General features: G+C 38.2%; 8 protein-coding genes across 9 annotated transcripts; 5 read left to right on the top strand and 3 right to left on the bottom strand.

The window, feature by feature from the left end:
• Positions 1 to 2,201: 2,201 nt before the first annotated feature.
• LOC144655725 (uncharacterized) lies at positions 2,202 to 27,164 on the bottom strand. Its single transcript, XM_078516021.1, has 18 exons — positions 27,029 to 27,164; positions 26,804 to 26,885; positions 24,801 to 24,868; positions 23,743 to 24,098; positions 16,360 to 16,460; positions 13,760 to 15,577; positions 12,746 to 12,883; positions 12,136 to 12,316; positions 11,263 to 11,400; positions 10,533 to 10,708; positions 9,837 to 9,981; positions 8,065 to 9,031; positions 7,270 to 7,447; positions 6,631 to 6,663; positions 5,656 to 5,785; positions 5,382 to 5,620; positions 4,527 to 4,698; positions 2,202 to 4,124 (listed from the first exon to the last, which is right to left on the bottom strand). The coding sequence occupies exons 1-18, from the start codon at positions 27,058 to 27,060 to the stop codon at positions 3,541 to 3,543; spliced, it is 5,538 nt and encodes a 1,845-aa protein (XP_078372147.1). The 5' UTR covers positions 27,061 to 27,164; the 3' UTR covers positions 2,202 to 3,540.
• Positions 27,165 to 27,990: 826 nt separating this feature from the next.
• Positions 27,991 to 33,959, bottom strand: LOC144654251 (uncharacterized). The gene is made up of 5 exons (XM_078514334.1): positions 33,800 to 33,959; positions 32,069 to 32,564; positions 30,718 to 30,882; positions 29,742 to 29,934; positions 27,991 to 28,431 (listed from the first exon to the last, which is right to left on the bottom strand). The coding sequence occupies exons 1-5, from the start codon at positions 33,926 to 33,928 to the stop codon at positions 28,182 to 28,184; spliced, it is 1,233 nt and encodes a 410-aa protein (XP_078370460.1). The 5' UTR covers positions 33,929 to 33,959; the 3' UTR covers positions 27,991 to 28,181.
• Positions 33,960 to 35,160: 1,201 nt separating this feature from the next.
• On the bottom strand, positions 35,161 to 42,593 carry LOC144655605 (dolichyl-diphosphooligosaccharide--protein glycosyltransferase subunit 1-like). Of its 2 annotated transcripts, XR_013571155.1 has the most exons (11): positions 42,286 to 42,593; positions 42,056 to 42,120; positions 40,944 to 41,298; positions 40,252 to 40,347; positions 39,599 to 39,854; positions 38,683 to 38,782; positions 38,229 to 38,367; positions 37,559 to 37,678; positions 36,798 to 37,043; positions 35,417 to 36,197; positions 35,161 to 35,380 (listed from the first exon to the last, which is right to left on the bottom strand). XR_013571155.1 is itself a non-coding variant. In XM_078515891.1 (10 exons), exons 1-10 carry the CDS (start codon positions 42,532 to 42,534, stop codon positions 36,015 to 36,017), a joined length of 1,809 nt encoding a protein of 602 aa, XP_078372017.1. In that variant the 5' UTR covers positions 42,535 to 42,593; the 3' UTR covers positions 35,161 to 36,014. The 2 variants fall into 2 exon arrangements, 1 of the variants encoding a protein (XP_078372017.1); XM_078515891.1 differs by having other exon boundaries at positions 35,161 to 36,197.
• Positions 42,594 to 42,696: 103 nt separating this feature from the next.
• Positions 42,697 to 44,729, top strand: LOC144655604 (kelch-like protein 11). Its single transcript, XM_078515890.1, has one exon. The coding sequence runs from the start codon at positions 42,797 to 42,799 to the stop codon at positions 44,471 to 44,473; it is 1,677 nt and encodes a 558-aa protein (XP_078372016.1). The 5' UTR covers positions 42,697 to 42,796; the 3' UTR covers positions 44,474 to 44,729.
• Positions 44,730 to 53,305: 8,576 nt separating this feature from the next.
• Positions 53,306 to 56,084, top strand: LOC144655652 (kelch-like protein 21). The gene is made up of 2 exons (XM_078515944.1): positions 53,306 to 55,403; positions 55,455 to 56,084. The coding sequence occupies exon 1, from the start codon at positions 53,313 to 53,315 to the stop codon at positions 55,095 to 55,097; it is 1,785 nt and encodes a 594-aa protein (XP_078372070.1). The 5' UTR covers positions 53,306 to 53,312; the 3' UTR covers positions 55,098 to 55,403; positions 55,455 to 56,084.
• Positions 56,085 to 91,456: 35,372 nt separating this feature from the next.
• Positions 91,457 to 95,558, top strand: LOC144655653 (kelch-like protein 11). The gene has a single exon (XM_078515945.1). It carries the CDS (start codon positions 91,522 to 91,524, stop codon positions 93,304 to 93,306), a length of 1,785 nt encoding a protein of 594 aa, XP_078372071.1. The 5' UTR covers positions 91,457 to 91,521; the 3' UTR covers positions 93,307 to 95,558.
• Positions 95,559 to 96,532: 974 nt separating this feature from the next.
• Positions 96,533 to 103,792, top strand: LOC144655603 (uncharacterized). Its single transcript, XM_078515889.1, has 2 exons — positions 96,533 to 96,702; positions 97,814 to 103,792. The coding sequence occupies exon 2, from the start codon at positions 97,926 to 97,928 to the stop codon at positions 103,221 to 103,223; it is 5,298 nt and encodes a 1,765-aa protein (XP_078372015.1). The 5' UTR covers positions 96,533 to 96,702; positions 97,814 to 97,925; the 3' UTR covers positions 103,224 to 103,792.
• Positions 103,793 to 107,868: 4,076 nt separating this feature from the next.
• On the top strand, positions 107,869 to 113,765 carry LOC144654250 (uncharacterized). The gene is made up of 2 exons (XM_078514333.1): positions 107,869 to 107,972; positions 110,349 to 113,765. Exons 1-2 carry the CDS (start codon positions 107,959 to 107,961, stop codon positions 112,153 to 112,155), a joined length of 1,821 nt encoding a protein of 606 aa, XP_078370459.1. The 5' UTR covers positions 107,869 to 107,958; the 3' UTR covers positions 112,156 to 113,765.
• The last annotated feature ends 7,743 nt before the right edge of the window (positions 113,766 to 121,508 follow it).

Below are 121,508 nucleotides of genomic sequence, written 5' to 3'. Positions count from 1 at the left end.
TCTAAAGAAATTTCGTGTGACTGTGTAGCGCATATAACCAGTGAATTGAAAACGATAATTAAAATGAAAAATGCGCCCGATGGTAGTATAATGTTTCCATACGTTTCGGGGCTACTGCCCCTTCTTCAGTGGAAAATGTGAAATGCCATCTAACGGAAATCAGCACGTGCGCGTGATTATTTATCCCTCCCTGGCAACCACTTGACCGATGCTGCTGTCAAGCCGTGTAATGGATATCTATAGACAGTAAGTGGAAAACCTATTTGAATTCTACAGATTGAGATCGCTGTGATATATTCAAAGAAAAAACTGTTTTTGAGAAGAGTTAACGAATGAATGAATGAATGAATGAATGAATGAATGAATGAATGAATGAATGAATGAATGAATGAATGAATGAATGAATGAATGAATGAATGAATGAATGAATGAATGAATGAATGAATGAATGAATGAATGAATGATATAGGTGCTTATATAGCGCAATTTAATAGCTAACGATGTTACAATTCTAATAAAACATGGGGTGCCCTGTCGAAGTTTTCGTGGTAAACTTCTTCCGGGGATTCGAATTACAAAGATTTTCATATCAATGGCATGGTAAAGAGACTTCACCAAAGATAATATTCCAACAAATTTAGATTCAGGCAAGATAATCCCTGGAAACAAAATTACGACAGGAAAATGAAAGTAGGATAAGAGGTAAAGCCTGAATTTGCGAAGTAGATGCACTTGACAACTTGTAAAACTCAACAGTCATCTCTTTTTCTATCTTAGCCACTTCCACCAATCTCGTCGCATGAGCCCGCTTTTGTTTTGGTCAGTACCAAGAATGACACTCCAGCCTAACTCTGGCCCAGGTCGTTTTCGATCTTTTGAGCGTGCCCAGTGCTTCTTTTTTATTGTCAGCCGATCGTAGAACCTCGACATCATTGTGACGTAAAGGTTTTTTTTAAAATTTAATTCGCATTGCCTTATTACATGAAATTTTCGCGACACTTTAATTTCGCGATTCTAAAAAAATCGCGAAATTAAAGTGACGCGAATAAATGGATGTTGTCGTCAACTGACTCACTTGTAGACATTGTGAGAACTGCTGTTGTTGCTATTGCCGAGATTAAATCCACCCCCTGCGTTTTTGTTAATTTTGACGTTATTGTTCCTTCGATTAAGCCGTTTTATATTATTCAAAGGCATGTCAAAATATATTAATTGCCAAGAATGTAAATTGTGTCTCACTCAAAAACGCGAAATTAAAGTGATTCAAAATACAAAATTTTCGCAAAATTTAAGTGTCGCGAAATATGCGCACCTCAAAATCGCGAAATTAACGTGTCGCGAAAATTTCATGTAATAAGGTATTTAAAAAAGTTATGACGTAATAAACACCCGTATTCCCAGATTTCCTACAGAAGCGTTTCTTTTTGGGTGTAAACGGTAGTTGTTTACGCCAGATTATAAAGGATATTAGTTCTGATTCTAAACGAACTCTACCTCCACTACCTGGCTATTGGTACGAATGCGCAACAAATCGCTTACCACAAGATATCACATAGTAAATGGTTTGAACCCAGGAGTATCAGTAGTTCGTAGAGTATGATCGTTCGGGTGAGAGTAGTTCTGAGAAGAACTGTTGTTGGTGACTGACGTTTCAACAACCTGAGCGGAAGTCATCTTCAGAGTCATGACTTCTGCTCAGGTTGATGATCGCTTTTGAACACTGACTTCCGCTCAGGTTGTCGAAACGTCAGTCACCAACAACAGTTCTTCTCAGAACTACTCTCACCCGGACGATCATACTCTACGACCTACAAGATATCACCTTCGGCAATCGCTCAGTAAAGGCCGATTTACACGGTACGATTTAGCTGCATGCGACATGCTTGCGATATGCTTACGACAAGCTTACGACACGAATTGTGTCGTGTAAATCAAACCTACAACTCCTAAGTCATGTTGTAGGCCTGTCGTAAGGATGTTGCATGCGACAAAGTCGTACCGTGTAAATCGGCCTTAACGGCTATGCATCTGTAGTTAAGATTACCCCTCCCCTCCCTAATCATTGCTGGAACTGGTTCTGAGATTTTGGAAAAGAAACAAACCAACAATAACACGCGAACTGCGGTGCGGTCCGTAATGTTTATCACCGCAGTTTGCGTGTTTTTTTTTTAGTGAAACAAACCAAAACCCATACAGTGATATCTTTTGCTACTACTTTATTAAGAAGTTGATGTACAATGTTTAAATAAAGGTAATTTTAGGAAGAGCTTAGAGGAATAGCTGATAGTTTAATACAATTATCTTTACAGAATATCTTAATTGTACAAGTTTTACCGTTTCAAAATGAATATAACAATCAAACCCACAGTAAAATCATCTACAGTAAATTGTTTCTTCTATCTAACAATCTTCTTAAATTCAATACTACTTCCAAATAATCGTGATAATCTTAATATCTTTCTGTTTACTAGATTTAGTGATAAAATCCGACGATGCAAGAAACTCTCTCCAAGATCAACAATTTCGCTTATGGTGCAACTCTTTGTTGATGAAGAACACTGAAAAGATGTGTACCTTTCAAAGGAAGATGGCGCTCTTACAAGAGCATTCGAAGTCTGTTCTTTTCGTCTTGAAGAAGGAACGCGTAACTTGCAAGCAGAGCGGAAGTAAGCCGCGAGTTACGCACGGGGCTCGAAAATTACGCGTCTTTCTTTCGGAGAGAAAGCAAGAGACTTTGGAAGATTTTAAGCGAAAATATCATTTATAAATTAAAGAATTATGTTATAATAACCAAGCAATTAACTGGAAAGAGGTTACTTGAACCTCAAGTCTACTGAAAACACCTTCGTTAAGATTGTCACGCAAGTTTGTATTTTAAGAACGTCCTTGTTGGAGACAAAGTGGAGATCGGAAACAGAACGATCTTTTGGAACCAACAATGTTCGTATATCATCAGAGATACACATAAAGATTTCTTTCCAAACGAAATTAAAAAAAGATCAAAGACTAAGTTACATTATCAGGAATAGTTTTGACCCCCTTGTCGGTTAGTAATAAAATGCATATTTTTCGAATGAAGCTGTTGCAGTTCACCAAACTCGAAAGCTCTGTTTTAAATAAAAACAAAACAAAACAAGATCATCTTTTATTCACACATGTTGTCACGCGGACCTATCCTAACGCGTGATGTATCATGATTATGACGTTAAACAAGTTAAGAGTAAAACAGAATTTTGTTTGTTATGATACAACTGTGCTTAATCGCACTTGATAAGCAACTAACACTAACGATAAAAAGATCTATAAACAAGTTTTATGTATGTAACTATAGCATCTAAATGCGCGGAGTTAAAGAGTTAAACTCGACTCAGCTAATTACATAATCAAACTCTGGATTTGAAAATTAATTTACGTCGTTCATTAATGTCACTTTTTCTGCAAGCGCACGCTTACAGTTCTAACAATAACAACTGAAAAAATCTCTACCTTTAGACTATAAAGCTAAAACAATTGTCAAAGAGCATTTAACACACGTATTGCTTATTTAGGGGCGTTAGTTACTGGCAGTCGTAAGACCTTTGCAAGGCTAGGTGAGGTTCTAGTAGTGCTGGCTTGAGTCGATGGCCCAAGCGTCAAGTTTATGGTGGGTGGGTGCCCTGTGGTAGACACAGACGCAGTTGGCGGCGCAGCAAGACGGACACTGGGCGGCAACTGTAACCGCAAATAAGGAGGGCCTCCTCTAGGCTGCAAGCCTGAAGTCTGCGGGGCTGAGGGAAATGCCGTCTGCACATTGACCGTGGATTGCCCCAGCTGAAGCCGAGGGGCGGGCGTGTGAGTCATGTGCTGAATGAACCGGAGCTGATTCTGCCGGCGTATCTCATCCTGCTGCCGCTGATGCTGCTGATACAGCTCATTCCGCCGCTGCTGATAGAGCTGTTCCTGTTGCTGCCTCGCCCGCTGCATACGTTCCTGCATGTCCTGACGCTGCTGCATGTCCTGTAGCTGACGTATCTGCTGCATCTGTTGCAGCATGTCGGAGTTGATTCGGATCCGTGCAGCCACCTGCTGCTGTGTGTGAGCGTGGCTTCCTGGCTGAGGGTCCTGGCCGCGGGGGTTTGCAGGAGCTTGAAACAGAAAATTTTGAAATTTGTAGGCTCAGAAATGTTATTTTTAGCATTCTCCACAATATATATCGTCAAAAAACTGACCTCATCAAGTGTAAAATGACAGCTATTTTTAGTCCTTTCCTTTTGCACGAATTTTTTTCTTCACCTTTCCCCTTGTACGAAGTTTTTTTTTTGCATTCTCTCTTTCATGTTTCTCTCCCCCCACCCCTTCCATCACTTTTCTTATGGTCTGTCCCTAAGGGGTTGAAAAACCGATGGCTCACACCCAATTTATTCCCCTTCCCCCACCGTCATACTTTTTGGCCAGTCCCTAATGTACCTAGATAAAACGTAAGACAAAGTAAAATGGACATTTTCATCTTCGACGGTGAAGACAATTTTGGACGAAAAATCGCATACCTGTAAAGAGTAATTGGCCAGACTTCTCTGCCTCGTACGCTTCCCAAGCTGCCTTCATTTCTTCTGGAGTCAACTCTTCAGACTCAATGTTCTGCAGAAGAGAGTCGTGCTCGTGGTACTTCACTATCCACTTGGGATGGAGGCGGGTGATCAAGTCTGCTAGAACAGCGTCCTAGGAAAAGTCAACAGCGCGCAGTTTTATTGCGGTTTTTTGTGAAATGCGAACTCTGAAATTCAAAATCCAACTAATGATTGTGTTTTTTGCTGCCGTCAATCATAATTACAGCGACAGCCATCAAACAAAATGGATCGAAATCTACCAATCACAGTTGTCAGAAGTGTCCTTTTGACCCAATTGAAGTGAACCTTTTGTTTCCTGAGAGGTCCGCTAAGATGATTGACGGCAGCAAAAATGTAAACCGTTGGTTGAGGATTGAAATTCAGAGTTTGCATATCTCTGAAGACCGCAATAGGTGCGACAGCTAACAAATGAAACAGTCTAACTAAGGGGTGCGGCTCCTTCTGGTCTACCCAAGAGTACAACTATTAATATAGGGTGATCTTTGAATACAGGGTGGGTTGGTAATTTCCTCATGGCTTGCTTGCCTTAGTAATAGATAACGTTTTGTTTTAGAATATCGTTGAGTTGGAAGATCACTGGCCTGGTCTCTTGTCCATGTGTAAGGAAATACAAAAAGTAACAACAAACAGACAGTAAACTGGAAAAAACTACTCGTCGGGATCTCTTTCAAGTCATAAACAAATCTACTGAAAACAAATTTGTCTGGCACTTTTTAAAGACACCATAAAATGGTAGCAAGTGTGCCGTTTTAGTGACTTTGTAGCGCAAAGTACCTTTGGAAGGGGCAAGGCTGGCCGTTCTTGTGTCTTTTCGCCTTCCTTTGCTGTCTCGCCCTCTTTGCTGTTTTCACCTTCCATTGATTTGTCACTTTCCTGTACTTTCTCACTTTGCTGATCTTTTCCACCCTCCTTGTCCTTCTCGCCTTCCTTGTCTTTTTCGCCTTCCTTTGATTTATCACCCTCCTGTGGTTTCTCGCCTTCCTTGTCTTTCTCACCCTCTTTGTCTTTCTCCCCTCCTCAACTTTTTTGCCGTCCGTTCCTTGCGCGCCTTCCACCTCTTTCTCTTCTTCAAGAATATCAGGATTAAAGTTGTACAGTTCTCGGAGATTCTCTAATGTGAAATGCCGCGCGATCTGCTGTTCATCCACCACACGTCCTGACATGGACAGCTTTGTCACCTGCCACGATCATAATATACTTCAATATAGAAACAATGGCACAAAAAAGCAAATCATGCTGAGGAAGAAATTTACTCTCCTGAATGAAACCATACCCCATCACCGTACAATTCATTCGGAGCTAGGGACATTTTTTGTTTAAGAGAAGTCGGTGTTTTGTATTTTGGCCAGCGTCCTTCTTTCCTTCAGTCCTTACATCTGTCTGTGCCATCTCTTAAATTACTTTAATATTCAATTTCCCCAGAATGATAAACTTTTATCAATCTCGTCCCGATAGCCTGCGTTTTTGGTCAGCACCAAGACTCTGGTCAAGTCCGATTTGAAAGTCTGCAATTCACGGAATTTTGGTCCACTCAAAGCTGGGAGGCGCGGTGGCCTAATGGTTAGAGCGCCGGACTCTGGATCGAGCGGTCCGAGTTCGGGCCCCGGCTGGCGTCACTTGTGTTGTGTTCTTGGGCAAGACACTTAACTCTCATAGTGCCTCTCTCCACCCAGGTGTAAAATGGGTACCGGCGACAAAATGCTGGGGGGGGGGGGGAACCCTGCAATGGACTAGCATCCCATTCAGGGGGGAGTAGAAATATTCCTAGCCGCTTAATGCTACGGAAACCGGGATAAGCTCCGACAGTGTGGGCCGCTTGGCTTGTGGCTTCTCCCAAAGCTGGTTGGCAGACACTCGATATGAGCACTATGCGCATGCTCAAAAAGTCGAACTTGGCCAGAGTCCACGTTCTTTGATGCTAACTAAAAGAAAAGCAGGCCTTGAGGACGAAATTGAACTTTCGCCAGTTGCAAAGGGAGGGGGTTCATTGTCATCTCCCCCACCCCACCACCCCATTACTAACCTGTCTATCGTAGATTTTCTCCTCCATTGTTCCCTGTTAACAAAAAAGTAACAATGAAATGGTTACCATTAGCCGGTGGGTGTGGAATGCTTATCAAATAACACCACCATTGTCACTTTACTATTCATCACAGTTGTCACATAACGTTTCTAGCGAACTAAATAATGTACAGGTAGGTCATTTTATGGAGACTACTGTACACAATCTTTAATTTGGCAACTTGTTGCAACACGAGTCACACAGTGGGCAACTTATCTCACAATTTTGTTGCGTTACTTGTGTGTCAAGTGGCACGAAAATGTGCATATTGTAACACCCCTCAGGCAAAGCATAAAAAATAGTCAGAGCATGGCTGCAATCGCTAGTAAAAGTAAAAAAATTGATTCTACTTCGCGCAAGGCAAGCGTGACACTGATTATTGGTCGTGAGAGCTTTGGTATTTGGAAAAGGGCATTTTAGTTCCTTTTACTTCTGCTTCAGAGGAGTTAATATGACTTTTACTTGCAGAAGGTTTGCATCAGGACTCGCTTTGAAACTGAGGCAATAGGCAACTCGTAAAGACTGGGTACTACCACAACACACGAGACCTGGCGCGTCGGGCGTTATTGAATTTAACGCCTCGTGTACTCATCAGCTCACCTGTGCTATGAGTCTGTATACATACACAGCTTTGTTCTGTCCAAACCGGTAAACCCTGAAGATGGACTGTACATCGTGAGAGGGGTTCCACGACACGTCAAACACAACCACTCGGTTGGCAGCTACAAGATTGATCCCCAGCCCACCGGCCTTAGTCGAGATGAGAAACAAGCGAGCACTGGAAGAAACAACAACCATATCAAAGATTAAAAACAACAGATGGGATTTCTTTCAGACTTACAACGGGATTTCATTCTTCTTTTCTCGCGATCGTCAATTCACAAACCCAGCACAATTTACTCGTTATCACGTTTTACATGTACTGCTATTTTGGAGTAAAAGATACTTCAAAGATACTAAAAGATGCTATTAAGGCATCATTTCACTGCTGAGCATATTTGTAACAACTGAAGTGACAAAATTCTACTCGTCAAATATGTGGCACTGAATCAAAGGTGGTGGTTATGAATGACTACCATTTTATGGGCCCGGAATTAGTAGAAAAATGCTTATGTAACATAGGTCAACATAGAAAGACTTATTACCACAATCTCAACTGTCAGATCCCAAATAAACATTTCTACACACAACGCTGTAACGCAGTGAGAATAACATTATCCTCCCATGCAGACATTCTTTAGGCTCGTCACAGGTTCCTCCTTCGTGAGTTGAACACATGACAAGCTCAAAAAGCATCTTCCCAGGAGGCTAGAATAACATCTTTTACAACCAAAATTTCAGTACTCTGAGCTTGATTTCCTTGCTTTTTTAGTGAATGAATATTAGATAACTTACCTTTTGTTGTCCTCGTCATTGAAGATGTCTGCCCATCGCTGCCTCATGGCTGCACTTGTTGACCCATCCATACGAAAGTAGTCACATCCTCGGCACCAGTTCTCTCTATCACCACCAATCTCCCCGCCACCCAGCATCTTCTCTATCAGATCAAGCGTTACAAGGCTCTGGCTAAATACCAACACTTTATCATGGACAGCTTCGGCATCAGCAAGGATCTCCATAAGAAGAACAAGCTTGCCGCTAAGTTCTACATTGTATTCGTCATCCTCTTGAAGAAACTCATCGTACCATTCCTTCTCTTCCTCAATCTCCACATCTGAACCATCTTTGAAAGATGTGCCTGACCGTGTGCTTCCAAACACACTGTTGGTTTCGCTGTTAGGGTAACTCTCCCTGCTTGTTGACGGTCTTGCATCGTTCATCACGATAGCATCTTTCTTGCTGCCAGGTTTACTGTCTTTGCTGGAGTGAGGCTGCTCAGGCTCGTCTTTGCTTATCTGACGTGAGGGTCCTGCACCGTCATTGATGGTGACTACAGTGATGTCTTCACCCTCAATATTCACTGTGGAGGAACTGGCCTTCTTTGATGCTGAATGCGCATTAAGTGCAGCAGTAGCTTTATTCCTTGAAGACTGTGGAAGAACTTCATCTTCACTCTCATCACTGTCATCTTCATCTGAGCTCAAGACCCTCTTCCCTCTTCTGGCACCATGTTTTTTTCTTCGTCGTTCCTCCTCACTTTCCGACGACGACTGAACCTCTTCCTCCTCCTCTGATGAAGTTGATTTTGAGCTCATCTCAACCTCCTCCTCCTCTTCTTCCTCTTCGTCGGTGTGCACCACAAAATCATCCATGCTGTCAGTGTCGACGAATTTCTCTGGCCGCCTGAGGGCCTCAAGCTTCAGGCACCAGGGATGGGTCCAGATGCGCATCAGAGCTTGGTAATCAGAGAACAGGGAAACACCTGGATCAAAGAGAAAAAAAGATCAGTTGTAACTACATGCCAGTAAAGAGCTGAACCCATAAGCAGGTTTTCTCTGAAGGCTATGTAGTCTGAGAACTTAATCCACTAACGACAGTCCTTTGCTTTGGGGAGTTTTAAACTTGAAGGCTCCATAAAAAGAAGACCTAACAGCACAGTTTACTTTTTCTAAACTTTTTTTTGACAGAAACCCATTTCAATAATAAGCCCCTTTAAAAATAACCTACTAAAAAGCCCTTCTGAAGAAAAACTTATCCTGAGGCTTTTGCAACATAAACAAATATAGGTCGTATAGTGTGATTGTCTGGGTGAGAGATTGTGAATAGTTCTGAGAAGAACTAGAGTCAAGTGAAAAGTTGTTGTCAGTGGATGATGTTATAAGTCTGGTCCATTGAAGTTGATTGGTCAGTTTAGCAGTGATGGTATTGGCTGTAAGACTTGTGTAAAGTTTGTCAACAGTAATTGGTCAGTTTCGATCCGTCTATTGTTTGTCAAATTAAGTCGTTCTGTCCGCGGTTCGTTTGGCAGTGCTGTTTATGTTGTGAATACCGTAAGTCATTTGTAAGGTGCGGGTAGTTGTTGACATCTGTTAATAGGCGTCTGTTCTAAGTTTGTGTACCAGCTTTTCTGACCCAGTCGTAAAAAAAAATAGTAAGTACTGTAAGTTAAGCATTCAGCAGAGTCACAGTCAATATTGTTATTTCTTTTTTTCAACTTTGAAGTGCAGATTTACCCATGTAGCATTTTCCGAGAAAACAACATCAGTTTTTGGAGAAGCTTTCCTTACCTCTTTTGCAGACGTCTCCCTCAGGGAAGACAAACGTCTTAAGGTAATGCTCGTAGAGCTTCCTCTGTGATGCCGACAGCCGGACCTTGACCACGTACTCATGCTTACGAGGGAGAAAAGGTATCAACGCAGAGTAATCTTTTCTCTGTAAAGAACAGACATAGATCGTGTCAGTGAAAAATGTTTACTTATTGAATGTGTAAAAATGTACAGTTTTTTTTCCATGATTGTATGTTTGCTCGTGACAGCAGTATGTTTCTTGGGTTTCTATAGAGTTTGTTTACTGTGGGTAAAAAAACAAACAAATTAAGATTGAATACTACTCCCAGTCCCTCTCGCTAAGTGAACAACAGCAAATTCGAAAAAAAAAGGGTAATGACATTATAACATAGGCCATCCATTGCCCTCCCCCTCAGAGAAAAGCATAACCGTTTCAAGCTGCAGTTATAAACAACACATTTATGTAGTTTTGTTTATTACGCCTTGCAAGATCGTTCTAACTTTTAGCTCTGTAGGTGAAAATCTTAAGTATGACCATTCATATAAAAGCTATAGAGCAGTACTTCCATGTCATATTGTTTGTATTTGTCAATTTTTCCAAAACTAAAATTCAGAAAATTGTGAGATTTTTACCACAACACTCTCTTTAAGGGTATAGGACTAAGCTGCAGTTGCATTGGGGGAGGGGGGACCTACCTGCACACATCCTTCCAGCATCTTGTGAAGCACATGGCATCGCTGCTTCATGATCTGAACATCAAGCTCAGTGGAGTCTGCACACTGACCATTCTGAATGGGATTCACGAATGTGTTGGTGAACTCTTTTCTTGTACCAAGGAGATTGGGTTTTACGAAACTCACCATACAATGATCTGAAAAAAATATAAAACATATATATGACAGTAAGACAGAAGCAAAGTGAGTTAAATGTTTGAGGACATCTACAGTGAAAGGCAAATGAATGTAGATAGGTCATTTTTCCGATCCCTGTATGGGCAAGGAAAAATACAAGCAATGAGCTTGGATCCAAAGGTTTGATTGTTAGTCCAGCCATTTTGTTGCTCTGCTTTCTGTCCTTTTTTTTGTCTTGTTCTTACAGTGTATTACCGGCTCACATTTTGCATGTTCTCCTGACATAATAATGGTAAAATGGCGTAATAGTGGAAAAATAATGAGTCTTACACTACTGATTCCATCTCTAGAATAAAACAGCCCTACATAAACACATGATCACAATGTTTTTATCATTATGATGATGGTTGCTGTGACTAGACATGTTGAGGTGGACACATTCAATTCAATTTTCAACTCTACTTTTGACTTCACTGCTTTTAAAAACTAGGCTATTAAATGGTAGTACTAGTTGGAATGTAACTGTTAGACCTCTGCTAGCAACGATAATGAAATTTTTTTGAGATGTACATACATTCAATCAGATTGTTCTGCAGCGGAGTGCCAGTCAACACAATGCGTCGTTTTGTCTTGATGCCGTTGAGTGCTTTTGAGATAGCACTGGCATCGTTGCGCAGGATATGACCTTCATCACAGACCACTAATTCAGGACCTAACATAGTGTACACTAACTTAGTAACACATTACAGTAATTACAGTGACAGCAATATTTCAGTTTTGTAATTTAGGTTGCATTTACACAACATAAAAAATTGGGTACTGACCCGTCAGAAATTTGGTCCAGACCTGACCACTTTTGTACGAAAACAGTCAATCAGGGCCATAGGCGCCTACGGGCATGGCCCCGTTTTGATTTGACTGTTTTATGCAAAAGTGGTCAGGTCCGGACCAATTTTCTGACAGGTCCGGACTCAAGTTTCTCTAACGTGTAAACACACCTATGAGCTGCGGTAAATCAACTGAAAACCAATGTACTCATGGGCAGTTAACAGCACAAGAAGACTGGCTAAAAATGATTTTGGTGGGGAGAAAAGATAGAAATATTGAGGTGTGTGTGTGTGCCTGGGGGGGGGGGGGACTAAGGAACAATAGAATCAAGAGATGTAAGGGTAAATGTGACAAAAGCACTGCGTTTCAAGCAAGTGCCCATCATTATTACTATGGTAACTACGACTTTGTACATGTTTCAACTAGAGATTTCATTAAGTTTTGAAGTAGGAAGGCACCGAGAGAAGGGTAGACAAGCAGAAAAGAACATTTGAAGTGAATTCTTTATGTTCAATATGCAGCGCATGGTCCCACAATAGCCGCTGACCAGCATCGGCTCAATTTTAACTTAGCCTTAATTACATTTAGCCACATTAGAAAACATCGAGATCAAGATTACCTGGATCAACAAGAGCTTCCTGGAATATCTTCTTCTGATTTTTACTTCTGATCCTGTAGCAGTGTGCCAGATTGCGGTAGAGGGAATAGCCTGTGATCATTACCCCACCGTACCGCAGCCAGTGTTTGAGCATGTCTGCTCTGCGCCAGTTGTCACCACCCGCCTCTTGGAGAATATAAACCTGTGGAAAGAAAAATATAACAAGAGAAATCAGTGCTGGATATGCAGTCAACTCCTGCCAACATCAAAACACTCAAAACAGCTATAACTGTGAGTTTGAAAGGATGTTTGTCATCAAGGTACATGAACGGGTAGAAGTCCCAGCCCTCCAAGTTAAGACCATTTTAGTCACCATGGTGACTAAAATTTTGGAGCTGGCGATTAAATTAGAAGTGAAGTCACCAGCCTGGCGACTAAAATTGAGCAGAAGGATTGAAAGTGTGATCTTAATTTGGAAACTAAAATTTTTTACTGGCGACCAAACTTTAGCAGTTGGTGGCCAAATGGCCACTAAGGGAAAAAAAATAAACTTGGAGGGTTGAGTCTCAAGTCCCAGCGAGTCCAGATAAGCAAGGTTTGATGGTTCACCAGTATTATAAACAAAAGTTACCTCAAGCCTGTCATCCACAGCTAGCCACTTTTCAAACTCGACTTGCCAGTTTAAGACTGTGTTAAGTGGAGCTACTACTAACACTCGCTGCAAGTTGATTTCCTTGTGTGTCATGAGGGTATGAACAAGAGCAACAACCTGGGAAAAGAAAATGCTTGTTTAAAACATACTACAGTATAAATTATACTAATTCTAAAAATGGTCTGACGAGAAAGCAATATCAATTACTGAGTCCAATACATGCATCAGGTTCTAAATCACACATCGTTTCAACTCACTGACTCTTTATTAAAACAATAATGCAAAAACCTTTTTTGGTGCTTAGGTCTCAAGAGGCAAAATGCTAAATTTTAAAAAAAAAAAAAAAAAATAAAAAAAAAAAAAAAAAAATATTTTAAAAAAAAAAAAAAAAAAAAAAAAAAAAAAAATTAAAACTTGATAAGGGGGATCTCAGGGATGAAGCTAAGAACTGACTACAAGCTAATTTCATTGGCTGAAAGAAAGCTTATCACTGGCTGCAATTTCACAGGAAAACAAAGACTTGGGATAATTTTGCAGGTAAACAGAAAAGCTAGCTGAGCTTGTAAATGAGCCTGCTTAGTGTTTTCTTAGCTACATGTACACCACTGGGTTCTGTTGGTACACAGATCAATGTAAATTCTGTAACAGCTGAAATTTGTAATTACTAAGGCCTGGGCCAACAACAAAATTCACGAGTCAACCCTCATGCAAATGACCAAAAAGAATGGGTTTTGCTCATTTGCATTAGGTTTGACTCATGTGAAGTTGAATGTTTGGCCCGGACCTAAGACTGCTCCTTGTTGGAATTACATTTTGTCATTATAAAACAAAGTTTCGGTTATCTGATGGTGGTGTTTAATGGTTGGACAGATCCTCAAGCTAGATTTACAAAAATTAATACTTGTGAAAAAGTTTCTCTGATAATGTTAGCTAGTCGGCACAGTATTGCACACCAGGTCATCAAAAATGTGTAATGAAAAGAATGCTAATTACCTGTAGTGTCTTGCCGAGTCCCATACAATGCGCCAGTATACATCCTCCACCAGGCTCGTCCTTCTTCCATGATTTGACAGACTCAATCACACAGTCGTACATAAACTGGATTCCTTTACACTGATGAGGTTTCAGATGCTGCAGTAAGTCCTCCTTGACCACAACAATGGGTTCCTTAGTGTCTCGGTCAGACTCAACCACAAGCGTGGACACTTTAGCAGACTCACTTGGCATGTCATCCAGCTCATTGGCACGAGTCCTTTCTAGAAGGCGTTTTCGCCTCTCCTCCTCGAGTCTTCTTGCTCTTTGGGTTTCTTCTGCAAGCTTGCCATCTTCAATAAGTTTACGGATTTTTTTACGCCCTTTTCGTTTTGATGGACTTACTTCTTCCTCCTCCTCCTCCTCCTCTTCCTCGCTGTCATTTTTTTCAGATTCATCACTATCATTCTCAATGTAATGTTTCTTCTTTCGTCCTTTCTTTTTACCTTTTCCCTTCTGTTTCTTCTTTGGTTTGTCATCATCTGAATCAGAGCTGTCCTCTTTAGCTTTCCGTCTTGATTTACCTCTCTTCTTCCTACCAATCTCTTCTTCAGATTCCTCATCACTTTCAGACGCCACCTTTTGCTTTTTCTTGTTCTGCTTCTTTTGTTGCTTCTTCCTTTTCTTAACACGTACATCACTGTCAGATTTATCATCTGAAGACTTGGATTCGTCCTCTGAAGAAGTAACCTTACGAGGGCGTTTTCTAGTTTGTTTCTGTGAGATCTTTGCCCTCTTTGAGCGAGTCTTTCTTTTTGCAATGTCGCTCTCGTCTCCAGACTCTTCTTCAGAGTCTGACACAGCTTGTTTCTTTCCTTTCCCTTTTTTCGGCTTCTTTTCGTCTTTTCTAGTCCGAGTGCCTTTTCCTTTCACCATAGAAACAAAGTCAGATAAAGCATCAGAATCGTCCTCCGAACTCTTCTCTACAGCTTTTTGCTTGCTTCTCGTTTTTCTTGCAGCTTTTGAATTCTTAGATTTCTTATCTTCTGCTTCAGATTCTGGATCGCTCGATGAATCTTTTCTAGTTCTTTTCTTCTTCTCTTTGCCCTTTTTACTCTCTTTTTTGTCCTTTTTGCCGTCAGATTTACTACTAAATTGGATTTTTATTTTAGTTTTATTGTCCGCTTGTACTTTCTTATTTTTACCTTTACCCTTAGCCATTGCGACAACTTGCACATCATCATCACTGTCACTGTCATCGTCAATCACTAAAACATCCTGTTTTGTTGAACCATTTTTCTTACCATGTTTCCTGTTAAAAGCTCTAGACTTTGGCTTCTTGTCCATGCTATGATCTGAGTCGTCATTCTCAAGATTAGAGTCACTTTCATCACTCTCCGTCACAGTTTTCTTCGTTGGACTTTCACAAGGTGATAATGCTCCGTCAGAACCCATATTTTCATTTAAGCTACTAAGTCTGTTCCGCCGTTCTTTTTGGCTAGGAGTCTCCACAAGTGAAGGTCCCTTTTTGGTTTTAAAAAGCGTCTTTTGAGCTTTCCGTGCTTCCAGAATGTTCATAATTCTATTGCATGCTTTTATAAGTCTTGACAAAGGTTTAGAATTACAGCAGAAGCATAACCATTCTGTGTCTTCTGGTGAATTTACAATCTCCTTGAGAGTTGCCTTGCCCAAGTTACGTTTAATACATGGTTTACAAAATGCCTTCTCGCAGTTATCACAGCACAGAAGTGATCCTCCATCACCACACCACCGGCACTGTTCTTCTATTCCAAATTCATCTCGAGTGAAAGGCCCTGAATTGTAGTACTGACTGCATTTCTAAATAAAGAGAGAGAAAAAGGTGAAAAAATGGAAACAGCAGAAAACATTCCTGGCTGATAAGTGTAAGTAATAGAGCAGGGTTCATACTCTTTTGAGCTTTTGAAATTCCATGACTTTCTATGACCTTTTCCATGACTTTTTAAAGTTTTCCATGACTAATTTCCTCCCCCCCCCCCCTGTGCTGTTCCGCTGGTGGAGAGGCGTCTCCTCGTGGCCGGCGGCGTTGGGGGTGGGGTGGGTCAGCCCCCCTCCAGGTTGGGGGTGGGTGTGGCGTCCCCTCCCCCCGGCGCCTGCTCCTTCGCCCTTGGGACTGGCCCCCTGGCTTGCTCTCCTGTGGCCCTCGGGTCAGGGTGCGGTCTTCTGGGCCTCCCTCTCTAGCTCGTGTCGGCACCTGTTGCTTCGCCTGCAGGTTATCGTGGATGAGGAGGTACAGATTGGTATTCTGGAGATTAGTGATGACTTAAATTTGACCGTGTTTCTTGGAAATTTTCAAAACTTATCTTCATTTCTGGTATGTTTTTACCCTTTTCCTCACAAAAAAAATGACCTGCCTAATTTAAATTCCATGACTTTCCAGGTTTTCCATGGCTCATTCGAACCCTGCATGTGTACCCCTCCTATGTACATGTGCAAACGTTGTGGTTTAAATTTATCATTGGTTTAAAATTCTTCAAGTTACATTTTTATTCCCCTTTGTTTCAGAAATAAAAAATAAAAAGCTAACTGGTATGAAAAATTTTAAACCAAAGATAAATTGGAACCTCAACACAAACACTTACCTTGCAGATCAAGACATTTAAGCTTGGGTGTGTGCAGATAGTCCCATGAGCAGGATTCACATTTCTTCCGCAAGCTGTGCACTGTATTCGTCTTGGTAATTCTACAAATAATATTAAGCAGTTAATTTGGACAGGGTGAAGCAAAACATCATGATTTCCCAGTGGTGGACAGTCAGTTCCTTGCCAATACAATACCAATATCAACAGGGCTTGAGACTAACTTTTTTGCTAACTAGCTAACTAGCTAACAAGCCTAGTGGCTAGTGACACCTTTGATTTCACTAGCCAAAACCAATTTTTTTCTAGCCAGGACTTTCAAGCATGGTTTTCATTTTTTTTCTTTTTTTTTTACCAATCCACCCAAGACAAAAGCTAATTACGACAAATGGGACTCACAATCAAAAGAACATCATGCTATCTTGACAGGCAACCAACAAAAGTCTGTCTTTCATAACGACTATACCTTTTGCTTCAACAGAGGCACTTTGCATCCGTTCAAACGGATAGAGAGACAGTTCAGTAATAATGTAGTTTCAATCAACTTTTTCCCCAGTGATCCCCAAAATCCATCAAGAAATCAAACATGTATTCTACTGCTTGCAGGGTTGTGGACATAACAAATTCATTCTGCTTTGTTAAACTGGGTAGCAACATGAAGTCAGCTTTGTATAAAATTAACTTCACATGAAGATCTGTAAGGCGTTCAGTTTCATCTGATTTCGAAACACGAAGTCCTGAAACTAAGTAAGCCTACGAATGCAGTTTTGAAAGACAAGTAAGCCTGCGAATGCAGATTTATTTCTGGCAGTTGCTTCTCCCCACCAGGCTTTTAGCCAGGATTTAAAAAGTGGGAGTCCAAAATTTTTATAAAGCCTGACTTTGTCCCCATAGGAGGGCCTGAGGAGCATGCAAGGTGTTTTTCTAAAGATTTTCAAATTTGCTAAAAAAACCTCTGTATACAGTTATTCATATTAATTTTCTCTGAAAAGTGGCTGTCCATAGCACTCCTGGATTTCCAAATGGCTATTCCACCAAAGTTTACTTGGCAAGAAGCGATAGGAGGAAACATGTCTTCATTTGCAGGCCATGCACAATTTTGAAAGGTTATGATTAATACTTAAAGAAACTAAAACAAAATTTCTCAGAATATTTGACAGGGAAATCCATTAAACCATGAACGCCTAAGATTATTTCTAGAATGTTTTTTGTTCTATGACCAATTAGATTGGAGACGCTACCTCCACAAAACACAACAGTAATTTAAGCTTAAAGGTTTTGATTCTTAAATCACAAAACAACTTTTTCGTCTACAATAAATCTTCAGATCACAACCGATTAACAAACCCTCTGAAATTGTTATTTTTCTTCTACTTCATAGTTTATGCAGAAGCAAAGAATAACTATAAATGGTAAATACATTTGAAGCTCTCGTAAGCGGACACCCTCTGGACGTGAAAAAAGTGTCCGCAACTGGAGCTGGCCGCTTACAAGAATGGTTCTCGTAAGCGGCCATTAGAGGTGTAGGGGATAGATGGCCGCTTACAGGAGCTTGCCCAGCTAACATAAGGCTAATATGTGTGTAAGTGGTGTTTCGAAATGCAACCGGACGTGGATGACGACAAAAAAAAACACTGAAATACGGTACAGTAATTACTGTAAAATCACTGCGACGAACGGCGATCTGAAGTTGATTGATAAAAATAAGATTCACAGGTTGCTACTAGGATTTTTGTTGGGGTGTCCGCTTACCGGAGCTTAAAAACAAAGAAAAAAGCTTAGTTGTAATCTCTGAAAGTGTTCGCTGCCGCTTACGGGAATGTCCGCTTACGAGAAGGTAAAAATACAGATTTTGTATGGGAGTTAAAACAGGGTTTCAAACAAGGTGGCCATAAGTAGAGCTGTTCGCTTACGAGAGTGTCCGTTAAGAGAGCTTCGACTGTACTGAAAAGAGAAAAATAATCAAACAGACATGGCTAGACAGCGTGTCTGGAAGCAGAATAAAATTTAGTTTTTGATTTTTTTTTAAAAAAATGGCCTATCCGGTGTTGTCAATTAGATTCAAACATTTCTAGGTTTTAGCCTTTTCCCTATAATTTTCACCAGAAAGTTTTATTGAATAAACTTTACAAAAAGTTTCTCTCTACCTTACTTCAATGCTGAGAACAGTGCGTGAAGCTAACCGCAGCAAAATTCTTTGGCCCAATATGTCACGGAAGCAGTTAGCCAAAATATTCTTATGTTTGAAACAAAAAAAGTTGTCTTTGCAAACAGCTGCAAACTTTTTGGTCAAAAACCCAATTTTATTCTGCTTCCAGACGCACTGTCTATCCGTGTCTATTCGATTATTTTTCTCTTTTTAGTATTTATTGTTTATGGATTTAAGAATCGAATCAAATGGAATCTTTTAGCTAATATTACTGTTGCGGTTTGTTGCAGTAACGTCTCGAATCGGATTGGTCATAGAACAATAAACATTCCAGAAATAATCTTAGGCGTTCATGGTTTAATGGATTTCGCTGTAAATGTAATACTTAAATGTCCTTTTTTTCTTCTAGGCAGGAGAAAGAAAGAACACCTGATTGCAGGTAGGTATTAAAGTAGGGAGACAAAGACTGCAAAGAGTTCATTTTACAAAAAACTGAACTTATTTAACAAAAATAAATGTTACATGTTTGATACAAACTCAATAAAATGGCTTTCAAATTCCCTTATCCTAGTTACATTGATTATCTTATTTACATCGACGCAATCTCAATAAAATGTCTTTCAAATTTACTTATTCTAGCAGCAGTTACGAAAAATGAGTTACTGCATATGTGCAAGCACGACACTTTGAGTTAATTTTCCCTTTTATAGTCCTCCACATTTTATCTTTTTCCTTGTTTGAAGTGATTGGAAACTGGGTAAATACCAAAGTTTTTAAAGAGTTCAGCCTGGTGCTGTCTAGGGGTGTTTTGTTGTGTGTTCCTTCCGTATTACTGTTTGCAAGCTCTTGTTTGGTGAAAAAGTACGACAACAGTTTCATTGCGCACTTGTAAGGGTCCTTTTCCTGCTCCAGTACCTCTTGTACTCCACGTTTCTTCTTAGGCTTAACACAGTTGTTTATCAGTTCTTCATCAACTCTGATTGGGGTGCTGGGGGAAGGTTGCTGCTCTGTTGGAGTATGTACATCTACCTGCACTGCTGGAGAACAGGATTTGTCTTCACACGGGGTTGCCCTTGGCGTGCTTGTATCGGTGGTGGAAAGGTTGCTGGCATTGAGCGGAGTGAGAGGCAAATTGTGGAGCGTAGGTGGATCATTCTCACTGTCATGATCAGCAGGATCAGGAGACTAAAAAAGAAACAATGGTTCAGTATTTCGTTAAAACTATACTGTGTTTGTACTTTGACCAATAATTTATTTACCAGGGTGTATGTTTATCATAATGCCTTGCAGTAGTTGCTTGAGCTATGATACGTGTACTGCGACACAAGTTAGGTTTTTTTAGAAAAACCACAGCAACTCGAGTTTAAAATACATACCTTACATGCCGTGTCAGCGGTTGTAACTGGTCTCTTCTCTAAGGAGTCGAGGCGCTGTTCAATTCTGGTAAAAGACGACGTCATTTGTTGTTCAATAGCTGTCAAGGACTCCTGGAGTCCAGATATCATCTGTAAAATAATTAATGGGAATTATTGTAATGATAAAAAATGTAAGAAATTTAAAAACCAGTTCTTCCATGAAAAATTCTCATATTTGCACTGCATAATATCTGACACCTCAGGCACCATGAGAAAATTTGAGTTAATGAAGTTTGTTTCTTAGTGTTTTTATTTTAGAATAACAAAATGCTTTGTGAAACATTTGAGAAGAAAAATAAGCGATAGGAAAATAGAATGACGTTTTGATGACGCCATGTCATCATTATCAAGTTAAAATTATAATTAGGAAAACGTTTTTTCCTTCAGTCTGACAAAGTTGTGAACAACATTTGAGGGTACATACCGTGCATAACTCTTTCTGTACTCGCATTTCACTCTCCATTTGAATCAATTTGCTGCTTAGGTGCTCACATTCCTCTGTCTTGGCTTCCAGTTGTTGGCGTAAAGCAGAAACGTCAGTTAGTTCAGCCTGTAGGTTTGCGGGCCGTTTAGCTCCCGAATTGTTTTTAAACTGTGCCTCTTCAGTATCTGATTGTTCATCCTGTAGCTTAGCCCGTTTTGCTGCGCGATCCACATCCAATTGTAGTTCTCTTGTTTTCTGTTCAGCTACAAACTGCTGGTATAGATCGTCTGCAATCATTATGGTGGATGGTTCTGTTTCTTTGGAAGTAGACACTCTCTCGCTGACTGGGACAGGTGATTTCTTTGCTATGGAAAGAAACAATAATAGTTAGTAAACAACCCAGCCTACGTAAAGTTAGAGTTGTTCAAGTATGATTGAGTATGATCTATGTAAATTTTCTTGGGCTGGCGCACTCATTTCGTGCATCTCATGGCTTTGTGCTTGCCGCTCATAGATCGTACTTGATCGTACTCAAACAACTCTACCTTTAGGTAGGGTTGTTTACTAACTAATTGTTTCTTTCCATTGCAAAGAAATCAACTGTCCCGGTCAATGAGAAAGTGTCTCCCACCAAACAAACAGTACCATCCTCTGTTGCAGACGATCCATACCAGCAGCTTGTAGCCAAGCAGAAAGCAAGAGAAAGTAGTGACGGCAGGTATAAAGTTGTTCGAGATAAACGGATGCCATTTTTCGTTAAAAGTATTACCAGATCTACAATGTATTCTTAATAGCTATATAACTTTCAGTCACATGGCGGTCAAAAAATTGTATTTTAAACAAGTCAAAAAGTAAAAGCTCCTCTGTTAAACCACATTATTTCATAAATAAAATACTTTGCTAACAGTAATGTTATGCTTAACACCAGTTGATATTTGCAAGGTTGAACGGGTCTATAAAAAAAGGTTCTATTTGGTAGGATTATGTTATAAAACAGCCGAGCCTTTCTATAAAACGGACCAGGCCTTTCTATAAAATGGATGAGATTTGCCGTTAAACAGATCTCTTTTCCATTTAAACAGATCGCTCTTCCGTTTGAAAGGATAGTACATGCAGTTTATTAAAAATGGTCTGTTAAGTTTATCAAACAGATAAAAAGACAGATTTTAAGGCTTCTAACAACCGTTTATAATAAACGGATACTTAGCAGATATAAAATGCAAACTTGTGGTCGTTAGTATAGGTTTTTTTCAAATCAGGTCACATAATTTATGTTATCAGTGCACTTGTTAGTTCTGTTCTCTCAGAGTCGATTTCAATTTGCGGTTTCTGTTCACTTCACTTCCTGGCTCTCCACTAACCATTTCGGCTAGTGAAAGCCCAAAATCTACTATCCAAAAACTGCATTTCTACCAGTTGGCTACAGTTAGTCTCAAGCCTTGGGTAATATATAGCAAGCTATTGGTTTGGATTTTCAATGCCACAATTCCTTTACTTTTGTGTTTGATTTTGCCAGTTTATTCTGGTGTAAGACCTTCTACAAACTGCTTACTCTACAGTATTCATGGTGTATTATCAACTTCTGCAATAAAATCCCAGGTTTGTGGGAAAATGGGATGGCAAAGCAAATGTGTCCCAATTTGGTGGTTTTCTCCTCTCCGCCCCTCCCTATGGATTCTCTCAGGTCCACCACTCTCTCCACTCCCCCCTCTTCTCCTCTCTTTCTCCCTCTCTCCCTCCCCCTCTCCCTCCCTCTCTCCTCCCCTCTCTTCTCCTCCCTCCTCCTCCACTACCTGGGCGGCCGAAGAGCGTGGCCGTAGAGTGATCGGAGTGGGCGAGGTCTCCTAGGGCCGTAGAAGTGTAAAGTGGTGCCGTAGAAGTGTAAAGTAGAATGAACGTAGGGCCGTAGAAGTGTAAAGAGAGAAACGTAGGGCGTACAGAGAGACTAGGGCTAGAAGTGTCAAGTTAGAAGACGTAGGGCCGTAGAAGTGTAAGAGAGAAACGCGTGGGCCGTGAGTAGGACTTAGGCCTAGATGTCGTTGGGACGTGGGCGTAGAAGTGTAAAGAGATGAGAAACGTGGCGTAGAAGTGTAAGTCAAGCGTAGGGCCGTAGAAGTGTAGAGAAGAAAGGTAGAGCCGTAGCGTAGTTGGAATGAAAACGTGGGCCTAGAAGTGTAGTAAGAAAGGCTGAGGTAATGGTGGGCTGTGAGTCGCGGTCGTCGGAAGAGTGGAAGTCTGAGTAGAGTGCGTCGGGTGGTGGTCGGGTTCGTTGCAGGCGTCAGGGTCGAGTGTGAGTGAATGCAGAGTGGAGTTGAGTGGGGCAGCGTCAGAAGTGCTCGAGTAAATACTAGAGTAGATAGAGTGGAGTATGCGTAATAGTATAGTAGACTCTCAAGTAGTGGGAAGGGTAGTAAGTGAGTAATGGTCAGTGTGGGGAAGTCAATGCAAGTACAGTGGTGGCAGAGACGAAAGAAGTGTTGAGAGTAGAGACAGTCCAATGACAATCGTAGAGACGACTAGAATGTTAGTAGAGTAGGGAAGAGGTCTGTGGTGGCTGGTAATGTACGTAGATGCGGGAGTAGAGTACATAATAGTAGCAGATTCAAGTGGTGTCCGCTGGGGATACAACAGTGGGTCCGTCGGGGGTGTGTAGAGTTGAGTCGGTGGAAAAGGGTGGTATATTGTGAGAGATAAGAGTAGAAAGTACTCGAGATGATAAGAGTAAAGATGTGATGTTAGTAGTTGCGTAGAGTTGAGAAAACCTATCATGTGGTAGGGTTCATCAAGATATGAGAAGAGGATGGTCTAATAGACTTATTGTGGTTGAGAGTGAATCGAGTATAGTTGAGTACTACAGATCAACGGAATGTTACTAAAAGAGGACTAATAACATAAGAATAACTAATGTAAGGAAGTCGAGCTAGTCGAGATACAGAAAAAACTCCACAAAATTTTCTATCCAATTCGTGCCAGGTATATGGCAAAGTGGTGGTCACGCCTGACTTTTGCATTTGCTCTCCAACAATGTGGTTTGGGTTTCAATCTGGCAGGAAGTCATATGTATAAAGGTAAAGTCTGCGTTGAGCCATGGGGCCCATACCGTCAGAGCTTATCCCAGTTTCTGCAGCATAAAGCGACTCAGAATAATTTCTACTCTCCCCTCTGGATGGGAATGATTGACCACCACAGGGTTACCCTCCAGCATTAAATTCACCAGTACCCATTTCTACACATGGGTAGAGTCAAGAGAGGTACATACTATGAGAGTAAAGTGTCTAGCCCAAGAACACAATGCAGTACTCTGGCCAGGGCTCAACCCAGATTGGTTGATCCAGAGTCCAGCGCACTAACCATTAGGCCAACATGCCTCCCTTTCAGTAAACGTAATCCTGCCTTACCATCAGCATCTGAGCTTTCAGAGAGGAGCTTCTTTTTCTTAATAGTGCCTTCGTCTTTTTGTTTCTCAACCTCTTCACTGATGTCAAAGCCAAGCATCTTTTGAAGTCCTTCTAAGGAATTTTCGTAATTTTCTCCTTGTTCTTTCTTCACCACTGGTACAAACTCTGATTCTACGTCATTGCTAGCACCACCCTCTCCATTACAATGAACTTCTTGTTCATCGTCCACCGCCATGCCATTCTCACTGGCATGTGTTTCGCCATCCATTTCTGTTCCATGGTGTGTACCTTGGGGTTCTTCTTCATCATCAGAAGCTTTTGATGTCTGCTTCTGTTTCACTGCTCTGTGCAATTTCCTGAAATGTAACCAAATCTGCATCAACTACAATATACATGTACATACAGCTAATTAAAGAAAGGTTGTCAGAAAAAAAGCACTTAAGTGCAAGGGACAAGACCAAAAGGTGATCTGGGTATTCACTTGAATTTTGCATATTGGCCAAAGGGAAATGTACAAGTTTGTATTTTTGCACGTGAAGATTTTGTTTTTTCCTCTCAGGGGGCCTTTTTCTGTAGCTTTACCTTTTTCTGTGCCCTTTTTCTGTTGCTTGTCTTTGAGTTTTAAAAATTCTTTAACCTTTCTTGTCTTGCATTTTGTCTTTTTTTTCGACAACCTTTCTTGAATTAGCTGAATATAATCACAGTGAAACTTGCCAACAACATCAATTTGGTAGATCCAGGCTTGCATACAAGGTGAGAATTCTGACCAAAAAGGTTGGGCCCAGAATTATTAAGTACCTGACTGAAATTCTAAGCCTTTCAGGCCTCACTTTTTGGTCAAAAAGTTGGAAGCCTGCGTACCCAGGAACCTTCTCTGAGCCCACCACTGAACAAAGAACGATTCTAAGAATTGATTACTAGCTGAAACAATTTGACATGCAGTGCTAGTGATATGTATTTAGACACTGACTCATTTCAGATTATCATCAGCTTTAACTCCCTTGAGGAAAGGGACCCTAATTTATACCTTTTGATTCCCTACAAGGCTTCTATCTTACCGTCTTGATGATCCTAGAATTGACTCAGTTTTCCCATCAGCTGTAACATTTTCTTTTGCTTCTTCCTTCTGCAAGTTGTTAAATAACAGAAAAATTAAAGGGGCAGTATTATGGGGATATTGAAGCATTTTTGCCCATAAGGGAGCTAAAACTATGACTAAATAGCTCCACTCATTCACAATATGCACCTAGAACACCAAGGTGAAGATATTAAGTGAATCATTCAAAGGAGAGCAAACTGTATTTAGTTTTAAACGATTTATCCAAGACACATGGGCAGAGTTTGAAAACGTCTGCCAGACATTTTCAATTTTTGATAGAAATACCATGCCTGTATAACTCATGTTATTACCTATATTAGAATTACTTTGAAACATGTGATTGGTCGAGAGCATTCAGTCAATATACAGTAGCATGTGAACTTGACATGATAACCCAATATCTGCAGTAGATATTAAGTTATCATGTCGAGTTCAAAGTCCCCTAGTTTCCAAGCCCCTCATCTGTGTAGTCCTGTCAAACTTATGAAAATATGGCTGAGCAATTCGCCTCCATTTACGAAGAGGAAGTTTTGATCGAGAATAAAGATTCTTAAAACACCAAGAGAACAACAAAAAATTGTAAAAATTCTGAATGATTATTTGAGGGAGAAGAACCTGGAGGAACCACAAGATAAAACCGCCTTGGCTAATGTTCTGACGAAGTTTACGCCAGCGCTAGAAAAAGTGGTGGCAAATTGTTTGAAAACGTATAATAAAACAATTATTGAATTCGGTTTTCGCATGATAGTGAATTATCAAAACCTCGTGTCTGAGTATCTCCTCAGCCTTCAGCTTCGGCAGACAACACAGACCTCGGTTTTGAAATTCACGAATCATGCTCAACCTCATCCAATAATTGCTTAATAATACCTATTTTGTTCATTTAGTGGACTGTTATAGTCATTTTTAACAAAACTAGACCATTATTTTTAGGTTTCCATTAATGTAAATATTTCTTTTGACTTGTGGCTTTTCGAAGTAATGTCCATGATCCTGCCCCTTTAAAAAGATTCTGATAAGGAACAAAGTTGACCAAAATATACTTGACACTCAAATTGTCAAAATGTTAATTTTCAGGTAAGTTTATTACCAAAATTTTATGGTATTTTTGTCTGTAGACTAAGACAAATCAAAAAAGAAAATAAATTCTGTTGAATTCCTTTTTCAAGATCTTTGACGAAATTATTCTTCTAAAAGACAATCCACAAAATGTTGCTTTGCAGTCTGGATCAAGCTTTCTTTATAATTTGTAAAAATTTTTGACTTGTTCCAGACAATAAGGCTGTCAATTTTTTTTTCTCCATTTACCATCAGATTCATTTCCTAATTTTGGGTCTGTCGGTCAGTTTGATAAAAAAAAAACTCTACAGGGGAGGGCCTAAGTTTTTATTTTTCTAGTATATTATAATCAACACGGAATGTTTGGTGGGGGTAAAGGCCACTTCTCTTTACAACTACATATACTCGTTAAGACCTGTATCACCATGCTCAAAAAACAGTTGGTTAATTTTGACAGAGAATAAAATGCAATGCAGATTAAAGATTATAATTTTCTGCCTGTTAACGTTTGTGTCACCAATGACTTTAACGAAAAAGTAATATAACAGAAGTATACCCGTTTTTATCAATTTGACACCGAACACATGCTCCATATTATGAATGGGAACAAAATGCAATTCAAAAGATCGCCGTGTTGCCCGTGTACACAGGTACAAATACTAGAGAATGTTAAACAAATGAAAGTCACACCGGGTGAATAACGCAACAGCAAGAATGTCACAACGACAGAGTTCTCTTGCAAGGGAAAGCGTGAAATTAAGCAAGGGTTTAATACATGCTTCATATGCAAATAGCCGACCTCTTTTAGATATAAGCGAAAATTGTCACAAAATCGATCGTCATTACACACAGGCAAGCCGACAAAATTCACGCAACATCCACCGTAAAAAACATAGAATTTACCTGATTTTCTTCGTCTCCTAGGCTTTCCTTTCCCAATGGGGTCGTCTTATGCAGTTTAGTGATAATGGAGTCGAGCTTTCGTCTGCAGGAAAAAACAAGATTGAATCGAAGGCGGCAAAGTTGAAATCGGCCAAATGTCACGACACAACATTTGTTTAGTTGTAAAACTACCAGTTCGCACACAAACGACACCTACAGTGACAAAATGAAGCCAGCAATACTAACCGTTTTGTTCTCACTTTTTCCTCATCTGGCATTTTATGTTTCTTTCATAAGGCAAGGGTTTCTAATCTACAATAAATAAATTGACAATCGTTCTCTTTTTGTCGAAAATTTCGTTCTTTTCGCGCCACCCTGGGCGACCAAGCCTTTGACATTTCCCGGCATGCTCTATAAAGCACGTGCCGAGCCGCAGGAAAAATTAAAGGAGCACTGCACGGCCGCTACCATGGTAACTCACGTCACTTCCGGTGAATAATGTACACTTTTGTTTTTGCAGTTGTTTTATTGAGTTACAGGGGATTTTCTGATTATGGAAAGTAACGTTATTGGTAGAAATTTTGTGAAATTTTTGAGGGGCACTACACGACAGTTAGTAACCATGGTAACCACGTCACTTCCGGTTAAACAAAAAAACGTGTTTTATTGCTTCACTTGTTTTTTTGCAGATACATGGGGTTTTCTGTCTTTATGGAAATCAGGGTTATAGTGAAAATTTTGGTCGTCTCTCTGTTTTTTTTTTTTTTTTGCACTGCGTGCCACGCAGGCTTTTGTGCCCTTGTACATAATGCTTTCTGAACAGCTAACAATACAGATAACCGATTAATGTGCGTTAAAATCGAAAAGAGAAATCCAGGACTATTTAACAGATCTAGTATAGTCGAACATCTCGCACATTCTAGGGTGACTCGGCCGTCTCCAAGTAAGAGAACGGATTGAAGAGAAAGCCCGGCGAGTAAGAAGAAAGGAACGGGGGGAGGAGTGAAACCGGGCAGTGCGGCGGCCAAGAACAGAAGGGATGGGGGAGCAAAGGCAAGGACAGTGGATGGGAGGAGGCATTTTGCGCATGCGTTCCCAGTCTAACACCTTTGAAAAAATTACTACAATCCATAAAATAAGACGCGGAAGTCGGTGGGAAGGAGCTCTCTCAAAAGAGACGCCTTGGGACTCGCGTTGAACTGGGCAGTTTAATAATGCTCAATGGCGTCTTTGTTTAAAACATTTAATTTATCATCTTCAACAGACATCTTTCAAGTGGAAGAGGAAAATAGTAAAGTGCAAAAAACGGCGGATTTTTTTTTCATGATACGAACACAAACGTAGTGCATTTTTTTAAAAATTTCTGTTCAGAAAACAACTACCCGTACTCTAATCTGTATCAAAAAGGTACAGAAGCGGATATATCTTTCCAAATATTTAAATCCAATGTATCAAGGGTCTTTCTGCAGTCCGTGCTCTTAACTAACGATTCTCTCTCAGCAAAACGACACTGAAGTTCTTTCTTTGTTATGTCAGCTATGGAGGCGGGACCAGTTACTAGACGTCGTAGATGATTAACGAGACTCGTAAATGTAAAATGTTGCTTTTCCTTTTCTTGAAGTTTGAGAGAATGTTCCTGGTACTTGTACCTGTCAAAGAAACGTAGCAAAACAAGGTTATCATAATTTAGGAATTGTTGGCGACGGAATTTCCAGCAATGGACATTACCCAATTCAAGTCCCCCCCCTTTTCCAAGGACTTCTCATCGAAGACGTACTCGTGAATAAGAATAAATACGACATCTCTAAGTCTTAAAGGTTTCCTTCAAAACCTCTATGTTCGCGGTTAAAGGGGGATGCTTTGTTTTAACCGATGTTGTGTTAGCTTCGTTTACATTCCAACTTAATAGAGTGATTTTCACTTGAGTGTCGAAAGTAATTTTTGCATCCACTCTTACGATCGGTTTAAAAAACGCACCACTTTCCCAACAATCAGAAGTAAAATCGAATCAAAACGTGACCGGCTCACACACGTTTTCCCACGCTTAGAGTTAGTGATTGGTTCACTGGTTCCGTTGTGATTGGCCAGAGTGCTGACTTTGGTTTTTGTTTTACGACACTCAGTCGAAAATTGTTCTGTTCAAACAGCCAATAAGAGGTAGCGAAAATTCGTCGGCGTTCGCAGGTTGGCCTATGTTTCCCGCGCTTTTCGCCTACTCTGATTGGTCAGGACGCGCGTAGACGTGTTTTCAGTTATCCACACAACGTTTTGCTTCTAAAACTTTCCGCGGACTTTGACGGTGTTTTATATACGTCTACACTTCCCAGTTTACCTTCAGCTCTTTCGAATTTGATCAGTTTAACTCTTTTTTGAGGAGTCATTGTAAGGTTTATAATAATTGTTGCTGGAACTTGCAACAATGGAATTAATGGGCACAACGCTTTTAACTTGCAAAGCAACATTTAATATTGCACGACCTTAAGCAAAGAAAAGCGAGAAATTTAGGTCTTTGGAGGTATAGCCTGCGTGGCAGGTGAAGGAGAGAAAAAGGGGGAGGGAGGGGAAGGGAGAGGGTTAAATGTGGTTGCACAAGAACTCTGTTCCATATCCTCCCACTAACTAAAGAAATTCCACCAAGTCAATTACCGTAAAATTCCGGTTATAAGCCCTCCCGCCTATAAGCCCCCCCGGTTATAGGCCCATTTATCTGCAAACAAAAAAATACATCCGATTATAAGCCCTCCCGGATATGTAAGCCCCCCTCTGCCGGATAGCAGTACTGAGCAGGGCTAAATGTTGCTTTATTATGCGTTTTTTACTTAAAAACGTATTTCGTTTAACACTACCCTTTAACACTACACCTGGGATTTCACATTGCTCTTAGGGGGGAGGGAGGTATGGGCATTGCTAAAGATAAATAAAAACAGGCATAGCCTTTCAGGTAATAAAAATCGTTTACCTCCACTGAATTCCTTTGGAATTGTGACAATCTTTCTCACTGCTACAGACATAAGGAGTCATATTCTCGGCCCATCTTAACAGATGAGATAAGTACAGTTCAAAGAAGGCGGCATACATGAATGCCACTCTGCTAAGAAGGTGTGGAGCAACGGACATCAAACAAGGGTCAGGTTTAGTTTTGGACAGGAATTCTGTTGATCAAGATTTGCACAGTAAGTTAAGTAACAAAAAGCATGAGAACGATTTTAAAATACAAATTCACAAATTACTAAACTCTATACTGTCCTATTATAAACTGAATCCTTGGGTGTCCGGGAAATTTCAAGTTATATAACAAACAGGAGAGACAGCGTTTTACCAAATTTCCAAACACTGAGAAGAGAGTTGGTTGAAAATATGTCATGCAACAGAGTATTTTTCAATTGATGACTTTCAAGGTGTTTGAGAATTAATGCGATAAAACACTGCCTTGAGTGTAGATAAACTAAGGATTCAGCAGAGACAACTATTATTAATACTTATTACAATCAGATATCTGTCACATTTCTGTTAGAATCTTAGGGAAAGTGAAAGTGTTATTTTAAAGATCTTAGATGAGAGGCAATTAAGTGTTATTTTCCACTGGCTGAGTGAAACGAAATAAGTGGAAAATGTTTTTCTCACACACCGCTGGGACCTGGGAAAGGGTCATGTGACTTTTGGCGGGTCGTTGTTTTTGTTGCGTCCACCATTGCTGACCTTTTCCCACCCACCCGCCCTAAGATTTTTAGTTTGTGCAGTATTTTTTGTTAGCTTTGCCATTTAGCTTTGCAATTTTTCTCTGTGATACAGGATGTACATGTATGGTTTTGTTGAGTTTGTAATAAAGGTCAGGTGGCGGTCGGCCTGGCATGGCTACCAGTGGTGTGTGAGAAGGTAGAAATACTCCAAAAATAACAATTAATTGATGAGAAATTCATGTTCAGGATACATACCAAGTAGCCAGTCCAGAATGAACTGTGTAACATTCTGGGCTTGCTGTCTGGATTGAAAATCATCGGGAGTTAAGAGCAGTGATGATATAATGCTGTTCAGTCCATTATCCTGCACAGTGAGTACAGTTAGTTTGTCACACAAGAGGTTTCTCTTGTTGTTGTGATCTGTAGAGATAATGAGATAAAACATCATTTTAATTAAAGGCATTGTATTGTAAAATTATTGTTAAAATTTGGCCTCCATGAAAAGCAGACTTTTCTTTTGTTATTTTGAATTTGTTGTTATTAAATTTTTGTAGTTAGTTAGATAGGTAGATAGTCCAGTAACTTAATTGACTGATGGAAAAACTGTGTATAAATAAAATTATCTTATCTTATCTTATTTCTTTACATAGAGATGCCCAGGCAATTTCTTTGTTATCACAGGGTGACAGGGGGGGGGGGGGGGTAGAGACGAGATCTAGAAAATTCAGAAATTGGGGGCCACAAACTACCGGTCAGACAGCAACCTTACCCCATACCCACAACAAACTCTCGAAAGACGGTTTGCTACATTTTATGAACCAAATCAAGGAATGGGGGGAACTGAGCTGCAGCCCCATTAGCCCCTGCTATATCTGTCCATGCACATGAATTAAACATGCAAGATTAAGACTGTGACCTCTAACTCTAATACCTCAGGGCTCTCCATTTAACTCCCCCAGGCCCCCCATCTTCTAATGCCAGGGCAACCAAAAGTAATTTCTGAACAGTTCACCTATTGTAAAAAGATCGTTTAGCACATGGCGAATGTCAGGAATACTAAACAATGCGCTAAAGGCTCCAATGTAGCAAAACATGCCTGGACTCTTGATCACGCCATCGACTTTGAAAACGCGGAGATAATTGACAAGGGCAACAATCGCATTAGAAAGACACTTGAATTGTGGCACATGGCAAAAACGGTCAAGGCCGACAACAATTCGTGCCCTCTGCCAGGACAATATAACATTCTTTTAAACAAACAGTAATTTATACACTTTTAGCATTCCATTTAACATTCTTTTACACATACTTTTAACTTTTTAATTTATGCGATTCACTAGTCATATTCAAATTTTTAGGTCCATTTTATCACTTCATTTTTATCCGTCGAAGACAGCAGTCTGGCTGTCGAAAGCTAATAATTTTTAAAATATTTTACCAGAGAATGCTTTTTATCTTCTTATAATGAATCCTGGTATCGGATCTTCAATATTTTAAAATTCACCTATTGTTTACTCAATGTACACCTCATTGGAACTCTTGGAAAGAACACTGTTAAAAACAGATGCCGAGACCTATTTTAGGTACACCTGACAAAAAACTTTACCTCCATACTGTAACTGATGTTCAACATGTTTGAATAAACAATGAGCAGCAACATCAACAGCAATGTCTCCTGAACTAACACAACTTGGAAATTCCTCTATGTTTGACGGAGCAGAAATTGAGGAGGTTTCTTTTAAAGTTCTGTCTGTAGAAGTTCTCATATCTTCAGTGAGTCTGTCTCTCATTTTAAATAACAGGTACAACGCAGTTCTTGTTTGGCTCAAATGTAAAGCATCCTTGAGTAAATCATCACTGTTATTACAGTCCAGCGATTCTCCTGCTCTTAAGCCATACAGTTTCAGTGTCATTTGATACTGTTTTTCTGACAGATGTGGATTCTGAAGCAGAAACTGTTGCAGTAAAGTCTTTGATTTACCAAGAACCTCAAGGGATAGTTTTAGATTTCCTAAAAATATTTGTCCAGATTTATTGAAGTTTGCAAGATATTTATCCAGTTTCTCTGCTAGTGAGGGTTTTGACTGTAGCCGTTGATAAACCTGTGTAGTAAAACCCAGTTTAGGGCCTGTTTACATGATTCCAGAATGACTTTCATTCCAAAACAAAACTCGTTCCGGAATGAAATTCATTCTGCATCCACATGAAAGAGTCAACCGGCTCAACCTAAGGCATTTTCACATGCATGATTTTTGCATAAGATCAAAAACAATAAAGATGGCACATGTTTCATGCAAACATGTTGTTGTGCCTACAAATGGCCACATTTGCAATTTTAACAAACAATTTGACAATAAGGCTGCTTCTTTGGGCTAAACAGGAAAATTTTTTTTTTCACTGAGTTTAATCTGTGACCTCTGTCTATGCGATTTTATGAGATGCAGTTTCATCTGTCATTCCAGAACGAATGTCATTCCAGAACAAAAACTTCAGAATGATTTTTCAGAATGAAACCCAGAATGAACTCATTTTGGAATGACTTGACTTTTGTCTGGGTATCATGTAAAGAGATACAGAGAAATGTACGGGGATGGAAATCCCGGGGGGGGGGGGACTCCCATATCAAAGGGACGGGGATGCTCGTCGGAAATTTTGAAAAGAACCCCTAAAAGAGACCAATCTGGGCATGGCTCAAGCTATTTTAGACCCCTAAAGGATACCAAAATTCTGTAAAAAGAACTGATATTTGTATATTTCTTCGCATGCAACTGTAAACGAGACCCTGACGGCTTAAAATATTGCCATTTTGCTCAGAACACCCTAAGCGAGACCCAAAGTCCGAAATTCATACCCCTAAGCGAGACGACGAGCATACCCGTCACTTTCATGTGAGAGTCCCCCCCCCCCCCCCCCCACCGGGATGGAAACTCCGGAAAGAAAGTCATTCTGGAATCATGCATTAAAACAGGGCCTTTGTTTATGCAATTTTTACAAGTTACATTCCAAGCTTTTCTTGGGAGGAGGGTTATTTTAAAACTCCCATTAGATGATGGATGGGCCTTACCAAAATCTTGCACCAAAAAAAAAAAATTACCACAAAACTTCTTACCCCAAAAAGTCCTCAGATCACAGTGATTGGAGCCCTTTGAAACTTCCCGTCACTAAAATAACTTACCTGATATCCCCCCCCCCCCCTTCCATCTTCCGCTGGGGCATGAAAAGTACAGGAGCCGGGGCGGGCTATTAATTATAGAACAATTATTAAATTAAAACCATGGTTGTTTTGCCGACAGAATTATTCTGTTCTTGTTTCTTCAAGAATTCTCGAAACACTTGCCTCTTCAAAGTAGCTAGCCCACTTGTACGCTTTCTCAAAAGCACCTTCATCCCATTGCTGCACGGCATCACATCTCGCCATGCTTAGAACTTCCACGAATACGTGAGTATTTTTCAAAACTTCGTTCATTTTCAGAAGACGCACAATCAAACATGGCGCCGCAGCCTCTGTTGATCCCAGTCCTCCTTGACCGCGCAGTTATTACCGGCTAACACGTACCCAGCTTCCCCTCCACCTTAAACATTTAGACCAGCAAATGTATAATAAAGTTATCTACCATAAATTCTGCTCCTGCTAGAAAGCCCTACGCCTTAGTTTATTTTTAGGGGGAGTCGGAGCCTTATATTTATAGGAAGTAATTGGTATTATATTGGGAAGGGATTTGCAGTCTCTGGAGAAAAAAAAAATGAAAAAAAAGGGCACAATACGAGGCTTAAAAGACGTTACATCTTGCTTATGCACCTATCGATCAAGTTAAGCTGGAGAAGCAGCAAGTGGAGGAGGTAGGCGCATCCTTGGAGATCCAGGAACAGTTAGTGGGTTGAGGAAAACGCGAAACTGCGGGAAAAATGTTCGGCATTGAAAAGTTGAAGGGGTTGAAAAGGTGCCCCTTGGGAAAGAGTCTTACCAGGCCAGTTTCAAACAGCTCCCTGAATGCTGCCTCCCGATTGGGCAGAAAACTTATTTGTATTCCCTCTTGTATTATTCTGCCCAATCGGCGGCCTGCAGTTCTGCAGTCCATTTCATTTTTATGAGTCATATACAAGATTTTGAACGGGAAAAAATATTTTTGGCTTGTACTCCCAACGAAAGGAAAGATTGCATGACGAGACAAAAGTGGACGTAGGGACTTCCCAAGAGGCCGCGAGCCTTTTGGTCAGCACCAAAAATCATGCGCAACTCTTATTGGTGACAAACAGGATCGCAAACTATGGAAACAAGAATGCGTTCGAGCTTTGTGAGTGCCTTGGTTTTTTTTCCTGAATAACACGCAAATCACTTTCTTTCAAAGCTTCAATTATCGCTAGACAGAAGGAATACCGTAAAAGATCTAATAAACGCCCAGAGTGTCTATCAAATTATAGAGGTCCTAGGCGGAGGCGTCAAATAGACATGAGACGATGTCCGAGTCAAGCAAGAAGATTAACAAATTTCGTGATTTTACTCTCTGAAACGTTTCCTTGATTTTTGAGTCTCTTCTTGGTGGGGGGGGGGGGGAGGGGGCGTTTATCAAACACGGGGCTTTTATTAGAGGGCGGGCGTCTAATACAAACTTTGCAGCTCGGGAGGCGTTTATTTGAGAATGGGCGTTTAAAGGATCATTTACGGTATGCAAAAACATTTATAAACAGTAAACACGATTCTTTTTTAAAATATCAAGTTTTATTAGGCAGAACCTATACAGCAACACCATGTTATCACTGAGTGGTGCTTCAAGTTAACATCTGTGATAAAATGAGACTGAAAACCTACACAATTCAAAAGCTACTCTTCACAACACATTTATAAGTTTATTTAAATTCTATTTTGACAGTTACTATGTAAACCCAGTGATGTCAGGGTGACAGAATTTAACTCAACCTTTAACCTATCAACACTCAAAATAAGTTGTCTAACATGTAAACTTGCATTCAAGTCCTGTACAAAAAGTATCAAGTCATCAAAAAACAAACAAAACAAAAGAAGAAATAGTCATTCTAGTCAATGAAAAGTAAAATTTCCTTGTTGGTATAAGTTATGGCTTGAACTTAATTACAGCAATTTTCTATGACTTTGGTTTACATGTACATAAAAACAATCCTACTGGGGAAATTAGGTGAAATGCAGCTGTAGCTGTGTTTATTTATACAAAATGCACTTGGTATTTATCATAACAAGAGTGTTTCCTCGCACAAAAATACTAGCTGTTCTCACACATATCGAATGAACTACCAAAGCCAACTACCTTACCTCCAATGTCAATTTTGCTCTTTTTTATTTAACTACCAAGTAATGTTAGTTAACACTGCAGTGGTAGATTTAAAAAGCTTTTGTTTTGGGTATCAGTCCTTCGTCGCCTATATTTTACTAGCCTTTGACTAGTGTCCTTCTGGTTAATTATTGTGCAAGGGTAACTTGCTTTCTGTACAGGACTGTGATTCATTTTCAGAAGGGGTAAAAATAGGTTAAATGTTTAACATCACTCTGACATCACAGGGATTCATAAGTAACTTCATTAAAGGCTTGCAGCCATGGTTTCAATCTCTGCACTCAGTTTCTGCCTCTTGGCCTTGTTGTTAGCCTCTCCCTCCACGTAACCTGGCTTGCTCAGACGGCCGTTCACCACTTTCTCAGCCATCACAATGGCTGCGTCCAGAAGCTGCTTCTTCTCATGCTCCTTACGCTGCAGCTCTGTCAGCTGAAACAGTTAAAACAGACACCGTCATTACATCATTGAATGTTCCATCAATTTTAAGGGGATTAGAGATGCCAGGGTATGGAACAAGGAGGGCTTTGCATTTGTATGGAAAAACTGGTCGTAATACCTCCAGAGGTATTCCTCTTTTCCCGTTTCTTCGGGAATGACCGGAAATTGCTACAACCAGACCGTCCGTTTGCAGAGCAAGGTCAACAATTGAACCAAAGAACGTTAAAATTTTAACTTTTTCAAATTGATCCAAAATTCCTGTCGAGTGTAGAAAGAGGATGTTTCTTTTCAAAGAGCGAGGGTTTTTTCCTTGAACTTTTTCAAGGCTTCATGAAGGAGAAAGATAAAGGAGAAAAGTTTCACCCTCGATCACCATGTTTGTTTGTTTTTGTTTTTTTTGGACCCAGGCTCTTCGCAGTGTTCAAAATAGAATTTTCAAAAGGAACAGCTTCTTTCCGTTCCGTTTACTTGAAGGGAAAATTTGCACTGTTTCATTTGTTGAAAAATTCTCACCAAAAATTCCACGTACATGTAAATGGAAAGCACCCAAGATTAAAGCTAAGAAGATAATGGTCTCTGTTGCAGCCTTACCTTCTCAGCTGCCTCAGGTTGCTCCTTGTTAAGGGAGATCTGCACCTGAGAGATCTGATTACTGATGGAGCGATAATCTCCATCCAGCTTTTTGCGTGCATTAGCAAACGCAGTGGCATCCTTGCTTGATTTGTACTTGTGAATGGTGTCAGAGTACACAGAGTACAGGCCACTCTGACGGTCCAACAAGCGCTGAACCTCTTCAATCAGACAAGCAGCACGCATGCGTGACTCACTGGCTTCATCCTGAAATGTAAACAGCATTGTTAACTTTATTTCTCTCCTCAGTGATAATAACAATTAATCAAAAGTTAGGCAGGGTGCCCCTTTCCCTACTTAGTTTTTGAATCACTCCATGGACAATTGCCATTTACATTGTTCCTGAAAATACTTGTAATCTCTGAAACATTGCCAAAAAAATCTAACAAGATTTTAATTTCACAACATTAAGTTATGTGTTATTAAAGGTACATGTATTTATCGTGATTCTCTTCCTGAATATAACAAATTGCTCAAAACAAGCTTATGGAGGGCAAAGCCAAAAAGTGTGTCCCAGACCAGAATTTTTTTTTCTGTAAGGGAATTTCAATCTGAAGCCACACATTATTATTTAGGGGGGCCCACCTTGTATGCATCTGCCAACTGGTACACTATAAAACCTAGCAGACCCTCTAGCAATAATAATTATGCAACTCCACAAAAAAAAGGAATAAAAGGTATTAATAATTTGTAGCACTTAAAAAACTAAGTTGTTATCTTACCTTGCTGATAGCAAAGTCCATTCTCATGTAAATGATGACAAGCATGAAAAGCAAATAGAATGCACCGACAACAAGAAGAGGCTCTTGTAACAAAAGCACCTTGTTGAAAGAGTAGTGTAGCTATTGAAAGAGAACATTACAACATTAATTTTAAGCATTCACTGCAACTGAAATGTAGCTGCTAAAAAAAAATTCCTATTATCCAAGCCTTGGCAAAGTGTGCTAGTGGTAATGTCAGTTCCCGCACAAGGTGGAGACACTTTCATGTACAAAAGTTAACACGTACATAATTTTACATTAACATGTACATAATGTCTCTCTTCATGCCCCTAATTCTTTACACACACTAAAGAGACATCCAGAATTCAACCTAAGAAAGTCTGTCAGGTTCTGGTACAGCTGTATAGAGATCCATTTAGCCTCCGAGATTGGTTCATGTTACTATACTTGTATGTGACAAAATTTATTGAAACTAAGCAACAACATGTCAAACATACACAGCTACAATGTACATCACAAGAAACTGCTCCAGATGGAGTGGGGGAGTAAGCGCAAGCACAAAGAGGGATATGCGTTTATTTTGATTACGTACAATGTTATATGCAGTCACACATCACCCATTGGGTCACTACACATAATCTGATTTTTTTTTCCATTTTTATTCCCGTACCTCAAAGTCCTGTATGTGCTGTTCGACAAGGTTAGTTTTATGTGCAACAACCACAGGACGACCAACTGTGTCTAGATAAGTGAAATGTAGCTCACGTTTGCCCTCTTCCATCTTGAATGGTGCCTTCAGTTGAATGTTGCTACAAAAAGAAGATTTTCTTTCATAAGCTTTATGGTAAAAAAGAAAAGTGGGGAGTTATCAGGTGCAAGTAATCACCAAGAAGTTAAGTACATGACTGTATGGTTTGGGTTTTGCCTGTGATCTCCTAAGAAGAAAATGTGAAAGTGAAAGGAGACAATTAATATTTCAAAATTATCTGAGTATGTTATTGTGTTATTTCAGTGTTTAGGACTATTTTCAATAGAAAATTATGAGGAAATTCACAAATTAAAAGTATCAAAATATACATGAACAAGGCATGCTACACTTGGATGAAAAAAAAAAAGAAACTTACGTGCATCCTTCTGGGAGAATAATTCGCATACGTAGATCATCTACAACAAACTCATCATAGATGTGGTCTATTACTCGCATCTTGAGAATATATCTGTTTCCTAATAAATAAAATAAAATAAATCAATTCTATCAATAATTATTATTACCAGCTCTGGACAGTATTTATGTACCTGTAAGATTAAACAGCATGCAAAGATAGTTCTGTCTAAAAGCCTGGAGCTAGAGGATTTTGTCCGGCATCAGAGGCAAGTGGAAAATCTGTGTTCTCTTCACAATGGTAAATCATTAACTCTTACCAGAAACCCATAAGGGTTGAAACATGTAACGTGCGTTCACAGCGTTTGAATATTCAGTTTTGCCAAGTACCATATTTGGAAACACGAAGAGTTTGTACGCGAATGCTTTACACACGTAATGGGACAAGCAACAGCATTTTCGGTTTTTCGGTTAGTTACTTAGATTCCGACCTAAATGACGTAAATTTCTTACAGGAACTAAAGAAATTCGTTAAGTGTATCCAAGTGCAGTTCTATAGACTACTTAACGACGATAAAACAGGAGAATTTGACCAAATCTAATTTTATTCAACCAAGCTTGTTCATACGCCATCGAGCGCGAGCTAGCGCGCACTGAATTTAATCCAAATGTTGCAATTTTGATTGGTTAATTTTTTGCCTGATTTTCCAAATATGAAAAACCAAAAGGTACATATGTACTTAATGGAAACGAATGTGCCAACGCTTTGTACAATGTGAATCATAGGGAGTTACACGTTTCAACCCTTATGGGTTTCTGCTCTTTCCTCTAAACAGCCTTAAAAAGTAAAAACATTTGAAATAATCAATTGCATGTAAGCCTACAGTGTGACTTATTTTCAAGACCACTATTTGATAACAAAAGGAATAGCCACTAACCAAGGTTGTACAAGTATTCGTAGCTAGGAACATTGTAACCCATGTAGAACCTTGTTTGCCATCCACCAAACAAAGGAAACCTTGGTCGCAGCTCCAACTCAACAGAATCCTCTTGAGACCACAAGTTACTGGTAGAGATGTTGCCAATTTCATCCCGATAGTAGACATCGCTGGCAGCAGCCGGCAGAACAGTCTTGAAAGACTTGATGGAGGAAGGAGCTGCAGTACGTTGATAATCATATCTAGAGAAAGGTCCCTGGTGGGAAAAGGTATTAAGTGGTGAGATAAACCCACAACATTGACTACAGGTGATAGGAAGGAAGAGATCTTAAACTACAAAATTTGTCTTGATGCCCCAAAATAAAACATTAAAAGAAAACATTGATCAGCATGCAAGAAAAGTCCTGTCGATAGCCCGGGACGATTGAAATTTATCCAGCACTTGCCCAATGGCCAAGCAACATTTTTGGCCCTTCTCAGTTGGTGGATGAGAAAGGCCTTCGGGCTAGCACACAATGGGTCCAATTGCACCTTGCCTGAAGGATAACCAGGTAAACGCTTTTCCTTTGCACCAGAACATATACATTGTACTTACAGTTTCTTTTTTTTTTTTAAGAAAGATTTGCATATCAAACTTGGGATCAACCTGTTACCTGAAGCTCAGCTCCCACATGTTTCATGTGATAGGTTTCTTCAACTGCAATGTTGCCCCAGTGCGAAACTTCAATGGTTCTAGTCATACCAAGAACCTGTAATCAAAAGTAAATGTTTGGGCTTAGGTGAATACAAGTCAGGACACTACATAGTAAAAATCCATGGACATAATAATATGAAGCATACAAGAAGTAATACGTCAAATGACCATCACAACTTTCTGAGCATACTGAAAAGGCACCAGGGGACTTAAATGTATTAAAACAGAAGAGAAAATCTAAATAATACCATTCACCTATATGTTGGTTTTGGGGGGCTTGCTTTGTTTTTTTTTTTTTTTTTTTTTTTTTTTTGGGGGGGGGGGTGGGGGGGGGGCAGGGTGGTCGCTAAGGGCCGGCTGTTGGCTTATTTCACCGGCTGAAAAAGAAATTAAATCCAGCTAAAATTTCACATGAAAACAAAGACTTAGGTAAACTTTTAGAGCTGCCAGAGCCAGAAAAGCCAACTGGGCTTGTTGGTAAGCCAGCTTAGCGTTTTCTTAGCTACATCCCTGGGAGGGGGGGGGGGAGGGGGGGGGTTGGGGGGGGGGGACTCTGCAATAAAAGGGACACTTTTCATTTGTTGTTACTAATTCAGTGGAAAACCAACCTTAAAACTGCCAAAGTTATGTATAAACAATCTGTCTACTTACCGAGAGGAAAGGAGTGTTGTTCTCAAAGTGCACTCTCATAGGGTTCACCTGGAATGCCTCGACATCACTGTAAGGTCCATATGTTATGGCATTATCAGACAAGCTGACGGGCTTCAGTTTGCTGTGCGACTCCACAGAGGATGTTGCCAAGGAAACAGTGGTACTTTGCTTTTTCACGGTGTAGGGTGTGTAGTAATAGTGGTTGCCAGAAAAGAGGACATATTGTTTTTCTGATTGCGTGATCTTGGTTGGGAAGGGGCTCATGGCATGAACAAATACCTCCTCCACAGTTAGGTCAACTGTGTCACCTGGTTTAAGACGAAATCCCAGGTCTGCTTTGAAGAATTTTGTCTCGCTAAAACAGAAATTAACAAAAGGGGTTATTGATACAAAGATAACAATGAAAACCAAAAAGAAAAACTGGACCAGTAATTTCCAGTAAAGAAAACAGCAGCATTTATATACAGGTACTTGCACATGTAAAATCCAGTACATGTGTATTGAATCTAGATTGTTAATTACATTTATAGGTCTGCATTTATTTTTGAGAGATTTTTGATTGCTCGGTGAAGACCGTTCTGACGTCATTTTATCATTTTCTCAACTTCAGTGAACCTTGTCGAAGTTTGCAGACAACCTAAATATCCTCAGCACATTTTTTATATTTAACTCAATTTGTTGTACAAATCGATAGAAAAGGCGATGACAACTGAGCAACCCATGCCATCAACATTGGATACTGCCAAATGTTCAACTGCTTTCCAGACTTATGATTGGCTGTTTTCTTTATGGCATCCCCAAAAAAAAAAAAAAAAAAAAAACCAATACGTAAAACCCGGAATTAATAATTTTATGCATTTTATTACATTCAGCCACACATAACAAAGACTACATTTATAAATATCAGTGTATTATATGTATGTATTATAGTGTACAAGCTTACATTTGTATAATTCCCAGTTTATAGAGGGGTAAATCCCTAGAGAAACGTAAATAGAGCCATTAAATGGCTCTCTACTTGAAAAGTCACGCAAGTTTTGAAGAGTCTACTATTCATTCATGCTTTAATATCGTTTGTTGTTTAATGAAATTCATAACATATAAATGTTTACCTGTGTGAATTGATTTCTACTTGTTTTAAATCTAAACTTGAATCTTCATCTTCAGGTGTCTTGGCCTGAAAATCCATGGAAGAAAAACGTGAGTTAACTGATAGAATTTGTTTTAGTTTCGTACGTGGCATGAAAGGACACTACAGCTTTCAGACAAAAGATTCTTCAACAACGATCACGCATGGAAGATTCCCTTCCTGTATCAAGATAGATCGCCAAGAGAAACTCACCGTGACTCCAACAAATGCGAGTTTATCCACAAGAGATGGTTCGATAGCAAGATGAAAATGCCCAGTGGATGAATCGCCTGCATTCTCGAGCGTAACGGAAGTGCTGACTTTAGTCAGCTGGGTTGAGAGGTCTATCTTTCGAGAAACCTCGCTTATAACCAACTTCAAGTTGAAATCATCTTTTCCTAGAGTGCAAGAAGCAAGGAGTAAAGCAGCAACTGCCGCTAGGCGAAGAGAAAAACGATTCATCCTCAGATGGAAGAGGATTCTAAAGGACGACTACGTGGAATCGCCACAGTGGGTTCAAAGAAAGAGGAGAACGCTTGAGCCGAATTTCACTTTTATTCGCACAGCGGACACCTGCGAAAATAATCGCACCAGTCCTTCGCGTTCGTTCCCCGAGGAAAAAGCAAAAGCGAAATTTGACTCGTCAGCGAAAAAAACTTCCTTGTTAACATCTCAAGGTTTAAATGAACGTTTCTGGCAGGATTTCTGGTCGTAGTTGTACATCATGTTTGTGGATTTATCGTCAGAACCTATCACGGAGACTGACAAGGAACAGTTTTGTGTAGAAATGATGAAACGCCTCGATATTCAGCGAAGAAACGAACAGTTTTGTGATGTGATTCTAGAAGTTGGCTCCGGTGACGATCAAGCTCGTTTGAAAGCTCACAGAATCGTGTTATGTGCAGCAAGTCCGTTCTTTTTCAACGTTCTTAACAGCGACATGAAAGAAAAGAAAGAAGGAGTGATCCGATTGGAAGAGACGAGCAAAGCTGTGATGGAAGAAGTGTTGGAGTATCTGTACACAGGACATGTGGATATCAATGAACACAATGCATTTGATTTGCTGCACGTGGCTGATTTTTTAATCGTCCCAAGCCTGAAAGAGCTTTCAAGTAAGTTCATTTCACAAACTTTGTCTTCTTCAGACTGTATTAAAACATATTATTTCGCCGAGGGGTATCAATGTCCTGAATTGCAGAAAAGTGCGAGAGATTTTGCTTTTGCAAATTTCATGGATGTCACGAAATCCGACGATTTTCTGGATTTGAGCGTGACACAAGTGGAGGAGTGGATTTCAAATGATGACATCATCATAAAAGAAGAGGAAGAAGTTTTCCAAGTGATCGTGAAGTGGATGGAAAGAGATGAGAACAGAAAACATGAAAGCTTTTTCAAGTTGTTTTGTCACGTTCGTCTTGTCTATGTGTCACGCAACTACATTTTCAATGTCATTCTTCCACATCCCTTGGTAAAAAACAGTGCAACATGTACAGCGCATGTACTAGATGTCATCAAAGAGCTTTCATATGGTTCAGAGGAGTGCTATTTTGCACAGCCGCCAAGAAGTTGTCTTAAGACATATGAAGATGCCATTGTTGTCTGTGGAAGGGAAAATAGGCAAACACTGTGTTACATTCCTTCAGAGAACAGCTGGTTCAAGATGGCTGATATGACGGAAACGTTAACCAAGCGAACACCTACTGGGTCTGCCATGAGCACTTGTCACGGTAAATTGTATGCCACTGGAGTAAATGTTGCAGGTGATTGTACAGTGGAGCGATATGACCCATTAGTAAATTCTTGGGCCCCTGTCAAGTCTTTTGCAGGGGCAAATACCTGCAGCCATCCAGCAGTTGTTAGTTTTCAAGGACTTCTGTATGTGATTGGTGGTAAGAATGAAACTGAATCTCAAACTGACCGTGTGCATAGATACAATCCTGATACAAACCTGTGGCAAGAGGTAGCACCCATGAGCATTGCAAGATCTGGGGTATGTGCTGTGGCTGACAGAAACTCTTTGTATGCGATAGGGGGCTATTCAGATGGCATTATCCTTGATGTGGTTGAGAGGTTCGACACTGAAAGTAACAGCTGGAAAAGAATTGCGTCAATCCTTGAAAAGAAAGCCACTGCTTGTGGTGTAGTTGTCAGAGGGAAGGTGTTCCTATTTGGAGGAATTGCTCATTGGATGGGAATTACACATGCAAAACTTACTGAAATGTATGACCCATCTACAAACACTTGGAGTAAGATTGAATGTGTGGGTGCACCACAATGTATTTCCAGTGCTGTTAGTTTTAAAGGGAAGGTTTTATGTTGGACAATAGGCTCCTCTTCAGAGCAAGGAATGCCCTCCAATAATTTTGCCTTGCAGGTTTATGATGTTGATAAAAATGAATAGGAACATTTTTCAAGTATTTCAACTGATCATAACGTGTACGCAGTGGCTGCCTTAAGAATACCAAGAGACATTTTAGATAAATGTATGCTGGTAGCACATGAATAAGGCTTGTTAGAAGGTGAAAACTCAGTTTAGAAAGTTCTTTCTTTTTCTACCCCTTTAGTCAAGGTTGTGCTTCATTTACACCTACCGGTATCTTTTAAGTCTGATCTTGAGCTCAGTCTTGAATCCAAATGGTAGCTGGTAAAATTCTGGTTATAAGCCCCCCCCCCCCCCCCGGACATTAGCCTCTCCGTATGTAAGCCCACCCAATCCCCACGAGTTCCAAACCTTTGCTAACTGAACAAGACTAAAATAAAAAAGGACCGTATTTGCTTTTTAAAGCAAAAACTGAGAGCTTCTACAAACTGTAATACTGTAAGTAGAAAATACATCTTTAGTGTCCATATACGTAAGCAAAGAAGTAATCCGTTAAAGTGTCATTGTTTGTGGTTAGTATGTACACATCCTTAGGATGAATCGAAGTTTGGAAGTATTTTACTAAAAAATATAAAACTTAGTCGATTTCAAAGTGTCCGTTTCCGTCTTAGCGCTATAGGTGGACAGTAATATAAGGCAGGGACATCACCGCATCCGTCTATCCCAGGGGGTACCGTATACATACGGGGGCGCGGAGCTTCACGCAAAACGCCTAATAAAAAAATACTGGACAAAAATTTTTATCCCAAAATAAGATACACTGATACTGATTTATTCAATTAAAAGACTTTAGAGCTAAATATGAAGATCTCTCGACTCAAAACCAGGGTGTAAATTTTCAACCCAAAAATACGTCGATCTCCCCTCTTAGTACCCCCTGGGGTCTTATGGAGGTGTCCGTCTTAAAGAGGTGTTCGTTCACTGAGGAGGTTGACTGTACTTCTATTTTGAGGGTATTTTTTGCAGACATTTACATATCTTCTTAAATTAATTATGTTACTCCAACCCTCCCCCAGCCAATGTGAGCATTTTTGAAGTTGTACTGCATTGTAAAGGGGGGAGGCTGAGGAATCAGATAATCATCACTAGATGAATTTGAAGTACCGCATAGTTATGTTTAAAACGTATTGTCAGATGTCACTTTTAGAGTTTTATACTGTGGTATTCACACTGTTAACTCTTACCTTTCAAATAAGGTAAATGTATTAGTTGTTACTTAAAGTTTTTAACGTATTGCAAGAACTTATTGTTGATTGTTTGAATAAACAATAGTCTCCCCCCAAAAAACACACCCATTTGGCTTCTAAAACATGCACTGATATTTGTCCTTAGCTCAATTGGTAGAGCGCCGGACTGCTGTGCGGGAGGTCGTGGGCTCGAACCCCAGACCGGACCAACACTCAGGGTCTTAAAATAACTGAGGAGAATGTGCAGCCTTTGTAATTACATCTGCAAATGGTTAGACATTCTAGTCTTCTCGGAAAAGGACGATAAACCGTAGGTCTCGTCTCCTGTATCTTCAGTCTTATAACAGGGGACGTTAAAGAACCCACACACTATTCGCAAAGAGTAGGGCACGAAGCTCCCGGTGTTCCCGGTCTGGCGTGTAAAGCGCATTTGAACGTATGGAAAATGCGCTATATAAATGCATTATCATTATCATTATCATCTGTTCCACGAAGATCACAGTTTTCCGAGAGCAAAGCTCAAGGAAAACTGTGATCTTCGAGGAACACATAATGTCCAATGACAAATATCAGTGCATGTTTTAGAAGCCAAATGGAGGTTATTGTGTTTATTCTTCAAATATTTTTGCACAAGGCTGCTCTTTTTGGGAGATCTTTTTCAAAAGTTTTTTAACGGTCGAAGTAATTTTGTCTGCTTTTAAAATATCATTAGCCTGACTGTTCAAAATGTTCAGTTCTATGTAAAATTTACTTGGTATGAAAACTAAAGGTTGCATCGTAAAACGCAAAGCTGAAAACTGGGGAATATCACTTGGGGGATATCACCTGATATTCCACAGTTTTGGCTGCATCACGTGACACATTTAGACCAATCACTGGCATGATGAATTGATGAATTATAATCACAGTTGAATTATAACCGTAGTTCTATGCAAGGAACAACTGGTGGTTGTTGGTGACTTTAATATCCATGTGGACGTGCCGGATGATAGTGACTCTTCAAAATTTTTAGATTTGTTGGAGTCTTTTAGTCTTCAACAGCATGTGATGGGCTCCACCCATATTCATGGTCACACCTTGGACTTGGTGATCACCCACCAGTCTGATCAGATTGTTCGATCTACACCTCGAATTGATCGCTATTTTTCTGATCACGCCTCGGTGTTGTGTCATCTTCATTCTATCAAGCCTTCTTTCTCCACCAGGACACTTTTGTTCAGGAAAGTAAAATCAGTTAACGTTGAAACCCTGAATGATGACCTGGCTAAGTCTGATTTATGCAAATCTCCACCAGATGATCTTGACGACCTTGTTGTTTCTCATAATAAAACCCTAACAGCTGCTTTGGACAAGCATACTCCTGTGAAGACCCGAACCATTGTTGTGCGGCCGCGAGTTCCATGATACACTGATGAAATTAGACATGCTAAAAGAGAGCGTCGGAAAGCTGAGAGAAGGTGGAGGTTGTCGAAACTTAATTCCGACTTGGTCGCCTTCAAAATCAAGCGAAATGCTGTTAACAATCTTATGAACAAAGCACGGCAGGCGTTTTATACTAACTTTATTGAGGAAAACAGCTTTGATCAACGTAAGTTATTCCGTGCTAGTAAGCGCTTGTTTAATCAGTCTGAGGACGACGGGCTACCTCCAAACCTGCATGCCCCGACCGTTTTGCTAACGAACTGGGAAAATATTTTGTGACAAAGATTGATACCATCCGGAGACAAATTGATGCCGATATCACAAATTTACGGTCCCCGTGGAGTCTACTACTGTTAATAGTAATGCTATGGTAATTTCAACGTTATCTGCCTTCCATACTCTGTCTTGCCTACTAATAACGAAGTAATTTTGCCTGGCCGAAGACTATGCAAGAAATGTAGATGTTACCAAGGGCTATTAAAATCCAAAAAGAAAACTGGGGGTAGCTACGCAAATTTTCGAGATAATTAGGTTTGAAAACTGGGGGTAGCCACGCAAATTTTCGAGATAATTAGGTTTGAAAACTGGAAAAAAATGCTGACGTGGCGTTTTAAAAAAACGTAAAATAAAATAAAATTTTCTTGCAAATTCCATTTGAAATTAGTTTTTCGTGAACAAAATCAACATTAAATATAACAATCTTTAAAATAACTAACAAATAATGTCTTTATAACTGCGTGATCCACGATTTTATTAACAAAATAATTGCGTTTGAGCAATTTTTGACTCTAACAGCTCTCACTGGCACGACCAGAAAATCGGCCTAATTTTTTTTCACTTAATCACAAATTAGACATGTGCTCTATCGACTTTCCACTTCCATTTTATAAAATAAAAAGTAGAGGTCACCGCGCGTTTTTAAAAGTTCTACTTTCTTTTCAAGCTCTATCGAATCGTTTTTGGGGTCTGTTACATTTTTTCTTTCCCCTCCCTAGCGAGTAAAATATTTGCATCTCGCGCGTGCACGCCATATGAAGTTGGCAGTTTGCGAGTTACGTTTGAGCGCGTAGCGATTTGTTTTTAACTGTTAATGTGAGCCATTTTTAGAGGTCAATGGTAACTAAAATGTTGCTTTTCCGCTGTACCTGGCTTAGTATATGTCCATAAACTGGATTTCGCCGCTGCAGAAATCTTTCTTGATCAGTTAAGTCGCGCGCTTGGTCGCGTAGTTGAATTCGTCATTTTGAGCGAGCAAATTAATCAAAAGCGCAAGCGTCCAGTGTATTCGTGCATTGCGTGATGCGCAGAACAAGTGCGCAGTAACAATAGGAGGCACCGTCCTTAAATCACTAATCCAGAACTCGGCGTTGAAGACCTGTCCACTTGATCCCATGCCCTCCCGCTTGGTCAGCAAATGCGACGCTCTACTTCCGGTCATCACTTCAATCGTAAATAAATCATTAGAAGCTGGTCACTTTCCTGAGAGTTGGAAAGAAGCGCTAGTTTGCCCATTACTCAAGAAGCCTGGTCTCGATATTATATTTAAGAACTTCAGACCAGTTAGCAGTTTGGCTTTCTTATCGAAGCTTACGGAGAAGGCAGCACAATCGGCGTACAGGGAGAACCGTAGCACTGAAACTGCACTCCTGAAAGTCAAAAACGACATTCTCCTAAACATGAATAAGCAGCATGTAACTCTACTCGTGCTGCTAGATCTTAGCGCTGCTTTTGACACAGTTGACCACAATATCTTGCTGACGGCACTCAAAAAGCGGAGACTTGGAGCCCGGGGCCCCCCCGGGACTTGGAGGCAGGGCATTTGAGTGGTTCCGATCGTATCTATCAGGACGCTGTCAGCGGATATCGGTTCGTGGGTGTCAGTCTGAGAGTTTCTATTTGAACTGCGGGGTTCCTCAAGGCTCCTGTCTTGGGCCGCTCTTGTTTACCATCTATACGAGCTCGCTACTAGATGTCATTCAAGATTATCTTCCATCTGTCCACTGCTACGCAGATGACACCCAACTTTACATCTCCTTTAGCCCTGCAGATGAAACGGGTCACTCAGATGCTATTGCTGCCATCGAGCTTTGTATTCAGGTCATCAGAAGTTGGATGCATGATAATAAACTACTACTGAATGAGGATAAGACTGAGTTTCTTCTGATTAGCACAAAACAGCAGCTTGCCAAAGTAAACATCTCGCACATTACAGTCGGCAAATATAGCTCCGCGATCTCCTGTTAAGAATCTTGGAGTCTGGCTTGACTCAAACTTATCTATGGTGGATCATATCGCCAAGACCAGTTCCGCAGCGCGTTCTATCATCTCTACAACATTAGAAGAATAAGAAGGTTCTTAACCAAAGAATGCACAGAAACACTGATTCATGCTTTTATATCAAGCCGGCTTGACTATTGTAACAGTCTCCTTTTTGGAGTGCCTGAACGCCATCTTCAAAAATTACAAAGGGTTCAAAATGCAGCCGCGCGATTGATTTTCCAGGAGAGCAGATATTGCCACATCACACCTCTGCTCAAGTCATTGCACTGGCTGCCTGTCAGATATCGTATAGTTTTTAAAATTTTGTTGATTACTTTTAAAGCCGTACATGGTCTTGCTCCAGCCGACATAAGTGAACTTATTTCCGTTAGAGAAACTGCTGGAAGACATTACCTGCGCTCCAATAATGCATGGTTTACGCCTTAATTATAGCCAATGTAAATCACTCGCTACGCTTGGGGATCGCTCTTTTCATGTGGCCGCCCCTAAATTATGAAACGAGCTTCCAAGTGAAATAAGAAACATGTCATCAGTTCAAAGTTTCAAGAAAGCCATCAAGACCTTTTTATTTTTAAAAGCTTTTTAATTGTACATTTCTTTTTATAGTTATATACATTTTAAACTTTTTTAGCTTGTGAATTTAAATTTAAATTTTTTAGCTTTTTTATTTTTTAATTATATTGTAATGCGCAATTGAAAATTTTTAAATTGATAATTGCGCAATATAAGTTAATTATTTATTATTATTTATTATAATTGTTGATATCAGTGGTGTATCTCCGGGTGTATCTAGGGAAGGGTGTCCCCTTTATTAATGAAAAAATACAAAGCATGCATTCCTGAAAAAAAAAAAAACAATTTGCTCTTCCACCCCACATTTAATTCCCACTCTTTCTTTTAGCAAGAGAGGTCCCATTTTTACCCCCCCCCCCCCCCTCTCTCTCTCTCCTTACTCTTTTGAGCACCCCTGAATCTGCCACCAGCGTGTTTAATTAAGGGATGACTTATCGGGGTTGAATGGGTGAAACTAAACGAACTGATATCAGCAGAAATGGAACAAGGAATTTCTTTTCTTGGTGTGCACTGTGTTATACTCTCTGTGATTCAAGAACCCCAGAAATGACTGAGGCATTCTGCCTAAAAAAGAGAGAACAATTTTCATTAATATAGAGCAGTAAATTGTAAGAATTCTGTCTGCTAATTAAAAGTAAAGCGAATAGATTTTGCCAATGTATCGTTCTGTTAAAAGATTTGTAAAAACGTGGTAGTCTAACTGCAACCCCCCCCCGGGGGGGGCCCAAAAAAGTTTTGTACGGGGAGGCTCCACCCCGAGCTCTTACCCCTTACCCTTTCATATACCATTTTGACAGAAATTGTACCCCTTTCGTGTACTTTATAATGAAAAAAATACCCCTTTCATATACCTGAAAGACATGGTATAGACTTAGAACATGACGTTTTCTTGTCATTTTCAAGTAGCGCTTAATAAATTGAAATAATACAGCCATAAATTGCATCTATTCGAAATATTTTAATTAAAGTGACTATTATTGTACCTGAAGAAGGCTGGTTTGGCCAGCCGAAATATAGTACAAGACTAACTCTCTCATTCTACGTTGTATCGGTCTCTGCTTCTTCAATTTTAATTAAAGGCCCTTTAAAAAGCCTAAATGACAGATTTCCATACCCTTTCGTATATCTTAACTTGTGTCCCTACCCTAAATTGAAATAATACAGCCATAAATTCATCTATTCGAAATATTTTAATTAAGTGACTATTATTGTACCTGGAGGCTGGTTTGGCAGCCGAAATATAGTACAGACTAACTCTCTCATTCTACGTTGTATCGGTCTCTGCTTCTTCAATTTTAATTAAAGGCCCTTTAAAAAGCCTAAATGACAGATTTCCATACCCTTTCGTATATCTTAACTTGTGAAATCCCTACCCTTTTATATACCTGAAGCCTGAAAAAGGCACCCCTTTCGGGCGGAGCCTCCCCGTACTTGGCCAATAAAGGGAGTACCCCCCCCCCCGGACTGCAACTGGATACCCTTATAATAAATTAACTTTAGAATTAAATTCTACTGTAATTTCGGATTCTTAGGCAGATTTTACTCGACCTGCCTTAATTTTATAAGGTCTATAAGTTATTCCACGTACAAAGTCCGGTGGATTGTAATTAATTAAAATAAGCATCATTTAATTATATTGACGTGAAAAAACAGTGTTTTGACTTGCACAAAGAAATATTAAAGATTTTTTGTAAACCAAAGATCGTGACCTCCGCCCCCCCCCCCCCCCCCCCACCATGCCTCTGGAACAGCGTCACTTGGACCAGCTCAGGCACTTAATAGGTTATTTGAAAACGTAGTAAAACTCTATCAGCTCTGCAAGCTGCGATGACCTCAAACGTGCATGTGAGTGTTCAGAGTATTTGACTGGTGTTTAATCCAACACCTGGAACATGCTTTTGTTAACCCCTATAAAATGTAAGCTGTACGCGAATTGCTTGATCCTCGACCCTCGACCAAAAGGCAGACTCGTAATCGAAGCTGGCCTACGATTACTCATCGATGACATCGATTACTCATTGATGTAATTGATTACCGTATTTACTCAAATAAGTGCCGCCCTCGAATAAGCGCCGCATTTGTGACAAAAAAGTTAATAAGCGCCGTCCCCGAATAAGCGCCGCAGTCCCGATGCAGCGCTTATTCGAGGAATTCCTTTTAACGAAAAACAGCTCTACAAAGCAACTCTAAAACGAACTAGGGACATTCTGTAAATGTTGCGAAGGCTGCAAACTTTGCCAGGGCAGCTAGCGCCACTTCTTTCTTCAGCAAGAGACAAATACTGACAATCAAAAGACGCTATTTTTAATTACTGTAAAAGGCTAGATTCTTTGTGGCGCTCAAATTTTAAATAACCGCCGTCCTCAAATAAGCGCCGCCCTCGAATAAGCGCCGCACTTGAGGTGCGAAAAATTTAGATAAGCGCCGCGGCGCTTATTTGAGTAAATACGGTACCTATTTATGTTAGTTCTTATGTTATTGATTACTCATCGATGTCCCAGCCTATGCGAAGTTTTGGAGTGAGTGGTTAAAATTAAAAGCAATTTTTGGCTCATTTTTGTCGAACAGTGTTGTTTATCGAGCGTCGGAAGTGTTCACCCTTGAATTAATTTAGGTAAGAGTAAACTAAAATTAAAAATATCGGTTAAATAAGGTTTATATGCTTTAGAACAGTCAAGAAACGTCACATAGACAACATATGATGTAAAATCTGAACTTTACCAGCGGTTTATTATATTTTCGTTCGACTTTTCGTTCAATAATTTTTTTTCCTATAAAGTTTCATACAAATCATTATAATTTCGACGACGCCATTTTGACCGAGTTGTCAAAGCGTGAGCCTGGGCTCCCTGTGGCGGGAACAAAGAAAAGATCATGAATTGTTATCTTGTTACGTTTGATTAACTCTATTTTGCATATACCAGACGATCGGAGCGATCATATGAGAACCCCCTGATCGCTTCCAATCGCTTCGATCGCCTACGATCGACTCAAAATTTGCAAACGACAGAACAGGACGATCGGGGCGATCATACGAGAACCAGCCTCTCTCCTCCGCAGAGGTCTCTTTCGTGTTTCGGGCTGGGAAATAGAAATAGGGAGAGGAATTAAGGAGAGGAACGGGGAGAGGTGAAAAGTAAGCGCGCGGAGCCTGGAGAGAATCGAAACGAAAGCCCGCGGGGGTGTTTTCGCCTTCCTCCCCCCGTGTTTTTTCGCCTTCTCCCACGAAAGAGGCCTCTGCGGAGGAGAGAGAGAACCAGCCGAACCAGCCTTAAAGGAACGCTTGAGCCGAATATTCTTTACTCGCACAGCGGCCCTTGCGAAAATAATCGCACCAGTCCTTCGCGTTCGTTCCCGAGAGAAAAATATCAACGGATTTCTGGTCGTAGTTGTACATCATGTTTATCGATTTATCGTCAGAACCTATCACTGAGACGGACAAGAAACAGTTTTGTGTGGATATGATGAAACGCCTCGATATTCAGCGAAGAAACGAACAGTTCTGCGATGTGATTCTAGATGTTGGCTCTGGTGACGATCAAGCTCGTTTGAAAGCTCACAGAATCGTGTTATGTGCAGCAAGTCCGTTCTTTTTCAACGTTCTTAACAGCGACATGAAAGAAAAGAAAGAAGGAGTGATCCGATTGGAAGAGACGAGCAAAGCTGTGATGGAAGAAGTGTTGGAGTATCTGTACACAGGACATGTTGATATCAATGAACACAATGCATTTGATTTGCTGCACATGGCTGATTTTTTAATCGTCCCAAGCCTGAAAGAACTTTCAAGTAAGTTCATTTCACAAGCGTTGTCTCCTTCAGACTGTATTAAAACCTATTATTTCGCCGAGAGGTATCAATGTCCTGAATTGCAGAAAAGTGCGAGAGATTTTGCTTTTGCAAATTTCATCGATGTCACGCAATCCGATGATTTTCTGGATTTGAGCGTGACACAAGTGGAGGAGTGGATTTCAAGTGATGACATCATCGTAAAAGAAGAGGAGGAAATTTTCCAGGTGATCGTGAAGTGGATGGAAAGAGATGAGAACAGAAAACATGAAAGCTTTTTCAAGTTGTTTGGTCACGTTCGTCTTGTCTATGTGTCACGCAGCTACATTTTCAATGTCATTCTTCCGCATCCCTTGGTGAAAAACAGTGCAACATGCACAGCACATGTACTAGATGTCATGAAAGGGCTTTCATATGGTTCAGAGGAGTGCTATTTTGCACAGCCCCCAAGAAGTTGTCTGAAGACATATGAAGATGCCATTATTGCCTGTGGAATGAAAAATAAGAAAACGCTGTGTTACATTCCTTCAGAGAACAACTGGTACAAGATGACTGATCTGTCAGAAACGTTAACTTGGCGACCACCCCGTGGAGTTTATATGAGCACTTGTCACAGCAAATTGTATGCCACTGGAGTAAATGTTACATTTGATTGTACAGTTGAGCGATATGACCCACTAGTTGACTCCTGGGCCGCTGTTAAGTCTTTTGCAGGGGAGAAATTGTACAGCCACACAGCAGTTGTTAGTTTTCAAGGTTTTTTGTATGTGATTGGTGGTAGGGGTAACACTGGAGTTCATACTGACTGTGTGCATAGGTACAATCCTGATACAAACCTGTGGCAAGAGGTAGCACCCATTAGCTTTGCAAGATACGGTGTATGTGCTGTGGCAGACAAAAACTCTTTGTATGTAATAGGGGGAGGTGTAAAGGGCACACCTCTGGATGTGGTTGAAAGGTTGGACACTGAAACTAACTGCTGGGAAACAATTGCGTCAATCCTTGAAAAGAGGATGTGTGCTTGTGGGGCAGTTGTTAGAGGAAGGGTGTTCCTATTTGGAGGAATTACCGGTACTCAAAGGATGGGATTAACAGATGCAAATGTTGCTGAAATGTATGACCCATCTACGGACACTTGGAGTAAGATTGACTCTATGGGTGCACCACAAATTATTTCCAGTGCTGTTAGTTTCAAAGGGAAGGTATATGTGATAGCATGCTCCTCTTCAGAGCAAAGTTGGCCCGACAATAATTATGCCTTGCACGTTTATGATGTTGATAAGAATGAATGGGAAAATTATCCAAGTATTTCAACTGATCATAACGTGTACACAGTGGCTTCCTTAAGAATACCAAGAGATGTTTTAGATAAATGTGAACTGGTAGAACAGGAATAAGCCTTTTTAGCTAAAGGTGGGAAAAGAGCAGTAGCGATTTTTGGCAAAGGTATTGAACATCGCCAAAACAGCTCCAAATTTCATATGCAGGTTTGTTTATATGTCAAACTTTGTCCTATATTTTTGGCAAATCAGAGTTGTTTTGGTGCCAAAAATCACTACCGCTTTTTTCCACCAAACCCCTCACCATCATCTCTCGAGACTGGCCTTGAGTCGATCCATTCTTGAATCTGAATAAGAGCTGGTAATTTAGGGCAATGGAGGGCCTTGTTCAACCAAGGTTTTTTATAGTTATTACCTACAGGAGTTTCTTTTTGTTACAAAGAGTGTTATAAGCTTATTTCAATTCTAATTTAGCATGCAACTTATCTTTCTGAACTCCATATAGGTTTATACATATCTAAGGAGAAAGAATTTAGTACCATAGTTTCTTGGTTATAAGGCGCATGGTTTTTTCAAGGAATAACTGGGTTTTTTTCCTGGGAAGTTTTTGCCAAAATTGGGGTGCATCTTATAGCTGAGTGTTTAAAAAAAATTTCAATTTGGAATTTTAGCATGACAAAGTTGCCAAGTTTGGGCTGCGTCTTATAACCCATTGCGCCTTATAACCAGGAAACTATGGTAAATGAATGAAAGAAAGTTTTTTTTTTTCAAAGCTAGTCAGCTACAGTCAGCTAGGAAATTGTCAAGATACTTCTATTTTGAAGGGTATACTATTTTTTACAGACATTCACATGCCTTGCACAAATGTTACTCCCACCCTCCCCCAGCCAATGTTAATACTCACATAATACAGAACTTTGTAGTTGTACTACATGGTAAAGGGCGCCTGGGAAAATAAGAACTAATAATCATCACTAGATGGTGAATTTGAAGTAGTTTTGTTTGAAATGATTGTATTCCAAGCTGCCGCTTCTTTCAGAGTTTTTGTATTGGTGTTCACACTTTTAAACTCATATCTTTGAAATAAATGTATGTTAGTTGTTATGTAAAGTTCCTTAGAGCCTCTTTATCCATATGAATAGATAAATTTTAAACCTTAATGTCAGTGGTTGATCTAGGGAAGGGGTACCACTCTTTATTGCCAAATGCACTTATGGAAAAAGTAATTGCCCCCAACCTCACACTTAAAGGGGCTAGGTCACAGTATTTTAAGTAAGTTTATTTATTTTTGTTAATTAAGAGCTCTAACCTTCAAGTTGACAAAGCAAAAGTCTTTTATTGGAAAAATCACAGCCACATAACAAACAAGGATGATTTTTAAGTATTGTAAATGACACTTTCATACAAATTGTGTTTAAAAACTTGAAAAAAGTCGGCAAACACAGTCCATTTTAATCTTCTCAAATTTTGCCCATCCATGCCGCTTTTTGGCCTTTGTGTGTTCCATTTTGAATTCTTCTACAGTTTTAAGCTGTTATAATTGTGATATTTCAGTTAATTCTATGACCAGTTGGTCAGTGCCGAAATTGCCTTGACTTGTGTGCCATAGCGCCTTTAATGCCCGTTTTTTTTAGCAAGAGAGGTCTTATTTTTACTCCCTTTCTTCTTCGAGCACCCCTGAATCTACCACCAGTCTGTTTTAGGGATTGCTTGTTGTGGTTGAATGGGTGAAACTAAACAAACTGATACCAGTGGAGGGAAATGGAACAAGGAATTCGTTTTTAGCTCATTCTCCAGAATGAGTAATAGAGTGATACAAATGTTGACGGAAGTCTGCGTGTACAAAAATTGTGTGGACCGGAAGTGATACAGATGTTGACGGAAGTCTGCGTGTACAAAAATTGTGTGGACCGGAAGTGAAACAGATGTTGACGGAAGTCTGCGTGTACAAAAATTGTATGGACCGGAAGTGATACAGATGTCGACGGAAGTCTGCGTGTACAAAAATTGTGTGGACCGGAAGTGATACAGATGTTGACGGAAGTCTGCGTGTACAAAAATTGTGTGGACCGGAAGTGATACATATGTTGACGGAAGTCTGCGTGTACAAAAATTGTGTGGACGGAAGTTGTAGAACGGAAGTAATTTTATATGCTACCCCTGCCCCCTTAGTAACGCCAAAAATAACTTCAGTGAAGCTCAGATGCAAATGTGAAAAGAAGTGAAATCATTGTATAGTGTAATAAATAAATTAACATCAAATGACAATTTCGGAACTACTGGTAGAACGGAAGTAATTTTATATGCTACCCCTGCCCCCTTAGTAACGCCAAAAATAACTTCAGTGAAGCTCAGATGCAAATGTGAAAAGAAGTGAAATCATTGTATAGTGTAATAAATAAATTAACATCAAATGACAATTTCGGAACTACTGGTCTACAATGAACCAAAACTAAAGCTACGTCAACTACGACTACAACCCGCACGTGTCGTTATTACAAAAAATTATCAAATGTATATTTTCATTTTTTTTTTCTTTTCTGAGACCCCTCAACATGTCCTCGGCCCTGACCCCATGGCCCAATCTGTCTGTGTCCAACAGAAAGTATAAAGAGCGATCTAAAATATGGAATCAATGGAATTTTTTTGGTATGTTTGAAGTAGAGTTGGTTTTGGCTAGTGACGTGACGCAGCTGATGTTCACCCGCACGCGTCCCTGCACGCATTTCTGTACGTGCACAATGAACCAAAAATAAACCTAAAGTTACGTCAACTCTCTTTTTTAGAAATGCACGATCTGCGCACGTCGCCGAAATAATAATAATAAGGGCCGAATCGCACTAACGGACAAGTTTTAAATGTCATAACATTTTTTACAAAAAAAAATTGTCGCGACAAGTCAGAGACATTTTGAAGAAAACAAAAGGTGTAATTATTAGTACAATAGCTCTGCACGTGCTTCTGCCATCCCTGTACATTTCTCAGCACGGCCGTCTTGGGCAAACATCAAATATGCAGTACAACGCGGTAAAAAAATCTAAAACAATTTGCATTTAAAGTACGCGTTCTCATGCAGTAGAATAATGAGTCGTCTCAAGATAACTTTTTCTTTTCTCATTCTAACATTTGGCCGAAACACTTCACTTATAAATATGCTTTGCCTCTCGCGAAAAGATTTTGCGGCTGGATTACGATAGTGAGAGCCACATCACGGTGCATACTATCCCAACAACTTTTGAGTGCGTGTTGTTTTTCGGTGCAATTTGGGCCAAACACAATAGCCAATCAACAACGTATTGTTATCTAGCATTACGAGGGGCATGGGAATGCGACTTGTCATGAAAAGTCCTGCCTTGAGGCAGGACTTCGGCCCCTTTGATGATTTGTCCGTTTTGACAAAATTTGCCCTTGTCCAACAAGTCGTTCGCACTTGTTTTTGCAATTGTTTGACAACATCTATCGCGCGTGCAACGCGGACCAATCATAAGACAACTGCTTCTTTGTTTTCCTGAAATGTTAGACAACTTCTAGGTCTCAAAAAACGCTATCGCACTTGTTTTCTGTGACAAGTGACACGTTAATGATGAAATCAATCAATTGTTACAAAATTTGTCCGCTAGTGCGATTCGGCCCTAATAAAACTTTATTTAAACTCGAATTTAGAGTAGCTTGACAGCTAATATTTCCGAGAACGAAAATGTATCAAATGTATAGTTTTTATTGAATTTCCTCTTTCTAAGAACCCTGGACACGTCCAAGTAAAACGATAAAGAGCCATTCAAAAATTAACTTATGACGTTACGCAGTTGATGTTCACCCGCACGCATTTCTCTATGTGTACAATGAACCAAAAATAAAGCCACGTCAACTCTCTTTGTAGTAATCTCATTTCCCGTGACTCACGTCATCCGTTTTACACGACGTGTTCGTGCGCATCTTTAGCTTTCTCTCAAATTTCATTCGCTGCTAAATCCATGAACAATGATTGTCACTGCCCGGTAGATGCGTGCTGACAGAAAGGTTATTCAAAACGCAATTCAGTAATTTAAAACGGTAACAAATATTCATTTCATTTCTTTTCACATGTGTATCTGAGCTTCGTGGAAGATATGAACTATTTACACACTATCCAACCAGAAGAAAGCTCGTAACCACAATCTCCACACGTTTTAGCAGTAAAAACATGTTCTTAAAATATCGAAATTATATTTGTCAAGAAGCGATGTATTGGTGAAAAATATTGTGAAAGCCCTTTCCGTGTTTAATTGTTATGTAAACATTCTAGCTTTTCTGTCTATGTTGTTGTTGACTTTACATTTTCCATCAATAATAGCGCTAAGAAGAGCAAACAAGACTGGATGTCTTCGGATGTCTCGTTTTTTCTGGCACGGACGGGTAAAGGAATGTGCATGCATGCAAAAAACTTGACTGTTTCGCAATTCCTCCCCGCGTAATACTGATTCTCGACCTAGAATCTTCTCTTCCTATTATTTATATTTTTATTATGCTTATCGTACCGCGATCCGGAAACGAAATACTATTTCTTTTTTAAATAACTGCTTGTGGACTTTTACGTAGCGGGGAATGGGGCCATGTAAAATTACTTCCGGCTGCCTCAATGGATTTGATCGCTTGTGTCAGCGCGTGTTAAAATACGTGAAAATACGTTTAGGGTCCCTAAGGTCTAAACAGCTCGGCAACTTGATTCACGTTGCACCATTTTTAGAAGTTGTGAAATTGTGATTTCATTTCTTTTCACATGCGTATCTGATTTTGACTTTACACGGGACTGTACTTGACTTAAGTGAACTGTACCAGTACATTTCCATTAACCACCACCACTCCCAAACCCTACCCTTCCCACCCCCCCCCCCCGAAAGAGGCAGAAGAATGAGCTGGCTCAAAGTGCCCTTTGATCTGATCTGAGAACCTCCATGTTATTGGCCATTCCGGGTTTACCTCGGTGTAAAAACCTGTGAAATTTTTCTTTGTTTTGGAGCTATTGTTTTCCTGTTCTATATTGTTTCAAGGTTCTGTGTTGTCTTGTTCGTTCTTTGTTTTACGTCACTGATGTTTCACAGGTTTTTACACCAGAGGCGTAGCCAGGATTTTTGTATAGGGGGGTTCTAAATGTGAATTGTAATTGTGAACGTAAAACCGAGCGCCGGAGGCGCTCCTCCTCTAGGGGGTGTCCGGGGGCATGCCCCCCCCCGGGAAATTTTCAAATTTGCGGTCCCCAGAAATGGCATCTCCTTGATTCTGAGCATAAATTTTTTAACAATTTTAGTGTCAATTGAAGCTAGTATTTCAAAGAAGGGAAGCTCAAAATCCCGCCTACCAGGTAAGTTTTTTGGCGTACCATTCACTTCCGCCGTACCGTCACTCACTAGTCAGCTAGTATATCAGCCAGAAGTAGGCGCCGTGGATGCTTCCGTGCAAAAATGTCGACTGTTGCACTAATGTCAATTTGTCTGTTGTAATGTATGTTCATAAGAGCAAGTCCTGACTCTCGCTCGCTGGTCATTGTAGCCCGTAGGTATGTCTTTAGTCTGCGCAATGTGCTGAATGATCCCTCACATTCTGCAGAAGTAATTGGCAACGTACACAAGATGCGCAGCAACTTGTGCACATGTGGATAAAAATCGCTGTCACATTCTGCGAAGGCCTGAACTGCACTGTTTGGTAGGTCTTGATCCGCACTTAGCCATTTCCGCCGCCAACAGGCAAGCTCCACCTCTGCAACTATGTGCATGTTGTGTGCAGATTTGAAAACGAGGCCACCAAAGGGGCTGGATCCCACGTACAACGCAGGCTTGTATACACAAAATTTTGAAATTGTAAACACAAGGTGATACTTTATAGATTTCATTTTATCTTCTCAAAAATTTCATTTTTCTAACCTGGCCGAATTAAAGGGGGGTTCTAATAATATTTTTTCTCTTGAATTAGCTATTGCGATATCCCGAAGGGGGGGGGGGGTTCCGGAACCCCTGGAACCCTCCCCTGGCTACGCCACTGTACACCGAGGATGAGCTGCCATTCCGAAGTTGCGCAGGGGACTGAGGAGAGTTTCAAATCCGACACCACTAAGTCTCCACCAGGTGAAAGATGACAGTGAGATTGGTTAATTGACTAAGTTTGATGCTTTTAGAATGAACAGAGACGAAGTTATGGACCTTGAAACATTTTTTTTTTTTTTTTTTTTTTTTTATTGCTCTTACTGATTCATGCACACTACATTACAATACAATTACTGACAATTACTTACAAAGACGATTCTAACATTGCATACACTACAAACATGAAAAAAAAAACAATACTATTGTCGCTAACGTAAAGCGCTACTCCTATTTAACAAAAGTTTTGATTGATTGCTAAGCTACTTCTATTTGACACTAATTATGCACTATTTATGAAGATTAAGTAAAAGGACTTATTTAAAGATACAATAATTTCTCAAGAAAACTTAAGTATTTCCCATTTCTGTAGGTGAAATTTAAGCCTGTCCCTTTTCTTAGCGATACAATATTCAATGTGTTCAATATATTTAAGTTTAGCTATTAACTGAGGTAGGAGTGGTTTTGTTTTCCTGAGCCGATTAGCGTGGATTACTTGCTTACCAGCAATGAGAATATGATTGAGAAGAGTCCAATGAGGACTTTCTTTTGTAATACCTAGCAGAATTTCGCTGTCATTTAGCCTAGAAATGGTAATATTTAATTTATTTAACCAGTTAGTAGTATGCGTCCAGAAATCTATGGTAAATTTGCAGTGTAAAAACAAATGCTCGAGAGATTCTTCGTACTCTCCACAAAACGTACATAACGAGGTATCTATTAGCCTCATTTTATTCAACAATTTGTTAGTATATATTATACGATTAAGAATTTTAAATTGAAACATTCTTGTTTTAATGTCTAAAGTCACTTTTTGTGGCGTTAAATAAATTTGATTCCAGTCAAGATTTTGATCATCAAATAAAGAGTTGTATTTTAATCTTGCAGTAGGATGGACGTGTATGTTCCCTATCAGAATCCAGTACAGTCTTTTGCTCGTGAGTTCACTGAGCTTAATTTCTTCATTATTACAATTGAGCACAAACTGAGTTAAATCCAAACTTGTGGTGGTGCTCTGCTCTTGCGCATCAGGGGGTTGTGGATTTTTCGAGTTTATCAAGACTCTCCATGCGTCTGGAAGTGCTTTTGACAGACCAAGGATTAAGAAATAATTGTTAAAATTCAGCCCTTTTTCTCTAAAGAAATTCCAAGTTTTTAATTTGCCGTTCGGGAGAAGGATATCTTTTATCTTTACAATTCCAGCCATATATGATTTTTTGCAAAATTGAGGTTTGCCCCCAATACGCAGAAATTGATTGTTCCATAGTATTTGATCCATGATGACGTCTCGGGAGGACATTTCTTTAGTATTGACTGTCGCCCAGGTCTCAAAACACTCGCGATAAAATTTAGGAAGGTGTTTAGGTAGATCAGCACCATTATAATTACAATGAAGAAGGAATTTCTCGCCGTGATCTTTGAGAATCCTTGATAGAATAAGTTTCCAAGGGCTATGATAGTTCTCAGTATACTTCTTTAGGCAAATGATTCTCTGAGTTTTGATTGCAGACTCCACGTGAGGCATTTTCAGACCGCCATCTTTATAATCGCTGATCAGAGCTAAGCGTTTGATTTTATCTTTTCCGTTCCATAAAAAATTAAACATCACAGAATTAACCTTTTTCAAAAAATCTTTGTCTAGATTTAATACGGAAGCACGGTACATGAGTTTTGGCATTGCGAATGTTTTAATGATTTGAATCTTGCCGAACACAGTTAGATTTCGCCATTGCCAACCATTCAAGGTTTTCTTTAAAGATTTAAGTATTGCTTCAAAATTAAGTTCATGTTTTAGGCGAGAATTATACGTAAAATAAATTCCCAGAATCTTCATTGGTTCATTAACAGTTTCTATACCCAAGTTTTGTTTACAATTATGGCTACTCCCGAGCCAGTAGGCCTCCGTTTTGTCTTTGTTTAATTTCAAGCCTGAACATTTTTCGAATAGTCCCAGTGTACTGAACAAATGTTCTATGGAGGCTTTGTTGTGTACAAATGTTGTCAAGTCATCAGCAAAGGCTGCAAGTTTTACCTCTATATTACCAATTTTAATTCCTTTAATACGAGGATCACTTCTTATTTTAATTAATAGTAGTTCCAACACTATGATGAACAGATACGGTGACAACGGGTCTCCTTGTCTAACACCTCTTTCAACATTGAACAATGGCGTCGAAAAACCATTGTTTGTGACACAACTGGATATATTAGAATAAAAAACAGAGATCCATTTAACAAAAGATTCACCAAGATTAAACGATTTTAATGCTTTTAGCAAAAAATTCCAGCTTATAGAATCGAATGCTTTTTCAAAGTCAATTGCCACCATTAACCCAGGTATCTGGTTAATTCTCGTGTATTCCATGATGTCTTCGATTGACCGGACCGCATCGAAAATAGTTCTGCCTTTGACATAAGCATATTGGTCCCCGTTTATAATAAAAGGCAATACTTTTTCTAATCGCAATGCTAATGCTTTCGAAGCTATTTTAGTGTCAACATTTAATAAAGAGATAGGCCGCCAGTTTTTTATATAACGTCTATCCTTTCCTTTCTTCTCAATAAGTCTTATTATTGCTTGTTTTTGTGAATTAGACAATTCGCCGTGTAGGTAAGAAAAATTCAAGGAATCGGTCATAAGTTGGCCAAGAAGATTCCAGAACTTTTTGTAAAATTCTGGTGTTAAGCCGTCATTTCCAGGTGTTTTTCCATTTGGGAATTTAGATAGTGCGTTAAAACACTCAGTGTTTGACAAAATTCCTTCACAAAGATTTTTCTGATCATCGCTTAGTTTAGGAATGTGAACGCTGTTGGTGAAATCTGGAATAAATCGGTCACCATCGCTTGAATCCTGGTTTCTGTAGAGAGATGTGTAATAATCCTCAAGTTCTTTCATAATGAATTTTGAATTTAAAATTATTTTTCCATCTGAATTAAATAGCCGACGAATCGATGTTTTTCCGGTTTTGTTGGTTTCAAGATTTAAGAAGTATTTTGAATTTTTTTCCCCTTGTTCATACCAGTTCACTCTTGATCTGATTATTTTACCTTGAATAATATAATCATACAATGCTTCATACACACTCCTTGCTTCGTCCAACTTTATAATATTATCTTCTGATGGATTGTTGTTGTAAATTTCCTCGCATTGTTTTAGGGTTTCTTCCGCTCTCTGTAACCGTGCTTTTCGATTTTTGGCGATAGTTTTGCTATATTGGAGAGTAATTTGTCTGATCCTGTATTTAATTAAATCCCATAAAACTCTTGGGTCATTAACTTCAGAAAATTCCATAATCCAATTTGGATATTCAGAGTTAATAAGCTGTATGTAAGTATCGTCATCAAGAAGGCTTGAATTAAATTTCCAATAAGATGGTCCAAATGGTTGGTCTTTTAGGCTATTGAGGGACAAGCTGATTGCTGCATGGTCGGTTCTGATAGCTGGGACGATGTCTGCTTTTTGAATGTCGTCTTGTAGTTCATCACTTATGAGCCAAAAGTCAATGCGTCGCTGAATAATCGGCGTTTTTTGCCTCCAAGTAAACTGCTTTTTATCTGGATTATGAACTCGCCATATATCAATTAGGTTATACTCAAGCATTATATCATGAATATTTTTAACAGTAGATTTCGTTTCAATTTTTCCTCCAGAGTTATCAAGAGCAGCATCTAGATGAACATTGAAATCTCCACCAATGATAATTCTACATTCTGTGTCAAAGCTGGTGGTTTGAATAATAGAAAGGATTTCTTCGAAAAAGGCTACTTGTTCGTTGAGTTTTGTAGGCGCATATAAATTTAACAAAAGAAATGGAGAGTCTTGGATGGTCATCTCTAATAAAATGTAACGGCCGTTATCGTCTATTACGGCATTTTTTAATTCGAACTGTAGCTGTTCGTTAATGAGGACGAGCACTCCACTGCTATGATTCGAACCGTGACTATAGATCATTTCTCCACGCCATTGGAATTTCCAATCACTAAGGATTTCTGGTGTACTATAGGTTTCTTGAAGAAACGTTATGTCACTTTTCTGTTTTTCTATCCACGTAAAAATTGATTTGCGTTTCTGGAGGTCTCGAATCCCTCGAGCATTGAGTGACATTATCTTAAAATTAACTTCTCCTATTGTGCGACTATGGTTTTATCCTGAATAGGCTTAGCGAATGATTATTTAATAGCGTAGCAAAACAAATGAAACTGAGAATTAAGCTGAGAATGTAGCAACATGCATAATTACAACACAAACACACAAAGAAGACTGAATTTATCCTACTTACCGACTGCCCCAAAGCGAATTGTATGGGCGTTCCTACACCTACTGTGAATAACATTCCTGATGTTGTGTTGTGCTCCTTCTTTGTGATGTTAACTACGTATTAATTAAGTTTTTGTGATATAGAAAAATTTATGCGTTTAAAAGCGGGAAAAGGTGATTAGCATATAGTGTGCCAAGTTGTACAATAAAGAGCCGAAAACAGAAAGAAAAGCAAATAAATTATTACAATGGTGCATTACTCGGAATAAACTTTCCATTTACATAGAGTTTATCAGGGAATCTCTTGCTGAAATATACACTGCATCCTCTAGCCTTAGCATCCTTAAATTTCTTATTTTGGGATTTTCTTAGTTCGTACAATTCTTTCGGAATGTCCTCAAATACGTTGAAATCTTTATCCTTTAATGTTTTTCTGGCTTGGCGGAGGACTAATTCGCGGTCAGAATAGCGCAAAAATCTTGCGATTACTGGACGAGGACCGTCGTCTTTAGGTTTTCCAACTCGATGAATTCTTTGAAATTCAATCTTGTCGCGTGGGTTGCTGATCTGAAGCTCGTCTTCCATGAACTTGTAAATAATCTCCTTTGTATTCTCCACCTCGTGACGAGTGCCTTGTTCGTCTTGTTCCGTAGTATTATGTTCTTCGATTCCAATAAACATTAGGTTTTCTCTTCTACTGTAGTGTTCTTGGTAAAGAAGTTCTTTGCCTAAATCGTCCGCTTTCTTCTGCGCCGCTTTAACATCGCGTTTCAAATTGGCAATTTCTTCATCGTTAAAGTCAACACTTTCCTCAAGCTCCTTCACTGTCTTGTTGGTGTTTTTCATCTTCTCCTTCAGGTTATGAACCTCCTTGTCAAGATTGGCAACGGCATCCTCTATGTTAGATACAGCCTTGAACAGGTTATCGAGTCTGCTTTCAATATTATCTAGCTTTTGAAGCTTTGAAAGGACGGTGTCCATTTTCTTTGAAAGTAATTCGACTGCCGAGAGCGTCTCAGGATCGTTGGCGCTCATTTCGCTTCTTATTTCGCTTACACTGCTTTCACGACAGGATCTTTTTTCCTCCGGCGAGGCTGCACTGTCAGACAACGAAGTTGGTCTACCTTTTCTTTTTGCGGACATGAAATTACACCTCCAACGGCATCACTTTTGAAGGAGCACCATGTGCACGTCTTACCCTGCCGCCATCTTGCCCAGTCTCCTGGACCTTGAAACATGGTTCAAAAGCCATAATTTAATTAACAATAATTTAATCCATAATTTAATTTCCTATTATAATAAGGTAACTTATGTTTGGCGCCAAAGTATCACGAGTTGTTTAATAATTTGAATCACAGTCTAACTGTTTTGCTCAAAATGATTAGTCCATGTTTTAGCTTAAAATAAAACAACAAAGCTGCAACTTAATGAAGTTAAGAGCCTTCAGCTCGGTCCGGACTCAACAAGTGAAGCTTTTCTCCAAGGAGCGAAGCAACCAATCAGAATCTTCCCTATCAACACGTGACCACTTATGAGTTTTTGCGCAAATTTTGACAGAAATTTCAACTTTTTATGTGTAAAAACTCAACTCTAAAGCAAATTAAAACTGAAAGTCGATGAAACTTTCCTATAATGGATCTAGATCATCATTTCTGAACTAACAGTCGACGGAGCAACAGCCCAAATTGTGCTACCATTGGCATCTGATTCTTATTAAAGACAATGAGGTATGTTGTATCTACATTTATAAAATAACTCAGATACTTCGCGCGCTCTGATTGGTCAAAAACCTATGTATAATTGTACCGGTAAAGTCCCGCTTCTGATAATCATCAGAACGAAGAATTAACGTTAGTTTAATGTATTATTTTGTTCTATCTTATGGTTAAAACCAGGCATAACTAATCGATGATCAATGACATCAATTGGTAATCAATAAGTAATCGATGAGTAATCAGTTGATTAGTCATTGATAGTAGTAATGTACTACACTCTGAGGCAAATTTGCCTTAGAGATGTAGTACATCACTACTGCCCGCCGACTGGAACAAATATGGGGACAAAAATGGATTCAAATATTGGAATCAAATATTGGAATCAAAACTGAAATTCAAGCCATGGAAAATCAAAACTGAAATTCAAACCCTAGAAAACCAAGCCTGTAAAACCAAGCCTGTAAAACCAAGCCTAACTCAACCCTAGGTTCAAAATAAAAAAAAACTTCTTATACTCTTTTTTAAACTTTTTTTATACTGCGTTCGAATGGGATTGTCTTATATGGGTCCACTTGCTACCCAGACTGTACTCTTTTTTACATTGCTCACAAAACCATCGTGTATTTCGCATATAACGGGCTTTTGTGCGCCTTATAGCTTTCATTTTGTCTTCTTTGGTAAACCATCTCTGGTATCGGGCATTAACAATATTATCATTCCAAAACATCAATTGTTATATATTAATAACACAATATATTAATTTCTTATATCATTAATAGTGCGTTTAAACAAGCCTTGATATCATAACTGAAATATCAATCTGGAAAAACAAGCGAAGCCGAGTTTTATGCTGTTTTTATTATCATGGTAAATCTCTTGTACTGAATATCTGTTGTGAATTGTCTTCTAAAACGATTATGATTTTTGTTATTTTTGAATTCATTTTTTCTTTTTCAAGGTCGGATAATACACTGTTTAAATCATTGTAAATGTTACATAGGTATTTGCTTGTTTCATTTTCTTCATTTAATAATTTTGTTAATGGCTTGCAATGTCCATCTTCCTTTAGTTTTTTATCTAAATATACTAAAGTGTCTAAATTTTCATATACCAAATCTCCGAGTTTTGATAATTCTTTTAATGTTACGATATACTTCAGTCTGTTTATTGCGTCATCAGACATATTTTTGAATGTATTTGCTTTGAAACATATTTTCTTTAAATTTTCCATGTTTATTTTCATGTTTGTCATTTATCTATATATATAGTGTATGTTTTTATTTTTATGCGTTTTTTCATGAATCTCTTATACTCTTTTTTAAAAATCTTGCATCTTAGTGCGTTTAAAAACAAACCTCGTTGACATAATGAAAATCAAAACCTAAGATTATAACCTAGGATAAACAGATGAGTTTGTCTTTAATATCCATAAGGATATGTTTCTATACAGCTATCCGATATGTATTTTATTGCGCGCTTGTCATATCCAAAGGTGTATACCTTTTCTTCATATTTGTTTACAATTTGTTTATTCTGTCTAGTTATTTTATTTTCATTTACTAATGTGAGTTCTTTGATTTCGTTCTTTACAATTTTAATCATATTTGCGTGATTCAGTATCTGGGAATTTTCATGGTTTAACCTGAAACCTTTAATAACACATTTCTGTTTATTATTTCCATATGTGAAACTGTAATTCTTTGGACCTCCAGAAACGAATGTATTATTTATAGCTTCACCCCCTAACTCATCTGTTAAATCGCCTAGCATATCGCCTGTTTCTATTGTCTTACCATTCTGGGATTCAATATACACAATACTATCTGTATCAAAATATAATACCTGTTTATCCAAATAGTCAAGTTTTTCATACAACATTAACCGTGCACTGCTAGTCGTAAAACATGCTACATATATATTCGTATTATAGCTGTTATCAACAAACTGATCTTTGTAAGTGTAGCTCATTTGCACCATTTCTTCATTTATGAAATTCATGTTTAAATTATCTATTGTGTCATCTAGAACTACTTGGTAAAATTCATTTATATCAGTTACGTATTTGCACTGATTCATGTTATTTCGTTGACCAAATTTCCCCCAAAGTGAGTTTAAACACATTTTTGCAATGGCTCGTAAACCTGAATTTTCATTTAATTCACCTAAATCAATATCTAAATTCTTTTTGACTTTATTTCTGAAATTCATCTCGTCATTGTTATTTTTAAAATTATATTTCGTTGATTCAAGTTTGAGTTTCATAAATTTTTTTATATATCCCTTGAATAGATCGTCGGATGAGTTTTCAAAATGCCAAACTTCATATATTTTTGTAATTCTATACCCTTTTTCAATGGCTTTGTTGACTTCATCGGTTGTCCATGTGCCTATGAATGATCGTTCATTTTCATTATGTTGGCATCTTTCTTGTTGCTTTGTTTTTGCACATGATATACACAGAGGGAACATTAGCTTTTCAGCTTTTTCACATTGGATTTTCACTGGTAAAACAGGATGATATAACCCTTTTGGTGGTAAAATTTTACATTTTATTAGTCCATACCATTTTTTATCGTATTTTTCTGGTGATATAATTTTTATAGGGTGTCCAATGGGGTATTTTTTATAGAACTGGACAGTGGGATATAAGGAGCAAAAATCTACGTATTTTCCGTATTCATCATCTTTGAATTTATAAAGTAGCTTTGTAGCATTTGTTCGACCACCAAAGAAAGCATCTCTCGGGTTTAGTGGGCCAACCACTTCTCTATTCCAATCATTTTTATAATATTTTTGGAAACATTTATCATTTTTTAATTTACATTCCCACATTTCAGTGAGATTGTAACCAGCAGTTGTTATTTTGTTATTTTTAACTTGTGTTTTATTATATAAAGTACCCATATCACATTGATTCTTATTATTGATTACATCAGGTTTGTAACAATGTGGACAACCATGCCAGAAACAACCTTGAAATTCATAAATAGTATTTGTAGATGCACAAAAACCATCTACTTTTAATTTGTTATTGTTGCATTTGATAACTTTTTCACCACCTTCCAAGGCATGTTGAATTTTAATTTTATTTTTATTACTTATGTAATCAAGCCATGCAATACTAACTGCACTATGGTTTTCTGTTTGAACAACATTATCAATCACAGCTATGGTATTTTTAGGCATATAATTCCCTCTATAAATAGCCATACAAACACCGGCTATTGTGATGTATTTTAGTGGATCAATATTTTCTTGGTTTATGAAATCTTGTCTGAATTTTAACATACATCTTCTTAATATATCAACATCTGACCTACAGTATTCAATTAATTCTTTTTTGAAATCGAAAACATAATTTTCATTAACACGATCATTATACCATTGTAAAAATTTTTGTCTATCATGGGTTTTCATTTGATTATACCCATAATGCTTTTTAGAAGGTATTTTTCCTATATAGTTTTGATTACAAATTTTGTTGAAATAATGTGGGAAATATCCTTTTTTCAGCTCGTTTAAACCAAACGTTTTAGGAAACGATGATAATGGTTGCTGAATAAAATTTAAGCTGTCGATTATCTTGATTCTTAATTGTGGAATTTCCATCATCATAATTTTTGCACCATTGTAAATACAGTAAGGTTTAAAACCATTATCAATACACCATTTAAGAATAAAATGGGAGTCGTACCCTTTGGAATTGTGAGCCAGAAGTGTGTATCCTTTATATTTTTCATTAAGAATACCACTACAAAAACTATTAATATCATTGAAGATTGATTCATTACCATTGAAATCATGGCCGATAGCTAAATTAACTTCATGTGTTCCAGTGTTTTGTGTACATTCGAAATCGAAAAATAAATATTTTTCATTATACGTTCTACATGAGTAGCAATAATCTTTTCGTTTTATGTTTTTATTTAATCTGCAAGGATTTTTGTTATCTTTGATGCAATTTCCACCCTTACACTTGATCTTTTTCATGAAACATTTATGTTTGCTTTCACAATAGCTATTACAATTATTACACATTTTGTAACCACATTTATGTATTTTAATATATGGTTTAAGGATGATTTGATTGCATTTTAAACATTTTGCTACACTGCTACACACTGAATCATCATCATCTTTTTTCGATCGATTTCTTGTATGGTTTTTAAAGCAACTTTTACCATGAAAAACACGATTGCAGTGTTTACAGGTAACGTCTTTACCATTGCATTTATTACCGTCTGGGAAATATTTAAAGCAAGAAAGGCATTTTTGGGGGCATTTATGTTTATCACGTCTTGTATAAGCTTTTTTGCAACTATGACAGTAATATGCTACATTTAGAAAAGCTGTCATTGATTTTATGACATCAAAATGATTCCGTGTTTTGTATAAATAAATTTTGTTAATTTTACCATTATTAGCTGTATATATGATTTCATTAAACTGCTCAGAATCGATAATGTTAATCTCAATATCTAAATGTGATGCAAAGCTATTTACATCTTCTAAAGAATTTCCATAATCGTTAATTTCAACATTAGCATTATTATGAAGTTCTTTGGCTTGAATTTCTTGTAGTTTTCTGCTTTTATTGAACCCATCTTTCAACTGAGTTGTGGTGTAATTCTCAGGGTGTAAATTAGCATAAGCTGTTACAATGGCCCTAGCAAGGCATATTGAGTCGGTGTTTTTTATGGTGATAATACATTGCTTTCTATTCACTGTTTGTATTGATAAATATAATCTTCCTTTACCACTGGGTATTTTGACAGATTGAATAATTATTATGCAATTTTCTAAATCTATCTCTTTATATTCTAAAGTATTGATTATGTCTGAGAGTTGATTTAACTTGAAATCAGAAATTTTTATCATTTTTGTTGATATAGGATTATTTAATTCATCATTTAAAATTACCAATCTGAGTCTGTCATTACCTTTTAACTGTCTTTTCTTTATTGCCATTTCAACTATTTTTTCAAAAACACTAAAAATTTCATTTTTATTGCTTATAGCATTTTTACGTACATTTATTTTGAACTCATTAGTGTAAGCATTGAATTTTTTATTTTCGGTATTTCCAATTTCAGTTATTTTAAATAGAGGCTGGTCATTGGATGTTGTATCATAAATGCTGTCATCGAAATTAAATTCATTTGTGAGTTTAGTTCTTGAAATTGGATTTTGACTGCTAATCAGCTTCTTGTGTTGTTGTTTAATTTTGTTCATCATCTGTTTAAAGTGAGCTTCTCTAATTGAATCTTCCATTTGACTGAGTTGTGCATCACGTATTATACTGTCGTTTTTGTCCCGTATAGCCTTATCCAAAGTCTTATCGTTTCGATATTTATGTACTTTGTTAATCACTGCTTGTCTGCTACTCTTTTTCACCAAATCCATCCATGAAAAGCCCATTTTTTTAGCATCAGCTAGGTAATCATTGGATAATTTTTTGATAAAGCTTATTGTTTTAGTTTTTGGTTTGGGTTTGGGTTTGTTTGTTGGTTTCTTTATTGGTTCAACTATTGGTTTGTTTTGGGGTTTTGGTTTGGTTACGAGTTTGGGTTCAGCCTTTGTGATGCTATCAATCAACACTAAATTACCAATACTGTTATTATTTTTGTCACCATTTTCATTTACAACGACTTTATCATCAGGAATTTCGTTATAAAATGTTCTAAATATAAAGTCTTTCACTAATATCTTTTTCTTGAGATTATAAGGGTTATCATAGTCTTTTTCTGCGATATATATATAAGGATATCCATCTTTATCAATAGCCGGTTTTACTACTTTCATTTTTGGAATATTGAGTATATCTCCATCCGAAGTAGCACCAAGAGTGTTATCAACACTATTTATAAAAAATTGTTTATTGTTATGATCAATGGTATTTTGTTCCATATTATAATTAGAGATATTATTTTTAATAGCGTTTTTAGATGTGAGTACTGATGAGATCATATCTTGAGTTTTTAGCGGGTTTTTAAAATTTTTTTTTTCCATTTTCTATACTATATGAAATTATTATTTCTTTAAGTGTCTTATAGTAAAATTATTTTTTTTTATTTTTTTAATTTCATGTTTTTGAATAACTAGATATATTTATATATTTAGTCATTGTTAAAGTGCATGAAAGTGTTTTATAGTGTATTGTTATTATCAATTATTTCAAATCTATCATCATCTTCTATTCCAGCTTTGATAACAGCATTTTTGATATGTTTTTTTGACTTCAAATGTGTCCATTTAGCTGCTAATGAACTATCGTAATCACATATATCGCATTTCCATCGTTTATTTAACATATACTTAGTCTTTGAATTTTTGATAGCTTTTATTCTATCAGCGTCGTTATCATACTTTAAATTTCCTCCCATTTTCTCTTTATTTATACTATAAATGATATTTCTTTATATCTTTTACTATAAATATATTGTGCGTTTAAAAATAACCAGTTAATAAAATATTATTGGTTGTCATCAACAACGATTACAATATAATGACATACTGTGTAACGACAATTGGTCTTATACAATATATGGTTACATAACTTGTCATTATATTAATATAGTGCGTTTAGATATAAACAGATAATTATTTTCTTTAATATATATATAGAATGACTGATATAACATTAAATATCAAACACCTTTTAGAATCTGATCAAAGCTCGAATGATATAGCCTTCATTAATAAAATGTATTGTATTCAGAGCATCCTTAAAACAAATATTTGTATTATTAAAATGCTATCTTCAGACATATCAAATGAAGACAAAAATCATGTACGTTTAGAGTGTATACCTAAAAACCAGAAAAGACACGTGGAAGGCCTCGTAAGGATCAACATTAAATACATAATTATTCAGTTTACGGTTTTAGCCATAAGTTATAAATGATTAATGAGTAAAAGATGGTTCCACAATGTTTTTAATGACGTGATTTCTATTGACCAATCATATTTCAACAAATTTTACTCAAAAAGTTTTCTCAAAAGTTTACATAAAATTTTTCACAAAAGTTTACTCAAAAAGTTTACTCAAAAAGTTTACTCTAAAATTTACTGCCAAAAACAGCTGTGCCGTGAAGTTATGTGTGTTATATATATATAATGGTTTGTAATTCTGAAATCCACTATGAATTAAAAATTTTAAAAGAACCTATATGCCCTTTATGCGATCAACTATTGATAGAAGGTAACAAGGATGCTGAGCCATGCTGTAGTAAGCAGGATATAGAAAATATAAATGGTATGGATGTCTGTCTAAATTGCGGTTTGGTTCATAGTTATGATTATGTCAGTGAGTACATTGATTTTTATGAAAATATGTATAGAATACGCCGAAAATCGGTATATCATCGGAAGTATCACATTGAGAATGTTCTAAATAGTTTATGCTATTAAAAATAGGGTACAATTGACTCGTGATCAAAGGAATCGAATTTATAAAGTGTTTGATATTATCGAATCCGGCGCTATTCCTGTTGTAAACAAAGGTAGAAAAAGACTCATATCAACCAAATTCATAATTAAACAGCTTTTTTTGATGATGAATCTACCTTGTGAATTTATCAAAATTAGCACAAGCAAGAAAACGTTAGCCTATTATCGATTGTATTGGAATGAGATTTTGTCATTAAATTTTGGCGAAATAAATCGGATCATCCAATAAATTTCTTATCATATTTTCGTAGGTACTTGTCGATTATCGGACCGGTATCCGTCACATAATCGTCAATGTTCTTCATTGAAATTATGACGCTAGACGGATTGAAATCACCGCATCTCATCGTGTTTTTAATTGAGTTGAGTAAATGCTGGTAGCTCTGATATGCATATGTACTATTTTGAATTTTTAAATCGAGATTTTGGTGATGCATCCAGCCTTGTATTAAAAGCGCTATTGTACTAATTGCAACCAAACTAACACCTCCTGTAGCAATACTTGATGAAAGGGAGCCGGATGCAAAGAGAATAGACAAAGAGTTACCTAGTAATTTCCATTTTTTGAAACGTTTAACAGCCTGCTTGTAAGCCCAACATTTTCGATGATATGTTTGATAATAAGCTTTCAATTCTATAATTTGTTCTTCAGTAAGTTCGCTTGATATATGGTTCCATGTAAATATGCATTTTCGATGTTCAGTCATATATATTAGTTATATATGATTTTTTTGTTTTATCATTTTGTCATTTTACCATTGCGCTTGTTCTTTATTGTGTAATACAGCTTCCTTATGTTTTGAATTAATCTCTCAATAGAATCAATAATATTGCTAACCAATTTCACTGTTTTCATATAATTTAATTAGATAAAATCGTTGGAGTTAGATAATTTATTCGAAGAATACACCCTTTGTTTTATCTAAAAATTGAATTTTATGATACTCTTTATGGCCCAATTATCGGGTATGTATTTTTACTAAAACCGATTCTTTGTATATAGTAACCTGAAGAAATTTGGAGGCTAGATGCGTTCAGCGTATACCCCGAGAAAATTTTATCGAGACTAATACCGTTGTTACAAATACCGATCCGAAATTGACTCCCTATTTTAGTATACCAGAGATTCAAATATTTACCTATATAAGCAGCTCTAATTTCCTCATAAGATACATCTAAATCATAATCGAGTGATAACTGATTAGACTCTATTTTCAACCATGGGTAATGAAAACTACTCCCATTATCGAAGTTTATTTTAATTCTTTTATTATCACCGGTCTTATAGTCATATTTAAATGCCATATATATAGTCCAGTCATCGGATCCAGTGACATTTTCATTTAAATTAATTTCGAAACCACTCATAAAGCCGTTTTTTGGATCAAAATCTTCTAACAATTTTGTGGGATTAAAGACAAGATTGCCATTTAATCCAGACACTACAGCACCGTTACTATCTGACATGATGAATTCAGATGGATCCGTTAGATCATAAAAATACTCGAAAATTTTATGGTAATAGCTGATGTTTCTTTTATTATCCATTTTTAATTCAAGATCAGACTTCAAATTGTCCCGAAAATTTTTTAACTGTTCATAATTAACAGCTTGGTCATTAGTAGTAGCTGGTTTAATACCATAAATAGTCTTTGTTTTCATATCAATTGATGCATTGAAAGCTATTCTATCATTTTCAACATAATATAGCTGATCGTATATCCTAGGATCAACGTTACTCTGATAACCTTTTATTCCATAAATCACGATATATGTTTGTAATTTTGGGACATATGCGTTCCCTGATTTCATCTTTAAAACGATATCAACATAGAGATAATTATTAGGATGTTGCTGATATTTATTAATTTGTGCTATTGTTCGACTATATCCATCATAAACTCGCGTAGTTGATTTGTCGATGTTGTCGATTGATGATACAATATCGATATCTAGACTATCATGATCTATTTCAGCTGGAAAAAATAGCTCGAAAACCATTGTGTATCGATTGATTGGTAAACTATATACATTGATACCTAATCTGCTTGAGTAGTAGCCTTTATTGCTGTCAAGTACCAGCTTACTGTCTACAACTTTCGTATTGATCTTATGGTATGAATTCGGATGATCGATTAAACTGCCTAACTTTATATCATTCTCTTCACTAAGTTGATTATTACTGTCAATCATTATATTATTGAAAACGTTTCCTTTATCAATAGAGGTAATATGTGAACTGTCAACATACAATTTATTTACAGCATCTGCATTCTTTTTCGGCTCTTTTAAATTATTAATGGTATGGCCATTCATATCGAGATCAGCTAACATTTTTTTACTACCGTTGATATCAAGCTTAGTATGAAGGTTATAAGCTAGGGCTGTAGTTATAGACTTGTTTGCAAATTTGCTGTCAACGTATTGTTTATCAGCCTTTGTTTGAATGCTTTTAGCCATAGCTGTACCAGTGATTTTTTTCAAATATGTATTGTCGGCATATGTTTTATCGGCTTTAAGCGCGTCTCTGGAGTCAATATATTCTTTATTCATCACGTTAGACATATTGCTATAACCTTGATCGAAATTAGGTACATTTAAAATGCTGTTAAACGTTTGTTCATTATTGGTACTAAGGTCGGCTTTATCAGCGAGTTTGTTATTGAGTTCTGCTTTGACTTTATTGTCTTCTAATTTTACGTATTCAACATTCGGTATTGATAAGTCGTTATACAACCCATCATAGTAAGCTTCAGTGTTCTGAAGTGAAAGTCCAACACAATCAAAAGTAGTTTCATCTCTATTTTTTTTTAAACAAAATTGATTAATATATCTCTTATTAATAGCACTACCCAAGTCTTTTGCATATGAATCATAATCAGCATCCACTGCAACGTCATCTTGTGTCTTTAACCCGAATATTTTCTTTTTGTCCATATAATAGTTACCATGGCTAGTCAATTTAAAACCAATTGCAGGTTTTGCACTTTGAGAATATTTAGTTGATATAAAATCATTTTCGTCATTAATGTAACCCATCTATGTTAATATATTAGATTATAATATAGATTCGTCGAAATTCTTTTTTACGGTATTTTTTTGTTTGTCAAGAAATAAAAACTCATATTTTTTGAGTTTATCAAACAAATTCGGCGATATCAGATTTTCTCTAGCAATCATCTGGAGGTTATTTTTTGTCGTGGGTGGATATAGAATCATATGAGAGCAATTTAACCGAATTTTTTGCGGAACATCATAGTAGCTTTGACTCAGATATATAGGGCTAATCTTATGATGTCGACCATCAGTAAAATGGTTAGCTATTTTATCTTGAATTTTATTGTTTGAAATCATCATATCGTCAAAAATAACAACTTTTCTGTTATCATCTTGATACTCATTTGTATTTTTTATATCATCTTCACCACCAACTTCGAGCACATCATAACCTACAAAACCAGATATTTCCTGCATCAACTTTATAAGATCTTGAATTTTATCTTGATGCTGATTAGGGGTAAAAATAAATATTTTATCATAAAAGACAAGCGGTTTTCTCAACATGAACATCATTAGGTTTGATTTACCGCAATTGCTACTTCCCACTACGACCATTCTATAATCTTCGCTTATAAAATCGCATAACTTTCTTTCGGGCTTATTTGATGATTTTCTGTCTAAATTTGGTATCTTCATTTATATTATTTAGTTATATAATATGAAAGACGCCTGAAAGACTAATGAAAGACGCCTGAAAGACTAATGAAAGACTGATGAAAGACTGATGAAAGACTTCTGGAAGACTAATGAAAGACTGATGAAAGACTTCTGGAAGACCGATAATAATCTACACTAATATATATATAAATGAGTCTATTAGCTTGGCAAAAAATTGCTGACCAAAAAGAGGAAGTTGAGAATCAAATCAAGAATATTAATAATCAAATAATGTCTTCAAAATTGCAAGATGAATTAGGACAAATCAAATTCATAAAAATGTTTAAACCAGTAACATCTCGTCTCGACACACAAATTGAAGCAACTAAAAAGTTGGAAAATAAAGGGGTAAGAGAGGGTGATGAAATCCCTCTTTCCCACCCCACCAATTGATGAATATAAATGCCCAATTTTGAACCACCACCACCAATTGATGAGGGTGATGAAATGCCCAATTTCGAACCACCACCACCAATTGATGAAGATGAAATGCCCAATTTTGAACCACCACCACCAATTGATGAAGATGAAACAGAAGATGAAGGTGAAATGTCTGATTTTGAGCCATCAACAACACGGAAGAGAAAAGAATGGACACCTAGCTCTTTCAAAAAGGCTGATCAAAAGAAATTAGATAATGAACGCAAAAATCTAGCTGAAGAAAGGCGTCGCGTCAACGTTTTATTAGGGAAGCTCTCAAAAAGTGGTGAAAATTTTATCAAATCAGGTAAATATGAAGGAAAGTCATATGATGAGCTGTCGGGACTATCCGAAGATTTTACAAAAAAAATTGATAGAATCGAAGATCAGCTGTTACTGACTAGACAAAAAAAGCAAAGAATGGAATACAACAAAGTTCCTTTCTCAGCTTCGGATTTACAGGAAAAATCAAAAAAATTAAAAAAGACCCCCCATAAAACTAAATATAAGAAAAAACCAGCTATAGAAAAAGCATTATTTGATAAGATAGAGGGTATTAGGAGGGAGACAGCGCCTGATTCTGATAGAGAAGACGATGAATGGTATGGAAGTGGTCTAGCCCATAATTATAAGGCTATTTATTACAGAGACCCTGAAAAACTTATTAAAAAATTGGATATAATTTGCGGAAGCATTAACGCTGGGAATACGAGTTATGAATTAAAAAACCAAGGTATTACAATATTGGATGAACTGTTAAGAGTGAAAAGAATTACAAATCGTCTATATGAAAAAATTTATAACAACTATTTTATCTAATTTAAATATATATTATGGAAAAGCATTTAATACTTAGTTCATTCAGGGCGAAAAGACAAGCCAATAATTATAATCAGAAAGCACATGATTTTACAATTTATCTTGACCAGCCTCTATTCCTAGATCCAAATAAAAATTATGAAATGGCACTAGACGAAATAATCAGTATGACATATTCGTGGTATAACCTTTCAGCCTCATTCGGTAACAATAAAATAAGATATCGAAAAACCGTTGGTAGTGATACAAGTTTTAAAAATATTGAATTTCCTAATGGAATGTTTTCATATACAGACATTGATACTTTTTTAAAAAATACAACTGGTAAAGATGGTGATGATTATCCATTTTCAGTTACGTTTGATTTATCATTATTTAGAACAATAATAACCATAAAGCAAAATTATGAATTAGATCTATCTGTATCAGACTTTAATTTGATTCTGAGTTTTGAAAAGAAAATTTTAACTTCAGGGAGTAATATAAGTGACAAAATACCTGATTTAACAAGGAGCGTTGATATGATATGTATTCATTGCGATTTGACTAAAAGATCCTTGACAGATGAATCAAGAGACGTTTTATTTTGTTTTAGTATTATAGCACAAGGAATTCGTAGGTCATTTCCTTTCACTCTTCAACCGAGAAGATTGAAATTTTCTCCAATTAATAAAAATAGCATTGATTCAATCCGAATATATATAACCGATTCGTATAATCGTCCCATTGATTTAAATGAAATCGATACGGCGTTTCATATCGTTATCAAAGAGGTGAATTAATCTAAACTAATAATATAAAATGAATCGAGTATACGAATGGTCAAAATTTTATAACCCTAAAAAAGGTTTATATCAATATCGCCATAAAGGATCAGGTTTAATAACTAATGATTTATCAAATATCGGACAATATTCTAAAAAAATGATAAAAGATATCAATAAATCACCAATAATCAAAGTACAAAAGAAAAGTTTAAAAACCGTGTTAAATAGAAGTGAAAAAGCTGGGGATCTTATTTTGAAACGATTAGCACAATTGAAGTAAATTATATAATCTAATAATATAAATGAGTTTCAGAAGCATAGAAAATGTTGAAAAAGTTGATTATCTCCGATTCAATCTGCAAACACCCATTATTCGACCTGCAAATGGGCTATATCAGGAAAAAACAGGGTATATATTCAATATGACTGATAGGTCTAGTTGGTTTGATTGGTATAATGGGTATTTTATCGTGAAATATAAACTTGAGAAAAAGGCTGATGGCAGCATCGAACATTGCGGTCAATGCTCTAGAAACACCTGTGCTAACGTCAACGATAAATGATAGTTCCAGTATTATAAATCACATTATGATAACTTCAGGAGGTAAAAAACCTTACGATGGTAATGACCTGCATAAAATCTGTTTCATAAAAGGATTGCTTGAATTTTCTGATGACTATAGCCGTACAGTAGCTACCAATTTCAATTGGTATCTCGACGATAGAGCTGTATTAGTGGGAAATTTGACAACAGCCCCAAAAGTAGGAGCAATTAAAAGAGGTGAATTGTGCGCACAATCAAAAGACGTATATGCGTGTATTCCGTTGAATAGGTTTTCCATTTTTCAAGAACTACGAGATAAAATGATACCACCTATGCAAATCGAACTAAACATAACACTAAATGATGATAGAGAATTTATTTACAGAGTTGGGGGTGCTGAAACACGATATGTGGTTCTAGATTTTCAGTTATGGTTACCACGTTTGAACTTTACATCAGCAGGACAAAAATTAGTGAATAGTAGTTTTTTAACAGCAACAAAATGGACATATTTAAGAGAATTTATTAAACATTCATCACCAACAACTGCTATTTCTGGGATATATCAAATTACACCAGCTATTAAAAATGCAAAACATGTTTTTGTATATCTGCAAAGAAACAAGTCAAATAATGAATTAGAAAATCCCTTTATTTTTGATACTTTTAAAATAAATGCGGGTGATAATGCATGTACACTATCTACCTGTCGATTGCAACTTGGGAATTCATATTTTACTCCAGAACTAGAGTATGATTGTGATTTTAAACCAAGATTATATAATGACATTCAAGAATATGCATTCAGAACCAACGACTACAATACAGGAACTCAGTTAAATTTACAAAATTATTCTGAATTATTTCCTGTTATCTATTTCGATTTAAGAAATCATAAGGAATCGGTTACTGATGATCCAAAACAGTTATTGTTTCATTACAGATTGAATGTACAAGCTACTGACGATTATATGATATACGCTGTAGTTCTTTATGAAGAAAAAATTGTAATTGACAAAATTGGGAATGAACTTATTTTTATGTAATATTTAATCTAACACTATTATATATAGAGCAAGACTATGAGCACAAAATATATTTCAACATATATTCCTTTAACAGAAGGCCAAATGAAAAAGCTAGCCAGAGCAATCAAAAATTCAAGTGAAGTGAGTTTATTGATTGATAAGCATCAGATCAAAAAGAAGGGTAATACTGAGTTATACCTTACAAAAAGACAAATAACACGGCATAATAAAGTAAAAAGTGAGGGTAAAGGCATTACATTGAGTTTATCTAAAACACAAATAAGTAAAATGCGAAAAGTGATTGGAAAAGGAATTCAAGTCACTCCCCCTCAAGGAGGGACAGGAATGCAAATAGAATACCCTTATTATTCACCACAAATCATTAGGAAACAAAGATCAAAAAACGGTGGTAAAATCAAACTACCGACTAAAAGAGATGCATTATCTTATAGGAGTCCTCCAATTATTGGTTCGTGGGCTGAATATGATAAATTTCTTAAAGGCGGATTGGTGCTTCCAAAAAAAAAAAAGATCTTAAAACCAAAAAGAAAGTAAGAAAGCCAACATTCCATAAGAATATACCGATGAGTAATTTTGATCTAATAAAATGGTGCAGATATTTAAGCATCCCAATCAGTGATGTTTTGTCAAGGGATGAAAGAGTACCACATAACCATAGACAAGCATTATTTATTTACAATCTTGAACCATCTTATATGAGCGGTAGCCATTGGGTTGCAACTTATGTAAAAGATAAGGTAATCAATTATTTTGATAGTTTTGGTATGAATCCATTTCAAGAAATAGTCGATCACGCAAAAAAGAAGAATTTAACATTGATACATCAAAACAATCAGATACAGAATATAAATACAACCACATGCGGATACTTCTCTTTATACTTTCTCAACGAAATGAATAAGGGGAATTCGTATTATAATTTATTAGAAGTGTTTGACATATATGACACAATGAATAATGAAAAATTCATTCAACATTATTTCAAAAATATGTAACGTAATATATATACAATGACTAAATCGTATTGTGTACGTGAAAAAATAAAAAAACTAATTCAGTTCCTAATTCTGAAAAATATATGAGAACAAAAAACAATCGTTTAATACTCAAATCGAAATGCGTTTCTTGTGGTATCACTAAAACCCGTTTTGTTAGTGAGAAAAAGGGGCGTGGAGTAGGTGAAACGATTAACAAAAAGGTCGGCGAAAAGATTCCAGGGTTTCAACAGGCTCAAGACTTAGCATCGGGTATCATGGCAGTTACGGGATCCGATAAAGATCTATTTAAAAAATATTGGCGCGGTGACTTTGCTAAAGGTATATTTAATAAAAAAAGCGGAATTCAGACATCTAATTTTTGGAAGCCTGCTGGTGCATATAAAAATGAAAATCTCGACCCAAAATGCAATTTCAGTGAGTATAAAAATGGAAAATGGATAAATCATTATTGCGATTAAATATCTAATCAATATATATAATGTGCCAATCGTATTGTCTATCGTGTAAAAAACAAACCAAATCATTAAACTCTAAAAAGGTAAAAGCTAAAAATGGTCGGCTTATGGAAAAATCAGTTTGTCAAATATGCAGGAAGAAAAAAAGCAAATTTATTAAAGGAGGCGCTCTTGATAACACCCCTCTGTAACAGACCTGGTGAAACCCGACCTGGTGGGTTATTTTGCCCTCCCTGGTGGAAATTTGACCTCCCTGGTACCTGGTGGTTTTCTAAAAAATCCCTGGTCAATTTTATTTCTCCCTGGTGAAGAATTGTGTTAACCTGGTCAGGAAAAATCAGCCAAAATCTTTATAAACAAAAGAAAACGACGCGCGGCAAAAATATTATTTATTATTTAGCTATAACTTGATGTAAATATAGCAAAAAGTAATTGTTAACTTTTTTTCTATTGTTTTTGTCGCTTGTTCTGCTGTCATGCACGTCTGCTGTCATGAAGAAAAAACAGATCTGTATCCTTTTCTGTATGTAATACGAACTTGTGAATAATTCAGAGCGATTTGAACAGCCCGCGCGGCTCAAAATAAATGTGTAGAAGTATTTTTGATCCAGCTTTCTACAACATTTTATCGAATAACTACGCAGAGGATTATCAGCTTAACCGACATAATTCTTGGTGAGTATTGAGGGGCTTTTTTCCCGTCGCTTTAGCAGCCTTGAGCAGTTTGGGTAGCCTGCGTGGCCGGCGTTCCCCTTTGAACGCCGGCCACGCAGGCAACAGTTTGGGAGGCGTTTGATGCATAAAATGTCGTGTTTAAAGCATTGTAGCCCGCCGACAGAATGTTATGCAAAAAATACGAAAGTTATTCAAGTTCGATTCAAGTACATACAAGATCATTCAAGTGGCGTATTACGGTAAATTTTAATTAAGCTGCCTCAAATTGTAAGTACTGTCTAAATATTACTTTGCGTAGCTTTCACCTGCATGAAATTATTGATGCCTTGCTGGAGGACTGCAGTCATCATAACGTATTTTTCCTTGCTCGCTTAATCCGAAAAAGAGACAATTTATTCGACCTGTAAAATATATAAGCAAACGATTTTCCTATTTTGACGTCTTTATTCTTTGACCTTCTGAAAATGGAAAAACGAATAAGGGCCGGAATTTTGAACATTTTGCAACATTAACGGTAAACGGACCGTTTAAATTTAGGGACTGGTGGGGTGGGGGTGGGTCAACGGTTTTTGAGCCCTCGAAAAGGGGTGGGTTATGTAATTTTTGAACTACACGTAGGGGGTGGGGCATCTTATTTATTAACTAACTTTAAATTTATCAGTGTATAAACTGATAAATTTCTCCAAATGAACATTTTTAAATGAATTTCTAGCCATTTCAGAAGGCCCAAATATAAAAATTTCCCAGGGGGAGCAAACCCCCTGACCCCCCTAGATGGCTTTTGATCATAACATCAGGTTTGCCTGTTTTTCTTCGACCTGCATAGAATCACGCTCAGCTTTTAGCCTTTTAATATCAGTAAATTCAAACTCTTTGCAAATATGGATGATTGACAGTGGTTTTAGTTTATGTTATCAATTTCCGTATAAAAATATGAACTCTTAAATAGTTGTTTATGAATTAATATTGCATACACAGTTTCAGTTTTCGCATATGTTTTTGTCTGGACAAAAATACGGAGCTTTGGTATTAACTGAAAAGTTCGAGAAATAATGGTGTTTTTTAAGTTTACTTTAAGCTGCCTAGTTACATATGAAACTCCCTTCAAAACTCACGAAATGTTATTTCTGCATGTATAATTTTCAAAGTTTCCAGGGGAGGCATGCCCTCTGGATCCCCAGTAGGTTACATCTTCGGCGTTCACGTTTCAGATCTTTGGCGCTCCGAAGAACCGTCGTTTTAAATCATGCGTATAGGCCTGCTAAGAACTGGAAAAGTAACATGCATCTAGAGGAATCATTTTAAGGCGATAACGTCAGTCCATCGCCTTATATAATAGACGGTCGCTTCTGCATGCATTGCGTGCCGTGTATGATACTCTGATCGACAACAACGTGCTAGAATTGCAGAAGATTTCAGGAATACAACCCCGGCGACTGATTCACGTCCAAGTGCGTATTGACAGTGTCAATAGTATGATAACTCATTGGCTCATTGTGACAATTACATTGCGGATCTAGTGGTGGTAATAGAACGAAGAACGCTCGGCGATCGCAAAACGGCCCGTTTGCCATATAACGCGAATGCTTAAAAGGACTTATATCATCACCCTTACCTGGTGAAAAAAAGTAATCAACCTGGTGGATATTTGACTTCCCTGGTCGATTTTGGTTAAAAACCTGGTGGAAAATCAGATGTCACCAGGCCTGTTACAGAGGGGTGTTTGATATACATAAATTGATTGGGAAATTGCCAAAACCAAAAGCCGGCTGGGTACCCCATGGCTATGCCTTTTTGGGTCCTTATAATCCTCTCGAAAAACAAGTGAAATATGATCCAAATACAGGTGAAATACTTCAAATATTTCAAAAACCGACAGGCAGAACGGATGAAATAGCGATGAGGCATGATATTGCATACAGCGTTTGTGGAAATAAAGCAAAATCTAAACAACTAAGTTGCAAGCATAAAGCTGACCAAAAAATGATCCAAGAGCTCGACTCTACCCCTTATTCTCAACGTCAATGGGGTCATACTGTCGCTCGTAATGTAATTGCAACCAAGGCTAAAATAGGGCTCGGTGTTAAAAAGCCAAAAAACGGAAAACGGCGTTGAGTAAAAATGATTGGTCTCAACAATTAGCCGATGAGTTACATAAACCAATCAGACGAAAATTTAAAACTAGAAGAGTAATATCAAATGGAATTGACGACATATGGTCTGCTGATTTAGTTTTTATGGATAAACTTTCAAAATGGAATAAAGGTTATAAATATCTATTGACTATAATTGACGTATTCAGTAAATTCGCTTGGGCTATACAATTGAAAGATAAGAAAGGTACATCAATAACTAACGCATTCAACAATATTGTCATTAATGACAAACGTAAACCTGAATTTCTCTGGGTCGATCAGGGATCTGAATTTTATAACAAAACATTCAAGGAATGGCTAAAGCAAAATGATATTAAGATGTATTCCACTTTTAATGAAGGTAAAGCTGTTGTTATTGAGAGATTTAATAGAACTTTGAAAAATAAAATGTACAAACAGTTTACTATTCAAGGTAACACACAGTATCTTGAAATGCTACCCATACTGGTAAAAGAATACAATAATACAAAACACAGTTCAATAAAGATGACACCAACAGAAGCTTCAAAGGAAAAAAATCAAGGAATTGTATATCTTAACCTATACGGTGATATGGAGCCATTATCAGCAATACCCAAATTTAAGGTTGGTGATAAGGTCCGAATATCTAAATATAAACGAAAGGTGTTCGACAAAGGCTATACTCCTAATTGGTCAGAAGAGATATTCATCGTTGATAAGATCCAATACACTAATCCAATAACTTATAAATTAAAAGATTTGAATAATGAAGAAATACAAGGTAGCTTTTACGAGTCCGAACTATTGAAAGCAAAACAAGAAGTATTTCGTATTGATAAAGTAATTCGGCGGAACTATAAGAAGAAACAAGCTTTAGTGAAGTGGAAAGGTTATAGTGATGAATTTAATAGTTGGATACCAATCAAGGATTTACAACATATTTAAACGCACTAAGATGCAAGATTTTTAAAAAAGAGTATAAGAGATTCATGAAAAAACGCATAAAAATAAAAACATACACTATATATATAGATAAATGACAAACATGAAAATAAACATGGAAAATTTAAAGAAAATATGTTTCAAAGCAAATACATTCAAAAATATGTCTGATGACGCAATAAACAGACTGAAGTATATCGTAACATTAAAAGAATTATCAAAACTCGGAGATTTGGTATATGAAAATTTAGACACTTTAGTATATTTAGATAAAAAACTAAAGGAAGATGGACATTGCAAGCCATTAACAAAATTATTAAATGAAGAAAATGAAACAAGCAAATACCTATGTAACATTTACAATGATTTAAACAGTGTATTATCCGACCTTGAAAAAGAAAAAATGAATTCAAAAATAACAAAAATCATAATCGTTTTAGAAGACAATTCACAACAGATATTCAGTACAAGAGATTTACCATGATAATAAAAACAGCATAAAACTCGGCTTCGCTTGTTTTTCCAGATTGATATTTCAGTTATGATATCAAGGCTTGTTTAAACGCACTATTAATGATATAAGAAATTAATATATTGTGTTATTAATATATAACAATTGATGTTTTGGAATGATAATATTGTTAATGCCCGATACCAGAGATGGTTTACCAAAGAAGACAAAATGAAAGCTATAAGGCGCACAAAAGCCCGTTATATGCGAAATACACGATGGTTTTGTGAGCAATGTAAAAAAGAGTACAGTCTGGGTAGCAAGTGGACCCATATAAGACAATCCCATTCGAACGCAGTATAAAAAAAGTTTAAAAAAGAGTATAAGAAGTTTTTTTTTATTTTGAACCTAGGGTTGAGTTAGGCTTGGTTTTACAGGCTTGGTTTTACAGGCTTGGTTTTCTAGGGTTTGAATTTCAGTTTTGATTTTCCATGGCTTGAATTTCAGTTTTGATTCCAATATTTGATTCCAATATTTGAATCCATTTTTGTCCCCATATTTGTTCCAGTCGGCGGGCAGTAGTGATGTACTACATCTCTAAGGCAAATTTGCCTCAGAGTGTAGTACATTACTACTATTGATTATTGGCGATGATCAATGAGTAATCGATGACTAATCGAAGCCCAAAAATTTTGTGGCCTATCGTTTACTCATTGATGTGATTGATTACCTATTGATGTTATCGATTACTCATCGACTATTATACTGCGCACAAAAGACACTTTATTTGTTTCGTGTACCATTTTTTTCGTTTGTGATTTTTTTAACTATGTTAGGCATAATTTTCTTCATAACTGGCGTTCTTGTTGACAAAATTACTCCTTCATAAAAGGTCAAAAAATAACCTGCCGGCATGTCGAGACGTGTAGTGCTAAACACAAAAAGAGATGATTCTTAATTGTGCAATATTTCACTTAGCCCAACTCTTTGTCCAATATAACAAATCAACTGAACAGGAACCAACCAGTCTGAAAATAAAACTAACAAGTGCGCTGACAAGAATCGACTACGTGGTTATAAATTTTGTTCGCTTGATGTTTGTAAGCAAAGTGAAACTGCTTCGGCTTTATAGGGAAATAGCCTGCATAAGCAGTTACCATCACGCACCGGAATGAGATGATATCGATGAGTAATGAATGAAATCAATGACTAATCAATGCAATCAATGACAAATCGATGCAATCGATGACTAATCGATAACCAAAAATTTTGTGGCCTATCGATTAGTCATCGATTACTCATTGATCATCGGCAATAATCAATGACTAATCAACTGATTACCTATCGATTACCTATTGATTATTCATTGATTTCATTGATGTCATTGATGTCATCGATTAGTTATGCCTGGTTAAAACGGCGGGATATATGATTATCGTAAATGATCATTATGAAAATTTACTGAGGGTGGATCACAAACGGGATCACAAAATTGAATTTTCCCGCCCACAACAGTTGAGCAAAGGCACTTAGTAGAGAAAAAACAAACAAAACGCAGAGACAAACACTGACTGAGTGAGAAGTAACAGAATAAACAGGTCCGCTTTCACTGGACTGGAAAAATATGGTTACATTCAACATTAACTCGGAAATGTTATTAAAAAGGAAATAAAACTGATCGAATTTGTCGCGATGAACTAGAATTATTTTGATGGCAGAAACTCACACTGAGTTTCGGGGGTGGAAGCGGAATCATTGGACTTTGGATATTCATGATTCCTGTCTTATTTTACCTCGATGATTCATGATTCATTTATAAATTTTATTCAATATTCATGATTCATTTTCATTCTTTTCACCCAGCTTTCAAAATTTATTCACTTACAGGCTGGTTGCGCATTCCGATTCCCTGCTAACAGAGCCTCCTTCCGAAGTGGAGACTCTCCTGGCACGGAAATATGCCGGAAGCCGATGTAAAATATTTTCAGTCATCAAATTATTTCTAAATATTAACTGTGGGTAACATACTTGATCACTGTAAAGTTAGTATTAACGGGATGAAGATGTGAAGCCAAAGGTACAGTCGTGTATCCATTGCTTTCCTATAGGGGGGTCTGGGGACGTGGTCCCCCAGGAAATTTTGAAAATAAGATGCTCAGAAATGTGATTTCAGGCCATTTATGGAACATATTTGTTAAGAAATTTAGAAAAATGACCCATCAGTTTAATTTTTGTTACATTCTATATTCACAAGCGTTCAATATCGATGGAAGAATTCATTTACAGCTATGATTCATGATTCACGATTCCGCTTCATTCCGCTTTATCTCAAGTTCGTTATTCGGCGAAAACAAAGGAATACGGAATAAATAAATTCAGAACAAATTTCTAAAGAAGTGTTTGTGGAACTAACCTTTATTCTCAATACCTTCGTCAGTCTGTGAAGTTTGTAAACTTGCAAAGTTTTCGTGCAGTCTTTATTTACTTGCTTTTACTTTCGCGGTAAATGACTCCGGCCACAATTTGCTAGATTTCCACGTCAAAGAACTTTAAAATCGTTGAATACATTTTATACCGTGACAGTTTGTCTTTTTCCTTTCCTTCTTATGACTTTCATAGCTTTAAAAGAACTTTTAAACGTTTTTGTCGCGTCGATTTGTGGATTTTGTGTGTGGAGCTGAACCTGTGATTTATTCTTCAGCCGCTGTGATTGGTTTACCGCCTGACGGCTCGCGATTTACAAGCTTTTCTCGTGTTCTCCCAACATCCCGCGTGGCTTTATTAAAATTATTGATTGAAAAGAAAAACGCAACTAAGACCTAGGGGGCCACCGTTTTGTCTACGATTTCAAGTTGCATGGTCTGCAAGAACAAGATGTAGATATACGCCCACCTCGAAAAAGCGCCCACCCTGTAGGTATGAAAAGTAAATAAGCGCCCACCCCCACACCCCTAAAATGAGGGCACAATGATTATTGTTGAAGTTGAAGACCGAGTTTTTTTAGTTTTTTTTTACAGAAACTTTCAATGAACATTTAAAATTCAGCTTTCGTACACCTTCATGTTTAGTTATTATACATTTTTTTCTTGCAAAATAAACTATTTGCTGAAAATACTGAAAATTTAATAAGTGCCCAGCCTCAAATAAGCGCCCACCTCGAATAAGCGCCCACCCTCAAGGTCCAAAAATGCCGTGCGGTATTTCCCAAGCAGAAGGTTTCATCTCGTGTTGACAGTTAAAACCGCATTTTTTCGGAAGATCTATTACAAGACTTCACCTGCATCGTTCTGTAAAGCTGTGGCAAGAGGGAAGGAAGGCACCCAATCGATGCAAGTTTATCCACAAGAGATGGCTCGATAGCAAGATGAAAATGCCAAGTAGATAAATCGCCTGTATTCTCGAGCGTAACGGAAGTGCTGACTTTAGTCGGCTCGATTGAGAGGTCTATCTTTCGAGAAACCTCGCTCATAACCAACTTAGAGTTGAAATCGTCTTTTCCTAGAGTGCACGGCGCAGGATGCAAGGAGTAATTAAGCGAAGAGAAAAACAATTCATCCTCATATGGCTTGCCGCAAGCACGAGCACAATACCTCCATAAAACTGCAATGCGCCTGCGCTTTTGCTTGAGTCGAAGCCGTTTTCACGGTAGTGAAATAAGAGCTGTTATTCTTGCGCTTGTGCTTGCGTCGCTAGTGAAAACCAGGCTCATCCTCGGTGTAAGAACCTGTGAAACTCACCGGTGACGTAAAACAAAGAACGAATAAAGCAACAAAGAACGTCAAAAACAATACAAAGCAGGAAAAAAAAAGCTCCAAAAAAAAAGAAAAATATCACAGGTTCTTACACCGAGGCAAACCCGAAAACCAGGCCTAAAAAAACGACGACTACATCGCCACAGTGCGCTTGAGCCGAATTTCACTTTTATTCGCACAGCGGACACCTGTGAAAATAATCGCACCAGTCCTTCGCGTTCGTTCCAGAGGAAAAACGCGCAAAAGACTCTCTTGTTAACTCTCTCGATTTCTGCCTTTTTCTGGTAGTTGTGCATCATGTTTATAGATTTGTCATCAGAACCTATCACAGAGACTGACAAGGAACAGTTTTGTGTGGAAATGATGAAACGCCTCGATATTCAGCGAAGGAACGAACAGTTCTGCGATGTGATTCTAGATGTTGGCTCCGGTGACGATCAAGCTCGTTTGAAAGCTCACAGAATCGTGTTATGTGCAGCAAGTCCGTTCTTTTTCAACGCTCTCAAAAGCGACATGAAAGAAAAGAAAGAAGGAGTGATCCGATTGGAAGAGACGAGCAAAGCTGTGATGCCAGAAGTGTTGGAGTATCTGTACACAGGACATGTTGATATCAATGAACACAATGCATTCGATTTGCTGCAAATAGCTGATTTTTTAATCGTCCCAAGCCTGAAAGAGCTTTCAAGTAAGTTCATTTCACAAAATTTGTCTTCTTCAGACTGTATCAAGGCCTATTATTTCGCCGAGAGGTATCAGTGTCCTGAATTGCAGAAAAGTGCGAGGGATTTTACTTTCGCAAATTTCATCGATGTCACGCAATCTAACGATTTTCTGAATTTGAGCGTGACACAAGTGGAGGAGTGGATTTTAAGTGATGACATCATCCTGAAAGGAGAGGAAGAAGTTTTCCAAGTGATTGTGAAGTGGATGGAAAGAGATGAGAATAGAAAACATCAGAGCTTTCTTGAGTTGTTTCATCACGTTCGTCTTGTTTACGTTTCACGCAGCTACATTTTCAATGTCATTCTACCGCATCCCTTGGTGAAAAACAGTGCAACGTGCACAGCACATGTACTAGATGTCATGAAAGGGCTTTCATATGGTTCAGAGGAGTGTTATTTTGCACAGCCACCAAGAAGTTGTCTTAAGACATATGAAGATGCCATTGTTGCCTGTGGAATGAAAAATAAGAAAACGCTTTGTTTTATTCCTTCAGCGAACAACTGGTACAAGATGACTGATATGACAGAAACGTTATCCAGGCGACCACCCACTGGGTCTGTCATGAGCACTTGTCACGGCAAATTATATGCCACTGGAGTAAATGCAACAGGTGATTGTACAATGGAGCGATATGACCCATTAGTTGACTCTTGGACCCCTGTTAAGTCTTTTGCAGGGGCAAATACATGCAGCCATCCAGCAGTTGTTAGTTTTCAAGGTTTTTTGTATGTGGTTGGTGGTAGGAGTAAAACTGAACCTCAAACTGACCGTGTGCATAGATACAATCCTGATACAAACCTGTGGCAAGAGGTAGCAGCCATGAGCATTGCAAGATACGGTGTATGTGCTGTGGCTGACAGAAACTCTTTGTATGCAATAGGGGGCTGTTCAGAGGGCACCACATCCCTGGATGTGGTTGAAAGGTTGGACACTGAAGCTAACTGCTGGAAAACAATTGCTTCAATCTTTGAAAAGAGAGTCAGTGCTTGTGGTGCAGTTGTTAGAGGTAGGGTGTTCCTATTTGGAGGAATTACCGGTACTCAAAGGATAGGATTTACACATGCAAATCTTACTGAAATGTATGACCCATCTACAAACACTTGGAGTAAGATTGAATGTATGGGTGCACCGCAAATTATTTCCAGTGCTGTTTGTTTTAAAGGGAAGGTATTTGCAATAGCATGCTCCTCTTCAGAGCAAGGAAGGCCCTACAATTTTGCCCTGCAGGTTTATGATGTTGATAAGAACAAATGGGAACATTGTTCGAGTATTTCAGATGATCATACGGTCTACACAGTGACTTCCATAAGAATACCAAGAGAGGTTTTAGATAAATGTGAGCTGGTAGAACAGGAATAAGCCTTGTTAGCTGAAGGTGGAAAGTCGGTTCAGAAAGCTCTTTCTTTCTCTACCCCCATGGAGGGTTACACTTCATTTGAAGGGGTCGGTGGGAAAAGAGCGGTTCTGTAGTGATTTTTGGCTATAATATTAAACATCACCAAAACAGCTCCAAATTTCACATGCAGGTTTGTTAATGTGTGTCAAACATTGTCCTGTATTTGTTTTCACTAGTTTCTCTTTTGTTTATGAGATATGACATATGCTAAAAAACTTGCTTCATCCTGGCAGTGTCTTTAGGAGTTTTTTGATAAAACGCTTGTCAGAACAATGACACCAGAAAAGCTCAACTCGCATCAAATTGTTTTTTTTTTTTTTTTGGCAAATCAGAGTTGTTTTTTTTTGGGGTGTTTAATTTTAGCCAAAAATCACTACTGCCCGTTTTTACACTGAGCCCCTACATGTATCTCTCAAGTCTGTCCTTGAGTCCAGTCTGGAAATTCAAATAGCAGCTGGTAATTGAGGGTAATGGAGGGCCATGTTCAACCAATTTTTTTTTGTACAGTTTTTACTTATAGGAGTTTCTTTTTGATACAAAGAGTGTTATATAAGCTTATTTCATTCTAATTCAGCATGCAACTTATCTTTCTGGACTCCATACATACATATCTAAGGTGAAAGAATTATGAATGAAAGAAAGTTTATTCTCAAAGCTATTCAGCTACAGTCAGCTAGGAAATTGACAAGATACTCCCAATTTGAAGGGTATACTATTTTTTACAGACGTTCACATGCCTTGCACAAATGTTACTCCCACCCTCCCCCAGTTGTTGACATTCACTTAATACAGACCTTTGCAGTTGTACTACATTGTAAAGGGGGGGGGGGGGAATAAGAACTGATAATCATCACTAGATGATGAATTTGAAGTAGTTGTGTTTGAAATGTATTGCAAGATGCCTTTTCTTTCAGAATTTTTATATTGGCAGGGGCGTAGCGAGCCTATAGGCCCATAGGCCCTGGCCTACAATTTTTTCAACCTCCTTGTATTTTTAAATGTAAGATAACACAAAATTCAGGCTGAAATGCTTTCAAGGTGAAATAGAAAGCGAGTTGTAACGAACCTTAGCATGATATATTTTGCAACTACTCTTTCACGATGAGATCAAGGCTCGTCTAGCAACGGCAAACTCGGGAACCTTCTAGACTAGCCAGGTGACAGACAAACGTACAATTGCATGCGCCAGAAAAGACAAGTGCGTTTATTTTGGAATGAGTGAACACTGGCTCAATTCCTTCCTATAAAATGTTATAATTTATGTGCTGTAAAATACACATAACATCAACAGAAAGTGAAGTAGAAATCATTTTCGAGTCTTGATAAAAAAAAACCTTCCTCGGCGTACCTCATCCGCCCCTACCCCCTCAAAAAGGAACACTTACGGGCCGATTGACCACGCCTACAACTCTTCAAAAAGCTGGCTACGCCCCTGATTGGTATTCACACTTTTGAACTTGTATCTTTCAAATAAATTCATGTTAGTTGTTATGTAAAGTTCCTTAGAGCCTCTTTTTATCCATATGAAAAACTTATTGTCAAAAACTTATTATCAGTGGTGGATCTCAGGCAAGGGCATCCTCCTTTATTGCTGAATGCATGCCTGAAAAAAAAAATTGTTCCCCCACCTCACACTTCATTCCCACATTCTAGTTTTTAGCAAGAGAGGTCCCATTTTTACCCCCTTTCTCTTTTGAGCACACCGTAAATCTGCCAAATGGGTGAAACTAAACAAACTGTTACCAGTAAAAAATGGAACAAGGAATCTAAAAGGAATTTGTTTTCTTGGTATGCACTGTGTTAACCATATTCCCATGATCTGAGAACCTCCATGTTATAACCAAAAAGACTGAGGCAATTTGCCTAAAAAGGAGATTTTTATTAGTATAGAGTGCATGTGGTAAATTTCAAGTATTCAACCTGACTAATGCAATCATTCTGCCAACTAAAGAATGGATTTTGCCATTTTACTGATTTTTCTGTTTTAAGACGATTTGGACACATATGGCAGTTCTAACTGCAACTGGATACCCTTCTAATAAATTAGCCTTAGAACTAAATTCTAGCTCTAAGTTTGGGTTTTAAGGCAAATTTCACTCGACCTGCATTAATTTTATAAGTTGTTCCATGTAAAAAGTCTGTTGGATTGTAATGCATCATCTAATTATGTTGATATTCTTATGAAATAAACAGTGTTTAGTTGATTCTTAATGTTCAGGTTTTGACTTGCACAAAGGAAGATTAAAGTATTTTGGTAAACCAAAGATCGTGTTGTTAATTAGAAGAATTATCTCACGGCTGAATGAACCCTTAGCAAGTCTTGGCCTTATTGAGTCCCCCTGCCTCTGCAACAAATTTATAATTTGAGTAAGGGCGGTTGGATAACTAGTATATACTCAAGTTCACCTTCCTGTGTAGGGAGAGATCTAGGGCACCCCCCCCCTTCCCCCGCCACCACGATGACATGCGGCTTTTTAATACAACTTTCGTGAATTGTTTTCGTGCTTCTACCTACATTGCAATGGCCACAAAGAGTTCTCAATAATTACCTTGTAGGTTGCCTTGTTTAGATTATCTTGGAAACCACTTTTCTTTTTCTGTATGGTGCTATATGATTGGCAGACGGAAGAAGCTAAAACAGTTATTCTAGGAAATGGTGCCTGCTTTTTACTGTCCTTTATAAGTGAAAATTTTTTCGCGCGTTTCGCTCGAGTTGACTGCGGGTTCGAGCTCTGGCCGGAGTCACTGTGTTGCGTACAGGGGCAAAACACTTCACTCTCACAGACCCTTTTACCATCAAGGAGTACAAATGGGCTTGGAGAAATTAAGACGAAATCCATCAGGAAATTGAGTAATATTGTTATTTTCTACCACTAGAGATGTTAGTAATTATCTTTGGAATCATTTCTAATATACTATTAGAAATGATTTCAATTAATACTCGAAGTCCTGGCGGATCCGCCAAGCAACGTGACGAAATTCGCTTTCCGGATTAAAGAGCAGGCAACGGGACTCAACAACTGAAGCTTTTCTCCAAGGAGCTAAGAAACCAATCGGAATCTTTCCTTTTCCCACGTGACCACTTGTGCGTTTTTGCGCAAATTTTGACAGAAATTGTATTTATCAATAGAACTGACGTGATCTACTTCAAAATTGATTTGAACTTTTTTGTGTGTAAAAACTCGACGCTAAAGCAAATTGACACTGAAAGTCAAAGAAATTTTCCTATAATGGAGCTGGATCAACGATTATAAACTTACAATCGACGGAGCAACAACACAAATTGTGCCACCATTGACATGATTGTGGTTTCGAGCCGGTCTCTTTGACTGAACGGTGTCCTGCCTTAAGCCAATCAGGTATGTTGTGTCTACAAGTATAATTATTTCTTTATCGCTACGGGTCTGAAAAAGTGCGTTGTTGATTGAAGAACGTAACAGACCTAGGAGGCCATTGTTTTGTCTACGATTTCAAATTGCATGGTCTGCAAGAACTAGAACGTAGATTAAGTTTTGATAACAAAGCCGTGTGGTATTTCCCAAGCAGCGCGTTTTACCTCGTGCTAACAATTAAAAATGCATTTTTTGGCAGAGTTAGTGCAAAATATCGCCCGCACCGTTCTGTTAAGCTGTGGCAAGAGGGAAGGAAGGTACCCAAGCGAAATAGACAAAACAATAATTATTGCTTCTTTCATTCGTTATGTCTACTTGGAGTTACTTTAAAACAGTCGTGGTACCTGTTGTACTACCTGCTAGCGCACGACGGACCATTTCATTGTGTGGAAAAAACGTTTTGGGTCACTCACTTGAATTGGCGCATTATATGGCTCATTAAATGAGTACAAACAAGTCATCGCTTGCTTGTTCGCTCATTGTGGCTCGTAGCTTGTCTTCTTTCAAAATAAGAGAGGTTAAGCATGACGTTTACGGCAAACGGCAAAAATGAAACTTTTGCCGTCTCTCTTCAGTTGTGTAAATAGTAGAGTGAAATTATTTGTATTTGCAATGAATAGTAGAAGACAATATTCCATTTTTGTGTGCTTTATTCACGAATTAGAAGAAAAGAACCCAAAATCAGAAGTTATATTTGCCGTTTGCCGTCTGCCGTTAACGTCATGCTTAACCTCTCTATTGTGCCCCCTCTTCCCCTCTCGCCCAATTGGCTACGGTCACACGAACAGATCGTGAACCTTATCCAGTGAATAAAACTGACCAACACAACTTTTACAATTAATTAAGATATTCTATCCAATCAGGATCTAATTTTTTCAGGGGATAAAATCAGCTGCTCTTTGAGTTTGAATAGCTATATGCTGCAGAAATCGCTTTCAGTAAAGGAAATGGTTTTGTTTGTAAACATATTGTAAATTTGTTTTGTCAATGTTTTGTCTTCAATCTTATTTTGGAAGGGTTCAAATCATTGTTTTTACAAACTGGATGGTTTGATAAATTTCCATTTCTTTTTCCACAGAAACATGGAGCTTGATCAACCCTTAGAACCTCGTTGAATTATTCTTCTACGCTAGCTTTACTTGGACCACAATGGCATCACCAAAGCAAACAGTTTTCATAAACAAACAACAATGAGAGAAGTCTATATCACCTGCTTTGCGTTTCTTATAACGCTGAACGTGTTAATATCACTGAGTCGTGGAAGTAGCCACTACAACGACAGAGATGAAATATATACAACTAAGTTGAAACAACGCCGGAAGATCTCACCTCTGAAGAAAAGACTTTTGGGAAACCTTCCGTTACTGAAACATGCAGTGAAAAAATGGACAATCAATCGAGAGGATTGGAGCAAAGAGCGACGAAAAATTGCTCATCAAACTACTTTTGTATCAAGAGACAGAAGGTTTAAAATAACGCAAGAAAACATCAAGAGGGACCATAGTGCAAGAACAAGTAATCCGCTGACGAGTAACCATGGCGTTGGGTTTGTTGATCGAAAGCCAAGACCTCGCAGTTCACTTCACAAAAAGGAAATTGAGCGTTTCAAAGAAGTGCTTCGCAAACGCATAAAAGTGAAACCACGTCAAGAAATTGAATTCCTCGAGGACAATCAAGACACTGGTGCAAAACAAGATCAGTTTGAAAGCCCTCGATACCAAGAAGTCACTGCTAATGACAATTCGGACAACAGAGATCAAAACGGTTTCAGCAACAATTATGTCACCGTCATTGACAATATTGATGGGAAAGACACAGATTCGTACAGCACCCTTAGTTCAGATGAAGCTAAAAATGAATACACCAGTGTAGAAAATAGTATAAGTGAAGGAGCAAACGAAGAATCTCAATTACTAGGCAAGGAAGTGGACGATGTTCTTGGTGCGCTGACAAAGGCGGATTCCAGGCTAAACCAGGGTACAAGTGCGGGGATGCCTCAAGCACAAGGTGGGTTAGCCCTTAAGCAACCTCCATCGTCCTACAGCGACAACAAAGGAAACGACGTTGAAATCATAGACCAAAACAAAGAAGATGGTAAAAACAGTCAAAACCGTCCGCCTGATGATGTTACCGTCATTGAGGACAATGAAGACGACAATTCAAATGAAGAAACACGCCCTATACTCAGTAAACCTGTATGGGACGCAATCCAACAAGTTCAGAGAAACTTCACTTATCAACAACAAATTGCCCAGAGCAATGAGGCTACACAAAATGAAGAAGCTGCAAACGAAACTTATGCCCCAACAAATTTGCCTCTGCCAGAACCTTTGCCAGAAAGCAGGAACGTTACCCGTCCCAGCCATGCTCTCAGTTATCTAGAAAATACGCTAAAAATGTTTGATGGATCGAATACTCAAACATATTACCATAACACGACGAAGGAAACTGAGCCTATTCATACAAAGGATAATGGACAGAAATTGTTTCTGACGGGTAGCGCCGAGGAGGGACCGGAGGGAACGCCCACTGAAGGTGATCATCCGCCGATTCCGTCTCCATCTACACATTTTGACAACCTACAACATGATGTTTCCAAAGTCAAATTGCACTGGTACAATCAGAATGGCATGTTTAAACCTAAACCAGCGAGTAACAGTTTATTTTCGTTTAGCAATCAAAGTAACGAGACCGCGTTTAAAATAGACAACGATAACAGCAATGACTTGCATATAAAGCCATGGCACATTAATGCTAACGCGAACAAAACTGATCAGCAGGACGAAGGAGATCAGAGCCCAAACATTGGAGTGTCATTTCCCCCTCCATCAGAAAGTGAAAATGAAGTTAACAGCAACAGTGGTCCGCCTGGTAGCGTAGGAGTAAAAAGGCCAACTAATGACTTTGTCAGCAGTAAAGTCCATTCGAGTGAGCAGAATGTAAATTATCGTCCCGAGGCTGTAAAAGCTGACCAGTTTTACATGAATAGCATGAGCACAAATGAGTCTAATTTACCCGCTCAAAGAGGTCCACAAAGCACAACTGGTGCGCAAGATGATGTTACTATAATTGAAGAAGAGCCTGCGTCTTCGGAACCTTTTGGAAAAGTAAGGGATGGAAATGAAACGGTTTTGTTCCAGGACAGATATACCTCTCAAAGGAAGCCACCCGCTGAGTCAGAAAAAACATACGGATCACCATCTAATGAACATTTGGTCCAGGAAAACAGCGCAAGTCAATTCAGTCGCTTTCGCCAGGGTAACTCGACGTTTCCATGGGATTTAGGTACAAATAAAACGGTTTTGTTCCAGGACAGATTTACCTCCCAAAGAAAGCCACACGCTGAGTCAAAATATGCATACGGATCACCGCCAAATAAACAGTCGGTCCAGGAAAACAGTGCAGGTCAATTTAGTGGCTCTCGCCAAGGTAGCTCGACGTTTCCCTGGGAACTAGGTACTAAAGATGGTTCTCTGTATCAGATAGACAAGCCTGCGACGCAAAGAATAGACAAGCCTTCAAAGCAAAGATACAACAGCGAAAATATAACACCATATAATGGCAGGCAACCTGAACATGGCCAAAACCCGTTTATTACAAGCCAGGACAATGAACAGAATCAACAGCAAATGAAAATCGTCCGTGTTGTGTCTAAACTAGGAGTCCCTTTGCAAGTAAACATAGGAAACCATTCTTTAGACAGCTGGTCTAAAGAATATCAAAGTCTTAAGGAAAAGCTAACAGATCTACATGGGCAGACCCAGGGAATCTCCTCCCCTGCACAAAGTACCAGCTATAGAAACAATCCAGCATTCAAAGATACACAACAGATGATGAAACAAGTTTCTAGATTTCCTTCGTTGTTTGTTGGCAGAGAAAGCGATCAAAAAGGAATTGGTAGAGACAAAGGAATGTTTTTCAAGGACCTAAAAGGTGATGGAAAAGCAGGAAATTGGGGCAATGTAGGCGGTCATATGAATGCAGACTACCTCCCCTATAAACCAAACGAGGATACTGCTTCCAGTGTTTCAGTGCTTCCAGGTGCTTCCAGTCGAAAGATTTTTGCTGTACGTCTTGAGAACAGTAAAGACGTTGTAGGCAACGTTAGGAGTATTCAGGTGGAAAACCAAACTTTATCTATTGCTCCAAACTCAAGCAACTTGCAAAACAAGATGCCTTACAAGGAGGGTGCTAATGGAAGTGACACTGAAAAATTGGTAAACGGACCTCTTGAGGAAAATAACGGAAGCGTCAACTTTGTAAATCAAAGACTGGCTTCTCGACTTCGCAGCACCGGTTCTATGCAGCTCAGAGATACTTCAGATTCATCACCGTCTAACCATGATGGTCAGTCGTCTCATCAAGTGCTCATGAGCTACTTTGGGAATGAAACGGATCTTCGTAAACGGCTGCATTCCAATGTTGACAATCAAACTGAGTCGCAAAATGATAACAACGCCTTAAAAGGCCAAACTATTCAGCTTGACAATAAAACAACGACTACAAGTATGGAATCCGTTGGGATCAAGACGAAGCAATTCAGTTCGATTCCTCTTGCAAGGGGTGATGCAAATCATACCGAGTTTGTCCTTCCAAAACAGGGTATAAATGGTTCAAAAGAAGAATCACTGACTAAATACTTGGAGGATTTTATAACTTTGGTAAGTTCTGGCGTAACAGCACCATCTAATGAACTAAACAGAACCACACCCACTCCATCGGAAAGCGAATCTTTTTCAAGTGCACCCAAACCTCCACCAGAAACAGTCCTTGCGTCCGAAGCCTCCAAAAAGGAAAACGTTACTGATCTAAAGAACAGAGTTATAATTGTGGTATCACCAAAGTCGCTGAGAGACCTTATGAAAAATCGCAGTCGCAATTCCTCACGGCCAGCTGTGCATAAAGGCATACCTGTTATGGTGGAAAAAGCAAAGAATTCTTCCTCAAATCTCACTGTCTCCAGTGCAAATAAAACAGTAGTCAACGTCCAGTCACAATATAAGAATGTGACCACAAATGCAACCATCCACAACCAAGTTCAACTCCGACCATCCTTAAAAATCGCGAACGAATCCTCTAACAAAGAAAACGTTACATCGAAAAGTGAAAATGATGATCTGAATATGCTCTATAGAGACGAGCTCAAGTCGTTAGAAATATCATTATCTCGAGATTTCATGAGTAGTTGGATTTACTACCAAAGATCGTTTGACCAAATGGGTATCACTCCCAGCATGTTGCGTTCTGGAATAGCCAATCTAGGGTCAGCCCAAAGGCTGAAGAGGGTCTTTAAGAAGGCTCTTGCTGGCACTGATCTAAATGTACTTGTCGTTGGTGGATCGATCTCGGCTGGGGGTGGGCTTGAGAAGGACCGCGGAAATGTCGAAGGCGTTTACCATAAGGCCTTCAGCGACTGGTGGAACAACACAGTGACACCCATTACTGCGTCGCAGCTTAAGATCAGTGCTGTTGCTATTGGGGGTACCGATTCCGAATATTTTTCTTATTGCATCAAAAATTACATGAGGTCCCTTCCGGACATCGTCATATGGGAGCTTGCAGCCAATGACTACAAAAGATACACCGGAAGAGAATTCGCACCAGCAAAACCACTGGAACAGTTGATCAGGATAATACTGAGCCTTCCATCGAATCCAGCGCTGATACTTGTCAATTTCTTCGCGGGTAATTACTACAAGACTGCCGTTGGTCAAGACTGTCCTGACTCCGAAGATGAAGGAGGACTTTCCATTGCCCAGCATTACAAATTAACGTCCTTACGTTGGAGAAACGTGATATGCTCTCAAGAAAATGGCAAGAAATTGGATTTGAAAAAGTTGTTCAGTTCCGACGGTTATCATCCAAGCCTCTTAGGACATGCACAGATGTCTGCACTGCTGATTTCATACGTTAAAGGAGTCTTTGAGCAAACCATTTCACAGGAGATGATCTTGTTGAGAAATCGTACTTTACAAAGTGAACAACATGATGTTCTGCCTGCTTTGGCACAACCAATATTCGATGATCCTGCAACTCCTAAACCATTATGCTGGACACTTCTGACACCGGATTATGATCAAAAGTTGCGCAATACTCTTCCCGATCTCGAGTTTACCGAAGCGACAGGTTTCCAGTTCGCAAACATTAGCCACTGGCCCATTCGACGCGATCGTCTAAGATGCCTAAAAGCTATCCAAACTGGAGCAATGTTGAAAATGAAATTCATCGTTCCAACTCCGGAGAATAAAGGTGACTATAATGGAACCTTTAAGAGGGAGTTGGCTGTTACAACGCATAACTCCTTTGGTGGAATGGGAACATTGTGGCTGGATGGGGCCCAAAATGATGCAAGAATAATTCAAGAGAATAAAGGACAAAGGAGGACCCAAGTTGATGTTCTGACACGAAAGTTAACACCAGGTGTGCACACAGTCACAGTTTCTGCACTGCAACCGGGATTTTGTCTTTCAGCTGTGGCAGTGCTGTAAAAATGGAATGGCTAAGGCGACAGCTAAAAGATGCTTATAATACATCTTAGTTCATTTTTAACCACATTTCAATTTTAAGTCTTAGGGTATTACTCTCACTGTTGCGTAATAATGGTTTCTTCAGGAGCCCCCGATGAGCCAATTTCTGGTGAGTTTTCAGTAATACCTAGGGGCGTTTTTTGTTGAGGAAATGTGTGGTTCCGGCCAAAGCAAACAGCTAGTAGATCTCGTAGAGGATCTCAAAGAGACGTAAAGCTAGCAGGTGCCGATCTATTTGCTGATTGGTGGGCCAGATCTGACGTGACGTAAGCTTGGTCCGGACTAGCTTAATTGGACCAAACTACGCAGATTTAATTTGACGGATTTATGTTTCTAAAGATGTCCATCCGAATAGTTGTGCAGTTATATAACTGATAAACTTCACAAACCGCCCTTCGAGGCAAACGTAGTACATGCGATTACCAAGCATAGATGCTATCGTGTACATAGAGTCCTCGGTACATGTACGAGAGACGTGCCTGTCATCCTGTGAAAAAAAGCAATAAAACCGTACTTTGGAGCGATCATTATCACTGTCTCATCGTTTTTTCTTTTCATTTACCGTCTTTATTTCCTATATGATATGTTTTAATTGCGTATGCTTGAATAGTCACTGCCAACATCATTAATAATTTTGTCTAACGACTTTTAACTTAGCACTAAATTTGTTTATGCTGCACTCGGCTCTCGATAAGTTGATGTCATGTTTTTGTACTAGCTCTAGAGTATGGATTTTCAAGCTACATATGAATTTAAAGTAAATTTATCCTTTGATGTGGTATGATGATCTCTTTGACACCAGGTATTCTAGATTTTTCGAGTCCATATCAACCAACGTCTGCTCCAATTGAATTTCGACTTCCTTCTTCACTATTAAATATAAAATAGTATTCTAAGCCTCTAATTAAAACACGAATTAGAAAGAGCTAGAACGTATAATTGTCCAAACTACGTGATCTGCATACGTCACAGCTGTTGAAAGTCATACGTTTTAGCGGTGAAAACTCTGCAAACGGACAGAATTCTCAGTTTGTTCAGTTAGTCATAGATCAGTACGGTACAGCGTAAACGAAACAAGACAGTTTATCCAGCAGGTAAGTCAAAAGGCTAAGCGCAAACCGATATCGTAGTGAGCTTCTAAGAGGACAAGGGCTAATAAGCGATTATTCCAGGCCTGGTATATACGACCACATGACCAACCGGGCCCATAGGTGAAGAGTACAAATACAGTATTTGCAAAGATTGATAGTTTTTCGGCTTTAGATACGTTCAACAACTGAAAAGATCCTTTATAGCTTCCACTGTCAAAGGAAAAAAGGTTTAGGCTATATAGGACGACATTTGAACCGATTTAGACTTAAGGGTTTTCGTCTACAGCAATTCTTTTTAGAGAGTTTTAAGTTTTAAGAATAAATTAAGCTTGTGCAGTTGTTTCACAAATAAGTGAAAAAGCCGGTATTTTAACGACGTCTCAAAAACCTGGCGGCAAGAATTTATTTGTGAAAACGAATTCTTTATCATCCATTTTATCTCGCCTTTTAGCTATGACCAGCTCAGTTAACCATAAATGAATAAGCCTATTTTTAAATGGGAAGGCCTCTTTATAAGAGCCCGGCAAACGGGCTGTCACGGTTACCGGGATTAATTTTGTCGTCTGTCCATATGGGAAATTTCAGCCCTATTGACTGGGATGAAATTCAAGAGACAAAACCAAAATGACGACACATAAAGTTGCATCGTTCGCAACTGACTTTCGAAGCTTTATCGACACTTGCAACTTTACTAATAAAGCAAATTCACATACTTCTAAAGTGGAAATGTATACAAGGCAAGATTATGCCATTTTGACCGCCCAGTTCCGAAAATGAAGTTGTTTTCGCGGTAACCGGGCTGGAGTGTTAATATGGGAAAATTTTCATCCTGGTTGCCGAGATCTCGGTTTGTACGACCGTGGTCTCGGTAACCGGGCTGGCCCGCCTTCTAATATGAACACATGGATTTTTTACAAAGGAAAAATAAGCGAGGCGAGATCTCGGTAACTGGGCTAGTCCTGTAAACCGGGCTCATATGTGTTCAGCGTATTCGGCTCACTCATTGCTGCATGTCTATTCCCTGTTACATACTACCTTCCCCCCTCCCCCCCCCCCCCCCCCCCCTCCCCCCCCCCCTCTCTCCCCCCCCCCCCCCCCCCCCGTAGTTATGCAACGCTTTCGAGTGGTATACCATGGAATATCCCACGAATCATTTGTATTTTCGGGTTTTACATTACACACGAGCCTTTAGGCGCGTGTGAACGCATACGAAGAAAATGAAAGTGACAAGAAAGTGTTACATAACTATTTTATACCATGCACTAACTACACCAACTAAATTTCGCCGGGTAAAAAGATCGCAGTATACGATGGGAAGGTTGGGTTGAATACCATAGAATATACAACGGCTTTTCTATATTCTGATTGGTTGTATTTTCATGGCATGGTATAAAACACGATCACCCACGCATTGCCGATACTTGAGATTGTTAACACCTTATAGTGTACCAACTGGGCAACTCGCCGACGTTTTCTATAAGCGATAGTCAACTCGGTCCCGCCTCCTTGCTATTCGCTCATAGAAAACTTGTGTTCTTAGTCAACTTGTTAAATAGAACTAATTAATTCATTCGTGAGTTCGAAAATGTCCAACGTAAGCTTGGCGACTTGTCTCTTCTGCCTACCACAATCCACGTCTTCTCGCACTTACTTGGACCCTGATTTCGGGCGTTTGTTTCCCCCTCCCCCGCGCCTCCCGCTCCGTTCTCGACGACGTTCGCTCCCCGTCCTGTCCTCCCTTGGCGCTTCTCTTCGTCTGTTCTTGCTGTCGGTTTCTGTTGTTCTTTCTTGCGCTCCTCCTCTCTCTCGCTCCTCTTCCTGCTTTGTTGTCGGGTCCACGATTAGAATGTACAATGTAATTGTGATTTGATGTAAAAAAAGGTTCGCAGTCTGTACATGTGTCAAGTACATGTGTCAAGTACAGTCTGTACATGCGTCAACTGTCGAAGAACGATTTCAAATATTACAGCACAGTTCCAGTGGAAAACGCATCCCAGAATCAACCCAAAAATTGGGACCAAAACCCTTCCAATTATACGCCTTCCCTAATATAATGCCGAGGGCTAATTTTGTGTCATTACGACAAAGGCTTTTGATTTTCAAAGACTTTTGATTTTCATCCGTTTGCTAATGATTGCAGAACCTGCTTGGTACCGGTGTTTTGTTGCGTTAAATTTTTCAGATGCTTAGTATTTTCCGAATATAAGACCGACCATTTTTTGAAACGCAAAATTCAAACCCAAAGGTAAACCCACACGAATTAACGCTCACCAAAAAAGTCTTTTGGACAAAAATAAGACGGGGGCGTATTGCCATTTTTTTAAAAAATAACAATTTCGATCGGCGATCCCTCGCCGTTTGTCTGAAAATGAAAAAAAAAAAAAAATCCCAGGAGCCATATTCTCAATTGTATTTATAACAATGATCGATTTATGATAATAATTATTCAGATATGTGATTGAAAGAAACATTATGTCATCTAACTTGCACCAAGCGTCAAATTAAATGCCGTTTGGCAAATATTATTTATTTGATTGATATCGGTTAAAACATAAATATACGTAGTTGCTTAATCCGTCTTAACTTTCTGAATAGGCATTGAAAACTTAAGCGATTAAGTCAAATGCAAATCTATTTGCTGCTGATGCTGTAGATCTGTATACCGTCTCTTCGTGTCTTTTGCTTTCATTTCATAAGCGCAACTCGCAACCGAGGGGATAACGTTGAAAACGTAACACACTGACACGGATAAATATTCAACTGAACAATATAAAAATTTATTTTTCCCCGACACCGTATCCTCTTATTTTCTTGATTCTTCCTGGTGCTTGTTCAAAAATGCTTGGTGATTCAAATATATATGAGTATATGTTATTTAAAAAAAAACTGAAAAGTTTGATGCTGATATCTGTATGTTTTCTGTTTGAAGGAAAAGAAAGATCACCCAAAAAGACTTAATGTTCAATGAAAACGAAGCTGCTGAATTGTTCCTAGAAGTAAACATTAAATTTTTTTATATATATATAACAACTGTATATTTTAAATGGTTTCATTAAGCTCTCGGTGTTGATCTTTAAAGCACAGCTTCTTGGGCAGATCAGACGAGTTTTTTTATGGCAATAATGCAATCAGTACTACAATATATATATAATGATAAGTTGACATAAAGCGAAAATAGTCAATCTCTCACTCATTAAACTTTTACGAATATACACTCTATGGAAGGAAGGAGATACTCATAAAAAACATCCTTTCAAGAGATGTCAAATTTGTTTCTAATTGAAGTATATTTTCCACCATTTGCATCATTTGTTGCCAAAACAAACGAAACGCATCTTTTGACATCAGTTTAGGTAATAATGTCAGGTGATTGAGCGAAATTTATTGATGCTTTTATGATTCAAATCGATTCTACTTTTGTCTAATGAAGCAGCTGTCGAACAGCCTGTTTAATGAAAACTGAGAAGTCGCTAATGCTAAATAGCCAAGATAAACTTTGCTGCCAAAACAGGTGACTGAGGCCATGGTTTCGAGCGCTTGAAAGCTCATTTCTCGGTTAAGGCAAAGTTTCGGCTTCAAATTCTTCAAAGACTACTCGGCAAAGTATGCCCTGCCCACGGTAAGTGGAACAAATGTATTTATTTCCTCCCTAAACCAAGCTATGTGCAGAAAAAAAGTAATCAAATGGGAGATGAGATAACTTTAATCACGCGAAAATTCACATATAATTTATCGCCGTTCTGCGAAACAAAAGGAACGTATAGTAAATATCGGTACAAACTTTTTGGGGTGCAGTAACAGTTGCTTACAAGTTTGTCGAAAGTTGTCGGTGGACCGACAACTTTCGCATTCGCCAAACGAAATTAAGTAGGTTTGTGAAAAATTTCTTTCTTGGAAGCAAAATTTCGCGCGCACAATCAAGGGAAATGTTGCAAATAATTGCGATCTTTAAAGCGCATAAAATAATGTGATAAAAATTCTTTTTTTTCTTGTATAACTCAGAATGGTAAATTTAATTCTCTCACTTCAGTTCGGAATAGCTTGTATTAGGTTCTACTCCTTTAATTTCGTTTAACGCTAGCATGATAACAGGATAGTCAGTATTACAGTGTAAATAAAATGGGGACTAGTAACGGCCCGTTATATCACTCTGGTATAACCGTTTCCCAAACGGCCATTTAAGGCTGCAAACTTTCAATTAACCGGCATGAATTCTGAATACAACTTTGCACATTGATGAGTGATGTAAATTATAAACCTAATTTCCCTTTTGTTTTTCGTTTGACTTCTATACACTGTCAAATTTTGGAATTGAACACCTTTCGGCGTAAGACAGTGCATCAGCCTTGATGACAAGATGGATCAGTTTTGGGGACTCAATTAATCTAGTAAATTCTAACGGGACAGTTCTAAACCCCGATTTCATTTCCAATCATTATACAGGCTCCATTATAAAAAATCACGGAGACCAGGTCGAAATGTCAACCAACCAAAGAACACTTCAACAAAAAAGACCAAATTGCAGCCAGATGTATCAATCAGGATCTGCGATGAGGACTTACTGAAACTTCATAAAATAAAATGCAAGGCTGAAGAAACAGCTTAAATTATTTTCTTTCTGATTCTTTAATTTGTCCCAAATATAACCCGGTTAGAGAAACCTAACCTTTATCAGGGGCTAGAAAAACTAACAAAAACGGTAAAAACAACTAAAACGAAAGTAAGATAAAATACCGAAAAATGATCGGCTGACAAAAGACAACAAAAACAAGATAGTAACGGTGGAAAAAACAAAAAAAATAACTTTTAAATTAACTATGATTCGAAAAATTCATGGCATCTTTTCATGGCATTCTGTTCAAGCGCATTAGTTCTCGAAAGTTAAATGTATCATCTTTCTCTCTCTCACAAACGCTGACCGGCTTTGTTTAAATTTATGAGTTTTATGAAGGTGATTTCGTGGTTGTTTACTGACTGTCCACCGGTAGAAAATCGGCGTGAAGCGGCTATTGCTTGATGAAGTTTATTTTCACTCTTTTTTTTTGTCGAGTGGTGGGAGCCAGGGGGAGACCAAGCTGCATTCACACGATAGCTCATGTCAACCTTGCCAATGATTTAGTTCCCCTCCAGATATTTTTATTATTTTAAAAAGTAAAGCTTCACGCTTTATAACGAATACCGTTAAATCCGAAAAAGAGCCCTGGGCTTATATTTGCTCAACGTCCCTTTTAGGTAGGATTATTTTAGGGGTGGGCTTATTTACTAGGGCGTATGTTTGGATGGAAATTTGCGTTTCAAAACCTTTGGGTTTCTATTTGGACGTGATACTGTGACTGAATTTTTTGGTGCATGAAAAAACACCACATAGAAAACTGTCCCTAAACTTAACGATATAAGGCCCAAAGCAAGTTTTTCTGTCGCTCAAGGCACCTTCTAACACGGTAAAATACAAAACCAGCTCCACAATAGGGGCTTTTAATCGAAAAAGTCATATCCAAATATGAGCCATTCTGAGAGAGAGATTTGGGAGCTTATTATTAAGTAGCGATAAATTCATACTATCATACTATCAAAAATGTAAATCATCAGACGTTGTGCTTCGATTGCTGTCCCTGAATTGAAAATTAGCTAAGCGTCAAATAATAATGTTGGAGTTTAAAGTTTGCTTTCTTTAAACATCTATATAGGACTTGAATTGAATGTTAGTCTGTATGATTTGGCATATATTTCGTTGATAGCCGCAAGTGCTGAAATTTTTAGTAAAACTATAGCTTAGAGAAGATAAATATTTGGGCGGTCATTTCAGAATTGTAGACTAAAGCACATGCAATTTTGGAACGACGTTTTAAAATTTACAGCATAATCCAGCGAACCCAAGCAAAGGTACTTGGTAAAGGTACTTTATCAATATTATACCGACATTATTTTGTGATGGGTTTCACTTGATCAGTTTGTATATCGGGATGAACTGAAGTGCCTTTCTTTTTCTTTCCAGGAACGCGCCGATCTTCGTGGTTTTCGCCATGATTTCTAAAGTGCAGTTGTTGAAGGGCGCATTCGACTGTCATTCTGCAGTTCGCTATCTCCAGAGGAAATTCAATCTCGATGGCTTTCGATACAGACAAATATGTGATGACGACAAGGAATTTGATCCTCTAGTGGAAACCAAAACACCAGAAAAAGACAAATTGGAAGTCAACAATGAATTCTTCCAATTCAGCAACATTTCTGGCGACCAAAAAGTGGATTCTCGTATGAAAGTCAAAATACCGCAACAAGGAAGCAGAGTTCAACAAAATACCTTAGAAGAATTCCACCACAGAAAACGTCCTTGCAAGGAAAATCAGAATTCCACGTCCGAAGTCCTAAATCCAATAGACACAAAAACAGTAAAGAAGGTACAGTTGGAAGCCAAACCTAAAGGTATCCTTGAAGGTAATGGTCCTTGCCACGAAAACTCATATTCTTCTTTTGAAGATAGAAAACTTGCCAACAAGAAGCCAACCCACAAGGAACAATTACCATCCAAGCCCAAAGGTTTGCTTGACAGCAAAAGTTCTTGCCACGAAACCTCTTATTCTTCCCTGGAAGACAGACAACTTGCCAACACGAAACCAATCCACAAGGAAAAATTGCCATCCAAGCCCAAGGGTTTCCTTGACAGCAATAGCTCTTGCCACGAAAAAATGAATTCTTCTTCGGAAGTCAGAAAATCTTCACACTCGATGACAGCTCAGCAAAAAGTCTTGGAACTAAAGTCTGAAGGTTTCCTTGAAATCGAAGTTTCTCGCGTTGAAAACCAGGATGTTTCTTCGGAAGTCAGAACAACACGGCACTCCAAAACAGTTCAACAAGAAAACTTGGAATTCAGGCCCGAAGGTTTTCTTCACAGCAAAAGTTCTTTCGAGGACCACAATCCTTCTTCAGAAGTCAGAAAACCAGCTGATACAGAAACGCTTCCAAAGGAACAACTGGAATCCAAGCTGAAAGGCATAAACTTTGACAGCAAAAGTTGTCGTGATCAAAACTCGAATTGTTCTTTTGAAGTCAGAAAACCACGACACACAAGAAATTTTCAACCGAAAAATTTGGAATTGAAGCCTGAAAGCTTCCATTGTACCAAAGGTTCTTACCAAGGGGCCCAAGACCCCTCTTCAGAAGTCAGGAAACCAGAAGACATAGAAATCGTTCAATCAAAGGACTTGGATTTCAATCCTAACAGCTGCTTCCATTTTGTCACAGATCCTTCCCATGGAACCCAGGAGCCTTCTTCAGAAGTTCAGAAATTCAGGTCCAAAAGCGTCCAAAGCAACAAACGACATTATGGCCACGAAAAACAGAATCCTTCTTCAGCAGTCAGTAAACCACTGCGCGCCGAAACAGTGCAACAAGAAAGCCTGGAATTGAAGACTGAAGGTGTCCATTGCAGCAATAGTTCCAGCCAAAAACACTTAAATCACTCCTCGGGAGGAAAAAGGCCACGATATACAAACGCTGTATATAAGAAGAAACAAGGTTTCCGTTACTGCCAACTCCCTTGTGACGGTGACATGGAAGTCAAAAAAGATCCCCAACAGATAAAAACAGTTCAAAACAAAAACTTGACGTCGGTCCATAGCGAGGTTTGCAGGGTCCCTAGCTGGAAGAACAATGAAATGGCGATAGCAAAGCTTTCCCAACGCCGCACCGCCGTATGCGACAACATTGAAAGGGAATTAACAAACCAATCTGGCGTCAGCTTGCGAAAAATGAGAAAATATTTGGTTGTGTCAGAAATTCTGAAAGAAGTGAATTTACTGTAATGCGAGGTGGCAACTTTGTTGTTATCAACTGTAGACTCTTGAGACTAAGGACATCTCCGTTGCCTGCCGAAAAACAACAGATATCGAGTAAGAGTAGTCGATAATCGATTGAAATACTATGTTTATTTCAGCGACTTACAAAGTTTTGTCAAAAGCAAAGATGCATCGAGTAGTACTTAAAGCTTTATCAGTTTGAAGGAAATGCTAGCACTTATCTGTTGCAATAATGGGGTGGGGGATTTGTGACTTTTATCCTCTTCGATTATAATGCGGGCACTTCCAGCAACTCCCGGTGACTATTTTAGAGAGTCAGAATTCGTGCCTCGTGTAGCTCAACTCCTTACCTTTTTGTGTGGCTTAACACTCGCGAAAATTGCAATTTGTTTTAGAAACAAAGCAAACAACTGTATCGCCACAGTTACCACCCGAAGTAAATACTTGTAGCCGACACGAAGGGCGGGAAAACGTGTGTGAGCGAGTCCCAATTGGTTTTGGTTTCACTTCTGATTGGTTAAGAAAGTGGCGCGACATTTTAAACCAATCACTGAGCGTGGTAGTGCAAAATCAAAGAAAACGCGAATGACTTTCGACACTCAAGTGAAAACCGCTCTATTGATGACAGTTAACTTGCTACCTCCATAATACGGACACTCATCTCTGCCCCCTTCGTGTCCTTAACACAGTGGGAATACGAATACCGTGATCACTTTTATTATACTACGAAAGCGATAGAAAAGAAAATAATTGTCTAATTATGCGTAAAAATGACTGAACCATTTGGCTCCACTGCTGTCCATTTGTTTTTATTTCCTGCAGTTTGAGCTGCCATTCGATGGTTATCTGCAGAAATGTACATATTCAAGATAAATTAAAGGAACTGTATCACGGATTTTAAACAAATTTAGGCTTAGGAGATGGCCAACAAATTCTGTAAAATATACAAAAAATGCTTAAAACAGTAAAGCAACATCTCAATAACACAGAAAATACAAAAGAAGGTACGGATGGCTAAAAGTGAAGAAGATTGAAACGGATTTTCAAAGTTAATCTTGTTTGCTTGTAACTTTAAATTATAACGTCCGGGTTTCATATTTGGTCTAAATGAAGCTATGGTTTTGTCCTTAACTCAGACATGACACAGTCCCTTTAAAATGTTCACGGTTTCTTAATTCACACTGTCAAGAGGTTCTACTGTATGTGATCAAACAACGTAATGAACTACCATTTTCTTCTTTCAATACGAATACATTGTCAGATGATGAGAATAAAGAAAATCTGGCAAAAAGTATTGTCTTAATGTACTACGAAATTTTCATTTTCGGAGCCGGAGTCGTAATTGGAACCCAGATCGAGCGTTGCGATCTCGTGAAAATCAAACCGACGTTGTAGTAAAGAACTTCAGATTCCGCTTATGACTCCATCGTATATGATCTAGAGTCGCAAGCAAAATGGTAGGACTCGGAGGGCCTTAAATGAGAACTAGCATTTTGATTGGTTTGTTCTTCCGCTTTTACTTGCGCCTTCGTCGATCTAGTTTTTACTGGAACATAAACGACAGACAGAGTCATTAGCGGAATCGGAATACGACTCAGACTCGGTTGCTAATTGTGACTCCGACTCCGTTGCTAGCTAGTGAAAACCAGCCTTTACCTTCGAGAAATTATGTCTTGCTTCATCTACAAACAAGCGCGTCCTAAATCTGGCGCAATGAGATCATCTTCACATGCAAATAAATTTTACAACCATATAGATTTAAAGCACTAATTTTCGACGATATATTCATTTCGATTCTAGACCACTTGTCTACGGAAAAATCAACATTCACAAAGCACTCCGAATAATATTCTGCTTTGTTTAGAAGTTACCGGTGAGATCAAAAAACGGAAAGACGGGACTGCGCATTTGATGAGCAAATAGATTATTTTATCAAAGTAATTAGCCCAGTCTCAAATGTTCAAAATATTATAAACATGAAGCCCATTCCAAGAAAGATCAATTTGATATAAGGATTTTATTTTAGAAATGGTTCGCTAGATATCAGTAACGCAGGTGGTCTATACTCGCGTAGGCAGCCGTTCGATTATGGAGGTTTTACCGACGCCAAAGCTTCCTTTATCTGGTTTATTGCGAAAGTCATAGCCCCCTTCAAAATCAGACGAGGATGATTCTGACAAGCAATTGCATGATTTGTCAAACAGATCATTAACTTAGATATGCGACTTAAAACGGCTTTTCGGTGTTTCTAGTCAAAGGTAAATGAGGCAAAACTGACAAATTCTATTGGACATGCAAAAAGAATTGATTACGAAGTCAACCATAAAATTATTTAGCGACAACTAGCATATTAATTAGCTTTAAAGCAATTCGGGGCTCTGTGTGATCAAAAGAGGGACTATACCTTTATTTTTTAGGCTTTTTGAACAGTAATTAACTATATATATATAATCTGTGCATATATAGCGAATGACGTTTTCAAATTTCCAAAATGTACGAAAGCTACCTAAAGTCAAGAGAAAGAAACGACGTTTTCAGCATCGTCACCGAAAAGAGACGGTAACTATGGCAACGTCAATGCTGGACAAAAGTTCCCATAGCTACATGCAGTATTTCCCTTAAAAATGTCGACCAAATTGCACTATGTTTTAGATTGTTTTTAAAAATTTGCAACATGATGTCGATAACTTTATGGAGTTGATTTCATTCCAGTCAATTTTCCAAGTAGCGTTTTTCATAACGCACCTTGAAATATAATAATTTTTATTTACAGATTCGCAATATTATTTACATCTTAATATGGAGAATTTAGCGATTCATCAAGCTACCTGGAAATTTATTAATTTTATAAGCCGTAAACAGTACGAGGGCCGAGGCAATTAGCCATTGCTTGAATCATTGCAATCGACATTACACCAACAAAATTGAGGCGAGTTTGAATAAGAACACGATCGAATTTCAAACAAAAAATATTCAATTACTCCATTGAAGAGAAAATGGACCTTTCCCCAATGCACACATTTTAGCTTTTAAAAACCTGTCAAGTTTTAAAAGCGGTTTTGCCATTCGACACCTCAAAGACCTTAATTTGAAATGTTTTTGAATTCTAAAATGTGTTCACAAGGCGCGAAATGTAAATAATATTTATAGCAGTTTCTTCTTACACGCAGGGACGAGCTAATGAGGTTTTGCGTTTGTAAAAAAATTAATCTCGTTAAAATTTATTTTGCTTCTTTTGAGGATAAGAAAGAACTTATTTTGATAGCAGTTTTGCACTCGGCCGATTTTAATTTTTTACGGTTGTTTGTGAAAATTGGAAGAAAACCTTTTTTTTTATTTAAATAATATTCGGTTTTAGCAGCAGGTGTATCCATTGTTGGCGCCCTTTGTTTGATTACTATGCAAACCTGTCAGATTTTGACGCGTTTTCCAATGGCAAGCCGTCAAAAATAAAGACACGGCGATCCTCGCAATTTCAGTCGTTCTCCTGGGCAAGTAGTCAAAGCGCTTCAACTTCCTGATTCCATTCATTAGGAATAAAGAGTTGCAAGGCCTAAACGCTTGGTTTTTTGCGCAGAGAGACACGATGAGAACCAGAGAAGCGGAAAATCGAAGGATTCACGGCTGCGTTTCGCGTCGGTTCAGCATGCGCTCGCGAAGGTACAAAAAACTCGCGACGCAAGAGGAAAATGACGAGTCGCGTGCCTTGTCGTCGAAATCTCACGAAGAAAACACGCGAGCGTCTGCGGAAGACTTCGATGAGTTTGCCATAAATCGCTACAAAGGCTCGCGAGAGGCGGCAAAATTCAACGCAGCTGCAATCGATGAAGATGAAGGGCTCGACACCGAGAAGGAAATATTGCCCGTACGCTGCAGAAGGCACGCTATTTGTGAAGAAATGGAGAGGTACATTTTGAACGACGCAGGCATTAGTCTACGGGGCTACCGAGAGCTTCTTGTAACAAGGCGTCTACTCTTCGAAATGCATCTGCTTTGAAGAGGAATTCAAACCAAAAACACTTGCAAGATTTGCTCGAGGCCAATTGAGACCAACTCTTTGGTTAAAACGGTTTTGAATACCGTGCAACGTACACAAAAAACGATACACCGAGAAATAAGCGCGTATTTGACTTTACTGCGGGAGTGATTAGAATGAAAAGTCGATCGAGCGAACGCCGTACACATCTTTCAGGGAAACAGCGTTGTTTGCAAATATATGTTGATTAAGCTGGTAAAATTGAATAGGATTAAAGTCGGAAGCAGTTGGAGGGAGGTATAAGTATAAAGAGAAAAAGCATAGACGTTAAACAATATTTTAGACATTGGTTTTTTGGTAAAAACTATATATTAAAGTAATCAAAAAAGAAAAAATTCACAAAATCGACATTTCCTTATATCAATTTTTCTTTTAAAACTATATTCTTGAAAATGTTATATAAATTTATTGCAATCAGATTGTAATAAACACATATTCTTCATCGAGGTAGGAAAATAGATTGTTCATACTTAAACATATTATTCGTGTAAAAATGTTAAAGTTTTCGGCTTTGAGCCCCAATTTACTTTGATAAAATGATTAAACGAAGGCGGGAAGTCTGTACAAAGTATTAAAAATAAAAAAATACTACTGCGTATACATTCTGTGTATTGATTTTGGCTGACGAAAATTCAAAAAGGAGTGTTTGCCCCTCTGACGAGCATGAACGCGGCACGGAATGGCGTGCGTCAAGTTTGATATCGTACGTGCAGTTGCGTTCGATATTTTCACAAGATAGATCGAAGACACTATTTGCAGGAAGTAATTATCGAAACGTTTGGAAAATTATTTGACATGTTGCCAAAGTGTGGAGTCAAAGATACATCAATAAGCTTCCTGTATTTGTGCTTAAGTAGCTAGTTTGCAAGGAATCGATAAACTCTTCGGTAAACGGACGAAAAGCAAACGTCGAACACAGTTGGGAATATTATTATTCTCAATTTCAAGAGATTTCTTTCCATGTCGGTTATGGGAATTTTGGTAGTATAACTTTGACGCTATCTTCTTGTTAATTGAAGCTGCTGGAAGCTTTCTCAATCTTCCTCGTTCCCAGTCTACTTGCCTATTTAGTGATACGGACAATGCCTATAACGCAAAAGGATTTGAAACAGTGCATGCGAGTTGAAACCATGCTAACGTTTTTTTTATTTTAAGTCTTGAAATTGAAAATAACAACAACAATAAGCCAGCCAGCTTTGCTGCGCGGCCAATTAAAGTATGCAAAACCAGGTTATTCGCGAGTTGGCGGAGAAGACCCTGTGAACTTGATTAGCGTCAACTTTGGCACCTTAACTCCGCGTTCGGTTCATCCCGCATCGCCAGTTTTGCTTACCAAAAATGGCCCACAAGGTACTCGCATTCCAAGTCCGACTTCAGTCAAGCAAGTCGGACACTTACGTTTTTGGCCGAGCGACCTAAAAATCATTATCATGGAAGCCTGAAATTCAAATTTCATGCAGTTTAATTTCCGTAAAGTTTATTTTATCTATATGCAGCTAATCAGCTGTTTATTCCTGGTTCAGTTATAGTCAAAAAATTATATTTTTCTCGTTGAATCGATCCCTAGTAAAAGTTTGTTTGTCTTCGGTCGGATTAGGACTGTGGTATTTACTTTTGAAGACCAAATGAGATTACTGCAATCGATTAGCAGGATTGATTACGGAAAACTGATAGTTAAGAAAAACGTTGTTTTGGTATTAGGGAGCTTAAGCGGTTACGACGCCGCCGCCGAGGACAACGCTAAGTGAAAAATAAATGCGGTGTATTTTAGTTAAAAATCTTCAGATTATCTAGATCTAATTATAATATCTCTCCCTTGACGAACTAGCTCCAGTTGAATATGTAATTTGGTTATTTTGCGTCATTGTTTTGCAGAGAACTGAAATTAAGCGGACATGTAGCAAGATGTACAACGTACGGGCGGAGCTTATGAACTAATCATACAGTTTTTAGTTTGGCGGCGTTCTCGTTGCCGTTGTAATCTCGAGCTCGGTATTTGTTTAGTAAGCTCACTTTATTCGAGTAAGAGCGCTGATGGGATAAAATAGCATAGAATTGAATCGAGCGGAGATTTCTTTTCAGTTACTTTGCTTGGCAAACAACGATTCCTGTACGTTTATTTGAACTCTCAGAGCGCTGAACTTTTTCCCTTTTTACGCGCGTAGCTATGCCATCGCAACATTCTTACAAGAGATGTTTGTTTAATAGGCAAAATAGCTCAAATAATTCTTGCATTCTGATTGGCTGACAAAGCGCGGTATTTAGTGTGTGGCGGGGGACTTAGCCTCGCGAAAAGATAATCAGCATTCACGAAATTAACTTAGTTATTTCCTCTTTCATCAATGCTACAAGATTCAAGGAAACTCGTTACCTATCTCGTGAGTTCTCCATCAAAGGACAATAAAATTTCCTCTAAGGAAGTTGTTAAAAATTGGTTGCGATACGTGACGATTGCAAAATGGCAACCACATTGGAAAACATGACTCAAAGGGTTCACAGGGTTTTAATCACTATAAAAGCGGAAGAAAAGTTTGGGAAAACATTATTTTGACGAGAAATTTTAATGAACTGTTAGCGGAGAAAATGCTAGAAAAACAGCAATTACACTAATGAATTGCGGTCCGCGACGAGATGGCGGCCATTTTGGTAAATAAAATCGGCGCTTCGGGGCATTTCATGTCAATGAAAGGCGACGAGATAGAATTATTTTATTAGGGAACTAGTATAAAGAAAAATTGCCTTCAAGTTATGCAAAATTGACGGCCTTTGAGTTGTCTGTATAATGGAAAATAAACCGGAAAATTATATTACGCGACAAGATGGCGGCCAGATTAGTGATTATAAAACACAGTTGTTTTAGGGCACTTCCCACAAAAAAGTAGGCGCGGATTTTAATTTCCAGAAGAAACAAAGAGGAATATTATTCCTGTCTTGAAAGTTAGTCGAAATGTTTGAAATTGACAGAAAAAGTACTTAAATGGCAAGTTCTCGTTCTATTTAGACAAGAAAAATCGAGAGAAAACTAACACAACCCACAACCACAAAACGGCGCATTTTAGCACCAGTCCCTAGAAACCAATGTCATATATGTTAGCCAGAAGCTTCTTGTTAACAAATTTGAGCAACAGAACCGGACATAATATCTATTGTTTTTCTAACGCTCTGCATCATGATTGGGTAAAACCTTTTAGATAATGGTACATAAATAATTAAAAGGTGCAGTTTCACAATTTTATTACGGGCGATGGTTGAAGTTAACACGTCTTCAGAGTTCTGTGCACCCACATCTAGCGGATGTTGTAACGAAATAATTTTTGAACGTTAATTACGATTTGGTAATGTTGCTGAATCCGGCCATATACCCCCCTTAGGTTTATGGCATAAGTCAAGTCAATGTTGCTGAATTGTACTAAGCACTAAGCAGGCGTAAAATAAGGTTAATTTTTATCATTAGTGAGAGGCTATATTTCCCATGATGAACCGAATGGATCATAAATTTGTTAAACGACAACTTATCTGAAATCCTGTTACGAGTAAGTCATCATTACGTGGCGAAAACAGAAAAACAGGAAATAGGAATCCTCATCTGAATTGAGGAAGTTCTAAGTCATTAAATTTTAATTTTGTTGTTTTGGGTGAAATTATGGCACGCGAACATGAACGTGACGAGCAGATTGAACACTAAAAATAACACAAAAGAAGAACCGACATTTCTGTGCTCTGTCTTGTTATTAGGCAGCCATTTTAAATTTTAAATACGCTGTCAGCTGGTACGAGGTCTGGGACCGAGCTATCTTCAAAATGGCTCGTCACGTGATCATATGTCCAGAGAATTTCCAAATTTTCTCGGCCTTCCCAGTCCCCGTAATGTTCCGGTTCTAGACCTATCATCAGCAGACCGCAAGTTAAAAATTCAAAATGGCCGCGAAGGGCGCTGTGAAAGACAAGTGTCTTGCCTAAAAACACGACTCAATGACTTCTGCCAGCGCTAGAAACCAGACCTCACGAGCCGGAATTTTACACAACCTTGTTCCCAGGGTCTCTCTCTTCCCGCCCTCAGAGGTTGAATTTTTTTTCAGTTGAATGTTTGCTTCTCTAGTCACCGCAAAGATTATATATCTAATCAAATTGGCTTTCTAAACTCGGGAAGTTCTAAACTTTACAATACGTGCCCTCAGAACTACTTTTGAAGCAAGCCAACATCAAATTAAATCGACCCATCGTCTTCAGACGCTTTTTTCTGCTTATAGAATCCAGCCAATATAAACGCCAATTAAGATAAAAGCGTTTAGATCTCCATTCTGATCAATTTGAAGTGAAATTGCGTCAATATCAGAATGGGATATCGGGTAAGTGAGAACCGGAGCACTGTTCAGCGCACATGTACGTGTTAGCGAATAATTTATACTTAAAACAAATCACGGTGGATTATCATGGAATTTTCGCTGCCAAATTTCGTCCCGGAAATGTTAGTCCTGATTACAACCGTGTTTTTCTTCCTACCATTTAGCATTTTTTAGGATAACATTTGGGCATTTTCTAGTAGAAATTAAACACTCCAGCGACGCAAAAGCAACTAAAGTACTAGCTTCCCATCTAGAAAGAGTAACAATTTTCAATCCATCGAAGACTACCCGTCATTTTTATCGAGCGGGTAAGAGATCTGGTAAAGAGATGGCGTTGGGATTATCAATGATTCGAGAGTTACAGGGAGGGTGTCACGGCTGAGTTCAGCCTGCTTTGAATTTGAATTGAATTTTGCCAATATTCGCTATGAAACTTAATGTTTTAGGAAAAAATTACTTCTATGGATTTAAATCGACAAAACCATAGCTTCATAACAACCAAATATGTATCCTGGGCATTATAATTTAAAGTTACAAACAACCAGGACTGACTTTAAAAACTGTTTAGCCTAACAGTATTTCAAAAGCCCATATCGTAATCTGTTTCAATCTTGTTCAATTGTTGTCCATCCGTACCTTCTTTCGTATTTGCTGTGAAATGTTCCTTAACTGTTCTAAGTGGCTATTTTTATATTTCACCCAATTTGGTTGCCATTTTCGGATGCCTAAATTTGGCTTAAATCCGTGACACAGTAATTTTAATTAATTACTACTGTTACTAGCAATCTAGGCTTTCTCAAAAAAATTTTTATCATGATGCTCAAATTTTCATCGATTTCTAATCACAGAATTTCAAAAAAGTTCAAACAGTAAAAATGGAAATAGATGATGGTCGAATTTATTTCTCCGGAAAATTTTCTAAGGCTGGCGTTATGCTTTACAAGTTTGGAAGGAGTACGAAGATGCTTTTTTCCGAC

Source organism: Oculina patagonica, chromosome 5 (assembly GCF_052425735.1).
Source record: "Oculina patagonica isolate OP01 chromosome 5, crgOcupat, whole genome shotgun sequence".
Taxonomy (NCBI): Eukaryota; Metazoa; Cnidaria; class Anthozoa; order Scleractinia; family Oculinidae; genus Oculina; species Oculina patagonica.
This window is presented reverse-complemented; position numbering and strand designations above follow the sequence as displayed.

Bases quoted from the DNA above. Each gene is read 5' to 3' on its own strand.
- LOC144655725 (XM_078516021.1), bottom strand. From the start codon at position 27,060: ATGCCAGATGAGGAAAAAGTGAGAACAAAACG. The intron at 24,869-26,803 runs GTAAATTCTATG...AACAACTTGCAG, and splicing joins TAGGAGACGAAGAAAATCAG to AAGGAAGAAGCAAAAGAAAA. The intron at 4,125-4,526 runs GTATGCGATTTT...TTCTGTTTCAAG, and splicing joins TGGCCAATTACTCTTTACAG to CTCCTGCAAACCCCCGCGGC.
- LOC144654251 (XM_078514334.1), bottom strand. From the start codon at position 33,928: ATGAACGAAGTTTTGAAAAATACTCACGTATTCGTGGAAGTTCTAAGC. The intron at 32,565-33,799 runs GCAAGTGTTTCG...TTTACTACACAG, and splicing joins GGGCTAGCTACTTTGAAGAG to GTTTATCAACGGCTACAGTC. The intron at 28,432-29,741 runs GTAAACGATTTT...TTTCTTTGACAG, and splicing joins TCCAAAGGAATTCAGTGGAG to GTACAAGTACCAGGAACATT.
- LOC144655605 (XM_078515891.1), bottom strand. From the start codon at position 42,534: ATGAATCGTTTTTCTCTTCGCCTAGCGGCAGTTGCTGCTTTACTCCTT. The intron at 40,348-40,943 runs GTAAGTAGACAG...TTTTGATTACAG, and splicing joins ACAACACTCCTTTCCTCTCG to GTTCTTGGTATGACTAGAAC. The intron at 37,044-37,558 runs GTAAGATAACAA...TTTACATTTCAG, and splicing joins TGGACTTTGCTATCAGCAAG to GATGAAGCCAGTGAGTCACG.
- LOC144655604 (XM_078515890.1), top strand. From the start codon at position 42,797: ATGTTTGTGGATTTATCGTCAGAACCTATCACGGAGACTGACAAGGAA.
- LOC144655652 (XM_078515944.1), top strand. From the start codon at position 53,313: ATGTTTATCGATTTATCGTCAGAACCTATCACTGAGACGGACAAGAAA.
- LOC144655653 (XM_078515945.1), top strand. From the start codon at position 91,522: ATGTTTATAGATTTGTCATCAGAACCTATCACAGAGACTGACAAGGAA.
- LOC144655603 (XM_078515889.1), top strand. From the start codon at position 97,926: ATGAGAGAAGTCTATATCACCTGCTTTGCGTTTCTTATAACGCTGAAC.